Genomic DNA, 134,873 nt, shown 5'->3' on the forward strand with positions numbered 1-134,873 from the left:
CCAGGAGTAACCCCTGAGCACCACTGGGTGTGGTCCAAAAAACAAATAAACTACACCCCCAAAAGAGAAAAGCATGAAAGAGAAACTTCCTTAGACTCACTTTTCCCACCTATCTTCTGGTATAGAGACTTATTTGGGGGATGAAAAGATAGAATAGTGGAAAGGGCATTTGCCCGGCATGCAGCTAGCCCAAGTGTCTCCAACTTCAGACAGTTCCCCACAATCCTGGCAAAGAGGAATCCCTGGGTGCAGAGCCAGGAGTGAGCCCTAAGCACCACCTGGTTTGGCCCTAAAACAAAGAAACTTTTTAGGGTGTTGGGTTAATCAAGCAGTGTTCAGGATGCCTGGAGGCCACACCTAGCAACAGTCTGCCCAGTGAGGCTTTTACTCAGCAGGGCTGATGTCTGTCTGGGCAACCTGTGTTTGGAAAGGGCAGGCACAAGCAAGTGGTGCCGAAATCAAACCCAGGGGCTCTGCAATCCAGGCATGTTCTTTAGCCAGCTGAACTCTCTCCTGACCTGAAAGGCATTTTTTTTTTTTTTTCTTTTCTTTTTTGGTTTTTGGGCCATACCCAGCAATGCTCAGGGGTTACTCCTGACTCTGCGCTCAGAAATTGCCCCTGGGGTTGGAAAGATAGCATGGACTAGAGCGTTTGCCTTGAATGCAGGACAGTGGTTCGAATCCCATATGGTCCCCTGAGGAGCAATTTCTGAGTGCAGAGCCAGGAGTAAGCCCTGAGCACTGCCAGGTGTAACCCAAAAACCAAAAACCAAAAAAAATCCCTGGAAGGGGCCGGGCGGTGGCGCTAAAGGTAAGGTGCACCTGCCTGCGCTAGCCTTGGACGGACCGCGGTTCGATCCCCCGGTGTCCCATATGGTCCCCCAAGCCAGGAGCAACTTCTGAGCGCATAGCCAGGAGTAACCCCTGAGCGTTACCGGGTGTGGCCCAAAAACCAAAAAAAAAAAAAAAAAATCCCTGGAAGGCTTGGGGACCATTTGGTGGAGTGCTAGGTAGGCTGCGTACAAGGCAAATGCCCTACCGATACCGTTCCGATCCCCTGAAAGGCATTCTTTCATTCAACTAACTTACCAGTTTGATGCTGTTTTTAAATTTTTGGTTTGGGGGGGGTTAGGGGGGGTTATACCTGATGGTGCTCAGGCACCATTTATAATGCTCAGGGGGTCAAATGGGGCAGTGGGGATTGAATTTGAGTAGGGTACATACAAGGCATGCAATAGTACCTGTTGTACTATTCCTATAGCCTCACATATTGTCTCTACTGCTCAGGAGGCTTTGGAGAAAACAAGTTGGTCCAAGGAGGCTGATACAGGGGAGGCCATGCAGGGGAGGAGCTGAAGATTCTGGATAAAAGATCCTCCTTATCCAAGGTACACAGCAGGCCCTAAGCAGCTGCTGGGGTTGGATGAGCTTGAAGGCCTTCTGACTATTGTTCTGTAGCTTTGCTAAAACTTGGCAAGTTCTAATCTAGACTGGGAGACAATAGAGAAAGATGAAGGCAGAGATAAACCCAGGGAGACTTCCTAATCTAAATAGGAATAAATAAATGGGGTGACACCATAGCTACTATTAGGAACTACAAACAGGGGTTATGGGGTAGGTGTCAAGGGGCAGTTTGCTCAAGGCGGGGAGCTGGAGTGACACATCATCAAGGAGACCCCAAAAGGGAAGTGTGGAAGTCAAGGGCCCTTCCTGCTTTCTTGGTCCTGTCCCAAGATTCTCCTGCTGACGATCAGGTCTTCCCCTGGCCCCGACCTATCCCCAATTTTCATTCATGATGCAACCTCCTATGCCACACCAGGACCTGGCGAGATGCCTCGCACTGATGGCAATCAAGAAATACTTGGGGCCGGAGAGAGGGCATGGAGGTAAGGCGTTTGCCTTTCATGCAGAAGACAGTGGTTCGAATCCTGGCATCCCATATGGTCCCCTGGGCCTGCCAGGAGCGATTTCTGAGCATGGAGCCAGGAGGAACCCCTGAGTGCTGCTGGGTGTGACCCAAAAACCAAAAACAAACAAACAAACAAAGAAAATTAAAAAAAAAAAAAGAAATACTTACACCAAGGAAAGGTTCCCCCCACCCCAGCCTGAACCCCAAGAGTGATGCTCCTCTACCACTCCCCAACATCAGAGCCCATCAAGCTACAAAGAATAGACTTTATTGAATACATGGACTCAGTTTCTCTTCTTGCCCTTGCCTGTGACCTTGGCTGGTGCGAGGATGGGCGCCGTGGCCTGGTACAGCGTGGAGGAGATCTTGTTGATGTAGTACAGTCCCACCATGGAGAAAATGAAGCTATGGGGAAAGGGAAAGGGGACCAATGCTACTCCTGATGCTGCCCAGGGAAGCATCCAAGCCCAGGTTCAGGGGGATGAAGAGAGGCAAAGGAGGGAGAGAGAAGGGAGGGAAGGAAGCACTGCATTCTACCACATAACTGTCATGGAGTCTCTGCCAGATTGGTTTTTATTGTTCAGTTTGATTTTTGGTTCCTGGACCATACCTGGAAGTGCTCAGGAGTCTTATTCCATTTTATTCCTATCTCTGTGTTCAGAGATCACTCCTGGAGGGCCTTGGGAATTCTATATGTTCTGTTTGAGGCTAACCTGACGATGATCAGAGGTTATCCCGGCTCTGCATTTAAGAAATTACTCCTGGGCTCAAAAAAACAAACAAACAAACAAACAAACAAACGGGCCGGAAAAATAGTACAGCGGTGTTTGCCTTGCAAGCAGCCGCTCCAGGACCTCAGGTGGTTGGTTCAAATCCCGGTGTCCCATATGATCCCCTGTGCCTGCCAGGAGCTATTTCTGAGCAGACAGTCAGGAGTCACCCCTGAGCAACGCCGGGTGTGACCCAAAAACAAAAAAAAAAAAAAACAAAAAAAAGGAAATTACTCCTGGGCCCGGAGAGATAGCACAGAGGTAGGGCATTTGCCTTGTAGCAGCGGATCCAGAAAGGACTATGGTTTGAATCCTGGCATCCCATATGGTTCCCCCGTGCCTGCCAGGAATGATTTCTGAGCACAGAGCCAGGAGTAACCCCTGAGCGCCGCTGAGTGTGACCCAAAACACCCCCCAAAAAACATTACTCCCAGGATCCAGGCTTGATTTCTGGCATCCCATATGGTCCCCCGAGCCTGCCAGGAGCAATCTCTGAGCGCAGAGCCAAGAGTAACTCCTGAGCGCAGCCGGGTGTGGCCCAAAAAGCAAAGAAAAAAAAAAAAAAAAGAAATTACTCTAGCAGTGCTTTGGGAATCATGTAGATGTCAGGGATCGAAACTGAATCAGCTGACTATAAGACAAGTACCTTATATACTGAGGACCCTATGTAATGTCTGGGATCGAACCCAGGTCACTTCAAGACACATACCCTATCACTCTACCCTATGTTAGGATGTTTCCCAAAAAAATGGGGTGCTGGGGCCGGGCGGTGGCGCTGGAGCTAAGGTGCCTGCCTTGCCTGCGCACGGACCGCGGTTCGATCCCCCGGCGTCCCATATGGTCCCCCAAGAAGCCAGGAGCAACTTCTGAGCGCATAGCCAGGAGTAACCCCTGAGCGTCACAGGGTGTGGCCCAAAAACCAAAAAAAAAAAAAAAAAAAAATGGGGTGCAGGGGCCCGTTGAGATAGCACAGCAGCGTTTGCCTTGCAAGCAGCTGATCCAGGACCAAAGGTGGTTGGTTCGAATCCCGGTGTCCCATATGGTCCCCCGTGCCTGCCAGGAGCTATTTCTGAGCAGACAGCCAGGAGTAACCCCTGAGCACTGCCGGGTGTGGCCCAAAAACCAAAATAAATAAATAAATAAATAAAATGGGGTACAACCATAATGTGAAACAGGATTTTTTGTCTTTGTTTTTGGGCTACACCCAGTGGTGCTTAGTGCTTTCTCCTGGCTCTGAGCTCAGGGATCACTCCTGGTGGGCTTAGGGAAGCATCTAAAATGTCAGGGGAAAAAAATAAATAAAAATAAAAAATAGGGGCCGGTGAGGTGGCGCTAGAAGTAAGGTGTCTGCCTTACTTAGCTAGCCAAGGAGGGACCACAGTTCAATATCCCCGCATCCCATATGGTCCCCCCAAGCCAGGGGCAATTTCTGAGCGCTTAGCCAGGAGTAACCCCTGAGCATCAAATGGGTGTGCCCCCCAAAACCAAAAATAAATAAATACATAAGAAAAAAATAAATAAAACGGGGCCGGGCGGTGGCGCTAAAGGTAAGGTGCCTGCCTTGCCTGCGCTAGACTTGGACGGACCGCGGTTCGATCCCCCGGTGTCCCATATGGTCCCCCAAGCCAGGAGCAACTTCTCAGCACATAGCCAGGAGTAACCCCTGAGCGTTACCGGATGTGGCCCAAAAACCAAAAAATAAATAAATAAATAAATAAATAAATAAAATGTCAGTCAGGGCCCAGAGAGAGAGAGCACAGCGGTGTTTGCCTTAAAAGCAGCCGATCCGGGCCCGGAGAGATAGCACAGCGGTGTTTGCCTTGCAAGCAGCCAATCCAGGACCTAAGGTGGTTGGTTCAAATCCCGGTGTCCCATATGGTCCCCCGTGCCTGCCAGGAGCTATTTCTGAGCAGACAGCCAGGAGTAACCCCTGAGCATCACCAGGTGTGGTCCAAAAAAAAAGCAAAAAAAAAAAAAAAAAAAAGCAGCCGATCCAGGACCTAAGGTGGTTGGTTCGAATCCCGGTGTCCCATATGGTCCCCCGTGCCTGCCAGGAGCTATTTCTGAGAAGACAGCCAGGAGTAACCCCTGAGCACCACCGGGTGTGGCCCAAAAATAAAAATAAATAAATAAATAAAAACGTCAGGGATAAAACCTGAGCAAGCTAGTGCCCTTTCTAAAGTAGTATCGCTCAAACCCCAAACTTACTTATTTTTCTTTGAGACAGTATCACTTAAAGATGAGGTGCAATGATTATGTAATGGCAATGGTTACGTGTTAAAATACAGATGTCAAAGGCTCAGAATCAAGGTCCTCACCCAGCTATCAGATACTTACCAGGTGGTGACGCAGACCCGGTGGATGAGGCCAGATGCAAAGAGCGCCAGCAAGAGGCAGATGAGAACTGTGGAGGTAAGAGGGGTCAAGGAGAAGGGTGGTCAGAACATAACCTCCCCGGCACTCACATGAGGATCTGGAAGCATTTTAGGGCCCCCTGAATCCTGTGTCATCTGGAGGGGTTTGCAAGACATTAGCGAGTCCAAAGAGACAATGGGACGTGGATGGAGGGGATGCGTGCTCACTACTGACTCTGCCCAGGGAGACAAGGATTTCCCTGCCCTGGCTTTCCTCTGCAAACAGCAAAGAAGAGAGGTGTCTGCAGGTCTGAAGGTGAAATTTGATGCTTATATGGACCAATATGGATAATCTCCAGCAGGATTACAGGAGGTTGAGGGAACGCCAGGGTGAAACCCCATATGCCCAGCGAGGAAGCAAAGAGGGCCCAAAAGTCTCCTGCAGAAGTCCACAAGTACAGTATAAAGAAACAAAATCTGAGAGAGAAATCTTGGAGTTGCTGTACAGGCTCTGCAGGCCTGCAACAAGGCCAAGTTCAGAAAGCAAGATCTAAGGAGGGAGAAGAAGTGTGGGCAATAGTCCAGAGCCTGAAGCTGCAGAGCATCAAGCATCACCCCAGAAAACTGGACCAAACCATGAATTTGCTCAATAAACTGAATTCTCTAGAACTCATGAAATCACCAATTCTAGGGACCTGAGAGATAGCCTGGAGGTAGGGACAGTGGCATGCAGAAGGACAGTGGTTCGAATCCTGGCATCCCATATGGTCCCCCGAGCTTGCCAGGAGCAATTTCTGAATGTAGAGCCAGGAGTAACCCCTGAGCACTGCCAGGTGTGACCCCAAAAACCAAAAAAAAAAAAAAAAGGGCTATTTGTTTTTGTTTTTGTTTGTTTGCTTTTGGGCAACACCTGGTGATGCTCAGAGGTTACTCCTGATTCAGTGCTCAGGAACTGCTCCTGGCAGGCCTGGGAGATCATATGATCTGTACTATCACTCTGGCCCCAATAAGGGAGCCATTTCAAAGAGAAAATGTAAAGTTGTTCAGGGGCTAGAGAGATAGCATGAAGGCAGGGTGTTTGCCTTGCATGTGGAAGGATGGTGATTCAAATCCCGGCATCCCATGTGGTCCCCCGATCCTGCCAGGAGTGATATCTTAGTGTAGAGCCAGGCGTGACCCCTGAGCGCCACCGGGTATGACCCCAAAACCAAAATAATCAATAAATAAATAAAGTTGTTCAAATTTAGTCAGGATTCCTGCTTACATAAAATGTCTGGGATTGGGGCCAAAGTGATAGTGCAGCGGGTAGGACATTTCCTTGCATATGCCTGACCTACATTCAATCCTCACAAACCACTTGGTCCCCCGAGCCTGCCAGGAGTGATTTCTGAGCACAGAGTAGAGACTAACCCCCTAAGTACTTTCAGGTATAGCCTAACCTCCACCCCCACAAAAGTCTGGGGTCACAGGATTAGAATGATAAGCATAGAGGATAGGGCGTTTGTCTTGATGCAACAACCTGGGTTCAATCCCCAGCATCCCATATGGTCCTCCAAGCCTGCCAACAGTGATTCCTCAGTATCTGAGCATTGCCAGGTGTGGCTTTCCCCCCCAAAAAAGCCTGGAGTTGCTATTTCTTAGGTTCTTCACAATTATCTCAAGTTAATGGATATAAATATGCTTGGGGGCTGGAGTAAGAGTACAGCAGGTAGAGCATTTGCCTTGGACTTAGCTGACCCAGGTTCAATCCTCAACATCCAATAGAGTCCCTCGAGCCTGCCAGAAGTAATTCCTGAGTGCAGGCAGAATCGGGAATAACCCCGGAGCAACTCCAGATGTGGCCCCAAAACAAACCAAGTTTTGTTTTGTTGTTTTGACCACACTTAACGATGCTCAAGGATCACTCCTAGAATGTATCAGGGGATTCTATAAAGTATCAAGGCTCTAACTAGGTAGACCATGAACAAGGTTTATGCTTTACCTTCTGTACTGTTTTTCCCACTCAGGATTCTGTTAATATTGAATCAGACAAAATACCTGCCCTGGGCTATAGGCAAAACAATTGCCTGGTTCCTTGCAAACTTTCTCTAGGTTCTGGCCAGAAGATAACAAAATTTCTGGCTCTCAAATCTCCTTCTCTTTCATCTTCACATCCAGGATCTGGAGGAATGATGAACTCAAGAACATTCTCAGGCTCCATCCAATCCTAGCATCAAACAGATTTCCTCGGACCATTACCTTCAAAGCAGCTAGGAAATCAGACTGGGGTGAGAGGCAGGTTCGAGGTGAGAGTTCAAACACAAAAGCAGAACTTTTTGACTTACTCTCGGGGAAGATCTTGGCTTGGAATCCTTTGCCAAAGACGAGGTTCTCCAGGTTATTGAAGGCCTTTGTCAGGAGGTTAAGGAAGGAGCCAGGCGTGCAATGAAGCAATGCTAAGGGGGTGTCTGGTCTTTCCCACTTGCAAGCACCCCTCTTGCCAGCACCCCTGAGGATACAGTGAGGGAGAAGACGAACAGGCCGGAGCCCAGTAGGCCCCCTTGAATGGTGAGCCACTCGGTGGAGGCCAGTTGGCGGCTGTACATCTGCATCCCCGCGAAGAGCAGCAGGGACAGGAGCGAGGAGAGTGCCAGCGATGTGCCCGTGCCTACAACTGCGAGCAGACACAGTCAGGGTGCCCCATAACCCCATAACTCATGAGTGTGATGGGCAGCTTCCCTAGCAGGGTGTGAGGGACCTACCATCCCAAGCATCCATCCCATTGCATCCAGGGCCTTAGGCCACAAGCTTCAGCACCCCAGACCCCGAAGCGACCCCCCAGAAATTCCTCCTCCTGGGAGCCCCACAATTTCTCCTTCCCAAGCAAGGCCCGCCCTCTCGGACCCAGACAGGACACGTCAGCTCAGCGGGAGTGAGCCTGGGAAACGGGTCAGCTCCAAGTCCCACCACCACCACCACCATCCCAACCACGAGCACGTCCCGGGACCCAGTTGGGGTTCCGTACCCATCATTGCTCCGCCCTTGGGTCCCAATCGATGCCTCTGGCCAAGAAGCAAAAGGGGTGTCGAACCAGGAGCGGACGGCTGTGCGCATGCGCGTCAGCTCCCAACGTGGACGCTCTTTCTCGCTCCCTCCTTAGTCTTGTCTCCCTCGAGCGCCAGGGCACAGCGCCTCTCTGTCGGCAAGGAGGAGATACTGCACCGAAGCGCATCTCTGGCCCACCGCGCCCTCTGTCTGCAAGGAGGAGGTACTGCACCTATTAGCATCTCTGGCCACCGCCCTGCTGACCTGTGCACCCTAATATCCAGGCTTTGAGGTCTTATGGATGCTTTTCTCGGTGCAAGCTGTGATGCTTCAGGCGGCTGAGCCTACGCTCTTTCGCCTTCTTTCCTATTGAGGGCAGTTCAAACACCTGATCCTCAACCCTTTCCTTCCCAGCCCCAGTGATCCAAATTCATAATGTCATCTGGGGGAGGGACCCTTGCCCAAGTCAACACGTAGTCAGTCCTCCTAGGATGCTGGAGTCTCATCTTCCTCTAAAACTCTTCTTCCAAAATAAATAAATAAATAAATAAAAGTAAAACTCTCCTCCCAAAGAAAATAAAAATAAAAAAACTCTCCTTCCAAAAACAAATCATTGAATAAATCTCTCCTTCCACTTCATAGGAGGCAGGTAGAGGACCAATGCAGAATGCCAACACGAGAAATGGCTCTTCCCCTCCATGGCCGTCCCATGCCGCCCAGCACGCCCCCTCCCCACCTTCACGCCGCCTTCTGACAGCCAACCACGTGGGGAGCAGATTTCCCCACCTCCTACTCCGGCCCCGCACCTTGCCAGGCTGGTCCATGGAGCATGCGCGGTGGCAAGCTCACCCCCCCCCCAAAAAAAAAACCCTCTCCCCACACCCCCACCATCGGGTTCCCGACATTAAGCCCGGGGTTCGCAGCCAGCCGCAGCTGGGGTTCGGGCACCAGGGAGGAGGGCAGACAGGCCTGCTGGGGCCATGGCCGAGGGGGAAGATTTGCAGACCTTCACTTCCATCATGGACGCACTGGTCCGCATCAGTGTAAGTTAAGGTGGGGTCGGTCGCAAGGATGAGGAGGGAGGGAGGGAGGGAGGGCTTGGCTGGCACCTGGAACAGGTGGAGGAGACCCGGCTAGAGGGTGTTGTGCAGAGCCGGGGGAGAATGGTTGGCAAGGGGGACTGGCACCGGGAGGGGGGGCAGGGGATGCCCTAGGGTGCCACCCATCTGCTGCTGGGTGAGGACCCTGGAGGAGCCCCTGCCGAGCTGGAGACTTGCAAGGGGCTTGCAGAATATTAGTAGGTCGGGGTGCGAGCGTGCATGCTCACACATGTATGTGCATATGAACATGTGTGTGCATCTGTGTGCCTGGCTATTTTCCAAGAAAACCAGAACCAGGTGGGGGATCAGGAGCGAAGGGGCCGCCCTGGGGGTGGGGGGGCGCAGCTCCCAATTTGCACCCCTCTGAGATAGCCCACCCCACTGCACCCCAGTGCGGGGCTGCCTGCGAGCCTGAGGTTGGCATGGCAACCCGTGCCCGGCGCTCCCAGGGGCGGTGCCAACCCTGTTCCCCCCCCCATTCCCTCCCCCGTCCCTGCCCGTCCCTCCCAACCTCCCTCCTTTGTGTCAGCTGCGCCCCTGACCGGGATGGCTGCGAGGAGAGGGACCAAGGTGAGGGAGGGGTGGGGGTGGGGCGTCGCTCCGAGACCCCCCGCAGCCCCCCAAGGGGTGGGCACTTCCGAGGAGGAGGAGGAGGAGGAGGAAGAGGGGGACGAGGAGGCGGAGCTCCATGCAGCCCACCGCGCCTGGAAAAGGCTGTCCCCGGGGCGCGAGAGGCAGATAGCGGGGGGCCTGGAGGGGAGAGGCGAAGCAAAGTGGGGGGGCGTGGGGACCCCCCTGGAGGTGGAGGTGCGGGGACAACGACGCAGGTGAGGGATGGGGGCTGGGGCAGCCGCAGGCCGGAGCCACCGCAGGAGGCCCAGGACGTGCGGGGTGAGCTAGGGGAATGGAGGGAGACCGACGTCTCCTGGGGTTTGGGGGAGATGGATGGCAGCAAGTGGGGCGAGGGTCCCGCTGCAAGGAGCTGCAGAAAGGGCGGTGTCCTTGAGACACCCCCAAATGGTGGTGATTGGAGCATGCCCACCCCACGAGAGAGATACTGGGCTGGATGGAGGCGAGGGGGCAACCCAGTGCCCCATGCTGCATCCTGCATTCTATATCCTGCATCCTTCATCCTCCATCCTCTGTCCTCCAGCCTGAATCCTCCAGCCTCCAGCCTGGGGTGGAGGGACCTCTTGCCCAGGTGCCTAGCTCTATAGCCCCAGGCCTACAGCAGGGGAGAACCGAGGAGGATGGAGGAGGAGGAGAAGGAGCAGAAGGGAGGGAGGGAAGGATGAGTCTCAGGGCATCCTCGGGGGGTCCAGGGCCACCGCGGTTCCCACTCCGAGCTCCTGCTGTCTCCGCAGACGAGCATGAAGAACATGGAGAAGGAGCTGCTGTGCCCGGTGTGCCAGGAGATGTACAAGCAGCCTCTGGTGCTGCCTTGCATGCACAACGTGTGCCAGGCCTGTGCCCGCGAAGTGCTAGGCCAGCAGGGCTACGTGGGCTACGGAGGGGACCCCAGCTCCGAGCCCACCTCGCCGGCCTCCACGCCCTCCACTCGCAGCCCCCGGCTCTCCCGCAGGACTCTCCCCAAGCCGGAGCGTTTAGACCGGCTGCTGAAATCAGGTGGGACTAGTGGGAGTAATGGTGGGGGGACTTCGGGAAATGGAGATAGGCTAAAACGAACAGCTCTGGCCTGTCTGTCTGTCGGAGGGTGGGGACCCCAACAAGAGATACCCCATCAAACTCATTTTGTGTCCCGAAAGCTGGTAGGGATGAAGGTTTGCCTTACAAAGAGCTGACCTGGTTTTAGGCCTGAGTCTGCAGAGAACAGTTAGGAATGATCCCTGAACTCAGAATCCTACAGTTGGGTGTGTGGCTCTGGATATTGTACTGTGCCCCTCCCTCAAAAAAATTAAAAATTAAAAACGAGGGACAGAGAGATAGCATGAAAGTAGGGCGTTTGCCTTGCATGCAGAAGGATGGTGGTTCGAATCCCGGCATTCCATATGGTTCCTGCCAGAAATGATTTCTGAGCATAGAGCCAGGAGTAACTCCTGGGCGCAGCCGGGTGTGACCCAAAAACCAAAATAATAATAATAATAATAATAATAATAATAATAATAATAATACGAGCTGAAATGTTTATTCCCTGTTTCCCTGGCCCCTCCATGCATTCGCAGGCTTTGGCACATACCCCGGGAGGAAGCGAGGGGCTCTGCACCCCCAGGTGGTTCTATTCCCGTGCCCCACCTGCCAGGGGGATGTGGAGCTGGGCGAGAGGGGCCTGGCGGGACTGTTTCGGAACCTGACTCTGGAGCGAGTGGTGGAGCGGTACCGGCAGAGTGTGAGCGTGGGCGGGGCCGTCCTGTGCCAGCTGTGCAAGGCTCCACCTCTGGAGGCCACCAAGGGCTGTGCCGAGTGTCGTGCTGCTTTCTGCAACGAGTGCTTCAAGCTCTTCCACCCCTGGGGGACCCAGAAGGCCCAGCACGAACCCACCCTGCCCACCCTCTCCTTCCGGCCCAAGGTGAGCCTTGTACAGGGCAGGGGAGGGGGTACAGTGCCAATAAGAGAAGGGAGTCCTCAGCACTGGGAATTGGGCAGGGAAGTGTCATTGCAAAGCTGATTCTTCTGTAACAGCAATACAAACGCAAAGATGGCGCTGAACAAATCTTTGTGGGGTTTCCATTTGTCGTTTCATTTGTTTTTGGGCGGCTGGGAATCGAACCCAAAGCCTCACCCATGTAAAGTATGTGCCTACCATTCAACTTTATCTCCAGCCCCAGACAAATCTTTGAACACTTTTGAGTTACTATCTCATCTGATAAATGAGGATGACACTGTCCCACGAGAGCCATAACAAGCAGGGCTGCTGAGTGAATAGTCGGGAATCATGTTTGCCAAAGTTATCTGTAGGCTGAGAAGGTCTGTGTGCATTCACTTACTGTGCAAATGTTTATCGAGCACTTTTGTGCCTGGTGCAATTCTAGGCTTTAGGGAGAGGATTGTGACAAGACGTATGAGGTTAATCATTAGCCACGGGGCTAAGGTTAATTGTCATCCTTATTTCCGTTATTACTGCACCCCTATGAGGTAGATGAAGGGCGGAGGAGTTTTGATGCCTGGAGGGCACAGGAAAAGTTCCTGTCGATGCCAGTGTGTGCCACCAGGTGGCACTGGGGAAGCATGACCGGCGGAACTTTCACACACACCCCCATAGGCAGCGCAGGAAGAATGTGGGGGTGCCATATTCTTGATGCCATTGCTGACGCTTTCCGTCCCTAGGGTCTGATGTGCCCAGACCACAAGGAAGAGGTGACCCATTACTGCAAGACGTGCCCACGCCTGGTATGCCAACTCTGTCGGGTGCGGCGTACCCACAGTGGACATAAGATTACACCAGTTCTCAGCGCCTACCAGGCTCTCAAGGTGAGGACCCCGCTGTCAACTCCAGTGGTAACCTGCAGTCACCATGTATATACACACACACACACACACACACACACACACACACACACACACACACACACACACGTCTAAACTGCAGGGATTTCTGTGAAGTGGTGCTCACTACTCCCCCCTTTTCCTCCCAGGACAAGTTGACCAAGAGTTTGACATATATTCTGGGAAACCAAGACACTGTGCAGAACCAGATCTGTGAGCTGGAAGAGACTGTGAGGCACACAGAGGTGAGACTTGGCCTGCAGGAGAGCAGGTGGGGGTATGGTGTGGGCAGGTGCATCCTGTCCTTATCACCTGGCTACAAGTTCCAGATGCCCATATGTGGGTGGGCAGAGAGATAGGACAGTAGGTAGGGCACTAGCCTTGCATGCTGCCCACCTCAGTTTCATCCCAGCCCTGCCAGGAGTGATCTCTGAGCACAGTTAGGAATCAGCCAGTGTGGCCAAAAAGAATTAATTGTTGGGGCCAGAGATAGCACAGCAGTAGGGCGTTTGCTTGGCACACAGCTGATCCAGGACAGACCTTGGTTTGATTCCCAGCATCCCATATGGTTCCCTAAGCCAGGAGTGATTTCTGAGTGCAGAGCCAGGAGGAACCCCTGAGCACCACCTAGGTGACTCAAAAAATAAAAAATAAAAAGGCCCATTGTGTTCTCTAGTGTGCCAAGGTGCTAGTTATACCAGGTTGGCAGCACCAGCAGTGCCTCAAGCTTGACTACCTGAGACAAGGTGGGGCCAGGGCAGTGAGGGTCAGCATGCCCTAGTGATGGAGCTCGGCACCCACAGGAGCTGGTGGAGGCTGTCCCATATTCCTGGACTTGGAGACTAGCTGTCAGATAGCTGAGTCAGCCGACAGTGAGCAGCTGTCTGGTGGCCCAGATGCAGGTGGTGCTGACTCAGTCATGGCCTCCTTTCCATGGGTGTCTTGGACAGGTCAGGCTGATGGAGTGCACATCCAGAAAGGCTGGCATAGAAAAATAGGAAGCTGCACCCATCTGGGTAAACCTAAGCCTAGCTGGAATGGACTGACTGGATGATTCCTCCAGATTTTTTTTTTGGGGGGGGCCCACACCTAGTGATGTTCAGGGGTTACTCCTGGCTATGCGCTCAGAAATCCCTCCTGGTTCGGGGACCATATGAGACACCGGGGATCGAACCGAGGTTCATACTGGGTCAGCTGCGTGCAAGTCAAACACCCTACCACTGAGCTATTGCTCCGGCTCCTTCTCCAGATTTTTATTTATTTATTTATTTATTTTGGTTTTTGGGCCACACCTGGCAGTGCTTAGGGGTTACTCCTGGTTATCTGCTCAGAAATAGCTCCTGGCAGGCACGGGGACCATATGGGATGCCGGAATTCGAACCAACCACCTTAGGTCCTGGATCAGCTGCTTGAAAGGCAAACAGACGCTGCTGTGCTATCTGTCTGCCCCTTTTTTTTGGCCACACCTGGTGATGCTCAGGGGTTACTCCTGACTATGCACTCAGAAATTGCTCCTGGCTTGGGGGAACCATATGGGATGCCCAGGGGATTGAACCGTGGTTCGACCTAGGCTAGCATTGGCAAGGCAGACACCTTACCGCTTCGTGCCACCGCTCCGGCCCCTCCAGATTTTTTTTTTACGGTCTTCTTCCTGGTGTGAGGCAGTGCTATCTTCAAGAAGACAGTAAGGGGACGCTAGAGAGCTAGAACAGCAGTTACACCTTACTTGCACACAACTAACCTGGATTTAATCCCAGCATTGCCTAGGGTCCCTCAAGTACTACTAAGAGTGGCCCCTGAGCATAGAGCCAAGCCCTAAACAGTGTTGGGTGTGGCCCAAAACAAAACAAAAGACCTTAAAGGTGGGGAAGGAAAAGAATGAGACTAGGGTGGAGGGAAACTGACAAGTTGGTGAGGGTGTGGTGATGGAACATTATATGCATGAAACTCTATCTGAACAGTGATGTAAATCCTGGCACCTCAATTTAAAAAAGAAAAAAATGGAAGGTTGGCTGGAACAATAGCAAGGTGAACAGAGTACTTCCCTTGCATGCAGCTGACTCAGGTTCAATTCCTGGCACCACATATGGTCCCCAAGCCACCAGGCTCAAAGCCAGAAGTGAGTCCTGACCACAGCTGGTTGTGGACCCCCCCAAAAAAATTATAAAGAAGACAGTAAGGGACTGAAAAAAGAAAACAGACAAGGGGGCCAGAGAGATAGCATGGAGGTAAGGCGTTTGCCTTTCATGCAGGAGGTCATCGGTTCAAATCCCGGCGCCCCATATGGTCCCCTGTGCCTGTCAGGAGCAATTTCTGAGCCTGGAGCCAGGAATAACCCCTGAGCACTGCCAGGTGTGACCCAAAAACCAAAAAAAAAAAAAAAAAGAAAAAGAAAACAGACAAGATTTACACTTAGGGTCCCCCATGAGCTGCCAGGAATAGCACCTGAGCGCCACTGAGGGTGTCTTCCTAACAAATATTAAAAAAAAAGTTAAGAAGGAAAAGATTTTGAAAAGCAAGAAGACAGCAGGTGTTGCTCTCTGGGGCAGGTGAGCGGCCAGCAGGCCAAGGAGGAGGTGTCGCAGCTGGTGCGGGGGCTGGGGGCAGTGCTGGAGGAGAAGCGTGCGTCCCTGCTGCAGGCCATCGAGGACTGCCAGCAGGAGCGGCTGGCCCGTCTCAGCGCCCAGCTCCAGGAGCACCGCAGCCTGCTGGACGGTTCTGGGTTGGTGGGCTACGCTCAAGAGGTCCTGAAAGAAACAGACCAGCCATGCTTTGTGCAAGCGGCTAAGCAGCTGCACCACAGGTACTGAGGGGCCAAGGACAGAGGGAACAGCACACAGGAGGCCCAATTTGGTGCCTAGCTCCCCAGAGCGCTGGACCTTAAGAAAGAATTTCAAGGGGCCAGACAGACCCTCAGCTGGTCCCAAGGGATGAGGATGGGGATCCAAAGCAGAGGCTCAGCTGACCTCTAGGGGTGGGCCCACTAGAGCGTCAAGAACAGGTGGCACCTAATAGCTGTGCTGACCCTAGCCTCCCCATCCCAGGATCGCCCGTGCCACCGAGGCCCTGCAGACCTTCCGACCAGCTGCCAGTTCCTCCTTCCGCCATTGCCAGCTGGATGTGGGGCGTGAGATGAAGCTGCTGACGGAGCTGAACTTCCTGCGAGGTAAGGAGCCAGCCAGGCCCCAAGCCCACTTAGTGCCTTCCTTCCTTCCTCCCCAGCAGCGGGCCCGGGGGGCAGTGCCCATCAGGAACCTCCCAGGCCGCCTGCCCGGCCTGGCCAGCCTGCTCCTCTTACAATGCCCACCTGGCCACAGCGTCCCACCGCGCTCGCTCAGCGCTGCTTTTCCCCTCTCTTTGTTTGTAGGCTGTGCCACTGCGGACTCTGCTCCGGAGCATCCCAGGCAAGTCAGCGGCCCTGCCCCGGGGGCCCTGCCTCCCGCCGGGCCCCCTGCCCGCTCCCCTGCAGCTGGCCTCTTCCAACTGTTTCCCTCTGCTTTCCCAGCCCCTGGCCCTGCTGAGCAGTGCTCTGTGTCTCTCCCTCCTTCCTTAGGCACCAGCGCACCCTCTCTCCCCTCTTCCCAGCCTCTGAGCTTGTCCTGGCACATCCTCTGAGCTCCACCTCTGTCCTGCGCTTGCTCCCTACCACCCTGGCTGGCTCCTGCCTGGCTGACTCCTGTTCCTCCCTCTGCCACTCTGTGTTCCCTCTTTCCTGCTCAGTGTCTGCTGCCTTTGCCTGCCCTGGGGCACCTCTTTATTCAGAGAAGGTCAATTATGCAAGGGTAATTACATAATTATCTGGTATGAGAAAAAACAGGCCCCCCCTAAGGCAGTGCCACCATCAGGCCAGAGCTAGTGTCAAAACAGGCCTTGTACCCCTAGCCCCTTGAACCTTGCTTCCTCAGGCTCAGCCCTACCCCTCCATGTCCAGTGCCTGGATGTGTCCTGGCCATGTCACCCTCACCCACACTCACCCCCCGGCTCCCCGCTGCTTTCCCTCTCTCCTGCCTGTCTTCCCTGTCAGGCTGGTGACCAGGCCCCAACTGAGCCTGCTTTCTCTCCCCGCAGTGCCAGAGGCGCCGGTCATCGATACGCAGCGCACCTTTGCCTATGACCAGATCTTCCTGTGCTGGCGGCTGCCCCCGCACTCCCCACCTGCCTGGCACTACACAGTTGAATTCCGCCGTACTGACGTGCCTGCCCAGCAAGGCCCTGCCCGCTGGCAGCGGCGGGAGGAGGTGAGGGGCACGAGTGCCCTGCTGGAGAACCCTGACACTGGCTCTGTGTATGTGCTGCGGGTCCGTGGCTGCAACAAGGCAGGCTACGGCGAGTACAGTGAGGATGTGCATCTGCATACACCCCCAGCTCCTGGTGAGTGCACCCCAGAGGGGCTCGAAGAGTGGGTCACACAGGGCTGGAATGATAGTAAAGCTGGTAAGGCACTTGCCTTGAATGTGACCCATCCTGGGTCAATTCCCAGATCCCCTGAGCTCTGCCAGGAGTGATTCCTGAGCCCAGAGCCATTAGTAAGCTCTGAGCATTGACAGGCCCCCCCAAAAAAGTTGGTCATACTCCTTAGCTATGCAATTAGATCACCTAAGTTCAAATCCCAGCAATAGAGCCAGAAAGATAGGACAATGGGCAAAGATGCTTACCTTGCTTGCTGCCAACCTATGTTGAATCTGTGCAATTGCATAGGATCCCTTATTATCAAGAGTCAAGAGTAAATTTATTGGTGGAGGGGCACTCAGGCAGTTATTCTGCACTCAGCTATGGCTCCTGGAAAGCTCATCCCATCTTACGGGATGCTGGGGATCAAACCTGGGTTCATCCCTGGTTGGCCACAAGCAAGGCAAATGCCCTACCACTGTGCTATGACTCCGGCCCCCTCAAGAGTAAATCAATTTTTTTTTTCGGTTTTTGGGTCACACCCAGCAGCGCTCAGGGGTTATTCCTGACTCTGCGCTCAGAAATCACTCCTGACAGGCTCGGGGGAGAGGGGGTAGGGCATATGGAATGCCGGGATTTGAACCACCTACCTCAAACACCCTACCTCCATGCTATTTCTCCGGCCCAAGAGTAAATCTTACTCTTACACAGACAAGAGTAAGACTTGAGCAAGCACTGCTGAGGATGACCCCAAAATAAACAAGGGTCAGGAAGTAATACAGCAGAGAAGGCACTTGCCTTGTATACAACTGATCCAGGTTCAATCCCAGCACCACATTTGGCCCTTGGAGCCTGCCAGGAGTGATCCCTGAACACTACCAGGTGTGGCCCAACACCCCCTCCAAAAACAATAATAACCTAGCTGTCCCTCTCACCAACTGTATGGCAGGTTAGTGACCCTCTCTGGACTTGAAAAGTCTCTTCCAAGGGATAAGGCCACACTTAACTCACATAGTTATTAGTTAAATGGATAATCCTTGAAGTTTTATAGCTCAACTGCTAGGAGTGACCCTTAACCCTTGAGCACCGTCAGGCATTGTCCAAACTCTCCACCAAGAAAGAAAAGAAAAAGAGGGGCTAGAGAGATAGCATGGAGATAAGGCATTCTCCTGCATGCAAAAGGTTGGTGGTTTGAATCCCGGCATCCCATATGGTCCCCTGAGCCTGCCAGAAGCGATTTCTGAGTGTTGAGCCAGGAGTAACCCCTGAGCGCTGCCAGGTGTGACTCAAAAACCAAAAAAAAAAAGGGGGGGGGGAAAGGGGCCCAGAGAGATAGCACAGCGGCGTTTGCCTTGCAAGCAGCTGATCCAGGACCAAAGGTGGTTGGTTCGAATCCCTGTGTTCCATATGGTCCCCCGTGCCTGCCAGGAGCTATTTCTGAGCAGACAGCCAGGAGTATCCCCTGAGCACTGCCGGATGTGGCCCAAAAACCAAAAAAGAAGGCCCCTCAATATAGTGAGGAAACTAGGCTCAAAGGGATGTGAGGGGGGATCCATAAGGAGGGAAGGGAGGCAGAATGCCCACACCAGGAATTCCAGAACCCTGAGAGAATGTTCCAGAACAGATTGTGTGGGGCTGTGGAGACAGAACCCTATCAATATAACAAAGTGACCCCATATTACTTCTCGAAACATGATTCCCAGATGGGAATTCTCTCTCCTATAAATTCTCCTATAAATTCTCTCTCCTATGGGGGACAGAACCATAGCACAACGGGGAGGGTGTTTGCCTTGCACACAGCTGACCCAGGTTCAGTCTTTGGTATCCATATGGTCCCCCAAACCTGCCAGGAATGAGTTCTGAGCACAGAGCCAGAAGTAACTCCTGAATGCATTCCCACCAGCAGTGAATGAGGGTCCCTTTCTCCCACATCCGCACCAGCAATGGTTGTACTTATTCTTTATAATGTGTGCCAGTCTCTGTGGTGTGAGAAAAATGTGAAGGACTAGGGTCTGATGGAGGCAGATCCTTAGGAGTTGGAGGCATGATTGTAGGGTTAAGTATATGTGGCATTGAAGGGGCAGGTTTGGAGGAGACATCTGTCAGGGTCTGGGAGACCCCCACTCAGCTGCACTGAAGCTTGGGGGCCCACTGAGGATAACTTTGTCCCTCTTGCTTGCCCCTTCTGGTTCTCCACACCCAGCTTTCCATGTCCTGAACCCTCCTGGTATATGAGACTGAGGTAGCACCTGATTGCAGGTCCCTGATGCCCCTCCTCTGTCCTGCCCTCCCTACCTTTTCTCCCCCTAGTGCTACATTTCTTCCTTGATGGCCGCTGGGGCAGCAGCCGAGAGCGACTGGCCATCAGCAAGGACCAGCGGGCGGTGCGCAGCCTGCCCGGGTTGCCACTGCTGTTGGCGGCCGAACGTCTGCTCACCGGCTGCCACCTGAGTGTGGACGTAGTCCTGGGAGACGTGGCAGTGACCCAGGGCCGCAGCTACTGGGCCTGCGCGGTGGACCCCGCCTCCTACTTGGTCAAAGTGGGTGTGGGGCTGGAGAGCAAGCTGCAGGAGAGCTTCCAGGGTGCTCCCGACGTGATCAGCCCCAGGTCTGGCTTTTCTGGAAGGGATGCGGGTGGGGCACCCTAGGGTGGAGGAGCTGGAGGTAGGCAGGCCTGGGCGGGAAGAGGAGGGCCTCCGGTAGCTGTTTGGGCTCTTGGCTGGGGGCCAAGGAAGGACAGGTTGTAAATTCACTGGCAAGACTTAGAGGACTGACTTGGGGGTTTTTGGCTAGCGGAAGGGGTACTAAAAAAAAGGAGCCATCTCCACTTCCCTCCACCTGTCAATCAGACTAACTTCATCTCTAGCCCTTGCTGCCCTCCCTCACACTCCACCAAACCTTCCCTCCAACACCCCTGATTGAGCCACTTCTCTCTGCTCTCACACATTACACCTGGATCCGGAGATGGCTGAGAGAGCCAGAGCACCTGCCTTGCCTGTGGAAGGCCCTGGTTCCACCCCCAGCTCCCTAACATCGTTCTGTGGTCCCAGACAGAAGGTGTCCCTGCCCACCACCTCTTCTACCCCATCTCCTACTCAATGCTCCCACACACTCCCCTTCCTGCACCCTTGTTTCCTGACACCCTTTGCCCATAGTACCCCTTTTTCCCTTGACCTGACCTGCCTCCAGCCTTGCCCCATGCCCTTTCAAAACCAATCTCAAGTGCTTACAATCTCCTTCCGTTAAGACATCCCACCCTTCCCAACAGTCAACACCTGCCTCACCCTTTGCTCTCACCTTACTCGGGAGCCTTTTTTTCCCCATTCCTGACCCCCAGCCCTCTCTTTCACACCCATTTTCCCCATTCCTGACTCCCAGACATGATCTCCCGTGGCGAATTTTCTCAGCCCTCTGTCAGTCCCTGTCTGGCTGGCGTCTTTCAGGCCTAGCCCCACCTGATATCCTAACCCGTTTCTTCAGCACAATTTCTCTTCCATACCCTCACTGGCTCATTGGGCTCACCAGCTCCCAGAAGTGGACATTCATTCTCCCCGTGCCCCCCAACTTCCTCTCTCACCACCACCCCAACTTGCTCCTCCCCATCCTTCCTGCAGGTACGATCCTGACAGCGGACATGACAGCGGGGCTGAGGACGCCACAGTGGAGGCGTCTCCACCCTTTGCCTTCCTGACCATTGGGATGGGCAAGATCCTCCTGGGCGCTGCGGCAGGCGCAGGGATGACAGGAAGGGACGGCCCTGCCCCCGGCTGCACCGTTCCCTTGCCACCCCGCCTTGGCATCTGCCTGGACTATGAGCGAGGCCGCGTGTCTTTCCTGGACGCAGTCTCCTTCCGTGGGCTTCTGGAGTGCCCCCTGGACTGCTCAGGGCCCGTGTGTCCCGCATTCTGTTTCATTGGAGGGGGCGCGGTACAGCTTCAGGAGCCTGTGGGCACCAAGCCCGAGAGGAAGGTCACCATCGGGGGCTTCGCGAAGCTGGACTGATGCTGGGGGCCCCTCCTGGGCGCTGAGCTCTAAGCCTCTGGAGGCCACTGCTGCCCCCAAACTCTTCCTCCTCACCCGTCTGTGTGCTCCTCCAACCTCCCCAGTCAGCAGAAGGCTGCACTTCCACCCTGTCCATGCCTGTTCATTCCGCCCACCGTACCCCTGCCTTGCCCTTGGTCTTATATCCCAGGCACGGAGACCCCTTCCTGCGCCTGCCCTACACTCCCAGGCTGAAGGAGAGGGCAAGTCCCAGGCACAAGGGCACGAACCCCAACTCTGCCTAATCCAGTTCTGTCTGCCCATTAATGCTCCACCACAGCCTTGGGCAGGCAGGCTTTGGAGCCACACCCTGCCTAGGCACTTCCTGAGGGGGGTTAGGGGACCCAGTCGTTCTGCTCTGTGCTTTGGGTCCCCATGCCCCTTGGCCGCATGCCTCTCAGCCCCTCTACTCCCTCCTGCATGCTTTACCTGTGTGCACCCATTCAGCCCAGTACGCTTCCCCGAAGCCCAGCCAAGCTGGGTGCCCCCCAGGGGGGTGGCCAGACAAGGTCTCTGGAGCCTGGAACTGCCCCCCTCCCCAGCAGTGGCGAGCACTGCTAGTTTTGTGCCAGCAACAGCTGTTATTTTCGTGGTTTATACACAATAAACTGTGGTTGCAGGCACACCTCTGATTTCCCTGAGCCCAGCCATTCCTCTTCTTGATTTCTGTGCTTAGGGTAAGAGGGGGGCTGGTGGGTAAGATCAGAGTGCTCAAAATAGGGGACTTAGGGAAGGAGGTCCTCACTCTAGTGAGCTGCCAGCCTTCAGCTGGTGCCAGCTGAGGTCTAATGGACCTTGACACCCGCAGGCTGCATCTCTGTGGGGACTTCTGGCAGGCCTGAACTAGCATCCCATCCCTGCAGGGGTGGGACTGTGTCTGGCCCTCAGGGGTCAGGGGACTGGAACCATTTCCCCATTCCCAGGGTGCCACAGACCCCAGCGCTGGGGTGGGGCATGGAAGGGGGAAGGCCAGGCCGGCTGCCAGCCCCCGGATCTGACAAGCCAGCTTATCTCAACTGTGTTGACTCTGCTGAGTTATCGCTACCTCAGGACTCACTTCACACCTGAACAACTAAGAATAGAGCCTCAGGGCAGCATGCCAGGGAAGAGGGGGTTGCAGATGCCAGCCCACTGGGACCCATGAGCAGCATTGGCATTAGACAGGGAGGCCAGGGCTGGTCACGCTGCCACCCTGCAGTCTGCTAGGGGTTTCACTTCCTCCTTCCTGGGCCTTGGGGAATGGGTGAGAGGCCACTGGGTTTTCCCCCCTGGCCACTCCCAAATGCCATTGTCAATCTCTGTTGGTGGTTTCTCAAGCCAACCTCACTCCTGTGACTTCTCAGCCACCTCACTCTTTCCTTGTAGCCAACCTTACACCCTTCTTCATCTCCTCCCCCAGCACACGAGGCCCTTCTCCTGAATCCCAGGTAGGGATGGCTGGTCAGAAGTTAGCATTCTCATAGAATGGGCACCCCAGTTTATTCAGCACAAGCAGGAGAATGCTCAAGCAGGGCACCCCGGTTTACAATCCACACCACCAGTCATCCTGGGCCCTTCCTCCTGGAATCATCCCCCTCTACAGTGCCACTCCCCACAAAATCTCCAGGAGTAGGGGCAGGCTGTTAATGGGCTGGAGGGGAACCTGGAAGGGAGGCCATGGGTGGCTCACAGTGTCAGACTCCATTGCTGACTGGAAGGCGGGCACAGTGGCTACAAGTTGGCAGAAGTGGCTGCGAGGTTGGTGTAGGAGAGACTGCTTCCGCCATTGCCTGCAGACACCTAGGTGGGGGAGAAGGGTCCTTGAAGAAGCTGCCCAGGTACCCAGGTTGGAGAAGGAAAGGGCTTGGGAGGCCTCTAAGCTCTCCAAGGGTTAATTTGAAAAAGCACCTGCTGAGCACCTCACTGCCAGGGTGACAGTAAACAGGGCCTGGCCTTCCTCCCCGCCTCCCACCACCCCCCCACACCACCCCTGCCCCTCCTGTTCCTGCCAGCCCCCTTCTGCCCTTTCTTCTCCCTCTCCCAACCTCTGCCCTAGGAGGGGCTTCTGTGAGACCTGAAGAAGGCAGAAGCCCTGGGAAAGAAATCTTCTTCCTCCTGTACTCACCCCCCAGGCTGCTGGCGCCCCAGGGACTGAAGTAATTATTTACTAGGTCCCTTAGGAAAGGCTAGGAAGAAGGTTGGAGCCCCCAGCTCTACCAGGAATTGAGGGCCCCAGGGTAGCCTGGCCTAGAGGGACTTCCTGCATACCCCACCCCAAGTCTTTCTCAATCTCCCTTTCCTGGGAGACTGGAGTCCATTGTTCAGGAAGGGAGACAGTAGCTGCACCTGTGTGCCTCTGGGCATCCTCCTAGGGGGGACTTCCATCCATGTTCTGGGAATTCAGGGAGAGGGAACACCGACTAGCTTCTGAGCCTCTTGTCCCCCAGTCTCTGGCCCCCAGACCTTCATCCCCAAACTCCTCAGGATTCCCCCAGCCTTCGAGGCTCCTACACTCTTTCTGCTGAGCTCTTTGGGTTTTACAAGTCTCACCTCTTCATAAGGGCTCCGCCTGGTGCTACCAGGGGGTACATAGCGCCCATGGGTGTGGTAGGTGGGGTACTCGCTCATTGGGTGGTAGGCATCCTGGGGTGGGAGGAGGTCCAGATCCCCACAGGTCTTCCTTCGACAGTGACACACAACCTAGGAAGAAAACAGAAAGCCGTGGACCCCAGGCTCCTTGGGGCAGGACTCACTGTGGGACTAGGGATGGGACAGAGCACTTACCAGTGTCAGGAAATAGAGGACAGCCAATGCCGCCACCACAGACACCAGCACCAGCAGGGCAATGCCCCAGCCAGGTACAGTGGGGGTAGAAGGAAAGGTAGAAGGAAAGGTGACGTCATCCACTGAAAGGGAACACCAGTCAGAGGTGTGTCTCAAATAGGCAGCCCCCATCCCCAATGGCCCCCCAGGGCAGGGGTTCAGGGTCAAAGTCTTGTGGCCTCACCCATAATTTTAGACATTTCCATGTTATACGTTTTCTTTGCAAAGGAGATATGTTTTTCCAACTGCTGCTCCACATCCTTGGCATTAATGGTACTGTTCTGGAAGGTCAGAATGGAATTGACTGCCACTGATCCTTTCCTGGTCAGAGAGAAAAGGGCAGCTCAGTCAAACAGCAGGGCCCATGGGTGCACCAGGAGGTCCCTCACAGCCCTACCAGCACTTCACAGTCCACACCCACAACCATACCTGAATTGGATAAAGGAGATGCCCAGAAAACCCATGCCTCGATAGATCTGTAAAAACTGGGATGGAGAAAGAACTAAGACTCGATGCAAGGCTGTGACTAGTTAGTTCCAAAGGCTGCCTGGGGCAGGGAGGTGGGGGTGCTGATACTCACCAGACTAGAGATGTTTTTCCGTAGCGCCATGTAGGGGTGACTGTTGGAGTCTTTCAGGAAAGGGGTAAACTCAAGGTTTACAATGTGGAAAGACAGGAAAAAGGAAGAAATAGAATAATTGGAGGAAGAGGTGGGAGACACATTGCTGGTGCTACTGGTTTGGGTGCTGGAATTGGTAGGGGTGCTGGTAACTGAAGATGATGAGGTTGAGGTGCCCCTACTGGTGGTGGTAAGAGAAGTCTCGGCAGAGGTGTTAACAGTGTGTTTTGAACTGGCAGTTGGGCCTGAAACACTACTGGAGGTCAGGGTGCTGAAGTGGTCCCCACTGGTCCCAGACGTCTGGGATTCCAAACTATGGCTTGGGGTCGTAGTTGGTGTGCTGGAGTGATACCCGCTCATCCCAGACGTGGTCTCAGATTCCGAACCATGGCTGGGAGTCATGGTTGGGGTGCTGGAGTGGTTTACGATGGTCGTAGACCTGTTCTGGGATTCCGAACCGGGGCTGGGGGTCATGGTCAGGGTGCTGGAGTGGTCCCCAATGGTCGTAGATTTGTTCTGGGATTCCGAACCGGGGCTGGGGGTCGCGGTCAGGGTGCTGGAGTGGTCCCCGATGGTCGTAGAGCTGTTCTGGGCTTCCGAACCGGGGCTGGGGGTCGTGGTCAGGGTGCTCGAGTGGCCCCCGATGATCGTAGAGCTGTTCTGAGATTCCGAACCGGGGCTGGGGGTCGCGGTCAGGGTGCTCGAGTGGCCCCCGATGATCGTAGAGCTGTTCTGGGCTTCCGAACCGGGGCTGGGGGTCGCGGTCAGGGTGCTGGAGTGGCCCCCGACGGTCGTAGAGCTGTTCTGGGCTTCCGAACCGGGGCTGGGGGTCGCGGTCAGGGTGCTGGAGTGGCCCCCGACGGTCGTAGAGCTGTTCTGGGATTCCGAACCGGGGCTGGGGGTCGCGGTCAGGGTGCTCGAGTGGCCCCCGACGGTCGTAGAGCTGTTCTGAGATTCCGAACCGGGGCTGGGGGTCGCGGTCAGGGTGCTCGAGTGGTCCCCGACGGTCGTAGAGCTGTTCTGGGATTCCGAACCGGGGCTGGGGGTCGCGGTCAGGGTGCTGGAGTGGCCCCCGACGGTCGTAGAGCTGTTCTGGGCTTCCGAACCGGGGCTGGGGGTCGCGGTCAGGGTGCTGGAGTGGCCCCCGACGGTCGTAGAGCTGTTCTGGGATTCCGAACCGGGGCTGGGGGTCGAGGTCAGGGTGCTCGAGTGGCCCCCGACGGTCGTAGAGCTGTTCTGAGATTCCGAACCGGGGCTGGGGGTCGCGGTCAGGGTGCTCGAGTGGCCCCCGACGGTCGTAGAGCTGTTCTGGGCTTCCGAACCGGGGCTGGGGGTCGAGGTCAGGGTGCTGGAGTGGCCCCCGACGGTCGTAGAGCTGTTCTGGGATTCCGAACCGGGGCTGGGGGTCGAGGTCAGGGTGCTCGAGTGGCCCCCGACGGTCGTAGAGCTGTTCTGAGATTCCGAACCGGGGCTGGGGGTCGCGGTCAGGGTGCTGGAGTGGCCCCCGATGGTCGTAGAGCTGTTCTGGGCTTCCGAACCGGGGCTGGGGGTCGCGGTCAGGGTGCTGGAGTGGCCCCCGACGGTCGTAGAGCTGTTCTGGGATTCCGAACCAGGGCTGGGGGTCGCGGTCAGGGTGCTGGAGTCGCCCCCGATGGTCGTAGACCTGTTCTGGGATTCCGAACCGGGGCTGGGGGTCTCGGTCAGGGTGCTGGAGTCGCCCCCGATGGTCGTAGACCTGTTCTGGGATTCCTTACTGGGGCTGGGGGTCGCAGTCAGGGTGCTGGAGTGGTCCCCGGTGGTCGTAGAAATGTTCTGGGATTTCGTACTGTGGCTGGGGGTCTCGGGGCTGGGGGTCGTGGTCAGGGTGCTGGAGTCGTTGCTTTGTGAATCTGAAAAAGAGAGGGCCTGCTGCTCTCAAATGTGGAGTGCAGAGTCGATGTCTGAGAGCATAAGCTCTTTCCTATGTTGGCACCACTGGGCTACTGGAGACAGACACTGACCCGGATTGATTGGCTCTCTGTAGTGTGAACTGGAATAATTTCAACTACAAGAAGTCAAGGCCGAAGGGTTGGTTGGAGAATACACTAAAGAAAACACCCACTCTAGTCTCCAGACAAGCACTACCAGGAGGACTAGATGAAGAGGCCTGGGCCAGCCCCCTCCTGCTTCCCCAATCCCTGGATCCCTCTCACCTCCAATGCTGGCCACTGCTCCATTTCTCAGCTCCCAGCACCAGGGGGGCTCTCCTGGCTCCTCCCCCAGGCAAGGCTTCTTCCCTCTGGGGCTGCTCTCTGACCTTTACCTTTACGGTGGCCAGGACAGGAACCCCCTAGGCAAGGCTGGGACGACAATACCAAGCGGGGTGCCCACTCCCCTCTATTTCCCCTCTCTAGCCTCACCTGAAAGCTGTTGGAGTAGCAGCAGCAAAAGGAAGCAGAAGGTGCGGGTGCCGGGCGTCATGATGGTGCTGGAGCAGGCGTGAGGGGCCCTGCAGAGTTGGGCCGAGCTGCAGGGAGGTGGCCAGCACAGGCAGAGGCTGCTTTATACCGGTCCCCCGCCCGCCCCACTTTCAGCCAGAGCAGGTGACAGGTGACGAAACCCCGCCTCTTCCTCCTCCTCCTCCCCAAGCCACTGCTGGCCCCTCGGCTGGGCAGAACTTGGGTCCCTATTACTCACCCTCCGGACAAGCTGTTCTCTACCTGGTCACCCCCCCCCCCATTCGCCAACCACTCCCTGGCTCCAGATACAGGCGGGTGGGGAGGGTTGAGTGGGGTGCCAGCCTGAGACATGAGTCCCCAGGCTCTAGCTTTAGTCACCAGGACCTTTAAGACCAGACTACCAGAGCTGGAGCTATAGCGCTGCGGTAGGGCGTTTGCCTTGCACACGGTTGACCCAGGACAGACCTGGGTTCTATCCCTGGCATCCCATATGGTCCCGTCCCCGTCCCCCCCCCCCCCCGAGCCTGCCAGAAGTGATTTCTGAGTGCAGAGCCAGGAGTAACCCCTGAATGTCACCGGGTGTGACCCAAACCCCTCTCCCCAAAAAGGGGGCCTAGGTCAAGGTCCTGAACGAAGGGGGGGAGCCCCTCCACCTCCACACCCCCCATTCTCACTGGGTGCCCTTGCAAACCAGCTCTGGGAAGGGGGGTAGAGGAGAAAAGTTAAGGTGGGTGCAACTTGGGGATCCCTCCCCCCTACTTCCCGGAATAGCCGCACCCCGAGTTTGTGGCCGCTCCCTGTCCTGACCCACTCGAGCTTCTGTCCTGAAACCACAGTCCCGCCTTTCCTGGGACGCCCCTTCCTCGGCCTGGACCGGGTCCTGGGAGATGGGGGGGATGTCTCCCCGAAAGAAGAAGGACGTGGCTGGGGTCCACGGGCCAGGGCGGGGGTGTCTCTGGTCCCAGACCCTTCTGCCCTTTGAGGCAGCCCGTGCCTGCCCTCTAGTGTCCCCCGAGAACCCTCCCGCGCGGGTGAGGCTGCCGGGTGCGGGTACGCAAGGGAAAAGGGTGGGTTGCTGCAGCGGGTGAGCGAGGACCGGGTTCCCCGGCTGGGAGAGGGATTCCGGGGCGCACGGGGACACGGCTGGACCGAAATCCAGGAGGAAAGTGGGTGAGGTCAGAGGGATGTGAAATGGGGCAGCGGGGCAAGAGAGAGATCGGGGTGGAGTTTTGCAGGCGCTGGAAAGAGAATTCGAGGCCACGGCGACATTCGGGGTTCGGGGAGGGACGTCGGGTCCAAATGGGCCGCTAGGTTCGAAGTCCCCGCATCTGTCATTATGCATTGCACCGAGCGAGCGGAGCGAGTCGGGGGTCACCGAGCGAGCACCCCCAGGCTTTGTGCGTCTATCGGTGGGCGCGGGAGCTAGCCCGGGAAGGGGGTGTCCGTGACATCAGCGCGTCGGAGCGCCCGGGGGAGCCCGGGTGGGCGGCTGCCAGAGTCCCCCCCCTGCGCGTCGGGAGGGCCACAGCCATTCATCGCGGTTGCCGGGACACGCGTCCCCATGGCGACGGCTCCTAGCGCACCAAGCAAGGGGGGCCCGGTATTTAAAGAGCCAGCGTGCTGCCCGCCCAGCGGAGAGCGCCTTCTGGGGTCCCGCGGGATCCCCTCCTCCCGACCCACCCATCTCCCACTTTCTGGCTTCCAGCGGTGGAGGCGAGTGGGGACCCCGGGCTCCGGGCGGGCGGGAGGGACGGGACGCGGTGCACTGTTGTTCTCTCCCCCGCCAATATTGCACTCGTCCCGGCCTCCCGCCCCTCCGGCCCCCCGGCCTCCCCCTCGCCCGAACTGGGGTAGCCCTCCTTCTGGCACTCGGGCCTGCGGATCTTAAAGACTGGAGAGTCGCCGCTGCCAGCCACCGTGAGTAAAGTAGGGCTGGGGAGTGGGGGGACTCTGGCCATACTCCCACCAGCACCCCACATATATCACCTAACCTTCTTGCTCTTCACCTAACTCCCACCTGGCACCACCATTCTCCTGGCGACCCACATCTGGCTCTGGTTTCCATCCTTCCCAGCACTGTCCCTCTGTCCCTCACTCCCAAGGCTGTCCCCAAGCATGCCCCCAAATAGGCAATTAATTGCACTGGCTTAGAAAACCACGGAAACTTTATGACAATGTGCTGTTTGTTATTTTCTCGCTGGAGTCAATGCCTGAGAAGTATACCCTAGACAAGTTGCCGTTAGTGCAATGGGCTCGCCATCCTCCCTCGAGGGCTGAACTACTGGCAGGTGCTAGGTCCAAGTCCACCAGGGGTTGTAGATGAGACCCCCCTGGGCTCTCCACGATGGACCCAGAGCTCAAAGAGTCTAAAAATCTGAATTCTGAGTCCCGCAGGCCACACTGGTCACACTCTTCCTTGGAGCAGCTGCCTCCGGAATGGCTCAAAATCCTCAGGCACTGTGTCTGGAGGGTGGAGGAGGGTGAGGAGTGTTCAGGGAGGTAAACTCTTCCCCCGGGGTACAAAGGGTCAAGATAGGTGCTGGGACCTCACCATTGCAGCGATATTGCAGATTGGACCAAATGATGTTTTCTTGAGAGAAGCAGAATACACCGAGACGCCCCCCTCTCATGGATGTGTCAATGATCACCCCAGAGTCTGCCACTAGCTGGGGACCCTCATAGAGCTTCACCCTGGTGTTGGTTGGGGTACCAGTGGGTCACTGAGCTGTGGCCCTGCTCCTCCCAACCCCCCTTGAACTCACCAGGCCCGAGAGAGAAAAGGAGAGGTGGGGGAGGAACAGCAGGGAGGGAGGGGGTGCTTTTCTCAGGACTGGGGCCCCTTGCTCTTTGTCCGGGTCCCCTTTGCATCTCAAAGCACCAGCCACATTCCTAGCGAGGATTGGGTTGCCATGGTGAAGAGCACAATAGACTGGGGGTGAAGTCACCCGCTTCCCAGGCTCGAGTCCACCCCCCTTATCCCTTTTCTTGGCGCCCTGCAAGGGATCTTGGACAAGTCCCATCCCTTCCTGGTCATCCCCACCACTAGGAAATGCAAAACTCTGGACAAAAGGTCTCAGAGTCTGTGGAGCTGGGTTGGCTCTTGCATGAGTGATGGCTATGTCCAGGTTGGACTCTGAGGCAAGCAAGGGTCTGAATTCCGTGGAAGCTCCCAGGCGCCCTTGGGGGCCTGAGGGGAAAGGAGCACTGAGTAGGAATGTTTGGCCTGGCATAGCCTGGAGTTTCTTAGCACCAGAGTCAAGCCTCGCCTTTGCAGCTAGGATCTCCAGGGAGATGGAGAGAGGGGGCCCAACCAAGCCTAGGGTACCAGAAACTGAAGAAGGGAAGGCAATGGTGAGTCACAGCTACAGGGGAAGAAGACCCTGAGCCTGGAGTCCCTCCCCTCACCGGATATAGCCAACTTGAGGCCGGTGCAGCAGCTGCCAGCGGTAGGAGGTCTTATCACGCCAGCCCACGTTTCGTGGGTCAGTCCACAGCAGTCGGACCTGGTCAGGGGTGTGGCCAGTGTGCCACAGAGCATTCCGGAGGTGCTCGCCTGGGCCCGACACTGAAGTCACTGCCTGGGAGCATTGGTAAAGGCAGAGAGTCAACCACTGGACCCCAGTGCTGCCAGGAGGCTGGCAAGCACAGGTGGAGAAGGAAACCAAGGTGGCCAGGAGAATGTTCTGGAGCCCCAGGGAGCCAGCCTCAGGCCAGATACTTGCATGAGAGGATCCCCAAGCAGGCTGTGGGGAAGGCCCTGGGCAGAACAAGGAGCATGAGAGGGGAAGGGGCCTGCACCAGGGTGTCTGGGCAGTGTTGGGACCTTGAGCTGCAGGCCAGGCTGGGCGACAGCTCGGAAGGGAGTGGCCTGCCAGTAGGTCTGCTCCGTCTGCTTCCACATGACCACATAGAAGCGGCCGCTGTCCTGGTAGCTGAAGAGAAAGCCTGCATAGTCGTCATCGGTGACCGTGTTCACGTGGAAGGTGCCTTCAAAGTCCACACCATTGAAAGCTGTATAGCCTGGAGATCACAGAAGGGAGCCAAGCGCAGGGCCCCAAAGCCCAGGTGAGAAGGTGAAGGTGTGAAAGGTGGTGCTGGCCCTTCACCCAGGGAAAGTCCACTCCATCTGGGAGTGACTGAATGGGGTCCCTTACATACCAACTGCCAGGCCAGGGTCACTGTTCATGGTCTGCACAATCTCCATGCCCTGTGGGGAGGTGGCAGAGCAGGCCTAGTCCAAGGCCCATCCTCTGGGCCTTGGGAACCTGCTTAGATGCTGCTCCCAGCCCACTGCCCCAGTACCTGGTTCAGCACCACCCAATTTGGGTCTATCTGAGCATCCCCCTCAGGATCCAGGACAACGGTCTGATAGGCCCGGAAATCTGTGAGGGTGACCTCTGCGCTCTCAGGGCACACATCCAGGGGGTCCACCACTGCATCATTGTCAAAGTCATCCTCACACACGTCCCCAATGCCATTGCCTATGGACAGACCCAGAGGTTCAGTGGGGTTCCCAGCTGCTTCCACTAGCCAGCACTGGATCTCACAGTCCCAATCCTGTACCTGTTAAAGCCCATACTTGTCCAGTCCCCCCCACCCCTATACCCCATACCCCAGCTTTACCATCAGAGTCCTTCTGGTTGGGATTGGGAACCAGGCGACAGTTATCAGGACCAGGAGGTACATAATCTGGGATACCATCATTGTCATCGTCACTGTCACACTCATCTCCAAGTCCATCATTGTCTGAGTCCAGCTGGGAGCTGTTGGGCAGCTGGGGACAGTTGTCCTTGGTGTCCTGGTGTCCATCCCCATCACTGCCAGGAAGAAGACCACAAAGGTGTTAAAGCTGCCCTTGTCCTTCCTGTGTCCTCTATTCCCACAAATCCCAGGCAGCCAGCTATAGTGAGGATGCAGTATATAGGGACAAGCAGTGTGGACTCTGCCCACCAGAAGATCCTGAGAATGCACTCATCTCTTGACATCCTACCTGTCCTCGTTGGTGTCACAGACGTCCCCCACCAGGTCACTGTCTGCATCTGTCTGAGAGAGCAGCTTTCCTCACCCTCTCCTCTCAGAGGAGCTTTGTTTTTGATTTGGTGCCATACCCAAGCAGTACTCAGGGCTTTCTGCTCAGGGATCACTCCTAGTGGACTTGGGGATTTTATGAGGTACTGGGAATCAAATCTGGATCAGCTGTGTGCAACACAAATGCCTTACCCACCTATACCCACTATATCATCACTCTGGTCCTTCAGAAGCTTTGGACCCTGGAGATACTTAAAGGGCTGGTGCATATGTGGTCCCCAAGCACTGTGCCTTGATACCTGTTGGGCCTCACCATTCCCATAGCAGGTGAGGAGCAGGGCCCTCTAGCTGTACCTGGGTTGGATTGCCCACCTCTGGGCAGCTGTCACATGCGTCCCCTACTCCATCTTCATCCCTGTCAGTCTGAAGGGGGTTTGGAACTCGAGGGCAATTGTCCAATCCATTGGGGATGCCTGGAAGACAGAGGGTAGCCTGAGGTCACAGGATATACCACACCGAGATGGGTGCAAGCTCTTAACTCTTACAGCTCCAGAGGACAGCTGGGGAGGACGCCTGACTGAACTTTGCTGCACCATCTCTGGCTCTTGCCTGACCTATTCCCACCAGGTCATTTTTCCCATTCCCCAGCAACCCCTGGCCCGCACCATCCCCATCCACATCATTGTCACAGGCATCGCCTTCCCCATTGCCGTCGGTGTCCCTCTGGTCATTGTTGGGAACGTTGGGGCAGTTATCACAAGAGTCGCCAAATGAATCTGTGTCTGAGTTTTGTTGGTCCTTGTTGGGTAACAGCCGGCAGTTATCCTGGGGGCAGGACAGACTGAGTCAGACTGGTCATAGAGTCCTTTGCCCCCCTCTCCTGCCATGTACTCTATGGAGTCCCTCTTGACCTGGGTACTGGGTTGAGGCCCTTCTGGAATACTAGGGGCCAGAAGAGGAAAGATTTGGGAAATGAGGCACAGAGACTTGGAAGAAGAGGAGCAGGAAGGGGCCAGATATTTGGGGACTACCTCCACATTTTTTTTTGGGGGGGAGGCCACACCTGGTGACGCTCAGGGGTTACTCATGGCTATGCTCTCAAAAATCACTCCTGGCTTGGGAGACCATATGGGATGCTGGGGGATCAAACTGCGGTCCATCCTAGGTCAGCCACATGTAAGGCAAACGCCCTACCACTGTGTCACTGCTCCTGCCCCTACCTCCACATTCTTGATCCCGTCCCCATCTGCGTCATCATCACACTGGTCTCCCACTCCGTCATTATCAGCATCTTCCTGCCCAGAGTTGGGTGTCAAGAGGCAGTTGTCCTGTGGGTCCAAGGCAGGGTTAGGACAGTTAAGTGTGGGACAGCCCAGTTCGTCCCCCGCCCCCAGCCTTTCCTTGCTCCTCAGCCAGTAGCTGCACCTGTTTGCAGTGTTTGTTGTTGTCCATGCAGGGCAGCGCCTGGTCAGGGTAGCCGTCGATGTCTGTGTCGGGTCCACACACGTTCCCATTCCCGGCCCAACCCACGTTGCACTGATTGATCGAGCAAGAGTAGGAAGGGCAGGGTTGAGTGGGGAGGCTGACTCTGCCTCCACACACACCCCCCTGCACAAAGCTGCCCCCACCCAGTCCCTTGCCCTCCCCTCTCCCTCGCTTACTGCACAGGTCACTGCTCCATTGCGCTCAAAGAGGCAGTGTGCATGCACATGGCAGGGGCTGTGGGCTGGGCTGTGGCAGGTCCTAGCTGGAGAGCAGCCCTGGCTCTGGTTGCCCAGAAAGCCCAAGCGACAGGGGCCACACTTGAAAGAGCCCTAATGGGAAGGATGCTGAGGGTCAGTCCACCCCATGCCCATCTGCCCCTGAGTGCAGATTCCCCCCAACTCCCACCTAGTTCTATGTCGTCTCAATAAACAGGATCAGTGACTGCCTACCAATTCTCCAGACAACTATTCAAGGTGGAGAACAGCCTCCACTTTGGATGAGGTCATGAGGTCCAAAAAGAGAGTCAGGTCAGGAGAGATGGCTTTAAAGACCAAGTGCAGGCTCTAATGCAGGAGCCCCTTTACCACCACAGGGTACCCTGAGCATCACTGGAAGCAACCCTGGTGCACCCAGCTGGGAAAAGCCCCCAAGCACTGTCAGTGTAGTCCTCAAACTAACCAAAAACCAAAAGAGTTTGTTGAGTGCTGAGAGAGACAGGACAGAAGATTAGGTTCTGGGGCCAGAGAAACAGCATGAAGGTAGGACATTTGCCTTGCATGCAGAAGGTCAGTGGTTTGAATCCTGGCATCCATATGGTCCCCCGAGCCTGCCAGGAGCAATTTCTGAGCGTAGAGCCAGGAGTAACCCCTGAGCGCTGTCAGATGTGACCCAAAAGCCAAAAAAAAAAAAAAAAAAAAAAACAACAACAAATAAAATAAAAAATTAAATTAAAAAATTAAAAAAAAGATTAGGGGGGCCGGGAAGGTGGCGCTACAGGTAAGGTGTCTGCCTTGCAAGCGCTAGCCAAGGAACGGACCGCGGTTCGATCCCCCGGCGTCCCATATGGTCCCCCCAAGCCAGGGGCGATTTCTGAGCACATAGCCAGGAGCGTCAAATGGGTGTGACCCAAAAACCAAAAAAAAAAAAAAAAAAAAAGATTAGGTTCTTACCTTGCATGTGACTGACCCAAATTTGATCCCTGGTACCCCATTTGGTGCCAATGGAAGATCACAAACCCCACCAGGAGTGGTTTCTGAGCACAGAGCCAGGAATGGCTCCACTGGGCGTACCACCTCCAAAATAAGTTAACTTGCTAAAAGTCACTGCTATCCAGAACAGAACCAGTTATAGAACATGGGCTAGAGAAATGGCTCAGAGCCCCAGAACCCGGTACATCATGTACATGCAAGAGCTCTAGGTTCTGTGCCCACACCATATGTTTCCAACACTGCTATGTTGCCCTCCTTCCCTCCAGCACTGCATGGGGTTGCCCAATTCAAAAAAGACAATTCCTGGACTGGAGAGATAGCACAGAGGTAAGGAGTCGGCCTTGCATGCAGAAGGACAGTGGTTCGAATCCCGGCATCCCATTTGGTGCCCCGAGCCTGCCAGGGGCGATTTCTGAGCGTAGAACCAGGAGTAACTCCTGAGTACTGCCAGGTGTGACCCAAAGACCAGGAAAAAAAAAAAAAAGACAATTCCAAAACTGGTCTATATGTGTGGTGCCCTGGGAAAGAGTAAGATCAAGAACAGGAATGGGGCGTGCCTCCTACAGGCTCACTCACCACAGTGTTGGTGCAGATGGAGTTGGGATCGCAGCCACCGTTGTTACCGTCATTGCATTCATCAATGTCTTCGCAGACCTGAGGGGTAGGCTTTGGTGGCACTTGACCTGTTGCATGGCCTCTTATGCAGGATAAGGCATTGGTATTGCCCAACCTGTGGCCGCCAGCCAGCAGCCCAGGACACACATTTCTGAGCCTTCCTTGGATACTCTCTCCAGGGGAGGGAGCTGGGCACCCTCTCTCAGTTACCCATAGGTCCCCCAGTGCAGCCCACAAGCTCTGGCCACATTCTGACCTGTTTGCTGGCCCGGGCGTAGTCAGTGCCCACGCCGGAAATGCGTGTGCCCTTGTAGCCAGGGGGACAGGCCTCGCAGTGGAAGCCGGGTACAGTGTTGATGCATCTAGAGCCTGAGAAGCAGGGATCTGCCAGTGCGCACTGCAACCAAATTGGAAGAGAATGCCAAAACCCTGACTGGACTCTGGAATCACTGAGTGCGGTCCCCGACTTCTTGCTGTGCTCTGATCCCCGACCCCAGCCTCCTCTCAGGCACGGTCCTACCCGGCTGCACCTGCAGCTCCTTTCCTGGTTCCTCTCCCATCTCTGGACCCAGCTCCCCTGTGCCCCACCTCATTGATGTCCGAGCAGTGGGTGCCGTTGCCCTGTAGACCCGGAGGGCAGGGCCCACAACGGAAGCCAGGATATTCGTACACCTCCATGCAGTCCACACCTCGAAAGCAGGGGTTGGGGCTGCAGTGGGAGCGCTGTTCATGGAAGCCTGGGGGGGGGGGGCCCAGTCAGAGACAATCAGAGGTCTCCCTTCAAGTTACCTTAAGGAGAAGCCAAGCCCAGAAGAGTAGGGAGCGGGCACAGCGATGGCTACAGGCCCACCCGCCTTCTCTGCCACTCACCGCACACCTGACACTCCATGATGGTGTTACGGATCAGGGACATTTCTTTCACCTGCAGGCACGAGCACAGTCCTGTTGGCTCTGGGCACCCTCCAGACTACCCCCGGTACACGCCACCCTACCACAACCCTCAGACCTGCTCTCGAATGTCATCGCGAAGCTCGCCCAGGATCTGGTTGAAGAGGGTGAGCTGGGTGACCAGCGCCTTGCTCTGCTCCCCTGTTAGGCCCAGGGAGTAAAGAGGCTTAGGGCTGAGAGGCGGCCATCATCCTCTCAGGGTGATGCCAACCTCTAGCACTATCACCCCAATCTCTGTTTGATGGCCATATCAAGCAATGCGCAGGGCTTACTCCTGGCTCTCTGCTCAGAAATCACTCCTGGCAGCGCTTGGGGGATCATATGGGAAGCCAGGGATCAAACCCAGGTTGACTGCGTGCAAAGTGCCTTCCCTACTGTCCTCTCTATCCCACCCCCATCCCTACCTTTAACCCCACCCCAGTTTTTGGATTAAACCCCTGGCTGCCCCCCAGCCCCAGCCCTCTCAAGCCCCTCAAGGCTTACTTACCTAGGACAGAGTGTAGGGCATTGGTGACTGAGAGGGAAAAAAAACAAAGAGAAGGGATGTATGGAGGGGTGTGTTGAGGAAGAGGAAGAAGAGAAACCAGGGACTGGGGCTTTGGGATAGTCAGCATTGGATGGTAGTGGCCAGGGGTGACAATTAGAGGTCACCTAATTCTCTCCAGGGGTTGAGGGGACCCTCAGTAATCATGTCATAGAACTCAGGGCAGAGGTGACTCAATGGAGAATAGTTGCACGGCATGACTTGATCCCCAGCACAGAAAACAAACAGAAAAAAAACGAATCTGGCTGTTCCCAGTGCAGTGGTGTTTACAATTGATCACAGCCAGTTACAGATTTTTTTTTGTTTGTTTGTTTGGGCCACACCTGTTTGACGCTCAGGGGTTACTCCTGGCTATGCGCTCAGAAATTGCTCCTGGCTAGGGGGACCATATGGGACGCTGGGGATCGAACCATGGTCCATCCTACGCTTGCACTTGTAAGGCAGACACCTTATCTCAAGCGCCACCTTCCTGGTCCCAGTTACAGATTTCTTTGTTCCTTCTCCACTCCCACTGCTTCACTTGACTAACCTTAAAAAACAAACAAACAAACAAAAAAACTGGGGCCCGAAGAGATAGCATAGCGGTGCTTGCCTTGCAAGCAGCCGATCCAGGACCAAAGGTGGTTGGTTCGAATCCCGGTGTCCCATATGGTCCCCCGTGTCTGCCAGGAGCTATTTCTGAGCAGACAGCCAGGAGTAATCCCTGAGCACCGCCAGGTGTGGCCCAAAAACCAAAACAAAAAACATAAAAAAAAAAAAACTGGGTCTGGAGATAGTATAGCAGGTAATACAGTGGATATGTCTTGCACACGGCCATCCTGGGTTCAATCCCTGGCACTTCATATGGTCCCCTGAGCCCTGCAAGATTCTTTATTTTTTGTTTGTTTTTTGGGTCACACCCGGCAGTGCTCAGGAGTTATTCCTGGCTCTATGCTCAGAAATCACTCCTGGCAGGCTCAGGGCACCATATGGGATGCTGTGATTCGAACCACCGACCTTCTGCATGAAAGGCAAACGCCTTACCTCCATGCTATCTCTCCGGCCCCCTGCAGGATTCTTGAGCAAAGAGCCAGAAATAAGCTCTGAGCACTGCTGGGTATGGCTCCAAAATAAAGCAAATCCTCTAGACTCAAAGTCATGGTGGTGGCAGAAGAGATCCAAGTGTGAAATGATGCTGAACAGAGCCAAGCCCCCTATACATCCCTTTTTCCTCCCACCCAAGCTTCTAGCTCAAGAGCTTTTTATTTGAAAACCTGGGAAAATGCAAAGGAGTTTGGACAGCAGGTAAGGCACTTGCCATGCTCAGTCATCAAGCAGCAATGACCCCTCTTCCCTCCACACCTCCACACACATAAACACAGTTGATCCCTGGCACTTCATGGCCCTGAGCAGAGCTGAGAACAGACTGCAGCGGCACTGGGTGTGGCCCAGACCCCGACAAAAAAAAGGAGGAATGAGAAAAACCTGGGAGAAGCAGTGTTTCATTCGGTCAGAGAAGAGACATTGCTTAAAGGTGAGTTGGCAGCTGCCAACAGGAGCAAGAGAAACCCAAGACCCTCGTCTGAGTGACCCAAGCCAGCCCTTCCAAAGCCCACTTGGAGGCTGCAGGCACCCAGACCTCTCCTAATCTTTTCCAGTTGTCTGGCCACCTTGCTGTAGGCAGTAGTTTTGGTTTTTTTGTTTGTTTGTTTGTTTTTTGGTTTTTGGGCCACACCGGCAGTGCTCAGGGGTTACTCCTGGCTGTCTGCTCAGAAATAGCTCCTGGCAGGCACGGGGGACCATATGGGACACCGGGATTCGAACCAACCACCTTTGGTCCTGGATTGGCTGCTTGCAAGGCAAACACCGCTGTGCTATCTCTCCGGGCCCTTTTTTTTTTTTTTTTTTTTTTGATTTTTGGGCCACACCTGGCAGTGCTCAGGGGTTACTCCTGGACACTGGGATTAGAACCAACCACCTTAGGTCCTGGATCGGCTGCTTACAAGGCAAATGCCGCTGTGCTATTTCTCCAGGCCCAGCAGGCAGTACAATTTGTGTTACTTCTTGGAGTGCCTCTATACTTGGTACAGAGATAGAGGTGGAGGAAGCGGGAAGGAGAAGAGAGTAAGAGAGGGACACCTGGGGTGAGGGAGGCCGGTCAGCAGTGCTGTCCCCATTACCTGCAGTATGGATGGACTCTTCCCCCTGGAACGGACACTCACTCAGGGCTCCAACCCGGGCCATGGAGCCACCCAGGATCATCTTCATAGACTCCACAAAGCCCTAAGGGCACAGGGGCAGAAGAGGGGAGGACCCACAGCTCCTCCTACTGGTACCTGTGCTAACCCTCTATAAAGATGAAGCGAGTCTCCCATCCTGCTCACCTGCATCCTCAGGTAGGCCTTCTGGCCTGTCCTCATCTCCAGACCACCCACCTCCGCTGGGGGAATGGGGGCCAAAGCTGGCAGGCCGAAGTGCTGATCACCCAGTTTGCAGTCCACATAGAGCTGCAGGGCTGGGTTGGGCCTGGCTGGGCCACGGAGCCGCAGGAGAGCTGTGTGCGTGCGCCCATCTGCCAGGCCTGCTTGTTGCAGGTTCACTGCGTGAGTCTTGCCATCCTCTCGCTGGTACCGCACCAGCACTGTGAGGACAGAAGGGGGTGACTGCACTTCAGCCCTCACTCAGCACCCACCATGAAGTACAGTGTCTCCAAACATATTTCCCAAGGGCCTCAGATCCCTTTTCCCTGCCAGGTCGTAGAGGGCTCTGTTCCTACTCAACTGTCCCAGGAGCCATTTTGTTCCACTACTGTAGCAGAGATACACCTTGAGGCCATGCACAGTGCCCAGCCCCACAAATGCCATGCCTCAATCCATCGAGAAAGTGGATGCCCAGAGCCTTCTAAGCACCAGTGCCTGTTGCTCCCCAGGTATCTGGAGATGACCAGTGGAAGGATGACCAGGACGCCTTAAGATGCTGCTGGAAGTTTCAGGGGGCAAACGAGGGAAACTGTAGAGCTCCCTACTGCAGGAAAGGCAGTACCTACCAATCACCTTTTAAAAAATGTTTACTTGGGGATGGGGTTTAGGATACATCTGGCAGAGCTCAGGGGCTTTTCTTGTTTCTGTGCTGATGGATGATCCCTGGCAGTGCTCAGGAGTCCCTAAGCCTAGGTGGTATCAGGATTCCAACCAGGGATTCCAACCAGGGTCCCAGTCTCTGTGGCTGCATGCAAGGCAAATATTTAGTTCCTGTACTATCTGGCCTCATAAATCTTATTTTTTTTTTGGGTCAGTGGTGCTCAGAGTTTACACATGGCTCTGTGTTCAGGGGTCACTCCAGGTGGTACTCAGGGGACCCTAGGCATGGTTAGGATGAAATTAGGGCGGGCCAAGGGCCCCCAAAGTTAAGGTCCTTGTGCTTATTAACCCATGTACCTTTGTTGATCTTGCCCACGACAGAGGCTTCCAACCAGCGAGTGTTGTCTTGGCGGGAATAGAGGCCAAAGAGAACACCGCCCTGCTTAGGGGGCAAGCGGAAAGTGGACAGGAGGTAGATATCGCTGGCAGTGAGGAGGGCGGTCCGGATCTTCTCGGCCACTGTGACCATCTGCTGCGACTCCCCCATGGTCAGCAGGTCAATTACTGCCAGAGAAAAGCCAGTGTGTGTGCAGCACGGACGCATGAGGACGCGCCAAGACACTGAGAGCCACAGTCGGCGGACAAGGCAGCCTGGGCTCCCCACCACCACCACCATCACCACCCTTCTGGGGAAGCCCAGGCTTAGGTGCCCACAGAAAGCCAAGGATCCCCACACAGCACAGCAAGAAAGGCGCCCGGCAGGTGGCGTGAACGAGTCACGGTGCTGCTCCCGTAGCTGCCACAAATGCCAGGTGCCCACAGTGCAGACTGGAGAAGGGCTTTCTGGGGATAGGGCTTGACTCTTCCTACACCCTCGTGCCCCTCCTCCCATCCTAGGGACTTAGCTCACTCGCTCACCGCCGACTCCAACCCTCTCACCACCTCACACCCAGGGGATGCAGGACCTGGCTCTGCAACGGTCTTGTGTGTCTGGGCCAAACTGTGGTTTCCCTTCCAGCCAGCCAGTCAAGAATCTGTGTCTGTGTCATCGGCTCCAGCCACCACCACCCCACCACCCCCCACTAGACACACACAGGCCCAGCCCAACCCCAGAGCTCCCAAAGCACACAGGCTTCTGGATGTGTCCCCCCCCCCCCCACACACACACACCTCCAACCCTCACTGCAGGATCCCTGGTGGGACAGCCAGGAGCCAGAGGGCCCCATATGCACGACCCTCCCGCTGCTCTCCCAAACACAGAGCTGCCTGCCAGTGGATGCTCAGCTTACAGTCTCCAGCCTAGCCAGGCAGTGGGCCATCGGGCTCCCAAATCCTGTCTGGGCCAGATCCCGGTCCCCACTCTCCCCCACCCTTCCATCATTTCAGTCCCTCTTCCCTCCAGCTCAGTTTCAGCAGTCTCCCCAACACCCCCATCCCTACCAGGTGGGGCAGGGATTAGGGCAGGATGCAGAGAGGGGTCTTCTGGGAGGAGACAGGCTTACCCTGCAGATTCTGACTGGCAGAGACCAAGGTGCTAAGGAGGAGAAGAGCCAGGGCCCCTCGCAGCCCCTGTGCCTCCATGCCGTTGGGCCGGCTCACCACCCCGGGCAGGCAGACAGCTGGGAGGGAAAAGGCTAGGCGGGGAGAACCAGAGAGAGGGGGGCGGAGGGACTGGAAAGGGGAGTTGCGGGGTGTGGGGGGGTAATCTAAGCGGCTGGAGAGGTGGTGGAGGGGGGGGCTGAAACAAAGAACTGCCAATCACCCTGGAGGCATCTCCCAGCTCTGGGGGGAGAGCTAGGGGCACCAGGGAGGAGCTCCAAAGCCTTCCAGCATGTAAGCCGTCCTGTCTGTCCCCAAGGGTCTGCTCTCCCAGGGGACTTGCCCTCTCCCAATGGCATCATTGGAGTGGGGGGGCACCACCAATCACTCTTTTCTGGAAGCCACAGTCGGGCTGGCAGCGTCAGGCTTTGGGCAATACATTACTCCACAGTTGGCACAAGAGGATGCCAAGGGAGTGGCCAAGCTTGCTCTCGAGCCGCAAGGGTGCCCACATGGCATCAAGTTGGCGCGCTTTATTGGGGTCGGGGGATCCACTGATTAGAATCGGTGTCATTTTCCCTCTCGGGAAAAGATCTGGAAGCACCTCCAAAGTGTTGGGGGCGCGTGTGCAAGAGCGGAAAGTGGGGAGTGGAGGGGATACCCTTGCCAATGGGAAAGAGAGGGAGCAGGCAGGGAAGCTAGGGAACCCCTTGGAAGGAAGGGCAGTGCAGGGGGGGGGTTGCAGGGGGCGGGGAGGGAAGCTAGGGAACCCCCTGGAAGGTCAGATCGGGGGTGCAGGGGGCGGGAAGGGGCACCCCGGCGTGCAGGCGAGCAGCAGGTCATGACCCAGCGAGGGGGGCTCAGTCCCCCTTGCCTAGGCGACAACTCGAGTTGCCCAGGACCTCTCCCACAACAAGGCCTCCGGGCCTAGCTCGGGCCGGCCGCCGCCACCACCGCCCCTGTTTTGTTTCCCTGGCGACGGGCGGCGCGGGGAAGTCTCCAAACATAACGCGCTGTGGAAAACACGCGGCCGCCCTCCCCGAAACCCTCGTCAGCGGCCATGACAACGCCCCTCGGCGTCTTCCCGCCGCCTCCGAAGCCGCCGCCGGAAGCGCCGCCCGCGCGAAGGGCAGCACTTCCAGGTCAAAGGGCGCGCAAGATGGCGGCGCCCATGGAGCTCTACTGCTGGGCCGGAGGTTGGGGGCTGCCCTCCGTGGATCTGGACTGCCTGGCCGTGCTGGTGAGAGGTGTTGGCGGGAGCCATCGGCCGCGAGCTGAAGGACAGGGACGGGCCTTCCCATAGGCGATCCCCTGGATTTTGGTCGGGACGCCCCAGCACGCGCTCTAGCTATCTAGCTAGGTCTAGGCGGGAAACTGAGGCAGGCTGAGGGTTGTGCTGGTCCCCAAACGGGACTCTCCTGTTCCCTGTTCCGCCTTCTGGGTCTTCTGGAGGAGTAGAAAGACCAGCCAGGGGGTTCGGGAGCTGAGTTTTGGGTCCTTGCTCATCCATTTGCATTGTGTGTGACCTTGGGGGGCCATCCAGTCTGCTCCTGGTGTGCAGTTTTGTTGATGCACCCCAGAGTTTGGCCAAGGCTAGAGCATCTCTGGGTTTTCCTATTTGGCCGTGCTGCCCCTCCTCCTTCTCCTCTTCCTTCCCCTTCTCCTCTTCCTGCTCTCCTCCTCCTCCTGCTCTGCCTTCTCCTTTCTTCTCCTTTTCTTCTCCTTTTCTTCTTTCTTCTTTCCCTCCGCCTTCTTCTTTTCCTTCCTACTACTACTTATATTACTACTTTGTTTTTCTATTACTACTTCTCCTTCTATTACTACTACCTATCCTCCCCCTTATCCTCTTTTTCCTCCTCTTCCTCCTCCCCCTCCTCCTCCGTAAATGAGGTTATTACTTATTAACAATGGTGCACACAGCTAAGCTCTGAAATCATTCATGTACACACATTCATAAGTAAGTTTTTAAGTTTCTCTCAAAGACCGAATGTCAAACATGCAAAGTTGAGCAAGACTTGGTCTCACAGCGGGAGTTATTTACCTTGCAAGCAGCTGACCTGGGTTCTGTCACCAGCACCATATAGGGTCCCTCAAACTACAGCAGAAGGTGATTCCTGAGCACAAAGCCAAATTAAGCCCTGAGCACCACTAGGTGTGCTCCCAAACCAAATATAATAAAAGGAAAAGCGTGTAATCAAAGTAATGTAATAAAGTGGCCAGGCACTGAGGTCTACATGGGAACAGGTCATGACTGCCAAAGAAGGGCATGGTCAATACCTCCAAGTACAGGGATGCAGTGACTAGAAAAACAGGAGAATGGTGACATGAGAGGAGACAGGGAAGGATTTTCTCTGCTGTCTTGTCATTCTGGATGCTCCTATGATCTGAACCCAGTTTTACTCATTGGGAATGGAACTTTTTTTCTAGTGAGGCAAGGACTAAGCAGAGAGCACAGCCCAGAAGGTTTGCAATAAATGACCTGAACCAGAGAGGTGGAACAAAGGGTCTACATTCTTTGTATGTGGGAGTCGTGGTTTTACCTCCCAGACATCATATGGTGTCCTCAAGCACTGCTCCTATAGCAGCCTTTGAGCCCCACTATGTGTGATCACCTTTTTTCTAATTTCTCTATGGGTGTGATGTCAGTAGCCTTTCTGTCTTATGTTTACTTCCCTGTAGGCCTATGCCAGATTTACTGGTGCCCCACTCAAGGTGCACAAGATCACCAACCCCTGGCGAAGCCCTTCAGGTACCCAATGTCCTTGGTGGGAAAGGGAAAGGAAGGGAATGCACCGGGGAGGAACAGACAAGATGTGGTATGCATGTTTCTGCTGAGGCAGCTAAAGAAGTCATGGGTCTTCTTTTTCATTGTCAGGAACTCTGCCTGCTCTTCGAACTACTCAGGGACAAATCATCTCAGTACCATGCAGGATCATCAGCCAATTTCGGAAAGAGGTAAGTATCTGAGGAGGGGGCAGGCTGGAAAAAATTTCATAATTTCAATAACACATGTTTATTGAACACCACACTTGCAGGAAGCTCAACTTCAAGTAGCACATCTGGGAGGGGGTGAACTTAGACACTGTTGTTGAGTTGCTGGGGGCCGGGCACATTTCTGATACCTTATATGCCTACCTGGAGAGTAGGCAGCGAGGAACAGACTGATGACACATGGAAGGGATAGGAGAGGAAGGCAGTCATTTGGCTCTGTTGGGGCTGAAAAGGGACTTGCAAGAGCCAGAGAAGTAGTAGGGAGGAAAGGTCCCTGCCTTACATATGGTTGATTTGGATTTGATCCCCCGTACCCTGTATGTGCTCATACCTGTAAGCACAGAGCCAGGAGTGAGCTCTGAACACCCAAAACACAAAACAAAAATGAAAAGGGACTTCTGAACCTTTGCCTATTTCTCAAAGGGGCTGGGTCCTAAACTCTGGCTGGACCCAGCTCTGAGATCTATGGAAGTGGAATGATTATTATGAGAGAAGCAGTCTATAGCTAGAAGGATATAATGTCACCACTCAGAGCCAGAAATGACAGATCTGTAAAACCAAAGGATCTAGCCTGGATGTTTTCCCATAAACTTTTGGGCTTTCATGTTTCGATCTCTTAGTGTCAGAAATGTGACTGTCCTCATTTGTTTTCTCAGGGGGCCTGACAGGAAAAAGTCAAAGTTCCTAGCCAGTTGGGCTCCTTATGGCTAAAGTGAGCAAGAGCAAGAGAGAGAATCACCCCGTTCTTCAGGGAAGCAGCAGACTGAGATTTCCTGATCTCAGGAGGTTACTTGGGGACAAAGCTTACTCAGGATGTGGTGTTGAGAACTTAGGAGAGTGCAGCAGACTGGGAACTGAGGGAATGGTTGGAATGTGTGTGCAATGGAAAAAAGTAGCAGGGCAAACAATAAGCCAAGAGATGGGCCCATAGTAAAGAAGCCAGGGAGTCCTGGATGGCATCTCCAGGAATAGGAGAATGGCATTATCTAGTGCCAGAGACAAGGCCCTACCTGATCTCAGCTCCACTCCACTCACTCAATGCCTGGATTAGGGAAGTTGCTGCTAGAATGTTGCTGTCAACAGGCATGCTGCCAGCTTTCTGTGGAAATTCTGGGAGCTGCTCCTAGTCTGCGGCTGGGTCTTCCTCCTCTGCCTCACCCTTAATGGGCGAGAGACCTTGATAGCTTGCAGGCCCTGAGGCCTAGGCTCTCGGCCAAAAGCAACAGGCTACTGTGGGGCCTCAATAGGAAAAGCTGCTTGTGCTACCTTCTGTTCCCCTCAGAGGTAGTGAGAGTGGCTGGGAAGTACTCCCAGTCTCTGGTGAACACCTCCCTTTTGAACACTTCTACCTACCCCCAACAGAAGTTCAACGCTGATTACAATCTGTCAGCGCGGGAGGGGGCAGACACCTTGGCCTTCCAGTCTCTGCTGGAAGAGAAGCTGCTCCCAGTGCTGGTGAGTGAGTAGTTGGAGTCGGGGTCCAAAAGTCCGCCCTGAATCAGGCGGGTACACTGGCTCAGTGCAGCTTCCTCTTCCTCCCACACTGCACCAATCTAGATACATACTTTTTGGGTGGATGCCAAGAACTACGTGGAAGTAACACGGAAATGGTATGCAGAGGCAATGCCTTTTCCCCTCAACTTCTTCCTGCCTGGCCGCATGCAGCGGCAGTACATAGAGCGACTACAGCTGCTGTGTGGGGAGCACAGGCCTGAGGAGGAAGAGCAACTTGAGAAGGAGGTAGCTGTGGTGGGACAAATGGGGGGAGATGGGGTGGGATAGCAAGCAACACCAGCTGACCCGTGTCCTCCCCTTAGCTGTACCAGGAGGCTCGGGAATGCCTCACCCTTCTCTCTCAGCGCCTGGGCTCGCAGAAATTCTTCTTTGGAGACAGGTGAGTGGGACTCCCAGGGAATCATAGGTGGTTTGGAAGAAGATTCTGGGTTAGCTAATGGGGCCAGCCTTGACTCTGGACAAGAGGAACTCAGGACAGACCCTGAGCGATCTAGGGACAGTGAGGGCTGTGTATGGGGCCCTGCTGCCTGGGGGGTGTGGGAGGGTGGGCAGGCTGCCAGACCCAGGAGGGCACTGAATATGCCCTTTATGAAGTCCAGAGATAGAGTCCCATTCAGGGCCAGACTGGCGCCACTGGGGCCCCTTCCCGCCCCAGGTCTGGAATGTGTCCTCTGTTCCCCTGGTGGTCCCTGGCTTTCAGAACCACCTCCCAAGACTGGGTCCTGCTCCAACCTCAGCCTCTCACCAACTGTTCTATGCCACCCTTCCCTTCTCTCTATGGCAGCCCGACCTCCCTGGATGCCTTTGTCTTCAGCTACTTGGCCCTGATCCTGCAGGCTAAGCTGCCCAGTGGCAAGCTACAGGTCCATGTGCGGGCACTGCCCAACCTCTGCGCTTACTGTACCCACATCCTCAGCCTCTACTTCCCCTGGGATGGAGGTAAAGAGCGGCGGGGCGTGGTGGTAGAGGGAAATCCAGAAAGCAGCCCACCCACCTTTTCCTTGGCTCTCCCTTAGCTGAAGCACCACCTCCACGCCACCCACCCATGTGCCCAGAGACCGAGGAGGAACCATACCGACGCCGGACTCAGATCCTGTCAGTACTAGCCGGGCTGGCGGCCATGGTAGGCTATGCCTTGCTCAGTGGCATCGTCTCTATCCAGCGGGCCTCAGTGGCCCGGGCCCCCAGCACTCGGGCCCTAGGAATCACCGAGGAGGACGAAGAGGAATGATGATATGTTTTTGTTTCCCCTCCCCACCACTGGTTTTTCTACTGCCATGCATTCCAGCGTCCCTCTTGTTCTTCCATTGTTGATACAGCCAAACACTGGTGACATCCCCACAATAAATCTACTTCCACTGACCAGCTCCCAGGCTGTCATCCTGGCTAGGGCCATGGTCTTCCCTAGCCACTGCCCACGGCCTTCTGGTGTTTGGAGCCAACACTTGGCTGCTTGGAAGGGGGAGAGGGGTGGAGGGCATGCTGCAACTCCAAGAAAGATGACCAGCTCCCAGTTTGTTTTCAATTTTTTTTTTGTTTTTTTTTTGTTTTTGTTTTTGGGCCACACCCAGTGGCACTAGGGGTTACTCCTGGTTCTGCACTCAGAAACCACTCCTGGCAGGCTCAGAGGGAACATATGGGATGCAGGAGATTGATCCCGGGTTGGCTGCGTGCAAGGCAAATGCCTACCAGCTGTACTATTGCTCCAGCCCCATTGTTTTTCTTTTTATTTTTTTTAATTTAAAATGTAAATGTATTTATTTTGTTTTATTGGGTCACATCTGGCAGTGCTCAGGGGTTACTCCTGACTGCACTCAGCAGTTGCTCCAGGCAAACTTGGGGGGACCATATGGGTTGCCAGAAATTGGGGTCTCTCTGGGGTCAGTGGCGTGCATGGTAAATGCCTGACCACTGTGCTATAGCTTGAGCCCCTCTTTTTTTCTTTTTTAAATGGTTTGTTTACCACTTCCAGCAGTGCTCTGGGACTACTTCCAGTTTAGAAGTCCCTCCAAGCAGTACTCAAGGAAACCATGTAGTGCTGCAGGATATTAAGCCCAGCCTGGCTTCCAGCATGCAAAATACATGCTGAGCCCACTGAGCGGCCTTTGTGATTCACAATATGGGGCCCACTTCCATCTCTTCCTTTCCTTTCCCTCCCTCCACCCCAATATGGTATTGCCACAAGCTGGGCTCACATTTCCATAGTTAGCTGCCTCAAGGCACAGTTGCCCCGGGAGTTCCAGGGCTTGCGTTGCCCTAGAGGCTCGCTTGCCCATGGCACCTTCCAGAAGGGAGGCTGTTGTAACCAGCCACATTGTCCGAGCTCATCTCCCATTCCCCAGTTATGCACCAGTATGAGCTGACTCTGCACAGTCTGGCGCCTGCTGGGATGCATCTCTCACTGGTTCTTGCTGCCAGTGGTACTTGCTGCGCCACAGATAGGTCTGAATAGAGTAGGCAGGTGAGAGGGTCTCCAGGAAGCCCAGGGTGGGGTCCTCGATGGTGACAGGCACATCTTTAGAGGAGCTGGGGAGGGAGGAGAGACTGAGTGTGCCTGCCTGTGAGCCCCCCCACCCCAGCCCTGCCCCTCACTCCAGCTGCCTGCTTACCGGTTCAGTATCACCACCACTGCAGAGCCATCAGGTCGCAAGAGAGCCACCGTCTCCAACTCAGTCTTGTCACTAGCCTTCAGGCCTATTCTCTGAGAGCCCTCAGGGATGAACTTGCTGGAATAGGGACAGGCTTTGTCAAGGATTCAGTCCTGCTCAACCCCCAGCACAGCCCATGTCAGACCCTCATCCTGCCCCAGAAACCCTGCTGCAGTTATAAGAGGGGTACCCTGCTTCCACCCTTAGCCTGGGTGCAGGCCTGGGCTGTGCGGGACCTCACACCATCAGGCACTGTCACTTCCTGTTTGAGTGGTACAAGAGGGGCAGGTGAGCCTTCCTCAGCCTCCTTGCACAACACTTTCCTGCTCCCTGCCAAGGCTGAGGCAAACAGGACACAGTGGGAGGTTCCCACCTGAAGTGGCCCAAGTGGTAGAACATGGGTTGTTTGTAAAAGGTGTCTTTGGCGATATCCACGATGATAGGGCTGTCCACAAAGTTGCGCACCCAGTTAGGGCCCCCTTCAGGGTTCAGTGCGAGGTTCCAGTCAGTCCAGCCAGCCACATAGTAGATGAGGTTCTAGAGGCAAGTCAGTTACAATGAGGGGCTGGAGAGATAGCATGGAGGTAAGGCATTTTGCCTTTCATGCAGAAGGTCATTGGTTCGAATCCCGGCATCCCATATGGTCCCCTGAGCCTGCCAGGAGTGGTTTCTGAGCACAGAGCCAGGAGTAACCCCTGAGCACTGCCGGGTGTAACCCAAAAAACAAAAAACAGTTACAATGAGGGTCTGACTAATGGGAGCCCCTAGTCTCCTGGTAACTAGTGGGAGGGATTTCAGAACAGGCTTGGTGAGAGCCTGGACAAAAGACCTGAATACCTGAAACAGTGGAATGTGGGGATACAAGATGGGAATGCTGCCCCCTCAGGAGTGAGTGAGCGGGAGAGGTAGCGGCAGGGCTTACCGTGATGATACTGTGGCTGTACTGCATCCCTCGGTCCCAGGAACCCAGCCGCACGCTCTGCTCCCAAAACTTGGAGCCTACACAGGCCTCAGATGCAAAGAGCATGGTGTTGGGGAACAGGCGGTGTGTCTCCCCCAGAGTAGATTTAGCTGGAGCCAGAAAGTCCAGGTACCAATGGACAGCGATGCCATGAACGTACTTTGCTGCCTCAGGATCTTCCAGCACCTGGACAGGGAAGGGCAGTAATCACAGGGAAAGGGAATCTGTAGACCTGGGCCTGAAGAGGATTCTAGAAGCGGAACTAAGGCAGCAGAGAAGAGAGGGGTTGCAACTAGAAGGGATTCAAGTCCTAACTCAAGGACCAGACAATACATAGCAGGTAGGATATTTGCATGGTGACCTGAGATCAATCCCTAGCACCCCATATGGTCACCCAAGCCCACCAGGAATAAGTCCTGAGCACCACTGGGTGTGGGCCCCCCCCAAATAAATTGGGGCCACAGCAATTGTACAGTGGATAGGGCACTTGCATGTGGCTGACCCAGGTTAGATTTGCAGTGCCCATATGGTCCCCTGAACCCTGACAAGAGTGATCCTGAATACAGAGGATCATTACTCCTGAGTTTCTCTAGGTATGGCACAAAAACTAATAATAGGGACTGGAGCAGTGGCACAGCGGTAGGGCATTTGCCTTGCACACTGCTGACCTGCTGTGACACTGCTGATCAAACCGCAGTTCGACCCCCCCAGGCATCCCAGATAGTACCCCAAGCCAGGAGCAATTTCTGAGCGCATAGCGAGGAGTCGCCGGATGTGGCTCAAAAACACACCCCTGGGCCCGGAGAGATAGCACAGTGGCGTTTGCCTTGCAAGCAGCCGATCCAGGACCAAAGGTGGTTGGTTCGAATCCCGGTGTCCCATATGGTCCCCCGTGCCTGCCAGGAGCTATTTCTGAGCAGACAGCCAGGAGTAACCCCTGAGCACTGCCGGGTGTGACCCAAAAACCAAAAAAAAAAACACCCCCCCCCAAAAAAAAAACCTAATAATAAAAATAGTAAAGTGGTAATTAAGGGGCCAGAGAGACAGGCTAGCAGACAATATGTTTAACTTTCATGTGACCCACTAGGTTCCATCCCCAGCACAGTACCCCAATCCCCAACAGGAATGATTCCTGGGCACAGAGACAGGAGTAGGCACTACCAGGCATGGCAAAAAATAAAGTAACTATGGGAAGGGCATGTAGGTATCTGAAGAGTGAACAGGTCTCCACCATTCTAAGCATCCCAAGGACCCTACCTCAGGTGTGTGAGAAGCAAGGCTGGAGGTAAGTGAGTTTGATAACCTGTCTTTTGGATTTGGGAGTCAGTGGGGTGCCTTACCACCTGGGCCCAGCGGGGCAGCAGGAGCCTCTGGTCATCCAGCATGAGCAGACGAACATCACGATGGGTGCTGTTGGCCAGAGCAGGGCCCAGGTCCTTGGCTATGAAGTCACGCTGGGTTTCAGCAGTGAAGCCCAGACATTGGAAGGGGTACCCACTAAAAAGGCCAGCGGTAGGCTCGTTCTCAGCGGTCACTGCCCAGAACTTCAGCCCATACTTGGAATAGGCATCCAGGAACCTGCAGGAGATGAGACAGTGTGAATAGTCATCCCTGGAAAGGGACCCTGGGGACAAGGGGACCTGTGGAGGGGATCTAACTAATAAGCCAAAAGATCAGAGAATACTGAGGAGGCAACAATCTGGGAATCTGGGTTTTCTTTTTTAGTTTGTTTGTTTTGTTTTTGGATGACACCCGGCAGTGCTCAGGGATTACTCCTGGCTCTACACTCAGAAATCACCCCTGGCAGGCTCTGGGGACCTTATGGGATGCCGGGATTCAAACCACTGTCCTGCATGCAAGGCAAATGCCTTACCTCCACGCTATCTCTCCGGCACCCAATCTGGGTTTTCTTAGTGGTTGTATGCACGCGCATGTTTTGGAGCCACTCCAAGCAGTGCTCAGGGCTTACTCCTGACTGCACTTGGATCACTCCTGGTAGGGCTTGGGGACCCTCTGTAGTACTGAGGAACAAACCCAGGTCAACTTCAAGGTAAGAGCCTTCCCCACTGTCCCAGTAAGGAGAGACCGTTCGAGGGGCAAAACCAAGGCTGGAAGCAGAGTTTGGCAGGGCATGAAAAGACCAGCAGGGCTGAGATGGTATTGAGGTTTAGCTCCGCCCCCTCACATTTTAGGCATGCACCAACCCTTAGGGCTCTCTCCCAGTGCCGGGGTTCACGTACTTGACAAAGTATAATGCCCAGCACTTGTAGTATTTGTCCCCTGGCTGGCCCTTGAGGGTTCCCTTCCCGTTCACTGCCCCATTAGTCTTGAGCCAAGTGGGCGATGTCCAAGGACTGGCGAAGAGTGAGACAGGGCGCTTGGACATCTGCAGGACCTGGTGAATCAGGGGGATCTAGAGATGGGGAGAGAGGGAGAGAGAGAGAGAGACACCCATTGATGGAACACAGACAAACTGGCCCAACCAGTGCATCGGGCCTTACATCAGCAACCGCCCTGCCACCCTCAGGACAGGCAGTAAGGGGGATAGGTTTGCTGTTTCCCTGGAGACTGCCATTTGCGGAGTTCAAGCAGAATGTCAATCAGAACTCCTCAACCTTCTGTGTTGCTCAAAACTGCAGGGGCCCTCGGACCCACCTTTAGCTTGACATCTTCTTCTGGGAGGTTAAAATTTTGCAACTCGAAGTCGTCAGGTGTGTCATCATAGGTGTAGACACGGATGGAGAAGTCACAGCTGGCCATGGGCACCCGGAGGATGTTGTATTCAATTCCTGCACACCCAGGCCCAAGATAGGGGTGTCTGAGTTAAGAGGAGAATGTTTAGGCTCAGGCCTAAAACTCACGCTGGGTTTGAATCAGGGCCAAAGGATGCTTGGGCTCTGGACTGTAGCCCACAGACTTCTGTGTACAGGAATCCCCAAGCACTCCTTTGAGAAGGGGATCAGGGGTGAGTGGGTCAGGAGTAAACGAAAGGCCAAGTGTTCCTCTGGTCCCTCTATTCACCTTCCTCAGAGAAATATGATTTCAGGAGCAAATTCTGGGCAGGGCGTGACAGGCCAAGGATGTTGAGGGCAGTAGCATCTGTCATGGCACCTCCAAATCCCTTGATGATCTGGAACTTTTGATCTGGCTGCAGTGTGAGCAGTAGGCCTGCAGATACCACCAGAGAGAAAGGGGGGGTCATTGTCTGGTTGGGTTTTTTTTTTGTTTGTTTGTTTTAGGTTTTGGACCACACCTGGCTGGCTCAGGGGTTACTCCATGGTCTTGTTTTTAGGTTTGGGCTTTTTTTTTTTTTTTTATCTTTGGCTACCCTGAGGGTGCTCAGGAGATACTCCAGGCTCTGCACTCTGCACTCAGGAATTACTCCTAGCAAGCTCAGGGGACTATATGGGATGCTGGTGATAGAACCCAGGCCAATTGGGTGCAAGATCAATGTCCCACCCCCTGTGCTATTGCTCTGGCCCCAAGGGGGGGGGGTGTCATTATTTGGAAGGCAGACACAGAGCTGTGCCTGCTTCAGGCACTTTTTCTTTTTCTTTTCTTTTCTTTTTTTTTTTTTTTTTGTTTGTTTGTTTGCTTTTGAGTCACACCCGGCAGCGCTCAAGGGTTCCTCCTGGCTCAACACTCAGAAATTGCTCCTGGAAGGCTCCGGGGACCATATGGGATGCCAGGATTCAAACCACCGTCCTTCTGCATGCAAGGCAAAAGCCTTACCTCCATGCTATCTCTCCAGCCCCATTCAGGCACAATTTAACTCAGGAGGATGCTAGCCCCTCTCTGGAGTGTGGGCAGGTATACCTGTCCCCTTGCGGGTGGCATGGAAGCTTCCCATGCTCTGCTCCATGCGGCGTCCACTGCGTGTGCTCTCGTAGCGGCTGAAGGTGCCCATATCGGGCAGAGTCAGGGGGTCGAGAGAGTCACAGTATGTTGCATTGCAGACACAGACTACTGAGCTATAGCCAAAGCTTTTAGGGATGCAGGGGCGGGCACCTGGGCAGAGGAAGGCATCGGGTAAGGGTGGAAGGTCATTACAGGTTAGTGGGAAGGAGAGACTGACCAAGTTTCAGAAACCCTCCGCTGTGCCCCAGTGCTGGCACTAGTCTTGGCCACCTACACAGGCTTACTGAGGCACCCACCAAAAGACATTACAAGCATGCCACCCAAGGACCACCCTCTGTCACTGTCACTCACCTGTCACCCCTGCCACCATCTGGAGGAGAAGGAGCCCCAAAAGGCTGGCTGTCATGATATTGGCTCTGCTCAGAGACCTAGACCATGCCTGAAAGCAGGAAGAAAAAGAAGAAGCAGCAGGTAGGACCCACAGGCAAGGACCCCAGCCCTCTGCCAAAGCCCTGCCCACCATCCAAGTGGCATTTCCACTCCACTTTCAACCCACTTCCCTCAAGAACTCCCCTCCAACCCTTTGGATTGCCTTCCTGGAGTCATGAACTGTGTTCCAGGACAGCCTGCTATTCACTGCATTCCAGAGCCTGCCCTGCCAAGAGGCCACAAACAGGCTGGCAAGCCCAATTGAGAAACTTGGCCCCCCTCACCTTTCCAAAAGGATCTGAAAGCTCCATTTCTTCTTCAAGGTCACCCCGATGAGCAGCACCCCGATGTGGAGGGAACACAGTTCTTCAGATGCTACAGGTTCCCTAAATAAAAACAGAGATGCAGGTATAGTGGCAACCCACACTCTGCTTTAGCCCTGCGGGTTCTTTCCGGCAAATTGGAAGGGGAGGGTCATGTGATCACGCTGGGACCATCACATGACCAGGAAATGAAGCAATTTCGACCATACTTGTAAAGGGCGACTGGCTTCCTACACGCTGTTGGCTATTAGCTGTCAGTCCACCTTAGGAAATTCAGGAAGGTATGAATGGATGACAACTTTAAGAAAAATCTCGATCAAAACCTGAATAAAGGCTCCTGAATCCCAAAGAACAGGAATCATCTCATGTTCTTTTGTTTGGAATTCAGACTTTTTGGTTTGGGGCCATAACATAGTGTTTTGGTGGACCACACCGACCTGAGGATCAAACCAGTGTCTCCGGCTACAAAACACACACTCGATCCTTCAGGGCTATATCCAGTCCTGGGACATTACTTTTTCTTTTTCTTTTCTTTTTGTTTGTTTGTTTGTTTTTTGGTCTGACCCAGCAGTGCTCAGGGCTTACTCCTGCTCAGGGATCACTCCTGATGACTTTCAGCTGTACGTATGTAGTACCAGGAATCTAACTCGAGTAGGCCGCTTGCAAGGCAAACAAACACCTTATCTGCTTGGTTATTATTTTCTTAGGAAAAAAAAGTAATAAAAATAATAAAGCTGGGGCCGGGCGGTGGCGCTAAAGGCAAGGTAAGCCCTTGCCTGCTCTAGCCTTGGACGGACCACGGTTCGATCCCCCGGTGTCCCATATGGTCCCCCAAGCCAGGAGCAACTTCTGAGCACATAGCCAGGAGTAACCCCTGAGCGTTACCGGGTGTGGCCCAAAAACCAAAAAAAATAAAAAAAAAATAAAAAAAAAATAAAGCTGATATACGAATGAAACAGGTTTATTGTGCAAAACACTGAAACCGCAGTGATGATCAAGACAGAGTTTTGTGAGGCCAAGATAGTACAGCAGGTAAGGCACTTGCTTTGCACACAGCCAACTCGGGTTTGATTCCCAGTATTCCGCATTTGATCTCCTGACACCTCTAGGAATGATTTCAAGTGCAGAATTATGAGCAGTTCCGGAGCATTGCTAGTGTGCCCCCCCCCAAAAAAAAGACAGTTTTGGGGGCCAGAAAAATAGTATAGCAGATAAGGTGTGTGCCCTGTCAACCAGAGTTTGCACCCCCAGCAACCAGAAGTGGATTGAGAGGAGGCTGTCCATGAATTTGCCTCGGTTGGCCCATCACACAGGATTTAAAGGGAGTGACACACATGTATTAACTGAGTGACTCCTGCTCCAGGGCTGATTTCCTCATATCACTACACCTCTGGGGCGTGGCTAGCATGGGACAGGGCCCAGCCTGGACTGGCAGGTAGGAGGCTTGTAGGAGCCACTTTTTTGTGTCAGTGTTTGTTTTATTCCTTTTTTAATTGTTGTTCTTTTATTTGGGGGGGGGGTCACACTCATCTGTACTCAGAGGTTACTCCTGGCTCTGTGCTTAGGAATCATTCCTGACAGTGCTATTGACAAGGGACCATATGGACTGATGGGGACAGAACCCTGGTTGGTTATGTGCCTGGCAGGGGCCCAACCTGTTGTAGTATTTTATTGGCCCTGTCTGAGTTATCTTTTGTTTTGTTTTGCTTTGGGGCCACACCTAGGAGTATTTATGTTTTACTCCTGGCTCTGTACTCAGGAATGACTCCTGTTGGTACTAGGGGGACTATATGGGATGCCAGGGATTGAACCCAGGTCAGCCACGTCCAATCAAACACCCTACCTGCTATAGTACGATCATTCTGGCCTAGTCTGTGTTTTCTTTTTCTATTTTTTAGGTGGGGGCAGGGACATTTGGGCTTATACCCGGTGGTACTCAAGGCACTCAGGAATTTCTCGTGGCAGTTCTCAGGGGATCATAGGATTCTGGGAATCAAACCCAGGTCAGGCAAATGCGAGGCAAATGCCTTCTCCACCATTCCTGACTTTGTTTTTATTACCAACTTCAATCACACCTTATCTAGCTTAGAGACCTTCCAGACACACTCCAGCAAAGTCAATCATTTCTTCTCCTGGGTGCCTGGACACTTCAGCATGGTCAGTCTCAGTGAGTTGGCTGCATTTCGATCCTAGCTCAAGTACAGATGAGCTGTTTGACTACCAATAAATTATGGAGTCACCTAAAGCCTCTGTTTCTCTTCTATAAAGGGAGAGCAATGACTTCAACCTCAGAGGACTGCTGTGAGGCTCCAGGACCACACAGTAGGGTGTTCAAGGCTTGGCACAAAATAGTTTAATAGCTTAGCTCTATGTTTATGGAGGAAATTTGCTGTTCCTTGAAGATAAGACTTACGTACTCATGGTATTTCAACAACTTGGCACAAAGTAAGTAGGTGCCAAACTGGTGAATTGAATTGGATCATCATCATATAAGAATCATAATCAAATCATTATTATATCCATAACTGCCCTATCCAGACTTCCTGTTTTTCCAGGAAATATTGAGCAGGGCTAATTTTCTGGAGGAGGTCAAGAGATACCACCACCTTACTTCCTTCTACTTCATTCATTCCGTACATATTTATGAAGCACATACTGTCTTTAGTTGACCTGCTCTGTTGTGCTTAGTTTCACCTTCCCAGGGCTGGAGAAATAGCACAGCAGTAGGGCATTTGCCTTGCATGTGGCCAACTCAGAACAGACCCAGGTTTGACCCCTGGCATCTCATATGGTCCCCAGAGCCTTCCAGGAGCGATTTCTGAGCACAAAGCCAGGAGAAACCCCTGAGCACTGCCAGGTGTGGCTCAAAAACCAAGAAATGTAAAATAAATAAATACACCGACAAAATGTTTTCTTCCTTTTTTTTTTTTTTTTTTGGGTTTTTGGTTTTTGGGCCACACCCAGCATTGCTCAGGGGTTACTCCTGGCTGTCTGCTCAGAAACAGCTCCTGGCAGGCATGGGGGACCATATGGGACACCGGGATTCGAACCAACCACCTTTGGTCCTGGATCGGCTGCTTGCGAGGCAAACGCCGCTGTGCTATCTCTCCGGGCCCTCAACAAAATGTTTTCTTAAGCTTAATTTAATAAAGAGGGAAGGTAGACAAAACAGGGGCTTGATGAAACACCCCTAGGCCTGGAGAGGGAGAGATAGGGACAGAGTTTGCCCTGAGTTTGGGACCAGGACAAGGTCAGATTGAGGGCCAGGTATAAGGAACAGGTAAACAAGGTAAAAAGATAAAAATAGGGCCCGGAGAGATAGCACAGCGGTGTTTGCCTTGCAAGCAGCCGATCCAGGACCAAAGGTGTTTGGTTCGAATCCCGGTGTCCCATATGGTCCCCCGTGCCTGCCAGGAGCTATTTCTGAGCAGACAGCCAGGAGTAACCCCTGAGCACTGCCGGGTGTGGCTCAAAAACCAAAAAAAAAAAAAAAAAAAGATAAAAATAAAAAAAGATTTAAAAAAAGATAATAGCTGAGTCCATGGGGGCCGGAGCGATAGCTCAGCGGTCGGGCATTTGCCTTGCACGTGGTGGACCCAGGACAGACCTGGTTCGATCCCCAGCATCCCATATGGTCCCCCGAGCCAGGAGCAATTTCTGAGTACATAGCCAGGAGTAACCCCTGAAAAAAAGAAATATATAGCTGAGTCCTTATAGAAATCAGCAAGCTGCAGTCAGGAGTAGAAATTGTTTGCCAGTCCTAGCTTCATCTACTGCCACTCACCACTCCCACTTCACAACTCCCACCTTCTGCTCCCACTCCAAGCCTCCATCCGGGCAGGGAGGGTCAGGGTGGGAGTGGGGTTATACTCTCAGCTAAACTGAGGGTCTAGCCAATGACAGTTGTTTAAGGTCTTTCCTAAAGGGACAGACCCCTTTCATTGTGGAGCTGCTGCTGTGGTAATATAGTAATGTAGAACAAGAACTTAATGCTTTTTGTTTGTGTGTTTTCATTTTTGGGCCACACCTGGCTGTGCTCAGGGCTTAGTCCTGGCTACACTCTACACCAGGGTGTAAGCCTGATGGGGCTCAGGGATCAAATGGATCAGCTGTGTGCAAGGCAAATACCCTGGCCACTGTACCATTTCTCTTTGGCCCCTCATATCTTCTTTTGTCTTCAGTTTTGGAAAAAGTTTTCATTTGGGAACCATTTCATTGTTCAGATCTCTCTCATATGACTAGCTCTAAATGCTCTTTTTGTTTTTAGTTAAAAAATAAAAAATGGGGGGGGCCGGGCGGTGGCGCTGGAGGTAAGGTAAGCCTTACCTGCGCTAGCCTAGGAGACGGACCGAGGTTCGATCCCCCGGCGTCCCATATGGTCCCCCAAGCCAGGAGCGACTTCTGAGCGCATAGCCAGGAGTAACCCCTGAGCGTCACCGGGTGTGGCCCAAAAACCAAAAAAAAAAAAAAAATAAAAAAAAAATAAAAATAAAAATAAAAATAAAAATAAAAAATGGGGTCAAAGTGATAGTACAACAGGTAGAGTGCGTGATTTGCATGCAGCCAACCCTGGCTTGATTCCTGGCAGTTTTAGATGGACCCCCAAAACACCCCAGGAATTATTCCTGTGCTCTGAGCCAGGAGTAACTACTGAGCACTGCCTGGTGTAGTAAAAAAATAAAATCATGCATCGATGATAAAGTATGTAGAAACTGAAAAATTACAAACTATTTAAAACCTGGAATTGCTGACTGTTTAGAAACTACACAGATGAGTTATGGGTGGTGGTGAATAGCAGAAGGGATTCTGGATGAATCTGCATTGTTCTAGCTGTTCCCAATGCTACTGATCTCAAAGAAAGCCTAACATTGATTAGATACTGAGCCAGGCTATTGCTGGCAGCAGATAGAATGATGAAAATCTGCCAATCAGTCACTCCTAAATCTGGATTCACAATTTTGATTTGCGCCCCAGGCATTTTACGGATCTTATTGATTTGGGTGTCTTGCCACCCGAGAGGCAGCCAATCAAATAATTTGGAATAATGTGTTTATGAGAAATAGTCTGAGCAGATGCATTTAAACCAGTGAATCTGGTATCGCTGTGAGTCATGGGAAAATGAGACTCTCATTGCCAGCTGGTGCAATTTGGTTAAATCTGGCATACTGTCCTCGAATGGGATAGGACCTCTATACCATTATACTGATACTCCATACCAGTCTGGTGGTCCCTCCAGGTTAGGGTTGAAACACATGATGTGGTGGTGTGGGGTAAACTTGTACTGTCATTGCCTCTATGCTATACCTTTCCTGATCACCTGAAAAAATGACTGAAGAACCGGATAGTTTGGACTGATACAGGATGGTCACACCCTTCAGATGACTTCAACATGACTATGCAGATCTGTTTCACACATTCAATGATGGATTACAGCATACCAGCAATAGTGATAGTCTGCTCAGTTGAATTGGGAAACATATTCCCTGCCTGGCTCTGAACCCCTGTACGTTCTCATATTTCCTTGATCTTGCAACCAACCCTTCCAAAGAGAGAACCACACTGGCTAGCAGGGATCACCAGTTTTATGGGGTCCGGGGTTCCACTGGCAGTTGTGTCATTGGTCATAAACCTGCTAATGAGGTGGCCTTGCCCACGAAGCCTAGGATGGACCATGGTTCGATCTCCTGGTGTCCCATATGGTCCTCCAAGCTAGGAACGATTTCTGAGCACATAGCCAGGAGGAAACCCTGAGCATCACCAGTGTGGCCCAAAAACCAATAAATAAATAAATAAATATGCTAATGTTCTTTTCCAGTTTATTAATAATCATAGCAAAGGCTTTGAAGAAGGCATACTGGGTCCAGCCAAAGAGATAATTGATACATGCTTCCACTCTCTGTGCATCTTATTCAGAGTTTCTCCTTTCTTTTCAATGATACTGCCAACTTCCTTTCCATGCTTAAGTAGTCAGATGCTGAGTATGATATTTAATCCAAATTCAATCACAGTCATTTACATGTCAAGCAGTGTTCTGGGGAGCTGGACATTGAGTAGTCAAGTCTTTGGTCACTTTGGTTCTCAGTTAATGGCAGTTAGGGCACTTGCCTTGCATGCAGCCAGCCTGATTCAATCCCTAGCATCCCAAATGCTATCTGCCAACACCACCAGGAGTGACTTTTTTTTTTTTTTTTTGGTTTTTCGGGCCATGCCCGTTTGATACCCAGGGGTTACTCCTGGCTAAGCGCTCAGAAATTGCCCCTGGCTTGGGGGGACCATATGGGATGCCAGGGGATCGAACCGAGGTCACAATCTTTCTTTGGCTAGCGCTTACAAGGTGCTTACCTCTAGCGCCACCTCGCCGGCCCCAGGAGTGACTTTTTTTGTTTTTGTTTTACTTTGAGCCATACCAGGCAGTGCTCAGGGTTTACTCATAGCTCTGCACTAACACACAATCACACTCACGCACTCACACACGCATCTTACATATTCATTACCTACATCTCACACATGCAATCATACCCATAACACTCTCACACACATACCTGAAGCCTCAGTGGACCTAACTGACTTCTAAAGCTGTGAGATGATATTTCTGGATTAATATCCCCCAAATTTGATTTTGTTTTGTTTTGTTTTGGTTTTTGGGCCACACCCGTCGGTGCTCAGGGGTTACTCCTGGCTGTCTGCTCAGAAATAGCTCCTGGCAGGCACGGGGGACCATATGGGACACCGGGATTCGAACCAACCACCTTTGGTCCTAGATTGGCTGCTTGCAAGGCAAACACCGCTGTGCTATCTCTCTGGGCCCAATCCCCCAAATTTGAAAAAAAAAAAAAAAACCATGAAGATAAATGAACACGTATTCAAATGATGACAGTAAGGAAGTAAAAAGTGCCGGAGCAATAGCACAGCAGGTAGGTTGTTTGCTTTGCATACAGCCCACCAGGGTTTGATCTCCAGCATCTCATATGGACCCTTAGCCTGCCAGGAGTAATTTCTGAGAACAGAGCCAGGAGTAACCCCTAAGTACAGCCAGGCATAGTCTCAAAACAAAACAAAACAAAAACCTATTGGAGCCAAGGAATAACACAGCTGGAGGGCATTTGCCTTGCACGCCTGGGTTTGATTCCAGCATTCCATATGGTCCTCCAAGCACTGCCAGTAATAACATGTGAGTACAGAATCAGGAGTAACCCCTGAGCGCTGCCAGGTATGGCCCTCAAAACAAAAACAAACAAAAAAGTAAAAAAGCGGGCCCGGAGAGATAGCATAGCGGCGTTTGCCTTGCAAGCAGCCGATCCAGGACCAAAGGTGGTTGGTTCGAATCCCGGTGTCCCATATGGTCCCCCGTGCCTGCCAGGAGCTATTTCTGAGCAGACAGCCAGGAGTCACCCCTGAGCAACACCGGGTGTGGCCCAAAAACAAACAAACAAAAAAAAGTAAAAAGAAAATCTATAGAATGGGTAAGGATATTTGTAAAAAAAAAATCTTTGATAAGATCTAGTATTAAAAATAGGCATAAAGGAGGCTAGAGTGAAAATACGTAGGTAGGGGCCAAAGCAGTGGCACAAATGGTAGGGCATTTGCCTTGCACATGCTAACCTAAAATGGACTGTGGTTCAATCCCCCAGCATCCCATATGGTCCCCTAACCCAGGAGCAATTTCTGAGCACATAGCCAGGAGTAACCCCTGAGCATCACCAGGTCTGGTCCCAAAACAAAACAAAACAAAAAAGAGCATCAGGTGCATCTCAAAAAAAATTAAGATGGGGGTCGGGTAGGTGGCGCTGGAGGTAAGGTGTCTGCCTTGCAAGCGCTAGCCAAGGAAGGACCGCGGTTCGATCCCCCGGCGTCCCATATGGTCCCCCCAAGCCAGGGGCGATTTCTGAGCACATAGCCAGGAGTAACCCCTGAGCATCTAACGGGTGTGGCCTGAAAAACCAAAAAAAAAAAAAAAAAATTAAGATGAGGGGCCAGAGCCATAGCACAGCAGTAGGGTGTTTGCCTTGCACGTGGCCAACTGAAAAGGACCTCAGTTCGATTCCTGGAAACCCATATGGTCTCCCGAGCTTGCCAGGGGTGATTTCTGGGCACAAAGCCAGGAGTAAACCCAGAGCACCATCAGGTGTGATCCAAAAACAAACAAAAAAAATTAATATGAATAATATGGGGTCCGAGAGATAGTACAGTCGTTAAGGCATTTGACTTGCAAGTGACTGACCCAGATTCAATCCCTGGCACCTGTGAGGCCGGAGCAATAGCAGGGGCCAGAGCAATAGCATAGTGTTAGGGCATCTGCCTTGTAGAACCCAGACAGACCCAGGTTCATTCCTGGCATCCCATATGGTCTCCAGAGCCTGACAGGAGCAATTTCTGAGCACAGAACCAGGAGTAACCCCTGAACATACCTCAGGTGTGGCTCAGAAACAAAAAACAAAAGCAAACAAAACAATCAATCACAGGCACTCCATTAAGTACATGGAGCCTTCCAGGAGTAATTCCTAAGGGAAAAGCCCAGGAGTAACCTGAGCACTGCTGGATGTGGCCCCAAACCAAATAAACAAAAATAATAATATGGTCAAAGGAAAACCAGAGAGATTTAACAGAAAATAAAAAAGGTTGCATGAGGCTGACCCAGGTACTATCCCCTGCTCCACATTGTTCCCTGAGCACCAGCAGAAGCCACTTTAAAGCAACCCTAAAGTCAGCAATACCCCACTCAGCACTCCTGGGTGTGAACCAACTCTTGCCACCAAAAAGAAAGACAAAAAACTTACTGACTCCCAAAGGGGCAAAGGATGGTTCAGAGAGATGACTCAGAGGTGTAGAATAAGTACATGATCAGCAAACCAAAAACCTGAATCCAATCCCCAGCTGTTCCTGTGTGAGCCCCCAGGAACAGCTGGGAGTGGCCCAAAACGAAAGCACATTTTTTAAAAAGGGCAGAGGAATTTTATAGCTGTCTCTCCAGAGATGATGTCCAAACAACCATCTCACTGCCAAGGAGGAGAGGGAGGCAGCTGTCAGCCACCGGAAGCAGGTTCTCACCACACACACCAGTTGGCTATTTTTTTTTATCTCAGACTTCTAGCCTCCATAACTGTGAGAAATAAATTCTGGTAACTTAAAAAACAAACAAACAAACAAACAAAACCAGGATGGGGCCAGAGCAATAGCACAGCAGTAGGGCGTTTGCCTTGCACGCAGATGATGAGGAACAGACCCGGGTTTAATCCCCGGCATCCCATATAGTCCCCCAAACCTGCTAGAAGTAATTTCTGAGCATAGAGCCAGAAGTAACCCCTGAGCACCACTAGTCTGGCCCCAAAACAAAACAAACAAACAAACAAAAACAAAAAACAGGATGGTGTGGTAAATGTGCCTATGAAAGGCTCAAAGAACTTGGTACATACTTTGCATACAGAAGGAATGGGTTTGAACCCTGCAATGCATGGTCTCCAGAGCATCACCATAAGTGACCTCCAAGCAAGACTGGAAGTAGCCCCAGTACCTCCAGTGTGACCCAAAAACAAAAAATAAAATCAAGTGTTGTTAAAAAATGTGAAGTGGGGACAGAGAAGGCAGGAAACTTCTTGCCTTGCATGAGACCAACGAGGATCCCCAGTCCTGCCAGCAATGATCTCTAAGGGCAGAGCCTGAGCACTGCTTAATGTGGCCCCAAACCAAAATCAAATAAAACATACTAAGTGAGGGGCCGGAGCAATAGCACAGTTGTAGGGCATTTGCCTTGCATGCAGCCAATCTAAGATGGACAGTGATTCGAATCCTGGCATCCCATATGGTCACCAGAGCCTGCCAGGATCAATTCCTGAGTGCAAAGTCAGGTGTAACCCCTGAACATCACCAGGTGTGGCCCCAAAACCAAAATAAACAAACAAAAAAAACATACTAAATGAAAGAACTCAGACTCAAGAGAGCACTTTTTTTTTCTTTTTTCTTTTCCTCCTTTTTGTTTTTGGGCCACACTCGGTGGTACTCAGGACTTACTCCTGGCTCTGCTCATAGGTGTCATTCCTGGCAGTGCTTGGGGGTCTATATGGGACGCCAAAGATTGAACCTTCGTCAGTCACATGTCACATACCCTACCCTCTTCGCTATCATACCAGTCTCAAAAGAGCACATAGTGTATGAAATTCTAGACTAGGTGAGTCTAATCCAGAACGTGAATTAGATCCTAAATGATAGTACAGCAGGGAGAGTGTTTGCTTTGCAAGCTGCTGACTTGGGTTTAAACCTTAGCCCATATGGTCCTCAAGCACCATCAAGAGTAATTCCTGAATGCAGAGCCAGGGGTAACCCCTGAGCATCATTGAGTGAGGCCACAAAACAAACAAACAAAATGAATTAGTAGTTGGCTGGGGCTTGGAGGAGAAGGCAGCCTTAGTGCACAATTGAGTAAACTTAGTCCCTCTGAATGTTGACTGTTAGGAGCAAACGCTCTCCTCCATCCGTCACTCCTAACACCTAGCACCAAGCCAAGCCAGGAGTAGCTCCTGACCACCCCTAGATATGGCTCCCAAACAAACAAAAAAAATTGATATGTAAACTAAGAGACTTTTATATTATGTAAGTATAGATTAAACATCTAGTAAACTGAGGGTCAGAGAGATAGCATGAGGTAGTGCGTTTGCCTTGCATGCAGAAGGTCATTGGTTTGAATCCCAGCATCCCATACGGTCCCCCGAGCCTGCCAGGAGCGATTTCTGAGCGTGGAGCCAGGAGTAACCCCTGAGTACTGCTGGGTATAACCCAACCCGCCCCCCCAAAATCTAGTAAGCTAGTTAAATTTGTTTGTGTGTTGGGAGTGACAGGATCAGGATGGAACACAGTATCTCACAATTAAAGGCACTGAGCCACATTTCTGGCCAAGGTATTTCTTTTTTGGCTTTGAGGCCACACCCAGAGGTGCTCAGGGATTATTCCTGGCTCTGTGCTCAGAAATTGCTCCTGGAAGGCTTGAGGGACCATATGGGGTGCCAAGGATTGAACCCGGGTTTGTCCTGGGTTAGCTATGTTCAAAGCAAACGCCCTACCATGTGCTATCATTCCTGCCCCAAGCCAAGGTAGTTTAAAAAGAAAATATTTGGGAGCCAGAGAGCATGGAAGTAGGGCATTTGCCTTGCATGCAGAAGGACGGTAGTTCAATTCCCGGTATCCCATATGGTCCCCTGAGCCAGCCAGGAGCTATTTCTGAGAATAGAGCCAGGAATAACCCCTGAGTGCTGCTGAGTGTGACCCAAAAGCCTCCCCCCAAAAGAAAATATTTGAGGCCAGAGCGGTGGGCGTCTGCCTTCACACGCTAACCTAGGATAGACTGCAGTTTTGATCTGCCAGCGTCCCATATGGTCCCCCAAGCCAGCAGCAATTTCTGAGTGCATAGCCAGGAGTAATCCCTGAGTGTTGCAAGTCAGCCCCTGAAGCGGTTGACTGATGGAGGGATGGAGGATGAGATCTTTCCCCTCCAGCTCTGAGCTGCATCTGCCACCCTGTTCAGCCGGCGGTTCTGAGGTGAAGCGACGGGTAAACAGCTCGCAGAAGGTCAGGCTTGTGAAAATATCAGCTTTATTTGGAGGACAAGACTGAAACCCAAAGCCTCAGCATCAGTTCCAGCCAAAAAGCCCCTCGCCTTCCACAGACCCTTGCTTTTATCCCCCAGAATCAGGTACCACCCAATGGTGGGATCAGATGCCACCCAATGGTGGGAGCAGAATCAGGTACCACCCTAGGGTGGGAGCAGAATGCCAGGTCACACCCTAGGGTAGGGCACAATCATCGATCAGGGTAGGGTCAATAACATAATAATCCCATAAAAATGTTTACATAGACAACACCTGAGCATCACCAAGTGTGGCCCAAAAGCCAAAAAATTATATATATTTGAAATATATATCTATATAGATTTGAGGGCCAGAGCACAACAAGTAGGGCATATGCCTTGCACGTGGCCAACCAAGGTTTGATCCCAGGCATCCCATATGGTTCCCCAGCACCAGAAATGACCTCTGAACACAGAACCAAGAATAACCCAAGTGCTGTATGGCCCAGAAACAACAAAAGATAAAATAAAATAAGAGGCCCGGGTCAGAAAAAAATACTAGAATGGATAAGGCTCTAGTCCACATGTCCACACCTAGCTCTTGTCCACACATGGCTGACCCACGTTCAATCGCCAGTGTTGCAATACTGCCCTTGATGGGGTTGACTGATGGAGGGATGGAGGATGAGGTCTTTCTCCTCCAGCTCGGAACATGCGTCTGCCCTGTTCAGCCGGCAGTCCTGAGGTGAATGCGGCAGGTAAAAGGCTAGCAAGCAGTCAGGCTTGTGGAAATATCAGCTTTATTCGGAGGACTGCACAGGATCCCCTGAGCACTGTCAAGAATGATCCCTGATCACCACTGATTGTGACCGAAAACAAACCAAAAAATTGTAGGAGTGGGTCTGCAGAGATATCACAGCACATGTCCTACCTGTGTTGGATCCCCACCATCCCAAATGGTCCTCTGAGTCTGCCAGGACTGATTCCTGAGTACAGAGCCAGGGATAAGCTCTGAACATAGCCAGGTGTAGCCCCAAAACAAAACAAAACAAATCAGTTGGGGCCGAAGAGATAGCATGAAGGTAGGGTGTTTGCCTTGCAAGCAGGTTCAAATCCCGGCATCCCATATGGTCCCCGAGCCAGACAGGAGCGATTTCTGAGCATAGAGCCAGGAGGAACCCCTGAGCGTTGCCGGGTGTGACCCCAAAACCAAAAACCAAAACAAACAAACAAACAAAAAAGACAGTTGTAAGTGTCAGAGAAATATTCAAAAGCCTGAGCACAAGTTTCCCAAGTAGAGGTCCAGATTAAATCCCTAAACCACTTGGTTTCTCCGAGCACCTGAAAGCAATCCCTGGGTACAGAGCCAGGAGTAACCCCTGAGCACCATCAGGTGTGAAACAAACAAACAAACAAACAACCAAGGTTGTCAAAATGAGAAGACAGCAAATAAGGTGCTATCCTTGCACTAGGCTGACTCATGTTCAATTCCCAGCACTATCTAGAGTCCTGTGAGCACCACCAGGACTGATCTCTTAGCACAGAGCCAGGAGTGAGTCATGAACACTGCTAGGTGTGGCACAAAACAAAACAAAACAAAACAAAACAAAAAGGTAGCACAGACAGGGGACAGGAGCGATATCATAGTGGCAGTGCATTTGCCTTGCACGCAGCAGACCCAGGACAGATGGTGGTTTGATCCCCGGCATCCCATATGGTCCCTTTTGATCCCTCATATGGTCCCATAGGAGCCTTCCAGGAGTGATTTCTGAGCACAGAGCCAGGAGTAACCCCTGAGCGCCACAGGGTGTGACCCACCCTTCCAAAAAAAAAAAGGTAGCAGAGGCAAACAAAGGAAGCAAGCACCTGACTGTAGTAAGCAAAGTTAAAGAGAGCGAAAAGGGCCCGGAGAGATAGCACAGCTGTGTTTGCCTTGCAAGCAGCTGATCCAAGACCAAAGGTGGTTGGTCTCCCAAAGGTGGTTGGTTCGAATCCTGGTGTCCCATATGATCCCCCCCACCCCACCCGTGCCTGCCAGGAGCTATTTCCGAGCAGACAGCCAGGAGTAACCCCTGAGCACTGCCAGGTGTGGCCCAAAAACAAAAACAAAAACAAAATAAGAGAGCGAAAACAGCAAAGATATACTCCTGCCAGCCCAGGGAACTAGGCCCAAGGCCCAAGGTGAAACAAGAGATGTGTCAGCTTCCTTCCTTCCTTCCTTCCTTCCTTCCTTCCTTCCTTCCTTCCTTCCTTCCTTCCTTCCTTCCTTCCTTCCTTCCTTCCTTCCTTCCTTCCTTTTCTTCCTTCCTTCCTTCCTCCCTCCTTCTTTCTCTCTTTTCTCCCTTCTTTCTTTCCTTTCTCCTTCCCTCCTCCCTTTTTTCTTCCCTCCCCTCCCTCCCTCCCTCCCTCCCTTCCTTCCTTCCTTCCTTCCTTTCTTCCTTCCTTCCTTCCTTCCTTCCTTCCTTCCTTCCTTCCTTCCTTCCTTCCTTCCTTCCTCCCTCCCTCCCTTCCTTTCTCCTTCCCTCCCTTTCTTTCTCCTTTACTCCCTCTTTCTTTCTCTTCTTTCTCCTTTCTTTCTTTCCTTTCTCCTTCCCTCCTCCCTTTTTTCCTTCCCTCCCTCCCTCCCTTCCCTCCTTCCTTCCTTCCTTTGTTCCTTCCTTCCTTCATTCCTTCCTTCTTTTCTTCCTTCCTTCTCTGCCCTATGCAGTGCCGGGAATACAAACGGGGTGAGTTGTGTACAAGGCCAGGACCCTATATGCTGCACAATCCTAGGGATGGTTGGAATTAGAATCATGATCTTGGAAAAAGCTAAATTCACTCAAAACAATCACCTTGGACTGACTTCTTTACAACCTTTGGCTGTAACGGAGGGAAAGAGAGTAAGACTGGGTGGCATTTTCTCCTCACAGTAAATTTGGCTTAGGCATCACTCTGTGGGATGTTTGGTTACACTCTGAGATTTGCTACCCTCTTTCACTTCTTTCCATCTTATTTTCCAGTCTCATGACCTCATAAACACCATTTTCCACCTATATACCGAACACCAGGTGTTGGAGTGGAGTGGCCTCCAAAACAACACCTGGCTATGCTCTGGGGCCCTGCTCTGTAAAGGATCAAACTCAGGTCTTGAGCATGTAAAGCAAGTACTCTTGGCCCTAAAGCTATTCTTCGCCCTCAGGTTAGTTAAAGCCCTAATTCTAGGCTTGGGGATATAGTACATTGAATAGGCTACTTGGCTTGCATGTTGTCAACTTGATTTGATCCCCTGTACCCCATATGGCCCCTCAAGCCCTACTAGGAGATATCCCTAAGGGTAGAGACCCAGAAGTAAGCCCTGAGCATTGCCGGAGGTGACCCAAAAGCAAAACAAATCTTAATTTTATATTTGTAATTTCTTCATCACTTTGGTAGGAAATACACTACACATTGCAATTTTTTTCAACTATTTCACATAGGGAATGCTCTACTGCATTGTGTAAGTAGATTCCATATTTCAAATTAATGTATTTATTTTATATGAAATATTAAGGCACTGTGATTTTTAGATAGTATATTTTATTTATTTATTTATTTTGTTTTTTGGGCCATGCCCAGTGGCACTCAGGAGTCACTCCTGGTTCTGCACCCAGAAATCACTCCTGCAGGCTTGGGGAACCATATGGGATGCCAGGGATCAAACCCAGGTCTGTCCCAGGTCAGCCGCATGCAAGGCAAATACCAATGCTGCTGTGCTTTCGCTCCAATCCCAAGATAAAATATTTTGGGGTTTTTGGGGGTCATACCCAGCAGCGCTCAGGGGTTACTCCTGGCTCTATGCTCAGAAATCACTCCTGGCAAGCTCAGGAGACCATATAGGATGCTGGGATTTGAACCACTGTCCTTCTGCATGCAAGGCAAGTGCCCTACCTCCATGCTATCTCTCCGGCTCTTCCAACATATACATATATATTGGTTTTTGGTTTTTGGGTCATACCCAGCGGTGCTCAGGGGCTACTCCTGGCTGTCTGCTCAGAAATAGCTCCTGGCAGGCACGGGGGACCATATGGGACACCGGGATTCGAACCAACCACCTTTGGTCCTGAATCGGCTGCTTGCAAGGCAAATGCTGCTGTGCTATCTCTCCGGACCCAAGATATATATTTTATATATGCATCCTTATATATGTATTGACATTTTCCTGAATCACTGGGCTTTATTATACAGCATAAGAGTATTGTAAATCCTTTATGCAATATTATATAATAAAGTCCTGTGCTGAAAAGATAGTACAATGAGTAGAGTGCCTATCTTGCACATGGATGGCCCAGGTTCCATACCCAATGCACCATATGGAACCCTGAGACCCAGCAGGCATGATCCCTGACTGCAGAGCCAGGTGTAAGTTCTGAATTTACTAAAAAAAAAATGTATAATAAAGTCCAGCTGATTAATTAATCTGATTTTGACCTCAACTGAGCTTAGAGCTTATTCCTAGATCTGCACTCAGGGATCATATTTGCCCAGGGTCTATTATAGGAGATGACAAGGATCAAACCAGGTTAAACTATATACAAAGCAAGTACTTTATCCACTGTACAATCTTTCTAGCCAGACCTGCTGAGTTATATTTAATTTTATATTTTCCTATATCGTTGAGCAGCACATTTCTTTGGATTTGTTTGCTTGGGGGCCGCACCCGGCAACATTCATGTGTTGGCTCTGCACTCAGAAATCACTCCTGCAGACTGGTGGGACCATTTGGGATGCCAGAGATTGAACCCAGGTTGGCCACATGCAAGGCAAATGCCCTACCGACTGTGCTATTGCTCCAGCCTCAGAGCAGCACATTTAAAAAAAAAAAAATGTTTATGGAGCCGGGAAGGTGGCGCTAGAGGTAAGGTGTCTGCCTTGCAAGCACTAGCGTAGGATGGACCGCGGTTCGATTCCCCAGCGTCCCATATGGTCCCCCCAAGCCAGGGGCAATTTCTGAGTGCATAGCCAGGAGTAACCCCTGAGTGTCAAATGGGTGTGGCCCAAAAACAAACAAAAAAATGTTTACTTAAACGCAATGATTACAAACATTTGTAGCTGTGTTTCAGTTATAAAAAAGAACACCCCCCTTTACTAGGGCAACCTTCCCACCATCTCCCTCCTCCCCCACCTCCTGCCTGTATTCAAGACAGGCATTCTATTTCTCTCACTACCATTGTCATGGGAATTGTCAGTGTAGTTTTTTTTTGTTTTGTTTTTTTTTTGTTTTGTTTTGTTTTGTTTTGGGGCCACACCTGGCAATGCGCTCAGAAATCGCTCCTGGCTTGGGGGGCCATATGGGCCATATGGGCCGGGGGATTAAACTCAGGTCTGTCCTAGGCTAGTGTGGGCAAGGCAGACACTATACTACTTTTGCCACTGCTCTGGCCCCAGTGTAGTTATTTATCTAACTGCACTCACCACTCTTTGTGGTGAGCTTCATATCATGAACCAGTCCTTCCAGCCCTCATCTCTGTGTCTCTTGGCATTATTACAATAATGTCTTTTAGGGCCCGGAGATATAGCACAGTGGCGTTTGCCTTGCAAGCAGCCGATCCAGGACCAAAGGTGGTTGGTTCGAATCCCGGTGTCCCATATGGTCCCCCATGCCTGCCAGGAGCTATTTCTGAGCAGACAGCCAGGAGTCACCCCTGAGCACCGCTGGGTGTGGCCCAAAAACCAAAAACCAAAACAAAACAAAACAATAATGTCTTTTATTTTTCTTAAATCCCACAGATAAGTGAAACTGCTCTCTCTGTCTGTCTCTGTCTGTCTCTGTCTCTATCTCTCTCTGTCTCTCTCTCTCTCTCTCTCTCTGTCTCTCTCATTTCACTCAGATGATAGTTTCCATATCCATCCATGTGTAGGAAAATTTCATGACTTCATTTTTCCTGACAGCTACATAGTGTTCCATTGTGTCTATGTTCCACAGTTTCTTTAACCACTCATCTGTTGTCGGGCACCTGGGTTGTTTCCAGATTCTGGCTATTGTAAATAGAGAGAGCAGCACTTTTTTTGTTTTGTTTTGTTTTGTTTTGTTTTTGGGTCACACCCGGCAGCATTCAGGGGTTCCTCCTGGCTCTACGCTCAGAAATCGCTCCTAGCAGGCTCAGGGGACCATATGGGATGCCGGGATTCAAACCACCAACCTTCTGCACGCAAGGCAAACACCTTACCTCCATGCTATCTCTCCGGCCCCAAGCAGCACATTTTTTTTTTTTTTGTGGTTTTTTTGGGTCACACCCGGCAGCGCTCAGGGGTTATTCCTGGCTCCATGCTCAGAAATTCTCCTGGCAGGCACGGGGGACCATATGGGACACCGGGATTCGAACTGATGACCTCCTGCATGAAAGGCAAACACCTTACCTCCATGCTATCTCTCCGGGCCCCAAGCAGCACATTTTTAAGTCAAGTAGGATGAGAGAAAATTTTAATTTGCGCAGAGCTTTCTTGCTCTGTAGAGCACGTCATGCACGTTTTGTAAAATGTCTTTTCTCTATACCTTTTAGTAATCTGCAACCGCTAAGTCCTCAGTGTGTGTCCTCTGAAGACATTTCCAAAATGCACTTTAGAGGGCGTTGGAAAACTCAAGTCATGGGGGGGAGACTCCTTACGCCTATGCATGCAATGACCACAAGGGGTGACTGAGTCAACACGTATGTGTTCCTTAGTAAGCTTTGCCCAGAGCAGGTTTTTCGTTTGTTTGTTTTGGGAACACAACTGGAGGTGCACAGGGCTTTCTCGTAGCTCTGGGGCTTAGGAATTGCTTCTGGCAGGGTTTGGGGCATTCCAGAAGATCCCACCTGTGCGCAGAGCCAGGAGTAGGAAGCTTGCCTTGCATGTGGCCAATCTGAGTTTGATCCCTGACATCTCGTATGGTCCCCAGAGTTCACCAGGAGTAATTCCTGAATGCAGAGCCAGGAATAAGCCCTGAGCTCTGCAGTGTGGCTCAACACCCCACCCATAATCTTCTCTCTCACACTTCTCCCCCCTCCCCACCGCCCCAGCTGAATCTAAACCCTCTTTGCTCCAAATTGCATTTGCCAATAGGTAATGTTCAACCTTTTATTATTATTATTATTTTTTTGGGGGGGTCACACCCAGTGGTGCTCAGGTGTTACTCAGATGGTCTCAGGGGACCATATGAAATGCCAGGGTTTGAACCCAGGTCAGCCAGCTGCAAGGCAAACTCTACCCGCTATCACTTTGTACTCTCTCAGTAATATTGCTCTGGCCCCTTAGCCCCTACTTCACTTGGCTTTTTTTTTGGGGGGGGGAGGGGGAACATGTGGCAATGTTACATCAGAAGTTACACCTGGTTCTGAGCTCAGAAATCATTCCCTGAAGTTTCAGGGGATCATATGGGATGCAAGAGATGACGGAGAGGTAAGCAAGTGCCCTACCTGCTGTGCTATCACTCCAGACCCTTAACTTGGTTTTGTTGGTGCAAGCCTGGAGATGCACTCAAGAACCATATGTATGGGTCCGGAGAGATAGCACAGCAGCATTTGCCTTGTAAGCAGCCGACTCAGGACCTAAGGTGGTTGGTTCGAATCCCGGTGTCCTATATGATCCCCTGTGCCTGCCAGGAGCTATTTCTGAGCAGACAGCCAGGAGTAACCCCTGAGCACCACCGGGTGTGACCCAAAAAACAAAAAAACAAAACAAAACAAAACAAAAAAGAACCATATGTATGCTTGGATTAAAATCATTGTCTCTGAGCCGGAGAGATAGCACAGCTGTAGGGCTTGCAAGCAGTCAACCCAGGACTGATGGTGGTTCAAATCCCAGCATACCATATGGTCCCTTGTGATACAAGGAACGATTTCTGAGTGCAGAGCCAGGAGTAACCCAAGTGCCACTGGGTGGGACCTGAAAAGAGCAAATAAGCCCAAAACAATAAAAAAAAAAATTGTCTCGGGCCAGAATGATAGCACAGCGGTAGGACATTTGCTTTTCACATGGCCAACCCGGGACAACCTTGGTTCGAGTCCCAGCATCCCATATAGTCCTCGAGCCTGCCAGGAACAATTTCCGAGCACAGAGCCACTAGTAACCCCTGAGCACTGCTGGGTATGGCCACACACACACACACACACACACACACACACACACACACACACACACACACACACACACAAAAGCACCAAAGATGGTCTCAGCTGCAGTCTCATGCAAGGCAAGTGCCTCAACTTCCGTACTATATCTGGCCCTGAATTTGGGGGAGGTGGGCTTGGGCAAAGAGGAAGTTTGTACCACACCTGAAAATGCTCAGGACTTAGTCCTGGCTCTGCATGGAGAAATTATTCCTGGCAGGGCTTGGGTTCATATGAAGTGTCAGAAATCAAACCCAGGCTGCCAAGGATTATCTTTGTACAATGACAGTAATTTCAACCTTCCCTCTAGGCATGTCATAGAGCTATAACTAGTCATTTTCTTTCCCCTTAAATGGAACTCCTTTACCTGTTGGGGTGGGGAAATTCTACCAGCAATGCTCAGGGTTTACTCCTGGCTCTGCACTTAGGGATCACTCCTGGTGAGCTTGGGAAACCATATTATGGTTCTGGGGATTAAACCCGATTGGTCATGTATAAGGCAAGTGCCTTGCACACTGTACTATATCTCTAGCCTAAAACCTACTTCTGATGCCATTTCTTTCAGCCTATCTCTATGGTAGGTGAGGAATTCATCAGATCATGGTTCGTGAATTTGGCAGTGGGGCTCTGGGAAGGTTGGGGTTGTTTGCTCTCTGAACATTCACTCAACAAGATCAGCAAACTGTGTTTGTGAAAATGCTCCTTGTGACAGGAAGCTGTCATGAAAAAATTGAGATTGGACCAGAGTGATAACACAGAGGTAGGGTGTTTGCCTAAATTCATTCAAAGCAATCACCTGGGACTGACTTGGGCTTGCAACCTCTGGCTGTAACAGAGGGAAAGACAAATAAGACTGGGTGGCATTTTCTCCTCACAGTAAATTTGGCATCACTTTGTGGGATATTTGGTTTAACACTCTGAGATTTGCTACTCTCTTTCACTTCTTCCCATCTTATTTTCCAGTCTCATGACCTCATAAACACCATTTTCAACCTATACACCTAACGGAGTGGGTGGCCTCCAAAACAACACCTGGCTATGCTCTGGGGCCCTGCTCTGTAAAGGATCAAACTCAGGTCTTGAGCATGTAAAGCAAGTACTCTTGGCCCTGAAGCTATTCTTCGCCTTCAGGTTAATTAAAGCCCTAATTCTACAGGCTTGGGGTGATAGATAGTACTTTGGATAGGCTACTTGGCTTGCATATTGTCAACTTGGTTTGATCCCCTGTACCCCATATGGCCCCTCAAGCCCTTCTAGGAGATATCCCCTGAGCGATGCTGGGTGTGGCCCCAAAACAAACACACAAAAATACAAAAAAGTAAAAAAAAATTGAGATCAACTCAATGAAGGCCCTACTCACCTCCTAATGAGTCTTGTTGTTATTTTTTTTTTATTTTTTATATGATTGATTTTTGGGCTACACCTGACGGCTCTCAGGGGTTACTCCTGTATCTGCACTCAGAAATTAACCCTGGCAGACTTGGGGGACCCTATGGGATGCCAGGAATTGAACCCGGGTCCATCCCAGGTTGGCTGCATGCAAGGCAAACGCCCTACTGCTGTTCTATCTCTCCGGCCCTTTTTGCTTATTTTTATGTGCAAACTCGCCTGGCAGCTCCCCCTCAGAATAGGAACTATCCCTCTACACACAATAGATACAAAATTAATTCTTTCGGTTTGACACACAATGAATACAAGATTGATTAATTCTTTTCTTTGTTTTGTTTTGGGCACACCAGTGATGTATAGGGTTTACTCCTGGCTCTGTACTCAGAAATTACTCCTGGCAGCACACATGTGATGCTAGATTGAACTGGGGTAGGACACGTGCCAGGCAAATAAATGCCCTTCATACTATACAATCAGTCTCTCCAGACCCAACATTGAATAATTCTTTTGTTTTGTTTTGTTTTTTGATTTTGGGGCCACATCCGGTGACTCTCAGGGGTTACTCCTGGCTATGTGCTCAGAAATCACTTCTGGCTTAGAGGACTATATGGGACACCGAGGGATTGAACCAGATCTGTCCTGGGTCAGCTGTGTGCAAGGCAAATGCCCTAACACTGCGCTATCACTCCAGCCCCATGATTGAATAATTCTTGTAATGACTCAAGTTGCCACCTTGCAACTCCTAGCTTCAACGTTTCAGCCATCTCCAATCTCAGGGACACTTCCCTCTGTGGGTTGTGAGGCTTCCACCTTGGTAGCAGGTTTGCAATCTAAATCCTGAAAGTCAAATCAGAACTTGCGGGGGTTTTTTTTGGGGGGGGGTTTACACCCCTGCTCAGAAATTGCTCCTGGCAATATGGGATGCCGGGATTCGAATCAACTTCTGTCCTGGATCAGCTGCGTGCAAGGCAAATGCCCTATCACTGTGCTATCTCTCCAGCCCCAGGACTTGTGGGTTTGATGTCCTTCTGGTCTAATAGTCAAATGCGACTATTCTTGCAATCCATCGCAATGATAATAATGACAGACTGACAGGCTGGAGAGATAGCATGGAGGTAGGACAGTTGTCTTGCATGCAGAAGGGCATAGTTCGAATCCCAGCATCCCTGAACCTGTCAGGAGCGATTTCTGAGCTTAGAGCCAGGAGTAACCCCTGAGCGCCGCAGGGTGTGGCCCCAAAACAAAACAATAATAATAATAATAGTAATAATAATGACAGAATGGAGTTCAAACGCAAGGAAGGAAATCCTGTTTCAGATGGTGCCACATCCATGACGTTGCCCATGGGCGCAGTGAAACAGCGGCCCCAACCGGCGGCCAAAGGCTTTGCAGCTACAAAGAGGCGTGGAAGGGAAGGGAGCCACGTGCGCAGCCGCAAAGCCATAACGGGAGTGGGCGGTGCCTATTCGGGAGGCGGGACGGACGCATCCTATTGGTCCTTTCGGAGACGCACTGCTCTCTTGACCAGTCGTGGTCCAGCTCTGGCTCGAGCATCTTTAAGCATCTCTTTGGAAAGCGGGCGCGGGAGGCTTGAGCCGCGCATGCGCCTGTCTTCCCTAATGGGTGGTGGTAGGGTTTTAGGCCCTGCTGGATACAGCCCACTGAAGCTGTGCAGAGTTCCTTTGGGAGCCTGGGTCTAAGGAACATTCAGTACCCAGAAACTGTCCCTTTGGGAGCCCCCAGCTTCCACACCCACACCTCATCTAAGTCATCCTGGCTGCGGCTCAGCTTTCTCTTGGTCTGGGTTGTTATAATGGTGAATTATTCAAGAAGCCTCATAGCCTGATGCCATCTCTGAGCTGTGCCCTGCGTCCCCGGAGGGCACGATGATGCCTCCACTGTTGAAGAGCCACCAAAGCTGTGGACAGAAACCTGTGCTGCCACTTCTGTAGCTTAACTGTGTTGTGTGTCATCTAACTGTTCAAACCAGTGTGACCACAAAGTTTATTACTGGGGACAAAAGTTTGGCTGGAGTAGAATGGATCATTTTGTTCTAGACTGTAATCTCCTGTTAAGGTGGAAGATTTTTCTTTTGTTGTTTTGTGTGTGTGTGTGTGTGTGTGTGTGTGTGATCGTGATCCCTCCTCGGGATCACTCCTCTTAGGGCAGGGAGAACCCTGTACTCATTCAGGCAAACACCTTCCTGCTGTCCTATGTCTCTCTTCCCACTAGAGATAATTCTAATTGGAAGATAGCCATTAAATTTCAATAAAACCTTGATATCATAGAATTTATTCCCACTTTGTAGAGTGGAGGATATTGCGTGGAGACTTGGGAGAGAAAAGACTGGTTTGGGCCCGGAGAGATAGCACAGCGGCATTTGCCTTGCAAGCAGCCGATCCAGGACCAAAGGTGGTTGGTTCGAATCCCGGTGTCCCATATGGTCCCCCGTGCCTGCCAGGAGCTATTTCTGAGCAGACAGCCAGGAGTAACCCCTGAGTACCACCGGGTGTGGCCCAAAAACCAAAAAAAAAAAAAAGATTGGTTTGACTTAGGTTGTCAGCAAGCCATGGATTACCAGGGGAAGAGGTGTTGGATGAGAGGGGAAAGACAGGAGGACCTCCAGGTTTGTGGAATGTGAGACGGGTAAACTGGGGCTACCCAGCCAATGGGAGTAGGAACAGGTATTGAAGTAGGAATCAATAGCACAAATGAGAAACTGGAGAGATTGGACAGCGGGAAAGGCACTTGCATTGCAGATACAGGTTTAGTCTCTGGCACTGAATAAGATTCCTGGAGCAGTACCAGGAATGACCCCTGATTACAGAGCCAGAAGTAAACCCTTAGCACAACCAGATGTGGCAAAAAAAAAAAAAAAAAAAAAAAGTTTAGCTGGCCCTTGTTCAACATAGCTCCCTAGCTTAGAAGAGGAAACAACACGGGAACATGATGGTGTTGAAAGTAGATTTTGGCTGGGCTATTCTGTAATAAATGGAGAAAACAAAAACAGAAAAGGGCTGTGGAGAGCCAGAGGGGTAAAAGGTGATGCCGAGAGGAGAACATGAAGGAAAATAGAGAGTAAAATGACTTCAAACAGAAAAGAAAAATTCAGGAGAAAGGTGTAGATTCTCTGGGTTGAACCTATCTTAAAGGCCAAGTGAGAGGCAGCTAGAAAGTGGCCACTAAGTACTTTTAGTAGCTCAAAACTTTGTCCATGGGGTTGGAGAAATAGCACAACGGTAGGACATGTGCCTCGCAAGCAGTCAATCCAGGATGGACGGTGGTTCAAATCTCAGCATCCCATATGGTCCTCCAAGCCTGCAGGAGTGATTTCTGAGCGCAGAGGCAGGAGTAACCCCTGAGCGCCAACAGGTGTGACCCAACCCCCCCAAAAAAAACTGTCCAGAGCAGTGCTAGATGGGGGAGGGAGTAATAGAAGAGGAGTGGTTAAGGGGAGACAGGTGGTCAAGAGAAGAAAAGGAAGGGAGAAGAGGTTCTTCTCTGGCATGGAGAGACAGTGTGGAAGCTGGAAATAAAGTATTAAGAAGATTATAATTTCTTTTGTTGGGGCCGGGCGGTGGCACTAGAGGTAAGGTGCCTGCCTTGCCTGCGCTAGCCTTAGATGGACTGCGGTTTGATCCCCCGACATCCCATATGGTCCCCCAAGCGACTTCTGAGCGAATAGCCAGGAGTAACCCCTGAGCATCACCGGGTGTGGCCCAAAAACAAAACAAAACAAAAAAATAATTTCTTTTGTTTGATTTTGGGTCACCCCTGGTGGTGCTCAGGGATTACTCCTGGCTCTGTGCTCAGAAATCACTCCTGACAGGCACGGGGGACCATATGGGCATCCGTCCTGGGTCAGCGGCTTGCAAGGCAAATGCCCTACCATTATGCTATCTCTCCAGCCCCAGATTATAATTTGTGTGTGTGTAGCAGGCCACACTCAGTGATGCTCAGGGGTCACTCCCGGCTCTGTGCTAAAATATCACTTCTGCCAGGCTCAGGGAACCATGTATGGTGCCAGGGATTAAACCAGAGTCGGTCATGTGCAATGCAAGTGCTTTACCTTTTGTACTATCACTCCAGTCCCTTGTCTTCTATTTGATTTTTGGGACTCACCCTGTGATTTTCAGAGATCATTCTGGGTGGTGCTTTGGGGACTGTATATGGTGCCAGGAATCGAACTGGGGTCAGCAGCAAGAAAAGCAAGTACCTTAATCCCTCTATTAACTTTCCAGCCCTTCCTAGGTCATTTAAAATAAAAAAGGCTTTAGCAGAGAAGTGGGAGACTTGAAATTTATTGAAGGCGTACTAGTATTTCAGAGCTTTACAAACAGGTGTCTTCACAATGTTTTACAGATCAGGCAGTTGAGGTTAAATAACTTGCTCAGGTCATGCAGCTAGAGGTGGCAGAGCTGAGGGTCCACCAAGGCTTTTGATGCTGCCAGCCTCACCAGCCCACCCCACAGGCACTGCCCTCTGGGCCTTATCACCAGGACGTAGCTTTGCCCTGGTCAGGAATCAGTGGGTTCCTTCCACACTGGGGAAGCCAGACCTTATTCCTTTTCCTCCTCGAATGCTGTAAGCATAGGGGTCCATCTATGGCCTGAATACCCAGGCACCCCCACAACAGCAGTGTCCCTGGTCTGGAGGGGCAGAGCCAAGCAGCAAGATCCCCTGAGGTAAGGGGATAGGAGGGGGTTATTCAGCAGGCTTTATTTTTTTTTTATTTTTTTTTTTTTTGCGTTGGCCAATGCTAAGGGACCTTGGGGGCTGTGCTGGTCCCAACCAGCTGGGTCCTGTGTCCTGCCCACCTAGCCAAGCAGTTAAAGCCTGGTCTCCCGGCTGCCCCCATTAAGGCTAAGGCTGTGTGGCCGGGCCCCACGCTCTAGCCTACGGCCAGAGAGAAGGCGTCGCAAGGAGGAGCCAGAGCTCAGATCCCCACAGCTTCGAAGGTGGAGGCTCTCTCTGCCTGGCCGGCCCCAAGGGCTCCGGGGCACCTAGGGGAGGACAGAAGGGAACATCAGATCAGCGTGGGGCAAGCCAAAACTTGAGACCCTCCCAGTGGACTTCTTGTGCTCCTCCTGCTTCTACCTGCTTGTGCCCATGGACTGGACTTCCACTGGGTTCTGGGGTCCTCCTGGACATCTGAAGAAATCGAGTGACCAAGCCCCGGCCTGGCCAGTTGCCTTTCAGGTCCCCCAGAGAGTGCGCTGGGGCAGGACCTGAGGGCAGCGGAACCTTCTGGAAAGTGGGTACAGGGCGCCGTTTCTCGGCTGAGCGGGCACGTAGCAGCTTAGGGGAAGGGCAGCGGGCTAGACGGAAGAGGCATGCTTCAGAGCACAGCCCTGGAGGGAGAGAGTCAGGAGGGGATGGCCATGGCAGGGAGGACTAGCAATACCCCTCCCACCCCACCCCACACACATTCTGTCACTCCCCTGGTAGCACCTTGGGGGATGTCTGACCTGTACCTGCAGAGGACACGGAAGGAGCTTCTTCCTCAAGCACTTTGGTATAAAGGTCCCTGAAGTCAGCTGAGAGGAGAGAGAGGAGGCCCTCAGTGAACATAAGGAGGATTCATATGCATTCACTTCTGAATCTCAAACCCACCTCCAGCCTGGAAGGGATCAGGTCTGCCCACAGAGGCCAGTGGCTAAATGGTACCTTCCCCCACTCCCTCTAACATAGGAACTGAGGCAGTCTGGCAGATATGTTTCCTTGTTGGCCTCAGATGGGTAAGAAGAGCTTAGCTTGTTTTGTTTTGTTTTGGGTTATTTGGGGGGGGGCACACCTGGCGACGCTCAGGGGTTACTCCTGGCTCTGCACTCAGAAATCAGAAATCGGGCCCGGAGAGATAGCACAGCAGCGTTTGCCTTGCAAGCAGCTGATCCAGGACCAAAGGTAGTTGGTTCGAATCCCCGCGTCCCATATGGACCCCCGTGCCTGCCAGGAGCTATTTCTGAGCAGACAGCCAGGAGTAACCCCTGAGCAATGCCGGGTGTGGCCCAAAAACCAAAAAAAAAAAAAAAAAGAAATCAGAAATCGCTCCTAGCAGGCTCGGGGGACCATATGGGATGCCAGAATCAAACCCGGGTCCATTGGTCGGCTGCATGCAAGGCGAATGCCCTACAGCTGTGCTAATGCTCTGTCTCAAGCTGAGCATTTTCTGGACTGACCTACTGTCCCTTTGGCAGCAGGTCCTACCAGTACTGGGGTACTGATGGGGATGGGGATGGTTGGATCTCCATGTTTAAGGGGAGAAATCATGGCTTATGGAGAAGGTAACTGGCCTGAACTGGGAGCTGTGGAAGAGGGTTTTCAAAAAGCAAACATTGGGGCTGGGGAGCGAGCTCAAAGGACTAGAGCATATGCCTAGCCTGCACAGGGCCCAGGGTTTGACTCCTGGCACTGCATGGACTCGCAAGACATAATATATGGCCTTGGTGGTTCCCGGCAGAGATCCTCTCTCAGATTTGTTTTTCAGGCAACACCAGGTGGTGCTCAGGGCTTCCTTGGCTCTGTGCTCACCAATCAGTCAGGGAGGGGGCTCAGGGAACCTGATGGGGTGCTAAGGATCCAACCTGAGTTGTCCACATACAAGACAAGAACTTGGGCCTATCCTAGCTCTCCATCTCCCCTGCAAATTCCCAAACAACAGACTCCTGTTAGCTACTCCTCCTGGCTAGGTTTCTAGCTTGTGAGGAGGATTCAGGAACTACTCAATTTTCCTTCTCAGGGACCCCAACAGTCCCCTATAATCTTGGGGTCCTGCTGCTGCCTCCTGGGCTACGGGGAGAGGGGGCTCACCGTGGTCGCTGGACGTGGCAATGCCTGGGTCACTGTGCCACCGGGGCAGCAGCAGAGGAGACGGGGGAGCCGAATGAGGAGGCCGGAGTCCCGGTGGGGTAAGGGAACCTGAGCTGTCGCTGAAGCGGCGTGGGGGACCCCCACGGGCGGGAGGGGCAGCCGCTGGGCGCCCACCTCCCCGGGGAGCCCTTCGCCTCAGCTCGGGGAAGCAGGGGCCCACCCAGGGCGGCCAGCCTTCTAGGCGGTGGCAGCTGCGGGCAGCGGTGGGAGCCCCTAAAGGCGGCGGTGCCTCCGGGGCGGAGCAGGAGTAGGAGCGTGCGGCCCTCGGGGGCCGTTGGGGCACAGGGCTGTCCTCGAAGGGACCCCGCAAGCCGCAGTCCAGGCTAAGGCAGTAGCCGGCCCGGCTGCGTTGAATGGAGCGGAAGAGCACGTAGTCCACGGAGCGTACAGAGCCCTGCAGCTCCAGCAGGCAAGAGTCTTCAGATGGGCTGGAGCCTCCGGGGAGGTCACCGATGGCCGACAGCACCAGAGACCCGCTGTCCATGGACACTGTGGGCAGCAGGGGGCGTGAGGAAGCAACAGCCTGGCTCTGTCCGTCATCCTAGCCTGGTCCTCCCACTGGTCCCCACCCTGTCTGTCCCCTGACAGAGGCAGCTGAGTCCTGGCTACAGAAGCCCCATCCATCCCTCCTGGTCCCTACATCATCGTCATCTCATATTCCTCTAGGTCCAGAACCCCCTGGCTCAGATCTCCCCAATCCCAGGGTTGACAGTCCCCCAGCTCACCATCTACAATGGAAGCCACACGCTCACAGATGCAGGAACCGTCATGAAGCTGAGGATCAAACAGAGTGGCCTGCAAAAGGCGAGGGGTTCAAGAGCCAACCCCGGAGGACTCCCCAACACCTCCATGCACACACACACACACACACACACACACACACACACACACACACACACAGAGTTCTAGTTTTTTGTTTTGTTTTGTTTTTGGGCCACACCCGGCGGTGCTCAGGGGTTACTCCTGGCTGTCTGCTCAGAAATAGCTCCTGGCAGGCACGGGGGACCATATGGGACACCGAGATTCGAACCAACCACCTTTGGTCCTGGATTGGCTGCTTGCAAGGCAAACATGCTGTGCTATCTCTCCGGGCCCAGAGTTCTAGTTTTGTCTCTGGTAGAAGTCACTCCCTTGGGCCCCAGTTTCTCCAACTCTAAATTAGGATATAGAGTGATGGATGGATGGTCCACCTGGTAGGGCCTTTGCTTTACAGGTGGTTGACCTCAGTTCAATCCCTGGCCTCTCCCATGGTCTCCTGAGGCCACCAGGAGGATTCCTGAATGCTGAGTCATGAGTAAGCCCTGAGGCTGCTGGGTGTGGCCCCCAAATAAAAAATAAAAATAAAACCCTCCTCCAGGAATCCTAGTTCCTACCCTCAGCCTTCACAGGCTCTAGGAAAGATCAGAGCTAAAAGTCTGTGCGCTGGGGCCAGTGAGGTGGCGCTAGAAGTAAGATGTCTGCCTTGCAAGCGCTAGCCAAGGAAGGACCACTGTTTGATCCCCTGGCGTCCCATATGGTCCCCCCAAGCCAGGGGCAATTTCTGAGAGCTTAGCCAGGATTAACCCCTGAGCATCAAATGGGTGTGGCCGAAAAAACAAAAACAAAAAAGTCTGTGCTGCTGGCACTAGGAACAAGAGCTGATTTTTTATGTTTGTTTGTCTGGGCCACACCCAGCAGCACTCAGGAGTTACTCCTGGCTCTGCACTCAGTAATCACTCATGGCAGGCTCAGGGGACCACATGGAATGCCGAAATTCAAACACAGGTCTATCCTGTGTCCACTATGTGCAAGGCAACACCCTACCTATCTCTCTGGCCCCAAGAACTGACTATTGATCTTTTGTCCTGTGACTGTCAATCACTCAGCTTTTCTGGCTTCACCCACCAGGATTCCCAGAGCCCAAGCTTTGCTGGCTCACCTGGCTGTCTCCTCGGAGCCCCATAACAGCTTCATAGGAAGGAGGGCAATCGGTAGGGTACAAGGGCACTGGGCTGTCCATGGATCCATTGTAGGTGATGCTGTGGACATGAGGGAGGGAGCAAAGCCTGGAAAAGAAGGAACTCCTCCTATGCACAGATGCCCTCCTAAACTCCCAAACAACTGACCCTGGGGCCAGTTCACAATCTCAGCCAAGTCTCACCTCTGAGCATCGGTCTCTGAACTGCAGGTGTACTCCGGTGGATAGTAGGGCGGTGGGGGCACAGGTGGGACAAATTCCTCCAAATCCAGCATGGTGTGCAGGAGAGGGGCTGGGGGCGGTGAAGTACAGCTCAGAGGCCCCAGGGGGCCCGAGACAGAGCGCTCCGGTGTGAGCTGCTGAGAGCCGGTGAGAGCAAGGTGGTCAGTGAGGAGACTGCAACTCTTTTTTTTGTTTGTTTGTTTGTTTTTGGGTCACACCCATTTGATGCTCAGGGTTTACTCCTGGCTTTGCGCTCAGAAATCGCTCCTGGCTTGGGGGGACCATATGGGACGCCGGGTGATTGAACCACAGTCCATCCTACACTAGCGCTTGCAAGGCAGACACCTTACCTCTAGCGCCACCTTCCCGGCCCCGACTGCAACTCTTTTTTTTTTTTTTTTTTTTTTGGTTTTTGGGCCACACCCTGTGACGCTCAGGGGTTACTCCTGGCTATGCGCTCAGAAGTTGCTCCTGGCTTCTTGGGGGACCATATGGGACGCCGGGGGATCGAACCGCGGTCCGTCCTAGGCTAGCGCAGGCAAGGCAGGCACCTTACCTCCAGCGCCACCGCCTGGCTCCCCCGACTGCAACTCTTGACCCAGTGCTCCTCCTTCTAAAAATATCCTAGCTGGTTGACACCCCCCCCACTTCCCAGAACCAGAACCAGCACCTCTTTTTTTTTGTTTTTGAGTCACAACTGGCAGTGCTCAGTGTGTGACTGCGCTCAGAAATCACTCCTGGCAGGCATGGGGGACCATATGGGATGAACCACCATCTATTCAAATCAGTTGCATGCAAGGCAAATGCCCTCCCACTGTGCTATCTCCCCAACCCCCACCAGCACCCTTTCTATGCTCAGCCCAACACAGGACCTCTGCCTATGAATAAATAGTTACTAACTTCTTATCTATGTCCAGATCCTTACCTGTCCTTTGACATATCAGACATCAACCCTTTAGTCACATCCTTATCTAAAAGCTACTTGTTTTGTATTTTATCTTGTTTTGGTTTTTGGAGGGAGGGGTCCATACTGAGCTGCACTCAGGGCTTATTTTGGCTTTGCACTCAGGAATTACTACCAGAGGGCTTGGGGACCATATGGAATAGGAGGCAAAGAACTTGAGTTGGACTTGTGCAAAGCAAGTGCCCTACCCACTGTACTATCACTGTGGCCTCTGTTTTCATTTATTTTTGGTTTTGTTTTGTTTTGTTTTTAATTGAGTAGGAAGGCACACACCCGGCTGTGCACAAAGCTTATTCCTGGCAATGCTCAGGGAACCCTATCTTGTCAAACCTGGGTAGGCCATGCACAGGGCAAGCACCTTTCCCACTATCCTGTCTCTCATGCCCTAAAACCTTCTTGAGTCCTTGGCTCTACCCAACCCAACCTCTACTTCACTATTTTTTTTTTTTTGTGGCCACACCCGGTGAAGCTCAGGGTTTACTCCTGGCTATGTACTCAGAAATTGCTCCTGGTTTGGGGGACCATATGGGACGCCAGTGGATCGAACCGTGGTCCATCCTAAGCTAACAAGTACAAGGCAGATGCCTTACGGTCTGCGCCACCACTCTGGCCCCTTCTTTTTTGTTTGTTTGTTTGTTTGTTTGCTTGCTTGCTTTTGGGCCACACCCGGTGACACACAGGGGTTACTTTTGGCTATGCACTCAGCAATCTCTCCTGGCTTGAGGAACCATATGGGACACCAGGGGAATGGAACCTCGGTCCATCCTAGGTTAGCGCATGCAAGGCAAATGCCCTACCACTTGTACCACCGCTCTAGCCCCTTTCTAGTCTACTTTTTATGTCCCTTCTCCTGGTCCCAGACTGACTTTCCATCAGTCTCACCCTCCCTGGGAACCCTAATATCCCCTGAGATCAAATACTTTCAACAGATGACCCACATGCCCTAGGACCAGTGACCTCTGGTGAGGGCACTTCATGCCCAGTTCAGCACATACATGCCCGTGGGGCCCTGTCTCAGGGGCCCCCTCGCAGCTCACCGTGTGCACAAGGTCCAGGGAGAAGATCTGGATGCAGCAGATGATGGCTGAGAGGGTACAGATGATGGCCGCACAGACAGTGAGCCCACAGACGCTGAAGAGGAGGTTCTGTTATGGGAGGTGAGGAGAGAGGGGGTGTGATTGGGGTACAGGGGGACAAATCCCATCTAGGCCTATGAGGGTCCCAGTGGCATGAGGGGTGCTCTGGCCATGAGGTCTCCTACTCACCTTGAGGGCCCCACGGGCTTCTTCACAGGTAGAGTTGGGGGCAACTTGGAGTTCCTGGCCCGAGTCCGGGCAGGGTCGCAGGAGGGGGATGGAGGGGCAGCATACACAAACTTTACCTTCCTGGGTACAAGTGGGGAAGCTGAGTCAGGATGAGCATTGGTGGGGGGAGGGGGAGCTCTCCTCCCTCCCACTGCCCCAGCTCTTTCTGGCTCTTACCACGGAACATTCTCGAAAGTCTCGGGCCAGCTGAGCATTCTTACAGGAGAGGACAGAGCCCGCCATGCTTAGCATGACACAGAGCACCGACAGCAAGGAGAAGAAGGAGATCTGGGGGCAGGACAGGGCGAAGACTTAGGTCTGAGTCCCTCGGGAGGGCCCCTTTGCCACTGATGGAGCCGTGGCTGTCCCCTCAGACTCTTGTTGCCTGGCTGGCATAAACTGTCAAAGGAGGAAAGTCCCTTTTTGTGGGGGGGGGTGCAAGCAGGCACCCCCTAAGGGGCTATGCAGTACCTGCCAGTGCACCAGACCTTGGCACCTACCACAAGAGTAAACGGCCGCTTCCAAGACACGATGCCAACCATCCCAGAGAACGCCAGCTGGGGACAGAGAAGTAACGAACGGTTCAAGCTGGCAGGGGAGGTGCCTGGTGGGCCTCTCCCCAGCAGAGAGCACCCAGCCCTAAGAAGGGGTGGGTAGAGAGGCCAGGTTGCCCACCTTACAGCTGGCACAGAGGGGTGGGGTTGGGCAGCTTCCCACCCCACTTCTGCACCCACCCACCCTCCCCACTCACCGAGAATCCAGCCCAAGACGGGCAGGACCTCTTGATGCTCTCGGTGGTGGTCACGGAGGAGGCCACCATGCTGAAAGTGACCACCAGGATGCCCAGGAGCACCTGGGCCAGCCCCAGAGTGAGCAGAGCCTGCAGCCAGGGTCGGTGGAGGCGGAGGTGGGTCAGGCCCCGGGTGCTGGGCCGGCTGGTGAGCGAGCGGCTGGAGTCACTAGGAGAAGGCATCATGCCTGCCACCCGAGCGCCGGGCCCCTCTGGACCTGGGGCGCATCTCAGAGGCGCCCAGGGCCCCGTCCTTCCTCCTCGCCAGCCCCCATGCTCTAGAGCCCAACCCCCGGCTGGGTCCCTTGGGGCATGGTCCAGGGACGCCAGCTGCGGGGGGGGCCCAGGGAGGGGCGTCACGGAGGGGCCCACCCCACGGAAGGGGCACCACCGTGCCCGCGGCGGAGCTGAGGACGCGGGGGCACCGGCTCATCGCATCTCCCGGGCCCGGAGTGAGCAGAGGGCGGTGGTCAGGCTGCCCAGGGCAGGGCGGGGTAAGGAAAAGGAGGATGCAAGGAAGCCTGGAGCCTGCCGAGGGGTGCAGTGGGGGTCCGAGGAAGCCTGGTGGGGCGAGGTCTCTGCGCCTCCTTCCCCCGGATCGCCGCTGCGCCCTTCCCCACCCGCCCTGGCTCGCCCCGGCTGGCTCGGGCAGCGGCTGGTCCAGCACTGGAGGCGGGGGATGGGAATGGGCTGGTGCGGGAGCAGAGGCGTGGCAGGGCCAGCGCGGTGCACCCCGGGAGCCGTAGTCTCTGGGAGGGGGGGGGGACACCTCTCTGGATGCGGGTCTTCACCCTGCTTCAGCCCCAGCTTCTCCAGGGGAGTGCAGATCCCGCCTGCCACCAGGGCTGCACCCAGACTTCCCCGCATCCACATCATTAAAGGAACTGGGGGTGTCAGAGAGAGGCTCCAGGCTCATCTCCCCGCCCCATTCTTGCTCCCCCTTCCCAGAGACGCCACCCCAACCCGCGTCCATTCGCCTTCCTTCCCCACCCCGTTATCTCCCACCCATCGGGCCTTGTTCCCAAGAAAAATTCCACAACAGAAACCCCACTTTCAGTTCCACTTTTTTTTATTTAAATAACCGAAGCGACAGCATTGGCACAGCGGAGGTGAGCTGGGCTGGGGTGTGTAAGAAGGTGGCAGCAGCACGGCCTGATTGGGAGGAGGCAGTGACTGGGTCACAGTGGGGCCCGGGGGGGACCCCTAAGTCAGGTTCAGCAGTCGTGGTCATGGGATTGGGGACGCTACAGAGGAGACATCAAGTAGTGATGCCTCTCCAAGTCCCAAAGACTTCTGGAAAGGGGCCTCGGTGGGTCCCTCAGGAGGCAGGGCCAGGCACCCCCAGGGAAAATCAGGGGCCCCGGAAGGCATTTTCTGCAGCCCCGGCAGCTGCATTGGCAGCTGCGGTTCGAACTGCTGGGTTGGAGAAGACGCCAGCTGCAAACTCTTGCTGGGCCTTCTGAAAGCTGGCACCTGTGCGGCGGTACAAGGAGTGGATCTGCAAGAGAAGGCGGACATTACAGCTGGAAACACAGTCCCGAGTCTCTATTTCCCATCCAGTTACCCCCTACATCATCCAGTCAGCCCCCAACACACACACACACCATCTCTATCATCACCTCAGCTAGTCACACATACATACACCTCAAATACCATCTCACTCAGCCACTGTCTCTCACACACACACACTACATTATTCTTGCACACCACCTTAGCAACTATCACTACACACTGTCTCCATATACTCTACCCAGCCCCCCTACACCCACCATTTCCCTTTACCATTCTCTGTATCACCATCTAATGCACCCCACCCACACACAAATAAACACTCACCCATCTTCCTTCCTCTCTCACCAGGGCCATTAGCTGAGAAATGCCCATTGGCTTGGCCCTCCCCATTTCCTTTTTGAAATTCCTCCCAATCCATAGGGATCCATGATCTCACTCTCAGGCCCCACCTTCCCCACAGCCCCTCACCCGCTTAAGCATCACAATTCCCAGCACAGCGATGCCAGTGAAGAATAGGGCCACCAGCAGCATAAGCACAGCCACAGCCGTGTTGCTCTTTAGCACCACCAGAGCAGAGATCCAGCCACTGGAAGGAGGGAAGCACAAAGCAGTGAAGATGAGAGCCACTCACAGCTGACTCACGCCCCCCCCCCCCATCTCATTAAGGGCTGCTCCTCCAGTCTGATGACTTTCCAGTGGCCTAAATGCATCGACAACACATCCTCTCTTCAGTCTATGGCCAATGCTTCCAGATCTTCAGACTTCCTGTTAGGAAGGCCTCCAGGAAGTTTCCTCAGATTGTCCCAGGCAGCCTTCTTCCCTCTATCAATCCTGGTTGGCTAAGAGTTGTCTTGCTCAGCTCACCTTGTCTTTAATAGTTAAACTAGCCTTGCCTGAGAATGAAAGATGCACTCCCTTCTCTAAGCATCTCCGAGCCCAGTACCCAGCGAGGACTTCCTGGACAGGGATGAAAGAAAGGGTGCATGATCAAAGGCAGCCACACTGACCTGAACCCCCAACCTGGGATGCCAATGGCCTGGAGGACATAGAGAACATTTTGGGCAAAGAAAATGAAGAAGAAAACGAAGAAATTGAATGAACTGTCACTCCTGCGAAGAGAAAATAACAGGGAGGCAGGGAGAAGTCTATTAGGATTGAAAAAGCATATGAGAGACCCAGCCAAGGTTCCCCATCACAACTCCCCACTTACCGGAAAGCTTTATACATGGGACGGTACCAGCAGACGAAGGAACAGGGAGTGAAAAGGAGGATCCAGAGGATGGAAAGCCCAAAGCCTGAGCCGTTGTTGGTCTCCACGCAGAAGCTGGCCAGGCAGGCTAGGAAGTTGAGGAGAAGCGCCAGAGTGCTACCTGAGAGAAGAGGATGGCATGTGCTTCTCACAGGAATTACTGTGACCCTCCCCAAATCGGAAAGAGAACAAAAGGCAGCCCTGTCTTCCTAGAATCCTACCTTCTCAACAAGCCAATATCAATGACTCACAGGTTCCTTTGCTAAAGATATGTAAAGGCTTCATAATAGGTTTATGCAGGGGAAGAAGAAACAGAGGGTAAAAACATACACTTTGGGGGGAATGAGCAGACTTGGTGGAATGGAACATGTGGTTTTAGGATTACATATGGGCATACAAAGCATGCATACCAAAGAATGGAGAATGAGTACAGTGGGTAAGTCGTTTGATTACATACAGCAGATCTGGGTTTGATTCCTGGTACCCCCTATAGTCTGCTAGGAGTGACCCCTAAGCATAGAGCCACAAGTAAGGCCTTAGCACAACCGAATGTGGCCCAAAAACAAAACCGGGGTCAAAGTAATAGTACAGTGGGGAGGGCATTTTTGCCTTGCATGTGGCTCGGTTTGATTCCTGGCATCCCAAATGGTTCCCTGAGGGGCTGGAGTAATAATACAGCATAAGACACTCGTTCTGCATACAGCCAATCCAATCCCAATCTCTGGCATCGCACATAGTTCCCTGAGCATCACCAGGAGTAAGCCCTGAGCATTGCCAGGCATGGCTTGAAAAAACATAGGAAACTTCTGCCCCAAAAATAAAAACAACAAAGGACCTTTGAGCACTACTAGGAGTAATTCCTGAAGTTAGTGCCAGGAGTAATCCCTGAATATTTCTGGGTGTGGCCCAAAAATAAAAAACAAACAACAAAAAAAGTAAAGCCGAGGTACCTGCTCTGGGAAGGACTTATCATTGTTATTACAAGATTTTTTTTTTTTTTTTGGTTTTTGGGCCACACCCGTTTGATGCTCAGGGGTTACTCCTGGCTATGCGCTCAGAAATCGCCCCTGGCTTGGGGGGACCATATGGGACACTGGGGGATCGAACAGCGGTCCATCCTACGCTAGCGCTTGCAAGGCAGACACCTTACCTCTAGCGCCACCTTCCCAGCCCCTGTTACAAGATTCTTAATGCTATTAAAGGATTTACCTAGGAACACTTCTGAGGATAATTAGCCCCCAAACAACTGCTAACAAGGGGTAGAATGTCTAATTTGAGGCTGAGAGGTCTTGGGCAGAAAGATCATACATGGGTGAATGTACTTGCCATGAACGCAGCCAATCCTGATACAGTCTCTAGAAACACCTGGACTTTGAGTGGCCCCTTAAGCAATACCAGGATTTTGTGGTCCAAAATCCAAGGCCCCTACCCACACCAATTTAAGGTGAGCAGTCACTAAGGCAGGAGAGATGCACAAATTACTACCCAAACTCTTCCCAACAAACTATCTTCTCATAACTCACACATCCAGAGGTAGTACATGGTGGATACTGTCTTCTGAAATTCTTGAGGGATCTCCATGGATATGTCCTGGAAAAAGCAGGGCTGAACTGGGCAAAAGGAAGGTAGTGGGGGCCAGTTTTTCTGTCGCGCTGTAAGGCACAAGAGAGAGAATAGGGGGACCACAGATGTGAGAAAAAGACCCACAAAGGAATTACTTCCCCTGTTTCTACCCTACAATCCTGTTTATCAGGGTCCAAGGTAATAAGGGATAACAGCAGAAGAAATGTTAGCAGCAAGGGTGGGACTGAATAATTCCTTTAGACTATGCCCAACACCTTGCATAGGCAACCATGTTTAACTCTCCCAACCAGCTTGTCAAACAAATCCAAGTATTACTCTCATATACAGACTGAGACATTCTTGCCTAAGCTTAGAAAGTGAAAGTCAAAATCCAAAGCAGTCACAAGCAGATTCCATTCCACTCTGTCTGGAAGCTTCTTCGCATTCCCCTATTACTCAGAACCCACTTACTGGTTGTGCCTCCCAGGGCAGCGTGCTGCAGCTCCCGCTCCCTCCTGTCCAACTCCTCTGCCTTGCGGTTAAGCTCCTCCTGTTTCTTTATCAATTCAGCCGTGGCTGCTGCGGCTGAAGCCTGAATATGAGCGAGCAGTAGGAGAGGTGAGTTCTGGACCCCAGTACTGGCCCACTCCATAGCCATCAGCTGTCCCCCCATTTTACCTGGCTGCTGCTATAGGAGCCATAATTCTTGGGTTCCGTGGGGCTGAGTTTCCTGGAGGACTGCAAAGTGGGAGCTGAGGGTGGAGGCAATGGGCCAGGAGCAGAAGACGAATAGGCTGGTGCTGGCTGGAGGGTTTAGAAAAGACCTTAAGGTTCATCCAGATTGCAGAAGGCAGGAGTCTGACTGCTTTTAGACACAGAACTTGTGGCCTATGACAGCAGCTGCTTTTCGACACAGAACTTGTGACCTATGACAGCAGCCCTTCCTTCAGTACAAAGCAAACATATTGAACATGCCAGAGAATGCTCTGACCATCCCAGTAAGTGTATGTCAAATTCTCTCGTTTGGTCAAATTCTTGCAGAAGCTTGGAGCACTCACCTGCCCTATTATGCCCAGGAAATGTAAATCTCTTTAAGAGTTTCTATTTCAGAAGAACAAACACAAACCTCATCTTGCTTCCTAAATAGCAATGCTAAGCAGACTGACATCTCCATAATGTCTCCATTCTTTATTTTCACCCAAGAAGCTTCCTGAACCTAGCTAGGTTCAGCCTTGCCAGACCTCAGTGGTGGCAGGGCCCACCTTGAGATCAAGCTCACAGGAGATCACTACTGGCTCAGGGATGCTCCAGGATGGTCAGGAGTCCCTCCCACGAGGGCCTTGAGGAGGCCTTGCTATACCTTTTCCCTTGCCCGCTGAAAAGTGGGGTGAACAGTGGGGTGGGGTGGGAGTCCCGGCCTTCCTCTTCTCTGTCCCCCCTCCAGCAGCTCACCTCTCCAGTCTCAAAAGGGTTGTAGACGTCAAGTGTGGCATACTGCGGGCTGGGTCGGTGCTGGATCACGGCGGGATCCTACGGGTAAAGAAATCTGGGGGCTCAGCTGGCGCTTCAGGGGGACACTTGCAGCATCTTCTAGGAAATGTACCTCGGGGGGTGGGGTGTTTGTCATGCTTTTGTCCCACTCACTGCCAGCCCCCAAATCTTGTACCGCACACTCTCGGTACCAGGCCCATACAGACAGGGGGACAGGATCCGAGTTGCTCACGGGGGTCACACGTGGCGGTGCCATTCTGGACCGAATGTCACGCGAGGGGGGGAACAAAAAAAGTGGTGGGTCCGACCGTCCGGATCCCCGCCCCCAGTGGCCCCCAAGCAAGTCACCTGAAAGGGGTTGTCGAGCTCGCCGCTGCCCTCGGCGAAGGGGTTCCCGTCCCCGCCGTCTCGGTGCTGAGCCATGGCTGCAGCTGCAGCAGCGGCCCGGGCCGCCCCTTCACCTCCTGCCCTCCTGCCCGCCGCGGCGGCAGTGGCTCCCCCGAGGTCCCACGGCTTCCTGCAGGCCGCTCCGCTCCTCGGTTGCACCGATTGGCCGCGCCGGCCGGAAACCTCCCCAGGATCCCCGCAGCGGTCGCGGGCTGCGCCTGCGCCGTGGCCCGCAGCGCAGACGAGGCGCCTCACGTGACGACCCCGGCCAATCCGCGCGGCTCGGGCCCACGTGACCCGCCCCGCCAAAGGACTACATCTCCCAACAGGCCCCGCGCCCCAGCGCCTGCCCATCCGGTCCTCCCGAGAGGTACGACGGGAGTTTCAGGCCCAGGTGGGAAGAGCGTCCCCCACTGGAGTCAAGCGTTTTGAAAACCCGGGGAGGGAACAGTTCAGGGCTGGGAGCCAAACTTCCTCATTCCAGATGGGAGCAAGCTTTACCTCTCTGAGCACTCCCCTCCAAGCTGACCTAGCAAGAAGCAGGACCCCACCCACAACTAACTCATTCTCAGAGGCCAAGAAAAGACAAGACAGGCCCTGGGGAAGAGTAGAGCTTCGGGGTCTTTGGCAAAGAGGCCAAAATGGGATTTCGTGCTTGCTTTCATCCACAAATGCCTCACTTTTCCACCCCCTCACCCCAAACCTTAAATTCCAGGGCTGAGGGTCGGATGAAGCACGTCATTTTATTTCACAAAGACTGTACAAAATTCCTTATAAAACATGAGATGCCGCTGAATTAATTCCACCTGCCCCAAGTGACTCAAGTGAGGGGCAGGCGAGGGTGGAATGAGTGTGGGGGTTGAAGAGCATTCTGTACAGGGGAGGGGTGGAAGCGGAGGTACCAGTTTCTTCATATTTACACTACTGTACATATTCACAGCTAGACATGAGCCAGGAGGAAGGAGAGGGCTCTGGCTCTGTTCTCGTGTATAAAAAAGCACCAGTGTCCTGGACTGGGTCCCCACTACTGTAAGAGATGCAGGGAGGCCCAGGGCCCGATCGTCACCGACTGATATCTCGACTGGAGTCCCATAACTTCGTGTTGGGCGGATCAGCCCGAAGGCGGGCGAAGAAAGGATGCTGAAGGGCTTCGGCCAAGGTTAGCCGCTTAGCAGGTTCATACTCGAGCATGCTTTCGATCAGATCGAAGAGCTCGTGGTGTTCTTCCGCCTCTGAGGTCAGATACCGCTGGTGGTGGAGGGCAGGAGAAAGGTGAGGCACAGAGCCTGGCAAACCCTGCCTTCTTCAGGCCCTAGCTTCCCATCTCAAAGCAGCAAAGCTCTGCTTACAGCCATGAGTCCTGCCCTACACAAGCACATCATGACCACAACACGTCTGATATTATAGCTCAACCTACCTTCCCACTAGCACAATTATTCCTTCATACTTTTTCAAAGTTCTTTCTACTTGTATATCCTGGTTAACTTCATGAATCTTCTTTAGTTCCTCATTACAATGTAAGCTCTTCAAAGGTAGTATATTCTTTTCTGTCTGACCTAAAGAATCCAGGACATGGCTTTGATGTCTGGTTGACTCACATCTAACTTCCTTCCCTCCACAAAACCACTCCCTCTTTATTTCTCCCTCATCTAGTGAGCAAAGATGTTTTGTTTTGTTTTTCCTCCATGTTTTTTCCGAACTCGCTACCTATGATACGTGTTACGGGGCAAACCACCTTAAGAAGTGGATCTGGGGGGCCGGGCAGTGGCGCTGGAGGTAAGGTGCCTGCCTTGCCTGCGCTAGCCTAGGACGGACAGCGGTTCGATCCCCCGGCGTCCCATATGGTCCCCCAAGAAGCCAGGAGCAACTTCTGAGCGCATAGCCAGGAGTAATCCCTGAGCGTCACAGGGTGTGGCCCAAAAACCAAAAAAAAAAAAAAAAAAAAAAAAGAAGTGGATCTGGGTGGCGGGCACTTTGAACCCCTGCCTGGCTCACCCGTAGTGGTTTGCAGTTTTCTCGAACGTAGCGCCCAGCTGATGTGTTTTCATCCCAATCCAGGCGACCCCGATAAAAATATTTCTGTTTCCTAGAGTGAAAGGGGAGGTTGACGGAATCAGGAGGTATCTCTTGTTCCAGGATTATTCCCTTACTCCCCATAGATTAGCTGGGGAAGACGTGCAAAGATGTGACACTGACCAATTTTGTGGAAAAGAAAAGGAAAAGGAAATGAATAAGTCCCTCCCACGTTAGGTTCACCTTGTCTTTCGGATCATCCGGGAAGGGATAGGACCCAAGATTCTTTCCATCATGGCTAGATGCTCTCTGTTGTCATGGGTCTGGGGAACAAAGGCAGAACTAAGTGAGGGGGCAGGATGGTGAGGCTAAGGAACGAAGGACGAGGTGCCAGGAAGGAAAGCGCGGTATGAAGGTGGTCTACCAAGTGAGTCCTCAGCAGATGAGGAAATGAGGGAGCATGACAGGTGGTGTCATTGTGACACCCACCCCTACCTGGAAGAGGGTGAAGCCAACATAGTATTCGAAGATGATGCACCCTATGCTCCACACGTCACAAGGCTGGGACCAGCCCAACTCTGGGGGGGACGCAGTGGGAGGGAAAAGGCATTAGGTTCAGGGGCTCCTCTCACCTGACGGAGATGGGGTCCCCTCCAGACCTGATTGACCATGTCCGACCCCCTTACCAAGGATGACCTCTGGGGCCCGGTAATGGCGCGTGGAGACGATGGTGCTGTGGTGCTCATGGTCAAAGGTGGCGCTGCCAAAGTCCACCACACGCACTGCTGTACTCTTCACACTGCGCTCATCTCGCTTCTAGGAGGTAAGTGGGACAGAGTGAACCATGTCTCTGTTCCTACATCTACTACGGGTCTTATGGCCCCTGCCTGCTCCCACCAGGCCAGTGCACCATCATTTTTTTATTTTTTTGGTTTAGGGACCACACCTGGCAGCGCTCAGGGCTTACTTCTGACTCTACACTTAGGAATAACTCCTGTCAATGCTCAGCCACGTGCAAGAGAAACACCCTACCCATTGTACTATCATTCTGGCCCCTACCACATTCTTTTAAAGACTCCCCTATATCGGGCAGAAGACTTCAGGAATGGGGAAGGCACAGGATTCAGGAAAGCTTCTCAAAGCATGCATGGCTTCACATATTGGAAGATAACACAAGTGACAAGTGTATACTTTGTCTGCAAATGTGTAACAGTTGCAAAGAGATCAAGGCAAGGAGCTCTCTGGGCTGGGATCTCCCCTTCCCTCCCAGACAGAAGAAAAAGAAGCCAGTTCATACTAAGAACCTTCAAAGCATTTTCATTTTCATACAGAATTTTGAGCTATTTCTCAAAATGTATTCTCTTTCCATTTTTATTTTTTGGTTTGTGGGCCACTCCTGGTGGTGCTCAGAAGACATTATGGGATGCCAAAGATCGAACCCAAGTCAGTCATGTGCAAGGCAAGCACCTTACCCGCTGTACTATCTCTCCAGTTTTCTCATCCAATTTTACTTTTACAAAACACCCTGGGCCAGAGAGATAGTACAGCGGGTAAGGCACTTGCCTTGCATGCACTGGACCCAGGTTCGATTTCTGGCACCCTAGAGGGTCCTCCAAGCCCCACCAGGAGTGAGCCTGAGCATTACTGTGAGTGACCCAAACAACAAAACCATCTCCCTCCTTTCAAACTGTTGTGGCACTCTAGCTTGACTCGGGTAGAGCCAGACCAGGAGAGAAAAAGCAAGAGTGAAAGGATCAAAAGGGTACGAGCAAGGTAAAGTGATCCGGCTGCTTGCTTCCACTGGCCAAAGGCTGGAGACCCCATTCATCTCACCTTCTCTAGGTTGTAGGTAAGCTCATAATCCGAATTCACAAAGAGAATGTTTTCAGGCTTGAGGTCCGTATGTGTCAGCTTGTTATCATGGAGGACTGCAGGGGAGAAGGCCAGGTCAGGCTTGGTGCAGGCGGCCAGGGCTGACTGGCACCAAGCCCAAAGTTGGGGAGGAGGCAGGTCCAGTGACTCGGCTGCTTTCTGCTCAACTTCCAAATGAAATGCCTGATCTAATTAGTTCCATGCTCACTTACATTAAAACTTATATGCAATCCTCAAGTGATGTATGAGATGTTTTACTGACTTATGCATGAATTTAAACTTTGTGAAAGATCATGATCTGAAGACTCAAGAGGAACCTGAGACTAGTCCTAATTCCCAATTATAGGCCCTTCGGTTGAACAACTTTGGTCTTCATCTCCTCTCAAGTAGCACCACTAGTATGAGGAATCCTTTTGTCTCTCTGAGCTAGCTGCCTGACTTATATTTCTCCAAGGAAAGAAAGTAAAAGGAGAAAGAGGTCAATGTTTCTCTTCCAGAACCAGTGAGCTGGACAACAGGACAGCTAAGAGCAATGGCGATGATGAAGGCATCAAACAAGGACTTAGGTCAGAAGAGACGACGTCAACAAGCCAGGAAATAAAAGTGTGGAGTGCCAGAGTTGCTTGTTTAGGGGCCTCGCTGGTGCACAATTGAGATAGATAAGATCCCATGGAGGGAGGGGAGCCCCCAGAGTCCACCTCGGCCCACCCCACTCACACTTGACGGCCTGGCACAGCTGGAAGGCCATGTGGCGCACTTGGTGGATGGGGTAAGGCAGGTAGTTGTTGTCTTTGAGGAAATCGAAGGTGCTAAGGCCCAGAAGTTCAAAGGAGATACACATGTGGCCATGGTAGTCAAACCAGTCAAACATCTGGACACAGAGGCTGGGAAAAAGAGACGAGGGGAGGGGACATTGGATGAGCTCCCATCTACCCACCCCCCCTCCGAGGGAGGGTTGCAGCCCTGAGACTCCACTGAGTCTTCAAGGAAAGGCATGCCGGCCAATATTACCATTCCATTCCACTCAAGCCTGGCCTTTATGCAGACCGAAGTAAAGAGCACAGGTGTGAGTAGGGACAATACTAACAGCTTCAAGCACTTCCTTTCTCTATCTTTTTTTTTCCTGGTGTTTTGGGCCACACCCGGCAGCACTCAGGAGTTACTCCTGGCTCTTCGCTCAATCACTCCTGGCTTGAGGGACCATGTGGGATGCCGGGATTCGAACCGGGGTCATCCTGGGTTGGCTGTGTGCAAGGCAAACGCCCTACCACTGTGCTACGGCTCCAGCCCCCGCTTCCTTTCATTTTAACCAGTTAAAAAATGAACGATCTTGATGTTGAAGAACCACCAGGGGTGTTGGGCTCCAGGGTGGAGTCTAGATCAAACTGCCACTCTCAAACGTCTAAATTCAATCAGCACCTGTCACCGCTGAGTCCCTGCCCAGACACCTGACTCAGGCCTTTGCTAAATATTCAGTTCATGAGTGTGTGCTAACAGAGAATTGCAGTTATAAATGTGGCATCACCTGCATACTTTTAGGTGTGAAAAATACGGTATTTGGCTGAAGATGGCTTCCAGGGCTGGCATTCATACTGTACATGCTGGAGGTCCAAGTTTAGCCCCTGGCACCAGCCAGTCTTCTGGGCTTCATCCTGGGAAGAGCTCTGTGCACCTACAGATCTATTAGGTATGGTTCAACTCCCAACCTCTCTTATTTTTTTTTTTTAATGAGCACATCCCAAGTTGGGGTGTGTTTCTTTTTTTTTTTTTTTTTTTTGGTTTTTGGGCCACACCCTGTGACGCTCAGGGGTTACTCCTGGCTATGCGCTCAGAAGTTGCTCCTGGCTTCTTGGGGGACCATATGGGGTGCCGGGGGATCGAACCGCGGTCCGTCCTAGGCTAGCGCAGGCAAGGCAGGCACCTTACCTCCAGCGCCACCGCCCGGCCCAGGGGTGTGTTTCTTTACTTCATGGGGTTGTCCTCTATCTCTAGAGAAGTCGTGTTCTCTTCTCACAGCTTTCTTTCTATTCTCTACCTTTTCATAAATCTGTTAGATTTTGAGCTATACCTAGCAATGCTCAAGTCTTACTCCTGGAAGACTTGGAAGACCATATGGGATGAACCAACCTGGGTCAGCTGCATACATATCGCTCTGACCCTTAAAATTTCTTAACTTTATAAACAAACCCCACACGAGCCCCCCAGATCTGGAATGAAAATGTTGGCTCTTGTGGAGCTGGAGCAATAGCAGAGCAAGTAGGGTATTTACCTTGTACAAGGCCAGCCCAGCTTTATCCCTAGCATCCTATATGATTCCCTGAGCTTGCCAGAAGTGATTCCTGAGCACAAAGTCATGAGTAACCCCTGAGCACTGCTGGGTAGGGCCCAAAAAGAAAACAAACTAAATAAATTAAAAAAAAAAAATGTTGGCTCTCAGTCTCAGGGTTATTTCCAGAGCACCAGAGCACATCCCTTCAGAGGCCATTTGGGCTAGCAATCTGCAGAGCAACCCAGTTGCCCTGAAAAATGGGGGAATGAGGAGAGAAAGCATGGAGGTGAGGCGTTTGCCTTGCATTCAGAAGGTTGGTGGTTGGAATCCCGGCATCCCATATGGTCCCCCGAGCCTGCCAGGAGCAATTTCTGAGCATAGAAACAGGAGTAACCCCTGAGTGCTGCTGGGTGTGACCCAAAAACAAAAACAAACAAACAAAAAAAAAAATGGGGGAATGAACTAGAGAATGCCATAGCCCCTTCCTTCCAGCCCTGACACTCTGCTACTCTAAGATGAGGAACAACAGATGGATGGATGAGGTCTTGGATTTCCCCCAGCTGCCTAGTCCAGGGAAGGGTAAAGTGCCCCATGTAGGGACAGAGCGTCCCAGTCATCCCGTGTGCCTCTGCCTGCTCACTTCTTGTTGTCAGGGTCCTTCTCGTTGATCTTCTCTAGCACATTGATTTCAAGTCGAGCAGCCTCCTTATACTTCTCCACATTCTTGATGATCTTCAGAGCGACTCGAGCCCCACCCCTGTAGGTAAGCAGGAAAAGGTTTGCCTGACTCTCAAGGATGTCTCAGGCTGAAAGAGGGCTGGGGCCTATGAGTCCCATCTTTAGGGCTCAGCTGCAAACACACAGTCGCCCTCATTGCCTCTTACAGCCTGACTGGTACGGGATGGGCAAGGGCAAGGGCCAGACAGTTAGTTACCTGCGATGGTCGACACACTGCACCACTCGGCCAAAGGTGCCTTCTCCCAGGGTGCTGACGATCTCATCTGAAATGAGACAGCAGGGCGGGGGAGAGGGAAGGAGAGAGCGAGGGGAATGAGCTGTGTTGGAAGGAACAAGGGCACCATAACCTAGGGTGAGATGAAGGAATGGGGGACAGATACAGATGGTCACAGGGGAAGAAAACCCCTGCACAAGTCCCACCACCTTTAACCCAGGGGCCATGAGAGCTGGGAGTGGACAGCAGAGGCCAATTCTCAACAGTAACTCAAACCACCCAGATAAACACCACCACTGAGAGAAGGCAAACGAGGCTGTGACTCGGGACGGCTTGGGACGTTAGGATGGCTATGGGACCGTTACAGGCTATGGGATTGTTACGATTCGGCTTGTACATCGTTCTTGTAGCCAGTCCCCGACGTGGTAGATGAGGTGGCCCTCAGCGTCGTCCTCTACACTCTTGGCTCTCCGGCTGCTGTGCTGCTGGCGGGGGGCGGGGGGGGTCGGAGCAAGCCAGGTGTCGGAGCGGGGGCCGGAGGGAGTCGGGGTGGGTGGTGGAGGGGTCACCGGTCACAGGCGCCCAGCCAGGGGGGACAGACGATGATGGGGGACAGTGGAAGGGAACACGTCAGATGCAGTAAGGCGGATCGGGGTGAGAAGAGAGAGCGGCGCATAATCCCAAGTTCCAAACCCCAGGTGGGGACAGGGAGAGGCATGGGCAAAACGGAGAGTGATGTCGCTGCCAGTGTCACCCATAGCCCCATGCTCTAGGCGGTGCCCTTCCAAGGAGGTACAAATCTCCCCTGGCCCCCACCCCAGTCTGCCTGCTGAGAGGGGGTGCTGCGGAGCGCAGGACTTGGTGAAGAAAAGGCATTTCGCAAGCAAAGTGCCCACTGACAAGTGGAAGCCTCTGGGAAGGACTTGTTGCTCCCAACATGGTAGCCCAGTACGCCAGAGATCGCGCTGGGGGTTTGCACTGTTCTGTGCCCACATGTCTCTAGAGCAGATTCCGGATTCCCCTGAGCCAGAGAGCTTCCCAGAGAATGGCGAGACTCGGTGCCCACCTCAACGTTCATGCCCCAATAGTTAGGCAACAGCAAGGAGATTTGCACTTACCAGAGTCCCCAGGAACACGAAGCGCAAGGGAAGGGAAGGGAAGGGCCTGGGCTACCACTCACCGAAGAGGAGCGGCTGAATGTCCGACTGCGCCGCCGACGCCTCCGGTGCTTCCTGCGGCTGCTGTGCTGGCTGCGGTAGCTGCCATCCTCCCGATGGTACTCATAGGAGTGCCGGTAGTCTGGGTCATAGTAGGCCTCGCCCCGTTCCCGGCTGTACTCATTGCGCCGGTAGCTGCCACAGTATCGACGGTCATAGGCCCTCCGGTCCGAGGAACGATCGTCATAGCTGCTGTGAAATCACTGGCACTCACCAGACACCCCTGGTCAGCCATGTGCCTGCCACCCACAGCCTGGTTGCAGGGAAATGGTGAAGAGTCACACACATGCCATCAGGCGAGGCCAAGGACCCGAAGGGGGAAGTGCACCAGCAGCCTCCATTTGTTTGAGCAGCCCCTCCTCAGTGCCAGAATGGAACAAACGAAGAACCAGTTCTCTGCAGCCTCTCCCCACTGTGCCACTGTCGAACCTCAACAGCCCTAACTCAGGTTTCCTATTGGCTCATTAACTATACATCAGCCCCCCCCGTCCTGGCAGCAGCTTTCCCCTTGTCTTACACTTCTCCCTCGCTCTTTAGAGAAGCAGAGATGTTGTGTTCTAACACCAACTGAACTTGTTGGATACTCCCTCAGCCCCTAACTGGGAACTACCTCTTCCTGCAATCAGTCTTAATTCCATGGTACAAGTAGAATACCTTCTTTTTTGGGGGGCGTTTTGGGGCCACACCCGGCTCAGGGGTTACTTCTAGCTATGCCCTTAGATATGGGACACTGGGGATCAAACCCAGGTCCATCCTAGGTCCCTACCACTGTGCTATCGCTCCAGCCCTTGGCTATCCATTTTGAGCACCACCTTTACCCTGCATATTGACATGGGTAACCAAGAAATCTCGGGCAAACACAGCCGAGTGCCCTTGGGCTCTAGATCTCTGTAGGAAGCCTCACCTGCGGGAGCGGACATGGTAGCTGTCTTCTCGCCGCCGCCGCCGGGTACGGTCACTGCTGCTGGACCATGAGCGGCTTCTTCGTCTCTTGTGCTTCCGGCTCCGATAATGCTGGTGGTAACTTACTCTGCTGCCACGATCTGAGGAGTGGTACCGTCGGGGATGGGGCATCTGGGAAGAAGAAACAGACACAGTGGGGAGAGCAGTTTTTCAGCAGTCTCATCAGGGGCAAAGGGTGACCCCAAGAATGCTTTCTATTTTCCACATCTTTTAATAACTTACCACTTCATCAACTTTCCACTATGCTTAACATTTGCTCTTTTTTGTCTGTTTGTTTTTTGGGTCACACATGCAGGGATTCGAACCACCGTCCTTCTGCATGAAAGGCAAATGCCTTATCTCTCGGGCCCCATTAACACTTGCTCTTAAACCAAGCATATATTCACCTACTCATGCTGGCCGAAACTCTCCAAAGCATCTCTCCCCTGCAGATGCTTTGATTTTTACCACTTAATACCCTCAACTCTTATCACTCTGCGCCACTGCTCCAGCCAATACCCTCGACGCTTACCCTTCCTCCACCACCACCCACTAAAATGTGACCTCTGAAGGGCTTTGGGTCTGGGCCCAAATTTGTGACTATGTACGAAAGCTATGATGGAAACCCGTAATTCATCCTTGATAGGTATAGAAGACAGATCTGGCCAACGATGAGCTTGCAGCTCAGAAGACTTTAAAGCTTTGGTCTACAATACCATGGCAAATGTCTATCATCCCAAGTGTATATTAAAAACAGAATAACTGGCATTTAGTTAACATAAACTCAAAGTGCTTAGGAGCTGGCCACCGTCCAGTCTACTAGAACCGAATGGAAATGGTACACAAACCCTTTTCTAACCTTCAGGGAAACAATCAGAGAAACCATTGCCATGGTGGTCCGAGAGAAGATGAGACCAAGGGGAGTGTGTGGAGGAAACAAAGCTGAACCAGGGGGGACCTGTGCCTGGGGTGGATAAGAATCAGGTGTGGAAAAAGAAAAAGGTTAGGATTCCAACATCTGGCTCCCATTATGAGCCGTGTCTGTCTCCCCACAACCTCCTTTATATCGAGGGGGGAAGGAAGCCTAGACACCTGAAATCTTTCCTTGGCCTAAACAGAAAGATAGATGCAGGTAGCAATTTCTTTATTCTTCTTTTTTTTTGGGGGGGGGGGTCACACCCGGCAGCACTCAGGGGTTCCTCCTGGCTCTATGCTCAGAAATCACTCCTGACAGGCTCGGGGGACCACATGGGATGCCAGATTCGAACCACCCTCCTCTGCATGCAAGGTAAACACCCTAACTTCATACTCTCTCTCCGGCCCCCAAGCAGCAATTTCTGCCAGACTCCATAGAGCCCCCCAAGTCACTTTACACACACATCCTGCTACCAACCCAAGTAAATGCCTGGCTGGCAGATTCCCCTGCAAAACAAAAGACCTCCAGCCTTCCTTAAGTTAATTTGCAGGTTTTTTTCCAAAAAGTGACAGGGATTGGATACAAAGTAACACGGTGGGTGGTCTTCCAGCTCCAGCCTCATCCAACTTTTACTTTCCTCTTCTCCTGGCCTTGGGGACCATTCTGGATCTAACTTTATCAGCCCCCCATCTCCATCCCCGACTACTTGGGAACTCCCTGGATCTGACTTTTATTACCCCCACTTCATCCCCAACTACTTGGGATTCCTCCCTATCATCCTCCAGCCTCATCCAACTTTTGCTGGCCTTGGGGACCACTCTGGATCTGACTTTTATCAGCCCACCCCATCTCCATTTCCATCCCCAACTACTTGGAGACCTCCCTATGGTCCTCCAGCCTCATCCGACTTTTGCTGGCCTTGGGGACCACTCTAGATCTGACTTTTATCAGTCCCCTCTTCATCCCCAACTACTTGGGGTCCCTCCCTATGGTCCTCGAGCCTCATCCAAACTTTTGCTTTCTTCTTCTCCCAGCCTTGGGGAACTATTCTGGATCTGAGTTTATCAGCCCCCAATCCCCATCCCCATCCCCGACTACTTGGGATACCTCCCTATGGTCCTCGAGCCTTATCCAAACTTTTGCTTTCTTCTTCTCTCAGCCTTGGGGAACCATTCTGGATCTGAGTTTATCAGCCCCCCATCCCCTTCCCCATCCCCGACTACTTGGGATACCTCCCTATGGTCCTCCAGCCTCGTCCAAACTTTTGCTTTCCTCTTCTCCCAGTCTTGGGGATCCACTCTGGATCTGACTTTTATCAGCCCCCCATCCCCAAACCCCATCCCCATCCCCGACTACTTGGGGTCCCTCCCTATCGTCCTCCAGCCTCATCCAACTTTTGCTAGCTTTGGGGACCACTCTGGATCTGACTTTTATCAGCCCTCCCATCTCCATCCTCATCCCCGACTACTTGGAGGCCTCCCTATGGTCCTCCGGCCTCATCCGACTTTTGCTGGCCTTGGGGACCACTCTAGACTTTTATCAGTCCCCACTTCATCCCCAACTACTTGGGGTCCCTCCCTTGGGTCCTCGAGCCTCATCCAAACTTTTGCTTTCTTCTTCTCCCAGCCTTGGGGAACCATTCTGGATGTGAGTTTATCAGCCCCCCATCCCCATCCCCATCCCCGACTACTTGGGGTCCCTCCCTATCGTCCTCCAGCCTCGTCCAACTTTTGCTAGTTTTGGGGACCACTGTGGATCTGACTTTTATCAGCCCCCCCATCCCCATCCCCTTACTATTTGGGGACCCTCCCTAGGCTCTCCTGCAAGCCTTCCCCCCCCCAAGTGCAATTAAAGGGGCTGGTCCTGGGGTCCCCCCAGGCGGGCCCGGGGGTGGCCCCCTCTCCCCACAGCACCCCAGACCCCGGCCCCCCCATTGCCAGCCCGGCCGTCGCCATCTTCCCGCGCGCCGGGTCCCGGGGCGGGCGCTCACCGTTCTGGCGGCCAGGCCCGTGCGCTTGTCCCACAGGAAGTCCGTGATGGCGGCGGCCCTGCGGCCGGGAGTCCCGGCACCCCCGCGGCGGCGACGACGTGCGGCTCCACCCCCACCCGAGACCCCCGGGACCCCCCGCCTCGTCCCCGGGGCTCCTCCGCTCGACCCCGCCCAACCCGGTGCCGTCCCCGCCCTCGGGATCCGCCGGGCGCCGCTCGCACCGCCCCCGCCCGGGCCCGATCCTAGCAGCCCGGGGTCCGGCTCTAGAGGCCTCTCCGAGCCGCCGCCGCCGCCGCCGCCGTGAGCGAGCACGTACGCACGCACGGACGTGGCTACGGGAACGCGCACGTACGCACGCGCACGCGCCCTGCGGCGCTTCCCTTCCCGGCGGTCCTTTTAAGCCCCGCCCCCTCCCCAGCCCAGGCGCGCGTCGGTCTGCGCGTGCGCGAGCCGCTGGCGGTGGGAAACGCGGGGCTAAATGAAGTTTCTACTAGAGCGGGTAGAGCCGGAGAGGTAGCACGGCGGGAGGGCTTTGGCCTGGCAAGTCGCCGACCCTGCACTGACCGTGGTTCGAATCCCGGCATCCCATATGGTCCCTCTAGCCTGCCAGGAGTGATTTCTGTGCATAGAGCCAAGAATAACCCAAAAATGAAATAAATAAATAATAAATAGATAAAAGGTTCCTAGGTGGGGGAAGGCTTCATGGTTCTCTCCCGGGCCTGCATTCTCAACCCCATTATCCTTTCTTTTAGTTTGTTTTTTTTTGTTTGTTTTTTGTTTGTTTTTGTTTTTGTTTTGTTGTTTGTTTGTTTTCTTGCTTTTGGGGCCACACCTGGCAACGCTCAGGGATTACTCCTGGCTCTGCGCTCAGAAATTGCTCCTGGCAGGCTCCAGGGACTGACCATACGGGATGCTGAATTGAACCTGGGTCTGTCCTGGATCAGCTGCATGGAAGGCAAATGCCTTACCACTGTGCTATCACTCTAATGGGCAACCCCCTTCCTTCTAGATGCTTCTGTCAGTCCTGGATTTCCCCCTCCCCTCTGTCTGGCCCTCACTCCTTTTTTTTGTTTGTTTGTTTGTTTGTTTATTTGTTTGTTTTTGGGCCACACCCTGTGACGCACAGGGGTGTGTGCAAGGCAAACGCCCTACCCGCTGTGCTATCTCTCAGACCCCTCCCCTTTCTTTTAAACTTCCAAAATTAAGTAGCCACATGAAAAGAGTGGTAAGGAAATAAGTCATGGGTCCGATATACATACCTTGCATGGACAGGGACCGAGATCTGTCCCCTACTCCAGATGGACTCCAGATGGTCCCACCCTCTCAGTAGTGACGTGTGTAATCCCCTCCCCACCTCTAGAACTACCATGGGTGGCCCTAGAGACCCCCAGCACCTCTGGAGCAGAACAATGCTTTACTGTGAGAGTTTGTGCCACTGGCCTGATGGGAATCACTGGGAATGGGTCTGAGGCTCACTGGGCACCAGTTGGGAGGCCCCTAAAAGTAAATAAAAATTAAAATGGCTGGGCTGGAGGGAGAGCACAATGGTATGGCATTTGCCATGCATGTGGCCGACTTGGGAAGGGCCAGGTTCGATTCCCGAAATCCCATATGGTCCCCCAAGCCTGCAGGAGAGATTTCTGAGTAGAGCCAGGAGGAACCTCTGAGCACCGCTGGGTGTGGCCCATAAACAACAGCAACAACAATAAAGGGTGTTGTTGAGTTGAAAGACATAGTTCAGCATATAAGATGCTTGCCCTACACAGTCTTCACGTTGATCCTGACACCCCAAAGGGTCCCCCATCTCTGCACACAGAGTGAGGAGTAAACCCTAAGCATTGCTAGTGTGGTCCAACAAACACAAAGAAAGGATTGTTGGGGCCAGCGAGATAGCAGTACATGGGTTAAGGGGAATGTCTTACATGTGACTGACCCTGGTTGGAGCTCTGACATCCACAGTTTCCCAGCACTGCAAAGTTATCCTTGAGTACCACTGGGTGTGGTCCCCAAATTTTTTTTTACATTTCCCCAAAAAAATTTTTAGGGAGGTCACTCCCAACAGCACTCAGGGATTACTCCTGGCTCTGCTATCAGAAATCGCTCCTGGCTCAGGGGACCATATGGGATGCAGAGATTGAACCAGCGTCTATCCTGGGTCAGCCACCTACAAGGCAAACACCCTACTTCTGTGCTATTGCTCCAGCCCACCAAACATTTTTTAAGAGTAACTTTATTTATTTTATTTATTATTTTTCATTTTTGGGCCACACTCGGCTAGCGCTCAGGGGTTACTTCTGGTTCTATGCTCAGAAATCGCTCCTGGCAGGGGGACCATATGGGATGCTGGGATTTGAACCACTGTCCTTCTGCATGCAAGGCAAGTGCCTTACCTCCATGCTATCTCTCTGGCCCCCACCAAACATTTTTTAAAAGAGGGTTGTTGGGCCTGAGTGATAGCACAGTGGGTAAGGTGTTTCCCTTGCACACGATGACCGGGGTTCTATCTTCAGCATCCCATATGGTACCCCGAGCTTGACAGAAGTGATTTCTGAGCACAGAGCCAGGAGTAACTCTGAGTTGCCAATAGGCTGTGGCCCAAAAACCAGAAAGAAAAAAAAAGGGGGGAGGGAGTTGTTATTTACAAAGTAGCCTACTTTTTCTGTAGCCTCCTGTTGAGTTCGTATTTTCAGTATAATTTGTAAACAACCAGGTGTTCTTTTTGGGGGGTGTGCATTATGGTATTCTGGACATATGCCTGGCTCTATATTTAGGGGCTACTCCTGGTAGTGTATAGGGTCATATGTGCTGCCACGGATTGAACTCAAGTCAGCCAATTGCAATGCAAGTGCTTTACTTGCTGTACTACAGCTAAAGCCCCTTCCCCATTTATTTTTTAGAACAAAGGTTATGTAAATGTGCAGGCAGGTGAGGGTGGAGGCTTAACGGTGAAGGAAAGATTTGACACAGACACAGGCAAAGGAGAAAAGGAGGAAATGACTTGAGAACTCTGTTTCCTGCTAATGCATAATATATGAGGCATATAACATTACTCAATTGAAAAAAATGGAGGTGTAGCTCTGTGGCAAAGCCCACGCTTAGCTTGTATGAGATCCTGAGTTCAATCCCTGCCTCAGAGAGAATGAGGGGGAGCTACGCAGACAAATTGGACAGACAAGGTATTGAGAAATAGAAAAAGAAATGAAGGAACAACATGAAGATAATTAGATTAGGGAATATCATTAGGGACCTGGGATGGAGTCAGGTGGATAGTAACTAGAACAGCAAGTCAGAAATATTTGGGGAGGGGATAAAACAACCAGCATTCCATATGTACCCCCCACTGAGCCTGCCGGGGGGGGGGGGGGAGGGGGGGGAAGAATTTCTGAGTGCAGGGGCTGAGAGATAGCATGGAGGTAAGGCATTTGTCTTGCATGCAGAAGGACGGTACATCCTTCGAATCCCGGCATCCCATATGGTCCCCCGAGCCTGCCAGGAGCGATTTCTGAGCCAGGCAGGAGTAATCCTTGAGTGCTGCCGGGTGTAACGCAAAAACAAAAACAAAAACAAAACAAAACAAAACAAAAAAAGAATTTCTGAGTGCAGAGCCTGCTTTAATCCCTGAACATCACCTGGTGAAACCCAAAACCAAATAATAAATAAATGATTTAAGAGGGATTGAAGAGATAGTACAGCAAGAAAATTGCTTGCATTGTATGTGTCTAACCTGGGTTCAATCTGTCATCCCATATGGTTCCTGGAGCCCCATCAGGAGTGATACCTGAAGGCAGTACCAGGAGAAAGCTTTGAGCACAGATAGGTGTGTCCCAGAAGCAATTTAAATGAAAAAGAAAAGAAAAGAAAACATATAAGCCAAGTTTCCCTAAAACAGTAGAAGAATATTAAAGGGGTTGAGAGGAGTGCGATGTCTACTTCCTCTTCTGTGACTATTTCTTATCGTCCTTTGCTTATTTTATTTATCAAGCCCAGCATCGTGTCAGGTTCCTGGCTTCTGTTCTTCCGACCTTCACAGTCTAACAGGAAAGACTAGCTGTGAACAAGTAATGACAAACTTGTGACTCGGGGTGGAATGAACGGCTGTGCTTTGGTACTTTTACTAGAGGTTGGAAGTGTGCTTCTAGATTTTTCTAGAAGAGAGGAGATCTGGACCACGCTGAAGATAAAAATGAAAGAGTGCTGGGGCTGGAGCAATGGTGCAAGCAGTAAGATGTCTGCCTTGCACGCGCTAAAACCCCAAAAGAAAAAAGAGTGCTGAGCAGAGAAAATACTTAAAAGTGCAGACAAAGGGGCCCGGAGAGATAGCACAGTGGCGTTTGCCTTGCAAGCAGCCGATCCAGGACCAAAGGTAGTTGGTTCGAATCCCGGTGTTCCATATGGTCCCCCGTGCCTGCCAGGAGCTATTTCTGAGCAGACAGCCAGGAGTAACCCCTGAGCACCGCTGGGTGTGGCCCAAAAACCAAAAAAAAAAAAAAAAAAGTGCAGACAAAGGGCCCGGAGAGATAGCACAGCAACGTTTGCCTTGCAAGCAGCCAATCCAGGACCAAAGGTGGTTGGTTCGAATCCCGGTGTCCCATATGGTGCCCCGTGCCTGCCAGGAGCTATTTCTGAGCAGACAGCCAGGAGTAACCCCTGAGCACAGCCGGGTGTGGCCCCCCCCCAAAAAAAAAGTGCAGATAGAAATAAAGGAATTCAGCTTAATTGGAGTCTCCATTTACAAAGTATTATCAAAATGTTTGTTCAAAATAGATTAAAAAAAAGGAGGTCATGTGATAGCACAATGGACAGGGTGGTGAGGGCATCTGCAATGCACTCAGAAGACCCCAATTTGATCCCCAGCATCCCATTTGGTTCCCTGAGATGCCTGCCAGGAGTAATTTCTGAGGTCAGACCCAGGAGTAACCCCTGACCACCAAGTGTGGCAAAAAGGAAAAAGAAAAAAGTAACAAATATAGCTAGACTAGATATAAATGTATCTAAATTAGATACAAATTTGTCTAGATATCATTATGGTTTTGGACCACACCCAGTAATGCTCACAAATCACTCCTGGCTTGGAGGACAGGCAGACACCCTACCGCTTGCGCCACTGCTCCAGCCCATAAAGGTGCCTTTTTGTTTGTTCGTTTGTTTGTTTTGGCACAGCTGGCAGTACTCAGTGCTTACTCTTGGTTCCATGCTGAGGGATGACTTCTTGCAGTGCTCAGGAGATGATATAAGGTGCTGGGGATTGACTCCCAGTCAGCTACAAAGGGGCTGTAGTATCTCTCCAGTCCCCTTAAGCTTAAGTGCAATTCTTTTTTTTTTTTTTTTTTTTGGTTTTTGGGCCACACCCAGTAACGCTCAGGGGTTACTCCTGGCTATGTGCTCAGAAGTTGCTCCTGGCTTGGGGGACCATATGGGACACCGGGGGATCGAACCGCGGTCCGTCCAAGGCTAGCGCAGGCAAGGCAGGCACCTTACCTTTAGCGCCACCGCCCGGCCCCCTTAAGTGCAATTCTTTTATTTCAGTGAGGGGATCATAAAAGATGCTCAGAACTGGAGGGGTGTCTCACCACAAAGGTTAGTGCTGCTCAGACCCTACCTGGCAGTGCCCCTGGCAGTGGTGGGGGCCTCCAGGACTATACCTGGCAGTGGTCATGTGGTCCTAGAACTTGAAACTGTGCTAGACCTGAGCACTAACTACTATACAATCTGCTGGCCCCTTAAATGTAATTTCTGTGGGTTCAGAGAGGTATTATAATGGGTACTATCCTGGCCAGAGTTCAATCTCTGACACTTCATATGATACCTGAGCATGCCAGAAGTAATCCTTAGGGGTCGGATCAGTGCACAAGCGGTAGGGTGTTTGCCTTGCATGTGCTGACCTAGGATGGAACTTGGTTCAATCCCCTGGCATCCCCCATATGGTCCCCCAAGCCAGGAGCGATTTCTGAGCTGATAGCCAGAAGTAACCCTTGAGAGTCACTGGATGTGCACAAAAAAAAACAAACAACAACAACAACAACAAAAAAAAAAGTCATTCCTAAATGTAGGTAGTGATACCTGAGCACAACTGAGACGGGGGACCATATGGGACACGGGGATTCGAACCAACCACCTTAGGTCCTGGATCAGCTGCTTGCAAGGCAAACGCCGCTGTACTATGTAATTCTTTTTTTTTTTTGGTTTTTGGGCCACACCCAGCGGTGCTCAGGGGTTACTCCTGGCTGTCTGTTCAGAAATAGCTCCTGGCAGGCACGGGGGACCATATGGGACACCGGGATTCGAACCAACCACCTTTGGTCCTGGATTGGCTGCTTGCAAGGCAAAAGCCGCTGTGCTATCTCTCCAGGCCCTCTTAAGTGTAATTCTATAGGGTTGGAGAGATAGTACAGGTGACTGCAATGCAGTCAACTCCAGCATGGTCTCCAAAGCACTGCTAGGAGAAAGTCCCAGAGTACAGAGCCAGGAATAGTCCCCAGGTGCCACTGAATATAGCCACAAAAGTTATAAAAAAAAGGCAAAACACAGGTATTTGAAGAATGTTAAGAATGTTATATAGGGGGCCCGGAGAGATAGCACAGCGGCAGCTGATCCAGGACCAAAGGTGGTTGGTTCGAATCCCGGTGTCCCATATGGTCCCCGTGCCTGCCAGGAGCTATTTCTGAGCAGACAGCCAGGAGTAACCCCTGAGCACCACCGGGTGTGGCCCAAAAACCAAAATAAATAAATAAATAAATAAATAAATAAATAAATAAATAAATAAAAGAATGTTATATAGGTACATTTGGAAGTTAAATGGCAGATTGTGGAAAAAATAATCTGGGTTAATTTAGAGAGCCTCTTAGAGTTTCCTAAAACAATTTGTGAAAAAAATACTAGTATTTAAAATAAAGCAGTGGTAACAAAAATGGAGATAGTACAATGAGTAGGGCAATTGACTTGTACATTGAGAACCTGGGTTCCATTCCCTGGTTGTTTCCAGCTCCTCTGAGCATCACCAGGAGTAGTGATCTCTGAATGCAGAACTAGAAGTAAGCCCAGAGCACCAAGGAATGTGGTCCGACCCCACTCCACCTAGAGATGTGGAAAAGAATTTGAGGTATTTAGGTTCTAAGGAGCACTTTCTGGCACCTGGCATCTAGCCTTGTAATTTATACCTTCTGCAGTGATTGATGAGTAGCTGCTCAGTGTCTAGATTTATTTGGGGGGTTTTGGGGGGGGGAGATGGTCTTACCAGACAAAACTCAGGGCTTACTCCTGGCCCTGCGCTCAGGAAACTCTCCTGGCATGCTTGGGGGACCATATGGGCTGCCAGGGATTAAACTCAGGTTGGTCATGTACAAGACAAGTGCACTACCTGCTATGCTGCAGTTCTGACTCTATAATTAGAATGTTTATATTTACCTCTTGTTGTTGTTGTTGTTTTGGGCCACACCCGGTGATGTTCAGGGGTTACTCCTGACTATTCACTCAGAAATTGCTCCTGGTTTGGGGGACTATATGGGATGCTGGGGATTGAACCCAGGTCCGTCCTGGGTCAGCCGCATGCAAGGCAACGCCCTACTGCTGTATTTACTGTTGAATCAGTGTCATCCTTTTTTTTTTTTTTTTTTTTTTTTTTTTGGTTTTTGGGTCACACCCGGCAGTGCTCAGGGGTTACTCCTGGCTCCATGCTCAGAAATTGCTCCTGGCAGGCACAGGGGACCATATGGGACGCCGGGATTCGAACCGATGACCTTCTGCATGAAAGGCAAACACCTTACCTCCATGCTATCTCTCCGGCCCCATCCTTTTAGTTTTGTCTTTGTTTTGGGTCACACTTAGGGTTTACTCCTGGCTCTGCATTCAAGAATCATTTTGGCAGGGATTGAGGTGAACTATTCCTGGGTGTTTGGGCTTGAACCCAGGTCTAGTGTTAGAGAGAGAGAAAAAAACTTACCCCTTGGCCTACTGATTTTTTATTTTTTATTTCCATCCTTTAATTCTAAGCCTGTGCCTATCCTGTTCTTTTAGGTATGTTTCTTGGAGGCAGCAGATATCTGGTTTTTGTTTTCTGATCCATCCCTCTATTCTGTCTTTTTTTTTTTTTTGGGGGGGGCCACACCCGCTTGACGCTCAGGGGTTACTCCTGGCTAAGCGCTCAGAAATCGCCCCTGGCTTGGGGGGACCATATGGGACGCCGGGGGATCGAACCGCGGTCCTTCCTTGGCTAGCGCTTGCAAGGCAGACACCTTACCTCCAGCGCCACCTACCCGGCCCCCTTTTTTTTTTTTTTTTTTAAATCTTTATTGGCCTAATGAATTTTAAAATAAAATACTGAAGGTAGCTAGGAGAAGACTGTCTAGGAGAATGCTTTGAAAACTGGATGCATTGAGTCCTGAGGCAAAAGAGGGAAGGAGAGCCATATCTTGTCTTTTCCATTAACCCCCCAAAAATGCCTCTTTCCTCCCGGCGCTTGGAGCAAGAGCGCGGATCTGGTTTCCCAGGTTCTCCTTCCACCCAGGCTCCCAGGCAGCTCAACCGCCCAGGAGTTCCCGGGCCCAGAGACAGTCAGCGCGAGGCCACGCCCTCTAGGGGCGTGGCTACCCGGACCCCGCGTTTTCCTCTGCTACGTGTAAGACTCTGCTACGTGTAAGACGTCATGAGAAAGGCCACGCCCACCAGGGAGTCCCCCGGGACGCCAGCCCTGCTGGCCATGCCCCTCCGGATTGGCTCCCGGGAAGCCCCGCCTCCGGTCCACCCCTGCTTTCCATGCATGTACTCCTGGGTTGGTTCACGGAAAGCCACGCCCCTGCCACGCCCTCCAGCTGTGCTGGCTATACTCACCCCAGGTTGGCTCCCAGGAAGCCCCGCCCTGGCCACGCTAACTGGCCATGCCCCGATGGGTCTCGGTCACGCTCCCGCCCCGGCCCCGCCCTCCCGCCCGCTTTCCAAGATCATCGAGGTTTGGCTCCTAAGAAGCCCCGCCCAGGCCCCGCCCTCCCGCCCTGATGGCCACGCCTCCGGGCCGGCTCCCGAACAGCCCTGCCCTGTCCTCCCTCCCAGATGGCCACGCCCCGGTTGGCTGATTGGCTTTCGGAAACCCAGTACCGCCCCTCTGGCGGGACTCCTCCCGGGTTGGCTGGTTGGCTCCCGGTCAGCCACGCCCAAACCACGCCCCGGCCCCGCCCTCCTGCCCGCTTTTCATGTACCTCCCGGCTTGGCTCCTGGTAAGCCCCGCTCAGACCCCGCCCTCCCGCCCTATTGGCCACACCCCTCCCTGTCAGCCCTGGCCACGCCCCCTTAGATTGGCTGATTGGCTTCTGGGAAGCTCCGCCCCACCCCTCTGTTCACGCTCCTCCCAGGTTGGCTGACTGGCTTCCTGAAGTCACGCCCACACCACGCCCTCTAGCCCGCTTTCCATGCCCCTCCGGGTTGGTAGCCACGCCCCCGCCACGCCCTCTCGCCCCTCCGTCTGCGCGCGGGCCTCGCCAGGGGGCGCTGTGCACCCCGCCTGCACACACCCCCTCCGCCCCGCGCGCCGGCAGTTCCAGCCGACGACGCCTCCGCTCCCAGCCCGCCGCCGGGCTGCGCCGGCTCCGGCTCCGACTCCGACTCCGGGTGGGGTCCCCGGGGGTCCCGGATGGCCGCGGCGGGGTCCTGGAGGCGCCGCGCGTGAGCCCGCTGGCGCCATGGAGGCCGAGCAGCGGCCGATCGCCACGCGCACGGGCGACGGGGCGACCCCCGGACTGGAGGCGGCACCCCCTGCTGGCCCGGCGCCCGCGCCATCGCCCGCACCCGCGCCCGCACCCGCACCCGCACCCGCCGCGGCCACGGGTTCGACTCCCGGCTCCGCGTCCGGGACGGAGCCCAAGAGGAGGCAGCTCGGCACGCTGCTCCAGCCCGCCGTCAACAAGTTCTCCCTTCGCGTGTTCGGCAGCCACAAAGCGGTGGAGCTCGAGCAGGAACGGGTGAAGTCGGCCGGGGCTTGGATCATCCACCCCTACAGCGATTTCAGGTAGGGGCCCCCCTTCCCGCCCTGCAGATCACCCCCTTTCCCACCCAGGGGTCCCCCGGGTGTGGCATTGTCCATCCCCCATCGTCCATCCCCAGCCTGGCAGGAATTCCCCCCACCCCTTGGGCGAGGGATTTTCTCCCCTTTCCACTCAGACCCCCAATTTCTTGCATCCGGAGCCTGGCATCCATCCCACTGGGACCCCAGAGACTGGAGAGAGTTGGGGACCCCCCTGGCCTGGTTCTTCCAATTCTGCTTTTCTGGGGATCAGGGCAGTCCTAGATGCCTCCTTCACCTGGTAGGGGCAGGCCTGGAGGAGAAACCCCCCCCCCCCACACACACTGCCAGCCCCTGCCCGGGGCAGCAGTCCGTCAGTCACTAGGGAGAAATGGGGACAAGGGGTGGGGCAGGAAAAAGCGACTAAGAACCAGCTCTGGGGTGCTGTCCCCGGTGCTGAAGTCGGACCACGATGTGGCCCAGCTGGGACTGGGTGGAACTGAGGTAGCAGCGCCAGGCAAGGCCACCGCCCAGGTGACAGCCAGAGAGAAGGGACAGGAGGTGGGGGTGGGGCCGTCCATCGTCCCCATCCTGCTGTACCTCTACATCAAGGTCGCTAGGGGAGGACTAGCAGGCCTGTCCTTGGGGGGAAATGAAGGGCAGCTGCGAGAGGAAGCAGGAACCTGTGTCAAAGCACCTACCTTGACACCGTGGGAGCCAAAGGAGCAGAGAGATTGAGGTGCGAGCCAGGAGCCCCAAGTACCAACCTAGACATCATCTTGCACTCCTAGACACTGATACTCCCTACATCTCTCTCTCTCTCTCTCTCTCTCTCTCTCTCTCTCTCTCTCTCTCTCTCTCTCTCAAGTACCAACCTAGACATCATCTTGCACTCCTAGACACTGATACTCCCTACATCTCTCTCTCTCTGTCTCTCTCTGTCTCTCTCTGTCTCTCTCTGTCTCTCTCTCTCTCTCTCTCTCTCTCTCTCTCTCTCTCTCTCTCTCTCTCTCTCTCTCTCCCATTGTTCCTTCCACTTCCCTCCTCTCCTCTCCAGAAGGCTGTCTCCTTCCCACCCCAGTAAGACACCTTTTGCAGGTTCCTGGTTTTTCCACCTCCACAGTCCCCCTTCTCAGATGTTTCCCCCCCTGAAGCCACAGAGGGCCCCCTGGAGGGCCTCCATCCTTAGCATCAGCCGCCAGGCTTGTGATCGCCTGTGAATAAGGCTGTGAAGATGCTCCGGGGGCAAAGCAGACCTTTCGCCCTCGACTCTTCCAGCTCTCAGCACGCAATTTCTTCCTCCAGTATCCCTGGAGGGAGAAGTGAGAGTTGAGGGTTTGGGATTAGAAAGTAAGCAAGCTGAGGGGCCTGGGTTTGGGGTCTCCGTGCTTCCTTTAGAGGTTGAAAGGATGGATGTTAAGGTAAGTGGGCAAGGGCTTGCTCCTTGCTTACTGGCTATCTAGGTATATCCTGGAATTACAAGAGCTATAAGTGGTGGGGATCTTGCTCAGTGATTTCTCTTGGCTTCACCTTACTTACTTCCTAGTCTTTCTGGGTCCCCCCCTGCCCTACTCCAAGCAGGGTAGTCCTTTCCCCCACTTATTCATGCCTGGACTGGGCCAAATTCTCAGTGGGTGCAAGGAGAAGAGGGGAGGGGAGGAGTGCAGTGTTGTTTCAGATCTTGCTACCCCAGAATTTCCTATGAGCTTCTCTATGCATGCAGCCCTGTCTGAGAGGAAAGGGCTCTATGAAAATCTGGGCTCGGGGATACAGGATGCACCTCTCCTGCCCCCAATACGGATAAGCAGACCCCAGCAGAGAAGCAGATAGATGGGTCAGCTGTGCTAGGAAGGAGTAGATGGAGGAGTGGAGGGGGTGGGGTGTGGAACCCCAAGACTAGCAATGGACAGAAAGCTGGAGATGGGAGTAATCTAGGATAAAGAGTGGGTGAGTCATAGCACCAACTAGTGTTTTACTGCTCTGTCACTTCCATTGTTTCTGTGCATATTTTTTAAACAACCCTGTGAGATTAGTGAAGAGTACTTTATTATTTTTCTAAAATATTTTTAAATATCTAAGGGCCAGAGAGATAGTACAGGGATTGAGGCATTTGCCTTTGCATTCCTCTGACCTCGATTTAAATCTCTGGCATGGGCTGGAGCGATAGCACAGCAGTAGGGCATTTGCCTTGAAAATATATATGTAGGGGCCGGAGAGATAGCATGGAGGTAAGGCGTTTGCCTTTCATGCAGGTGGTCATCGGTTCGAATCCCGGCGCCCCATATGGTCCCCTGTGCCTGCCAGGAGCAATTTCTGAGCCTGGAGCCAGGAATAACCCCTGAGCACTGCCAGGTGTGACCCAAAAAAAAAAAAAAAAAAAAAAAACAAAAAAAAAAAAAAAATAAAAAAAATAATGAAATTTTTTTTTTGTTGCAAGTCAGCCCCTGAAGAGGTTGACTGATGGAGGGATGGAGGATGAGGTCTTTCCCCTCCAGCTTGGAGCACGCGTCTGTCACCCTGTCCAGCCAATGGTTCTGAGGTGAAACGGCAGGTAAACAGCTCGCAGACAGTCAGGCTTGTGGAAATATTAGCTTTATTTATTCGGTGGACAAGACTGAAGTCCAAGGTCTCAGCCTCAGTTCCAGCCAACCACCCCTCGCCTTCCACAGACCCTTGTTTTTATCCCCCAGAATCAGGTACCACCCTAAAGTGGGGGCAGAATGCCAGGTCATACCCTAGGTTAGGGCACAATCATCGGATCAGGGTAGGGTCAGTAACATAATAATCCCAAAAATATTTACATATACAACATTATGTATAATATATGTAATTATAAAACAACTGTATCAGGGGCCAGAATGATAGCACAGTTGGTAACATTTGCCTTGCATGTGGCCAACACGGGTTCAATCCTTGGCATCCCATATGGTTCCTAAGGCCTGCCAGGAGTGACTACTGAACATAGAGCCAGGAATAACCCCTGAGCACCGATAGGTGTGGCCCCCAAAACAAACAAACAAATGAAAAGAATTACTTGGGGGCAGAGAGATAGCACAGCGGTAGGGTGTTTGTTTGCCTTGCATGCAGCTGACCCAGGATGGACAGTGGTTTGAATCCTGGAATCCCATATGGTCCCCTGAGTCTATCAGAAGTAATTTCTGAGTGCAGAACCAGGAGTAACCTGAGCACTGCCAGGTGTGACCCCCACAACCCCTCCCCAATAATTACTCCTGGCAGGCTTGAGTTGGCCATGTGCCAGATAAGAACCTTAACTGCTGTACTATCTCTTCAGCCCTCTGTTATAACTTATTTTTTTTGGTTTTGGGGTCACATCTGGCAGTGCTCAGGGGTTCCTCCTGGCTCTAGGCTCAGAAATCACTTCTGGCAGGCTTGGGGGACCATATGGGATACTGGGATTCGAACCACCGTCTTTCTGCATGCAAGGCAAATGCTTTACCTCCATGTTATCTCTCTGGCCCCTGTTATAACTTTTATGTGATGCACTTCCTTACTTTACTTCATAGTTCCCTCCCCCTTTTTTTTTTTACAAATCCCTAAATGATGCATTTTAGTTTGAACATTAAGTGAATAACATAGTTTGTGTTATTTTGTTTCTTCTTTTGTTCAGTATTGTGTAGCTGCAATAAGAGGGGACGGAGTTTGTAGTTAATTAACATCGTGGGCATTGCATCTATCACAGTGTGTTTAGTTGTTATATTTGTCTTGTTTATTTACATGTTTATATTGGCAGGCATTTGGGTTGTTTCCAGATATAACACTGTTGTTCTTGTATGTATTTCCTGGAGCACATGAACAGAAACCTGGGGCTGGAATTACTAGGTTGCAGGGAATGCTCATTTTAAGCTTCCCTAGATAATGTTAAACTTTTCCTAAATGATCCAAGGGTGGGGTTATATTCAATGCACAGAAAGAAGTTCCTCCCTCCCTCCCTCCCTTTCTCCCTCCCTTTCTCTCTCTCTCCCTCCCTCCCTCCCTCCCTCCCTCCCTCCCTTCCTTCCTTCCTTCCTTCCTTCCTTCCTTCCTTCCTTCCTTCCTTCCTTCCTTCCTTCCTTCCCTCCTTCCTTCTTTCCTTCCTTCTTTCCTTCCACCCTGCCTCTCTCCAGGTTGCTCAGGGGTTATCCCTGGCTTGGTACTCAGGAGTTTTTTCCTGGCAGTACTTGCCACAGATCAAACCATCCTCCTGCACAAATAATGTGTCTAACCCATCAAGCTGTCTTTTGGACCCCTTTGGTTTATCCTGTATCTTTGTGTCTTTCCCCAATCACGGATCACTGCCAGACACTCTGGTCGTGATCCAAGGACTGTGAAATGGTGCTCTTACTCCCATCCCACTTCTTCTACCTTAGGTTTTACTGGGATCTGATCATGCTTCTGCTGATGGTGGGGAATCTGATTGTGCTCCCTGTGGGCATTACCTTCTTCAAGGAAGAGAACTCCCCACCCTGGATCGTCTTCAACGTCCTTTCTGACACCTTCTTCCTGTTGGATCTGGTGCTCAACTTCCGCACGGGCATCGTGGTCGAGGAGGGGGCTGAGATCCTGCTGGCGCCCCGGGCCATCCGCACACGCTATCTGCGCACCTGGTTCCTGGTGGACCTCATCTCCTCCATCCCTGTGGATTACATCTTCCTGGTGGTGGAACTGGAGCCCCGGCTGGATGCCGAAGTCTACAAGACAGCCCGAGCCCTCCGCATTGTGCGGTTCACCAAGATCCTCAGCCTGCTTCGGCTGCTCCGCCTCTCCCGCCTCATCCGCTACATCCACCAGTGGGAGGAGGTGGGGCAGGGAGGTGGGCAGAGGGGCTGACTGACTCCCCGGGCACAGCTGTGGGTGGGGCACCTTGCCGAAGGTGGGTTCTCTCTGGGATCCGTGGCATCGAGAACCTGAGTTTGGGAATACTGAGGATGTCTGTGCTATCTGGTAGTCCAATGCTTGGGGGTCCCTTTGGCTATAGAAGGGGATGGAAGGAAGACTAGGAATTTCAGGGTGTAGAGGAGCTGGGAGTTCACTGCAGGGCAGCAGAGTTTACTAGCTCCTGGGCTCCACAATCTGTTTGCCCGTAGTTAGATCCCAGGTTTTGTTTTAGTTTATTTCAGTTTAATTTTTGGATCACACCCAGCACAGCTTAGGACTTACTTGTGGCTCTTTACTCAGGAATCACTGGTGGCAGGATTTGGGGGGAAATATAGGGCACTGGGGATTGAATCTGGGTTGACCTATCTGTCTTTTTGACTCAAATCCCAATTTTAATGCTTAGTATAGAAAACATATACTAGAAGTTTCTTCTTTTTTGAGGGGGGGGGGCTGAGGGGTTGCTCCTGGTTCTGCACTCAGAAATCGCCCCTGGCAGGCTCGGGAGATCATATGGAATGCCAGGAATCGAACCCAGGTCTGTCCTGGTTTGACCACATGCTAGGCAAATGCCCTACCACTGTATTAGTTCTCCAGCCCCAAGTTTCTTCTTCTTTAAAATGAGGGCTTTCTTTTGTTTTGGGGTCACTCCTGGCTTTGCACTCAGCGATCATTCCTGGTGGGATTTGGACCATATGGGGTCCCAAGGAATGAACTTAGGTGGGCTAAGCACATGCAAGGAAAGAGCTCTGCCCCACTGTTGTACTCTTTCTTAAATGAGGACTTGAATTATACTTATGCTTGATAAAGTTATAAGGATGAAGGGAGTTAACATCTATAAAGAACGTAGGACAGGGCCAAAGCAATGGCACAGGGGAAGGGCAATTGCCTTGCAAGTGACTGATCCAGGACGAACCTCAGTTCGATACCTGGCGTCCCATATGGTCCCCCATGCCAGGCTTGATTTATGAGCACATAGCTAGGAGTAACCCCTGAGCATCACCGGGTGTGGACCCCCCCCAAAAAAAAAAAAAAAGAATGTAGGACAGCGAGTAAGTTCTTAGAAAATTACCTGTAACAATAATTATCAGAGAGGTGGTACTTCTCTCTACAGTTGCTGTGAGACATGAGATCGTGAAATGCCTTGTCTCTTTAGGCCACATGGTTTCTATCATAGCCTGTTTTTGTTTCTGCCATAATACTTAACATGTGATTCTGGACACATAATTGGCATATGTTTTTCTACCTATAAGACAAGGGTAAAAACCCAAGGAGACAATGCACTGGCACAGAAGCTCTGGGCTTGATTCCTAGTACTCATCTAGAGTCAACTCCCAAGCACCAATGGGTGTGGCCTAAAAAATAAAGCCAGTAATAACAGCACCTCCATTCTGTGATTATTGTCTTTCTGTACTGTGAGGCTAGGTACAAAGGAATAATTGTTAATTTGGTTAAAGGTATCTGAGCACGGGCCGGAACGGTGGCACAAGCGGTAGAGCATCTGCCTTGCATGTGCTAACCTAGGACAGACCAGTTCGATCCCCCAGTGTCCCATATGGGCCCCCAAGCCAGGAGCAATTTCTGAGCGCAGAGCCAGGAGTAGCCCCTGAGCGTTACAGGGTGTGTGGCTTCTCCCCTCCCCCAAAAAGGTATCTGAGCAGAGTCTAGACAGAAGTTCAAGGGAAGAAACTTCTAGGCTAATACTGAAAGGGGAGCCCAAGAGCGGTCCAGGCCACAGCAGCCCCTGCTCCGACTCCCCAGATCTTCCACATGACCTACGACCTGGCGAGCGCCGTGGTTCGCATCTTCAACCTCATCGGCATGATGCTGCTGCTCTGCCACTGGGACGGCTGCCTGCAGTTCTTGGTCCCCATGCTGCAGGACTTCCCCTCTGACTGCTGGGTGTCCATCAGCCACATGGTGGTGAGTGTGCCCCGCCTCCTTTTACCTCCAAGGCCTCACCCCCATAGCCTTACCCCCTGAGAGCTCACCATGTCACACCTCTGAGGTGCTCCTCAGGCCCCATCCCTGCCTCCCCACCTCGAGAACTCTTCCCCCATCCCTGAACGCCCCGGAGGACTACTCTCTCTCTTCCCCCAAGGGTCTGGGTGAGAGCCAAGAAACTCAGGATGCATTTATTTTGGAGGAAGTAGGTCTCCCCCAAAAGCTCCCCCAGAGTCCCCAGAAGTGTTTTCCAGGAAGGCAGGACTGAAGGAGAAAAAAGGGGACCAGGAGTGGGGTTAGATAGTACAGAGGGAAAGGTCATTGCCTTGCTTGCCTCGGACCCTCCTAGATCCTAGATCCATTTATCCCCAACACTGTATAAGGGCCTTTGAGCCAGGAGTAATCCTTGGCACAATGCCAGTCCTGAACACTGCTGAGTGTGACCAAAATACATAACCTAATTAATAAATAATTAATACTACTACTAATAATAATAATAAAGGTGGGAGGCAGGAGAACAGGAGGCTCTTCAGGGTTTGGCCTACCTGTGCCCTGCACTCTGCACCTCAGAACCACTCATGGGGCCGCCAGTACTCCCACGCCCTGTTCAAGGCCATGAGCCACATGCTGTGCATCGGTTATGGGCAGCAGGCACCAGTGGGCATGCCGGATGTGTGGCTTACCATGCTTAGCATGATCGTGGGTGCCACATGCTATGCCATGTTCATCGGCCACGCCACTGCACTCATCCAGTCCCTGGACTCCTCTCGGCGCCAGTACCAGGAGAAGGTTAGCAGGGCCAGGGAAAGAAGGAGGGGTGCTCCTGGAGGCTGGGGGCTCCGCCAGAGGTCCCATCTGACATAGGATCCTGTTTGGTCTCTGTCTTTCTTCCTTGTCTCTGTGTCCATGTGCATCTGTTCTGTGTGCCTCTATGTTCCTGTGGCCCCACCTGTGTCCACACGACATGCCCATCTGCACACTCCCCCACCTGTCCCATGTCCACTGCACATCGGCGGCCCACACCCCAGTACAAGCAGGTGGAGCAGTACATGTCCTTCCACAAGCTTCCTGCAGACACGAGGCAGCGCATCCATGAGTACTACGAACACCGCTACCAGGGCAAGATGTTTGATGAGGAGAGCATCCTGGGGGAGCTGAGCGAGCCGCTGAGGGAGGTGCTGCCGGGCTCTGAGTGCAGGCTTCTGGGAGGGGGGCTGTCTGGGGGAAGGCCTTTGGGTCAGCTGAGACATAATCGAGTCTTAGTCTAAGTCTTTGGAGGACTTTTAGTGCATTGTCTGCAGACCTGAGGGGGTGAAGCTGAATATATGGGGAGAACAGGGATCTACCTTTGGAGGGGCTGATACAGCAAGGCCCCCTCCCTGAGGAATTGGGATGGCCCACTGAAGCAAGTACCCCCATCCTGGGGCAGATGGTGGCTGCGGGAGTGAGGCTGCTGGAAACATGAGTGTGGTGGAGTCCCCTAGTGTAGGTGTCCTGCCTAACCGCTGTGTCCCCAATCCCACTCCACACCCTTTCCCAGGAGATCATAAACTTCACGTGCCGGGGGCTGGTGGCTCACATGCCGCTATTCGCCCATGCCGACCCCAGCTTCGTCACTGCTGTGCTCACCAAGCTGCGCTTCGAAGTTTTCCAGCCGGGTGACCTGGTGGTGCGTGAAGGTTCCGTGGGCAGGAAGATGTACTTCATCCAGCACGGGCTGCTCAGCGTGCTGGCACGGGGCGCATGCGACACCCGCCTCACTGACGGATCCTACTTTGGGGGTCAGTGTGCCTCAGGCAGGGGGTGGGACCTGGGGGCCACCCCTCTCATAAATCTGGGGCCCTGCTGAAAAGCACTCCCCAGAATAGTGGGGCCTAGATCTCCTAAGAGCCTTTCATCCAGCCACCATGAATGCTGAGAGGGGCACAGTCCCAAAGACACTGGTGCTTTGTGGGTCCCTGAAGGGTGGTTCAGGACACAGCCTGTGCAAAGTGGGGCAGTTCTAACAGCTGCTGCCGTACGAGTTAAATCCCCCCCCCCCTTTTTTCTTTGGATTTTGTTTTTTGCGTCACACCTGGCTATGCTAAGGGGTTACTCCTGGCTCTGTGCTCAGAAATCGCTTCTGGCAGGCTGGGGAACCATATGAGATGCCAGAATTCAAACCTGCATCCCTCCTGGGCAGAAGCGTGCAAGGCAAACACCCTGACGCTATACTATCGGATCCAGCCCCTGAGTTAAATTCTTACAACTCTCAGGCCCACCCCACCCCCCCCACCAGACCAGCCACTTCCTCTACAGCCCTGCTGCTCTGTCCTGTGCCTGGATTTGGCCACTTCTCTGGCAGGGCCCTCTTGGACTCCACTCAAAGTGGGGGGGTGTTTGGGAACTCCTGGGGGAGTGCCCCCACCTGAAGATCCAGTCCTGAAGGTGGAAGTGCCATGTGGAAGCAGGCTGACAAACTCTGGGCCTGGGGTCGGCTTTATTTGGGAAGAGAGGACAGGAGTCAAGGGCGAGGGCACTGAGGAGCCCTGGCTGGGCAGGGAGCCTGAGCGTCTCCTGTGGGTGGGTCGGTGGGTGGAGAAGCCTGAGCAGGCGGGCAGCTGCCCGGAGGTGTGCATGAGCCCTGGACACCATTGAAGGCCTTCTCCATCCCCGGCAGAGATCTGCCTGCTGACGCGGGGCCGGCGCACCGCAAGTGTGCGGGCGGACACCTATTGCCGCCTCTACTCACTCAGTGTGGACCATTTCAACGCGGTGTTGGAGGAATTCCCCATGATGCGCCGGGCCTTTGAGACGGTGGCTATGGATCGGCTGCGCCGCATAGGTGAGGCAACACCCAATCCCGGCCAAACCTAAAATTGGCACAGGCTTCTCTTCAGGCCTGGCCTCTTATTGGGGAGGGGTGGCAGCCCCCAGAAGTGCTCCTTGTGACTCTTGGCACTGCTGCATGGGCCTGACAGTTGGTGAGTGGCTCTGGCCTGGCAAGTGTAAGGTGGCAATTGGGCCTGCCAGGCCACACCTGCTGGCGCTCCATAGCTGCCAAAGCTACACTTGCCAGTGTTGGGAGGGGTTTGTGTCATGCAATGGTTGGGATCCAATTAGGACTACAGGTGTACCTGACATGCTCTCCAGCCCTGCAGCCACTCCCCAGCACCAGCTGTAGGCTTTTTCTCATTAACTCCCTTCTATAGCACTCAGCTTCTGCCCCCTAGAAATGTGGTCTGGTCCCTGTCCTGAGGAACATTTCCTTTGACTCCTCTGAAGCATGCTTTTTCTTTTCTTTTCTTTTTTTTGGCTTTTGGCTTTTGGCTTTTGGGTCACTCCTGGCTCTATGTTTATAAATCACTCCTGGCAGGCTCAGAGGGACCATATATGGGATGCCAGGATTCGAACCACTGTCCTCCTGCATGCAAGGCAAATGCCCTATCTTCATGCTATCTCTCCGGCCCACCCTGTGGCATGCTAGTTCATCTCCCCACCTCGCTTCTGCCCTCCACCTCCAACTCCATTTCTTCCCTGGCTGGTGCATTCCTGGTTGCTCTGACCTACCTCTCTCCCCCATCTAGGCAAGAAGAACTCTGTGCTCCAGCGGAAGCGCTCTGAGCCCAGTCCGGGCAGCAGTGGGGGTCTCATGGAGCAGCACCTGGTGCAGCATGACCGGGACATGGCCCGGGGTGTCCGTGGCCTCGCCCCAGGCACAGGTGCACGGCTCAGTGGGAAACCGGTGTTGTGGGAGCCCCTGGTGCACGCACCCTTGCAAGCTGCCGCTGTCACCTCCAACGTGGCCATTGCTCTGACACACCAGCGGGGCTCTCTGCCTCTCTCCCCCGACTCTCCAGTCGTCCTCCTGGCTCGCTCCACTCGGCGCTCTGCAGGCTCCCCAGCTTCCCCACTGGTGCCTGTCCGTGCAGGTCCCCTGTTGGCCCGGGGCCCCTGGGCCTCCACCTCCCGCTTGCCCATCCCTCCTGCCCGCACTCTCCATGCCAGCTTGTCCCGAGCCGGCCGTTCCCAGGTATCCCTGCTAGGCCCTCCCCCTGGAGGAGGTGGACGACGGTTGGGACCTCGAGGCCGACCTCTCTCAGCTTCCCAACCCTCCCTGCCTCAGCGGGCAGCAGGCGACGGGTCTCCAGGCCGGAAGGGCTCTGGGAGCGAGCGCCTGCCGCCATCAGGGCTACTGGCAAAGCCTCCAGGGACAGTTCAGACCTCTCGCCCACCAGTGCCAGAGTCAACCACTCCCCGGGGCCCCCAGCTCTCCGCCAACATGTGAGCTCTTGTGGGTAAGCCCTTGGGAGCAGTCATGGGCCCTGGGTTGCCGTGTCTCCGGGAAGCCACAGGGATGTGAGACACTGTCCTTCAGGAACACCTCCGGGACTGCTGAGGACTGTGCGCTCCACCCCTGCACAGATTTCTGCAGCCGGCCTGATGCCCTGATTCACCCACTGAGGCCATGCCAGGCACTGTATGTACATCTGCACTGCCAAGTAGAAGCGACTCCCAGCTCCTACCAGGGTGTCCCTCAGCCATCCCTGGGCCCCTGATCCCCCCACCTCACAAAGCACAAAAATCTGCCATCATCCACGTCACTGCCAGGTCACCCGATGTCTGTTTCTCTGTCATGGCCATGTAGATCCTGTCCAGTATGGTGGCTGTCCTGTCTTCCCTAGCATAGCTGGACACAGCCAATAGCCACAGTCCCCACTGCCATCACAAATATCCCAGGTCCTGAGTGTGAGTGTCCACTTTTACTGCCACATATGGACTTCCTGCCTCAAGCCTCAGAGGGGGGACTTCTTGCCCAAGTCTCATCCTTTCTGTCTGGATGTAGAATGGTCATTTTGTACACCAGAGCCACCATCCGTAGGCCCCTGCTCCTCTGGAGTTCCCCCTTGGAGCTAAGAGAGGGTTATGAAGCTCCTTATTTATTTGTTTATTTATTTTGGTTTTGGGGTTATACCCAGCAGTGCTCAGGAGTTACTCCTGGCTCTGCACTCAGAAATCACTCCTGGCAGGCTCGGGAACCATATGAGATGCCAGGACTCAAACCTGGGTCCACCCCGGGTTGGCCGCTTGCAAGGCAAACGCCTTATGCTGTGCTATCTCTCTGGCCCAAAGGATCTCCTTATTAAGTGTGATATCAGTGGGGGGCAAGTGAACCCTTAAATGATATTTTTTAATCTTCTTCCCTATTTAGTCAATCATTCGACAACTGTGTTGAGTTATTTGCTCATTTCAGGTGTTAGAACTCATTCCACTCGCCCAATCCTTTCTTTCTCCACCTCTCCCAGGCGGGGCAGCCCCACTCTCATGCCAGCTGTTATGGCCCCACTGTGCTCCGTATAGGGGAAGAGAGGTTTTCCGTGTGGGGATTTCTCCTGTTGGCATTCAAGGCTGGGGAAGAGCAGGCTAGCCTCTGCTTCTCAGGGACAAGACACCCCCCACTCTCCCCACCCTGACACCTCCACAGTGTTCCAGAATGTGAAGCCCAGATCCGGAATCTTCTTTTCTCCGGGGTGGGGGCATTGGAGGTCCTGGGAACGTGAGAGTTTTACTCCCGAACAACTGAGTTTAAAAAAATGGAAAGAGACACTCATCTTGGCTCCGGGTTTGTGTGTGGGGGATAAACATGGGTATGAAGGAATTTCCAGGTACAGGAGGAGTCAGCAAGGCAAGCGGAGAGACCCGAGGGCAGCCAGGAAGGCTGAGGGGCTGGTAGCCCACCTGTGCCCCCAAGTCCCCACTGTCCCCTCCACCATCAGGCACAAAGCATGATGCTCTGACATCCCTGAAGGGGAGCCCTGCCTAGACTGAGGCCACCAGGAGCAGGGGCTATCAGGAGTGACCAGATGAGAAGGAGGGATCATACAAAGAGGCCTGGGACAAGAAACGGAAGGAGCTCTAGAATCCTGCCGGTGGGGACAGGCCATGCTGCTTCTCTTTGGTACCTCAGTGTGGGGTACCATTTCAGTGGGACTCAAGTTCCAGGAATCGGAGGGGACAGGAACAGTATGGGTGGTGTGGCTGAGTGGCCAAGGCATACTGGACAGTCTTTCAGGGCTATAGCAGGATAACCTGAAATGGGGCTAGGGGGCAGATGCTGGGGAGAAGGGGTAGGTAGGAGGCACATAAGATGGAGCTAAGGGAGTCAGGAAGGAAGGGTCACCTCAGGACACACTCAGCACTCGCATGATGTTGGTGTAGCCAGAGCCAGGCCGCCAGCCGGTCACCACAATCACCAGGTCTCCCACGTGCAGGAAGCCACGCAGCTTTCCTGGGTCAGAGCAGAGGGAGGGACTGTCACTGTCAGTGTACAAAGTGACCCTAGTAGCTTCCAGTTGCGGGTGTGACCCCAGAACCATGCCGCAGTGTTAGTTGTCAGTGGGCCCTCTTGTGGTGGGGCCAAGCAGACGGGATCACAGGCAATGAGGTGCCAGATTTCATGTGCAGCTGGAAGACAGACACCCCAGCCCCTTTCCCCTCAGCCTCTGTCCTGAGGGCACACTGGGCTCTGGCCACCCTCCAGGAAATGGTGGGTTGCACCTCTCTTCTAGATGGGAGGCCCAGCTCTTCCACACCTCCCACAACAGATCCTTGACCACTAGGTCTCTGTGTTTCCAGAGCAAATTTCTAGGAGGCAACTCCACAGAAAGTTTGGACTCAGAGGAGAGGCGAGGCTCGTGGGTGGTGTGGGGACTCAGGAGAGGAGGTCAGGGTCATCAGCCAAGGAGAGACTGGGCGACTCACCACTGTCGATGCCAAACTGCACCCGGCGGTCTACGTCATCTGCCCAGACGGGCTCCGGAGGGTCGCGGTAGAGCAAGGGAAAGACTCCCCGACACAGGTGGGCCTGGCGAGCAGCCTGAGCAGAGCGAGTGACAGCGATGACAGCTGCCCGTGGGCGGTACCGAGACAGAAGCTGAGCAGAGCTGAGGGGATAGCAGTGAGCTCAGACCAGGGGGAGTGTGGCCTCAGGGCATGAGAGTCCACATCTGTCCTAAGTTAGTCACACATCATGAGAGTCTGGGGGTAAGTCATTGCATGTCTCAGAGCATGGGGTTGGGGGGCACACCAGACAAGTCTCAGGGCTTACTCCTGGCTCTGCACTCAGGGATCACTCCTATGAGGCTCAGGGATTGAAGCTGAGTCAGCTGTGTGCTAGGTAAGCATCTTACCTGTTGTACTATCTCTCCTGTGACTACAGTGAAATTCCATGAAAGCCCTGTCTTTTTCTCCTTAAATGTCTCCAAAAGAGGCTGGGGCGACGACTCCATGGCAGGTGCATGTTTTGCATGCAGGGGACCCTAGTGACACTCCTAAGTCCTGAGTACAAATAGGCCCTGAGTATTAGAGTGTGGGCCCAAAACAAAACAAAAGACCCACAAGGAATATCTGAGATAACAGGCTGTACATCAAATGATAGAATGGGGTTCACACAGGCCAGGCAAGAGCTCAACCATGAGTGATTGTCTATCTATCTATCTATCTATCTATCTATCTATCTATCTATCTATCTATCTATCACCTATCCACCCATCTATCTATCTTCTATCTTTCTTTTGTGTTGTTTTATTTTGGGGTCACACCCAGTGGCGTTCAGGGATTACTCCTGGCTCTGCTCTCAGCAATCTGTCCTGGCAGGCACAGAAGACCATATGGGATGCCAGAAATTCGAACCACCATCTGTCCTGAATCTGCAGCATGCCTCCTACCGCTGTACTCTGGCCTTATCTTTCTATCACCTCTTATCTATCTATATAGGTAGGTAGGTAGATATAGATAGATATGGATATAGATATAGATATACCTTTTGTTTGTTTTGGGCGCCACACCCAGCTGCTTCTGATTTTATGCTCAGGAGTGACCCCTGGTGGTGCTTGAGGGACTCTTGCAAGCACCTAAATTCCTGAGCTATCTGCAGCCAGACTGTAGATCCTGGTGCTCAGTATAGTGAGACTTCGTGCAGAGGACTTGCTCTGGGTCTGGTCTAGGACTCCACATCACTTGGAAGCCAGTGGCTCTTCTCAGCTGTCCCATTCCAGATCACCGGAACAATTCCTTTGAGGCCCATCTCTCTCTCTCTCTCTCTCTCTCTCTCTCTCTCTCTCTCTCTCTCTCTCTCTCTCTCTCTCTCTCAGTTTTTGGGTCACACCTGGCAGCGCTCAGGGGTTACTCCTGGCTCTACCCTCAGAAATCGCTCCTGGCAGGCCCAGGGGACATATGGGATGCTAGGATTCGAACCACCATCCTTGTGCATGTGCAAGGCAAACATCCTACCTACCTATCTCTATGGCCCTACCTTTTCTCTTAATTCTGCACTATACTGATAGGACAAAATCCAAACTTGTGGCTCAAACATCCTAAACAGGGGCTAGAGTAGTGGCACGGAACAATAGGGCATCTGCCTTGCTGGCCCTAGCCTAGGTTCAATCCCCCAGCGCCCCATATGGTTCCCCAAACCAGGAGCGATTTCTGAGCGCATAGCCAGGAGTAACCTCTGAGTGTCACTGGGTGTGGCCCAAACAAACAAACAAAAACATCCCAAACATTGTAACACTTGCCACAAGTGCTCACCGGCCTGTTTTGGTCAGCACAATGATGGCTGCAGCACAACACTTGAAGGCGGCCTCCACAGCACCGATGGCAGTGACTTCAGTGAGGTCCCGGCTCAGTGGGGCTGCCCGGCGCAGTTCTTCAAACAGTTGGCGGTGGTACACGGCAGCCTCGGCTTCCCGAGCAATCTGCAGGCACAGGGAAGTCAGGCTGGGCAGGGGGCATTGGGCTGCCAGGGGCATTGGGGTTTCTGCAGGCCCAGTGCCCCCTAACCTCACCCCACGTGTTCCCTGAGCACCTACCGCATGCTGCATCTGAACAGCCTCCACAGGGAAGCTGCCCTTGGCGGTCTCACCCGAGAGCATGATGCAGTCCGCCCCGTCCAGTACCGCATTGGCCACGTCGCTGCTCTCTGCCCTTGTCGGCCGTGGCTTGGTAATCATGCTCTCCAGCATCTGGAGGACATCTGGATATCAGAGCTGTCAGAGTCACACTCCATCCCTGTGTGAGACCCTGTGGGGGTGCTTTGCCTAACACCCACAATCAGTGCCCTAAAAGCCAAAAAAACTTGGTATCACTCTCTGGCTTTACTCTCTGCAGAGAAAACACCGCAGGACAAGAATGTGTGCAGTGTGCGGGGGGTGGGGGGGAGGCTGGAGTGATAGCACAGGGGTAGGGCATTTGCTTTGCATGCAGCCAAACCCGGTACAGACCCAGGTTCAATTCCCAGCATCCCATATGATCCCCCAGCCTACCAGGAATGATTTCTGAGTGCAGAGCCAAGAGTAACCTCTGAGCGTTGCTGAGTGTGGCCCAAAAGCCAAGATAAATATGTGTACAGGGGCTGGAAAGATAGTTCCAGACCTGCCTGGGGGGGCCCAGTGGTGTGGGCAGCCAGGACCAGCCCCCAGCCTGAGGGTCTCAAACCCTGTAACCAGTGTGGCTCCATCCTCACCCAGCCTCAAGGATCACAAACCACCCCCAGCCAAGGGGATGCGGGCCAGTGTGAACGAACGGGTGAGCAATAGATACAAAGGGTGAAACATTTGCCTTGCATGCGACAGACTTAAGTTCCATCCCATATGGTCCCCCAAGTACCTCCAGGAATGACCCCTGGGTGCAGACACAGGAGTAAGCCCTGAGCATCGCTGAATGTGGCCCCAAACAAAACAAAACAAAAAACAGAACATGCTCAGATCTAAAGTGTGAGAGTTCCCCCACACCAGGGATGCCAAAAGTGCCAACCAGGGGTTCTCTCCACACCTGTGTTGCACAGACAACAGGCTTGCCCGCCAAGTTGCATCGACCAATCATCATCTTCTGAGCCAAGAACACCTTCTCGGCCGGGATCTCGATACCCAAGTCGCCGCGGGCCACCATGATGCCATCGCTCACCTCCAAGATTTCATCAAACCTGATTGGTTGAGGGGTTTGGGGAGGTAGGCTGAGGGCTGGGGGAGAGAAAGGAAGGGACAGGCAGGGCAAGAGAAGGGTGATGAGGTCGGTGGGTCCAAAGATTGAGTCTCACCTCTTCACGCCTTCGTGGTTCTCGATTTTGCTAATGATCTTGATGCCCTGTCCTTCGGGTCCCAGTGCAGCGCGGACAGCAACCACATCACTGGCTTTTCGCACAAAGGATGCAAAGACGATGTCTATGCCATGCTCAACCCCGAAGCGAAGGTCCTGGACATCTTGTTCTGACAGCCCAGGCAGGTCCACCTGGGCTCCGGGCAGGTTCACGCCCTTCCGGCTGCCTAGGGTACCCCAGTTCTCCACTTCAGTCTCCAGTCCTCTGGGCCCTGCAGGTGTAGAAAGAACCAGCCTAGAACAAGGGCAGGAGAAGTCCTGCTGCTCAGGGGGAACAGGCAGATTTGGAGCCCTAAGACTGATTAAGAGAGTTTTTTTGTTTGTTTGTTTGTTTGTTTGAGGTCACAGGGATAACTCCTGGCTCTGCACTCAGAAATTGCTCCTGGCAGGCTCAGGGGACCATATAGGATGCCAGGATTTGAACTACCATTGGTCCTGGGTCGGCTTTGGGCAAGGCAAATGCCCTACTGCTGTGCTATCTCTCCCATCCCTATTAGGAGAGTTTTTGAGTTTCTCAGTTCCACACCCCATAGTCAGGCACCTCGAGAAAGGAGCATCATCGAAGCTGAAGAAATCTTTGACCCACCAGTGCAGACCCACCCCAGGCCACCTGAAAGTAGGGATGCTCCAGGGTGGGCATGACCAGGGAAGGGGTATGCACACAGCTGGGTAGAGGGGTTCCACACCAATTTTCCTGACGACCAGGGAGATGAGTCCATCATCGATGAAGATTCGGCCCCCAACAGGCACGACCCGGACGATATTGGGGTAGTCCACCCACACAGTCTGTGCGTCCCCCTGCATTCGGAATGCCGGATCCACGGTCACCAGCACCGAGGAACCCTTCACCAGCTCCACTTCTGACTCAGGGCCCTGTGAACCAAGAGAGGCTGAAAGTTGGTTCCCCCAAAGCCTATGGGCCCATGTGTCCAGGCCCACCCCAAAACCTGCTGGAGCGTGCCCAGCCTGTGGCCTTGCCACTGACTGGCCTCAAGGACCAAAGAGCGACCCCAGCTACAGGGATGCCAGCCTGCATGGACAGGACGCCTCTCACCCCCTTCAGAATCCCCGTGCGGATCTCTGGTCCCTTGGTGTCCAGGGCGATGGCCACCGGGCGGTAGCTAAGCGGGGAAGTAGCCAGGCTCTCCACCGCCTCCCGGATGTTGGCGATGGACTGAGCGTGATACTGGGGACAGAAACAAGCAGTAGGTTGTCAAGACACCACTATCCATAGCGCTTCCCTCCACTTCCCGCCTCTCAGCCCAGCCCTCACCTCATGGGAGCCATGGGAGAAGTTGAGTCTGGCGATGTTCATGCCAGCTTTGATCATCTCCTTGAGGCGCTCTACAGAGCGTGATGCGGGTCCTGGAGCCAGAGATGTGCTCAGAATGCTTTGATCCCCAAAGGGGAGTCAGCCTTCACTACCCCCCGCCCCCCGAGGGAAAAGCCCCAGACACCGAGGTCTTCTTCTTTTTTTTTTTTTTTTTTTGGTTTTTGGGTCACACCTGGCAGCACTCAAGAGTTACTCCTGGCTCTGCACTCAGAAATCGCTCCTGGCAGGCTCAAGGAACCATACGGGATGCCGGGATTCAAACCACCATCCTGGATTGGCTACGTGCAAGGCAAATGCCCTACCACTGTGCTATCTTTCTGGCCCTGTCACTGAGATTTGACCTTAGTTTACTGAAACCACCTGCCTGTGGGGAGAGGGGCTGGAGGGGCGAGTCCTCAGCTGTTGGAGTACTCTGCTGTAGGTGGAGGCTGTCCCAGGGTGCAGGGAGCTTGAAGAGATAGTAGAGGGGTTAAGGTGATTGCCTTGCAGGCTACCTACTCCTTTGGATTCAAGCCCCACAAGTGGCTCCTGGAGCCCTGCAAGGACTGAGCCCAGAACTAGGAATAAACATCAATATGGAGAGCTCACACCTCCTGGTATGAGCCAGAAACAATTACAAGAGTGGTGTATGACAGGGGATGAGTGCTATGGGGGGCACAGGCTTTTGTGTTTGATTGATCCTTGGGTCACACCTGCTGGTGCTCAGGAAAATTTAGCAGTGAAAGAAAATCAAACCCAGGCCTCTCGTATGCAAAGTATGTGCTCCAGCCTGTAGAAATATCTCCCTGGCCCAGTCTCCTAGCTTTAATCTGATCTGTATACAGACATCTCTCAAATTCAAATTTATTTCCCAAAACCTCTCTGTCCCAGACCTAGAGTTATGTATCTCATTATCTATACTCTCTCTCTCTCTCTCTCTCTCTCTCTCTCTCTCTCTCTCTCTCTCTCTCTCTCTCCCCCCTCTCTCTCTCTCTCTCTCTCTCTCTCTCTCTCTCTCTCTCTCCATCTCTCTCTCTCTCTCTTTGGT

At 52.9% G+C, this 134,873-nt stretch overlaps 11 protein-coding genes and 1 pseudogene across 21 annotated transcripts in view; 3 read left to right on the forward strand and 9 right to left on the reverse strand.

The window, feature by feature from the left end:
• Nucleotides 1-2,161: 2,161 nt before the first annotated feature.
• On the reverse strand, nt 2,162-8,145 carry KRTCAP2 (keratinocyte associated protein 2). Its single transcript, XM_049782356.1, has 5 exons — nt 8,038-8,145; nt 7,532-7,686; nt 7,358-7,421; nt 5,017-5,083; nt 2,162-2,314 (listed from the first exon to the last, which is right to left on the reverse strand). Exons 1-5 carry the CDS (start codon nt 8,042-8,044, stop codon nt 2,194-2,196), a joined length of 414 nt encoding a protein of 137 aa, XP_049638313.1. The 5' UTR covers nt 8,045-8,145; the 3' UTR covers nt 2,162-2,193.
• An 810-nt stretch (nt 8,146-8,955) lies between these two features.
• On the forward strand, nt 8,956-21,673 carry TRIM46 (tripartite motif containing 46). Of its 2 annotated transcripts, none has more exons than XM_049782231.1 (10): nt 8,956-9,100; nt 10,522-10,783; nt 11,341-11,684; nt 12,443-12,586; nt 12,751-12,846; nt 15,151-15,404; nt 15,646-15,767; nt 16,670-16,972; nt 19,301-19,598; nt 20,605-21,673. In XM_049782231.1, the coding sequence occupies exons 1-10, from the start codon at nt 9,038-9,040 to the stop codon at nt 20,990-20,992; spliced, it is 2,274 nt and encodes a 757-aa protein (XP_049638188.1). In that variant the 5' UTR covers nt 8,956-9,037; the 3' UTR covers nt 20,993-21,673. The 2 variants fall into 2 exon arrangements, with proteins under 2 accessions (XP_049638188.1, XP_049638189.1); XM_049782232.1 differs by lacking the exon at nt 8,956-9,100 and adding an exon at nt 9,704-9,727.
• Nucleotides 21,674-22,741: 1,068 nt separating this feature from the next.
• On the reverse strand, nt 22,742-28,848 carry MUC1 (mucin 1, cell surface associated). The gene is made up of 12 exons (XM_049781607.1): nt 28,571-28,848; nt 27,702-28,293; nt 27,129-27,232; nt 26,852-26,958; nt 26,207-26,341; nt 24,879-26,120; nt 24,414-24,604; nt 24,263-24,318; nt 24,018-24,154; nt 23,795-23,916; nt 23,561-23,710; nt 22,742-22,810 (listed from the first exon to the last, which is right to left on the reverse strand). The coding sequence occupies exons 1-12, from the start codon at nt 28,846-28,848 to the stop codon at nt 22,742-22,744; spliced, it is 3,183 nt and encodes a 1,060-aa protein (XP_049637564.1).
• A 222-nt stretch (nt 28,849-29,070) lies between these two features.
• On the reverse strand, nt 29,071-41,462 carry THBS3 (thrombospondin 3). The gene is made up of 23 exons (XM_049782380.1): nt 41,280-41,462; nt 40,135-40,341; nt 39,082-39,338; nt 38,878-38,980; nt 36,662-36,688; nt 36,233-36,315; nt 36,097-36,148; nt 35,815-35,963; nt 35,483-35,623; nt 35,188-35,265; nt 33,580-33,732; nt 33,344-33,454; nt 33,139-33,246; nt 32,584-32,743; nt 32,273-32,391; nt 31,881-31,933; nt 31,514-31,707; nt 31,193-31,371; nt 31,049-31,097; nt 30,714-30,910; nt 30,296-30,468; nt 29,442-29,581; nt 29,071-29,353 (listed from the first exon to the last, which is right to left on the reverse strand). Exons 1-23 carry the CDS (start codon nt 41,356-41,358, stop codon nt 29,295-29,297), a joined length of 2,871 nt encoding a protein of 956 aa, XP_049638337.1. The 5' UTR covers nt 41,359-41,462; the 3' UTR covers nt 29,071-29,294.
• Nucleotides 41,463-42,350: 888 nt separating this feature from the next.
• On the forward strand, nt 42,351-47,214 carry MTX1 (metaxin 1). The gene is made up of 8 exons (XM_049782300.1): nt 42,351-42,556; nt 43,996-44,065; nt 44,192-44,271; nt 45,670-45,762; nt 45,865-46,047; nt 46,125-46,201; nt 46,607-46,761; nt 46,839-47,214. Exons 1-8 carry the CDS (start codon nt 42,377-42,379, stop codon nt 47,051-47,053), a joined length of 1,053 nt encoding a protein of 350 aa, XP_049638257.1. The 5' UTR covers nt 42,351-42,376; the 3' UTR covers nt 47,054-47,214.
• A 643-nt stretch (nt 47,215-47,857) lies between these two features.
• GBA1 (glucosylceramidase beta 1) lies at nt 47,858-54,166 on the reverse strand. The gene is made up of 11 exons (XM_049782254.1): nt 54,003-54,166; nt 53,641-53,728; nt 53,248-53,439; nt 52,453-52,599; nt 52,087-52,220; nt 51,672-51,844; nt 50,772-51,009; nt 49,393-49,617; nt 48,844-49,007; nt 48,432-48,548; nt 47,858-48,348 (listed from the first exon to the last, which is right to left on the reverse strand). Exons 1-11 carry the CDS (start codon nt 54,027-54,029, stop codon nt 48,165-48,167), a joined length of 1,689 nt encoding a protein of 562 aa, XP_049638211.1. The 5' UTR covers nt 54,030-54,166; the 3' UTR covers nt 47,858-48,164.
• Nucleotides 54,167-58,803: 4,637 nt separating this feature from the next.
• Nucleotides 58,804-60,059, reverse strand: LOC126020140 (poly(rC)-binding protein 2-like; annotated as a pseudogene).
• Nucleotides 60,060-79,377: 19,318 nt separating this feature from the next.
• On the reverse strand, nt 79,378-87,865 carry ENTREP3 (endosomal transmembrane epsin interactor 3). 7 transcript variants are annotated; one of them, XM_049782240.1, is made up of 12 exons: nt 87,161-87,865; nt 86,910-86,966; nt 86,587-86,697; nt 86,371-86,490; nt 86,143-86,250; nt 84,103-84,275; nt 83,881-83,980; nt 82,688-82,757; nt 81,903-82,451; nt 80,561-80,629; nt 80,190-80,443; nt 79,378-80,095 (listed from the first exon to the last, which is right to left on the reverse strand). In XM_049782240.1, the coding sequence occupies exons 1-12, from the start codon at nt 87,383-87,385 to the stop codon at nt 79,922-79,924; spliced, it is 2,010 nt and encodes a 669-aa protein (XP_049638197.1). In that variant the 5' UTR covers nt 87,386-87,865; the 3' UTR covers nt 79,378-79,921. The 7 variants fall into 7 exon arrangements, with proteins under 7 accessions (XP_049638197.1, XP_049638193.1, XP_049638195.1 ...); XM_049782236.1 differs by having other exon boundaries at nt 83,881-84,007; XM_049782238.1 differs by having other exon boundaries at nt 84,103-84,278.
• A 381-nt stretch (nt 87,866-88,246) lies between these two features.
• On the reverse strand, nt 88,247-93,594 carry SCAMP3 (secretory carrier membrane protein 3). The gene is made up of 9 exons (XM_049782299.1): nt 93,363-93,594; nt 92,976-93,053; nt 92,202-92,327; nt 91,995-92,115; nt 91,484-91,612; nt 89,922-90,081; nt 89,719-89,820; nt 89,180-89,297; nt 88,247-88,697 (listed from the first exon to the last, which is right to left on the reverse strand). The coding sequence occupies exons 1-9, from the start codon at nt 93,435-93,437 to the stop codon at nt 88,551-88,553; spliced, it is 1,056 nt and encodes a 351-aa protein (XP_049638256.1). The 5' UTR covers nt 93,438-93,594; the 3' UTR covers nt 88,247-88,550.
• Nucleotides 93,595-94,127: 533 nt separating this feature from the next.
• On the reverse strand, nt 94,128-105,756 carry CLK2 (CDC like kinase 2). Of its 4 annotated transcripts, none has more exons than XM_049782271.1 (13): nt 105,573-105,756; nt 102,629-102,798; nt 101,688-101,913; nt 100,905-100,989; nt 100,490-100,556; nt 100,196-100,312; nt 98,004-98,170; nt 97,248-97,342; nt 96,101-96,230; nt 95,910-95,992; nt 95,658-95,737; nt 95,397-95,487; nt 94,128-94,649 (listed from the first exon to the last, which is right to left on the reverse strand). In XM_049782271.1, exons 2-13 carry the CDS (start codon nt 102,796-102,798, stop codon nt 94,464-94,466), a joined length of 1,497 nt encoding a protein of 498 aa, XP_049638228.1. In that variant the 5' UTR covers nt 105,573-105,756; the 3' UTR covers nt 94,128-94,463. The 4 variants fall into 4 exon arrangements, with proteins under 4 accessions (XP_049638228.1, XP_049638227.1, XP_049638226.1 ...); XM_049782270.1 differs by having other exon boundaries at nt 100,905-100,992; XM_049782269.1 differs by having other exon boundaries at nt 101,688-101,916.
• A 9,365-nt stretch (nt 105,757-115,121) lies between these two features.
• HCN3 (hyperpolarization activated cyclic nucleotide gated potassium channel 3) lies at nt 115,122-127,306 on the forward strand. The gene is made up of 8 exons (XM_049782228.1): nt 115,122-115,569; nt 119,931-120,360; nt 122,197-122,358; nt 122,950-123,168; nt 123,408-123,554; nt 123,920-124,160; nt 125,039-125,203; nt 125,946-127,306. Exons 1-8 carry the CDS (start codon nt 115,244-115,246, stop codon nt 126,644-126,646), a joined length of 2,391 nt encoding a protein of 796 aa, XP_049638185.1. The 5' UTR covers nt 115,122-115,243; the 3' UTR covers nt 126,647-127,306.
• Nucleotides 127,307-128,435: 1,129 nt separating this feature from the next.
• The window catches only part of PKLR (pyruvate kinase L/R), an 11,123-nt gene continuing 4,685 nt past the window's right edge, over nt 128,436-134,873 (reverse strand). The window contains exons 3-11 of the mRNA XM_049781608.1: nt 133,787-133,878; nt 133,568-133,699; nt 133,200-133,386; nt 132,455-132,725; nt 132,190-132,340; nt 131,229-131,381; nt 130,948-131,114; nt 129,121-129,302; nt 128,436-128,647 (exon numbers count right to left, since the gene is read on the reverse strand). Of these exons, the coding sequence (XP_049637565.1) occupies nt 128,541-128,647; nt 129,121-129,302; nt 130,948-131,114; nt 131,229-131,381; nt 132,190-132,340; nt 132,455-132,725; nt 133,200-133,386; nt 133,568-133,699; nt 133,787-133,878 (1,442 nt within the window). The 3' untranslated portion in view covers nt 128,436-128,540. The remainder of the gene's footprint in view (nt 128,648-129,120; nt 129,303-130,947; nt 131,115-131,228; nt 131,382-132,189; nt 132,341-132,454; nt 132,726-133,199; nt 133,387-133,567; nt 133,700-133,786; nt 133,879-134,873) is intronic.

Source organism: Suncus etruscus, chromosome 10 (genome assembly GCF_024139225.1).
Source record: "Suncus etruscus isolate mSunEtr1 chromosome 10, mSunEtr1.pri.cur, whole genome shotgun sequence".
Taxonomy (NCBI): Eukaryota; Metazoa; Chordata; class Mammalia; order Eulipotyphla; family Soricidae; genus Suncus; species Suncus etruscus.

What these genes read in the sequence shown, in the direction of transcription:
- GBA1 (XM_049782254.1), bottom strand. Translation starts at nt 54,029, where the DNA reads ATGGAGCTTTCAGATCCTTTTGGAAAG. An exon ending in TTTCAGATCCTTTTGGAAAG is followed by an intron (nt 53,729 to 54,002) that starts GTGAGGGGGGCC and finishes TCCTGCTTTCAG; the next exon opens with GCATGGTCTAGGTCTCTGAG. An exon ending in ATCATATTTCTCTGAGGAAG is followed by an intron (nt 52,221 to 52,452) that starts GTGAATAGAGGG and finishes CTGGGTGTGCAG; the next exon opens with GAATTGAATACAACATCCTC.
- MUC1 (XM_049781607.1), bottom strand. Translation starts at nt 28,848, where the DNA reads ATGGCCAGAGTCCCCCCACTCCCCAGCCCTACTTTACTCACGGTGGCT. An exon ending in GGAAAAACATCTCTAGTCTG is followed by an intron (nt 24,319 to 24,413) that starts GTGAGTATCAGC and finishes TCTCCATCCCAG; the next exon opens with TTTTTACAGATCTATCGAGG. An exon ending in TCCTCTATTTCCTGACACTG is followed by an intron (nt 23,711 to 23,794) that starts GTAAGTGCTCTG and finishes TTTTCTTCCTAG; the next exon opens with GTTGTGTGTCACTGTCGAAG.
- SCAMP3 (XM_049782299.1), bottom strand. Translation starts at nt 93,437, where the DNA reads ATGGCTCAGCACCGAGACGGCGGGGACGGGAACCCCTTCGCCGAGGGC. An exon ending in ATCCCAGGTTGGGGGTTCAG is followed by an intron (nt 89,298 to 89,718) that starts GTCAGTGTGGCT and finishes CCCTCCTTCCAG; the next exon opens with TGGCTGGATCTCTGCTCTGG. An exon ending in GAATTGTGATGCTTAAGCGG is followed by an intron (nt 88,698 to 89,179) that starts GTGAGGGGCTGT and finishes CTTCTCTTGCAG; the next exon opens with ATCCACTCCTTGTACCGCCG.
- THBS3 (XM_049782380.1), bottom strand. Translation starts at nt 41,358, where the DNA reads ATGGAGGCACAGGGGCTGCGAGGGGCCCTGGCTCTTCTCCTCCTTAGC. An exon ending in ACGCCCGGGCCAGCAAACAG is followed by an intron (nt 35,266 to 35,482) that starts GTCAGAATGTGG and finishes CCTACCCCTCAG; the next exon opens with GTCTGCGAAGACATTGATGA. An exon ending in TCTGCAATATCGCTGCAATG is followed by an intron (nt 29,354 to 29,441) that starts GTGAGGTCCCAG and finishes TCCACCCTCCAG; the next exon opens with ACACAGTGCCTGAGGATTTT.
- ENTREP3 (XM_049782235.1), bottom strand. Translation starts at nt 87,385, where the DNA reads ATGATGCCTTCTCCTAGTGACTCCAGCCGCTCGCTCACCAGCCGGCCC. An exon ending in AGCGGCCGTTTACTCTTGTG is followed by an intron (nt 86,698 to 86,909) that starts GTAGGTGCCAAG and finishes TCCTGCCCCCAG; the next exon opens with ATCTCCTTCTTCTCCTTGCT. An exon ending in GGCTCCGAGGAGACAGCCAG is followed by an intron (nt 82,758 to 83,880) that starts GTGAGCCAGCAA and finishes CGCCTTTTGCAG; the next exon opens with GCCACTCTGTTTGATCCTCA.
- MTX1 (XM_049782300.1), top strand. Translation starts at nt 42,377, where the DNA reads ATGACAACGCCCCTCGGCGTCTTCCCGCCGCCTCCGAAGCCGCCGCCG. An exon ending in TCAGCCAATTTCGGAAAGAG is followed by an intron (nt 44,272 to 45,669) that starts GTAAGTATCTGA and finishes TACCCCCAACAG; the next exon opens with AAGTTCAACGCTGATTACAA. An exon ending in AAATTCTTCTTTGGAGACAG is followed by an intron (nt 46,202 to 46,606) that starts GTGAGTGGGACT and finishes TCTCTATGGCAG; the next exon opens with CCCGACCTCCCTGGATGCCT.
- CLK2 (XM_049782268.1), bottom strand. Translation starts at nt 102,798, where the DNA reads ATGCCCCATCCCCGACGGTACCACTCCTCAGATCGTGGCAGCAGAGTA. An exon ending in TTACCTACAACCTAGAGAAG is followed by an intron (nt 96,231 to 97,247) that starts GTGAGATGAATG and finishes CTTACCTCCTAG; the next exon opens with AAGCGAGATGAGCGCAGTGT. An exon ending in GGCCCCAGAGGTCATCCTTG is followed by an intron (nt 95,993 to 96,100) that starts GTAAGGGGGTCG and finishes CGTCCCCCCCAG; the next exon opens with AGTTGGGCTGGTCCCAGCCT.
- TRIM46 (XM_049782231.1), top strand. Translation starts at nt 9,038, where the DNA reads ATGGCCGAGGGGGAAGATTTGCAGACCTTCACTTCCATCATGGACGCA. An exon ending in GGAGCTGAACTTCCTGCGAG is followed by an intron (nt 15,768 to 16,669) that starts GTAAGGAGCCAG and finishes CTCTCCCCGCAG; the next exon opens with TGCCAGAGGCGCCGGTCATC. An exon ending in CCCGACGTGATCAGCCCCAG is followed by an intron (nt 19,599 to 20,604) that starts GTCTGGCTTTTC and finishes TCCTTCCTGCAG; the next exon opens with GTACGATCCTGACAGCGGAC.
- KRTCAP2 (XM_049782356.1), bottom strand. An exon ending in TGTTCGTCTTCTCCCTCACT is followed by an intron (nt 7,422 to 7,531) that starts GTATCCTCAGGG and finishes CTCCTGACAAAG; the next exon opens with GCCTTCAATAACCTGGAGAA. An exon ending in AGCCAAGATCTTCCCCGAGA is followed by an intron (nt 5,084 to 7,357) that starts GTAAGTCAAAAA and finishes TTACCTCCACAG; the next exon opens with TTCTCATCTGCCTCTTGCTG.
- HCN3 (XM_049782228.1), top strand. Translation starts at nt 115,244, where the DNA reads ATGGAGGCCGAGCAGCGGCCGATCGCCACGCGCACGGGCGACGGGGCG. An exon ending in CACCCCTACAGCGATTTCAG is followed by an intron (nt 115,570 to 119,930) that starts GTAGGGGCCCCC and finishes CTTCTACCTTAG; the next exon opens with GTTTTACTGGGATCTGATCA. An exon ending in ACATCCACCAGTGGGAGGAG is followed by an intron (nt 120,361 to 122,196) that starts GTGGGGCAGGGA and finishes CCGACTCCCCAG; the next exon opens with ATCTTCCACATGACCTACGA.